Source organism: Podarcis liolepis (genome assembly GCF_965112155.1).
Source record: "Podarcis liolepis genome assembly, chromosome: 6".
Taxonomy (NCBI): Eukaryota; Metazoa; Chordata; class Lepidosauria; order Squamata; family Lacertidae; genus Podarcis; species Podarcis liolepis.
Window position 1 is genome coordinate 66,865,414 of NC_139559.1, and position 144,179 is coordinate 67,009,592.

The 144,179-nt window shown below is 41.8% G+C and overlaps 1 protein-coding gene and 1 long non-coding RNA gene across 5 annotated transcripts; one reads left to right on the forward strand and one right to left on the reverse strand.

The window, feature by feature from the left end:
* Positions 1-4,662: 4,662 nt before the first annotated feature.
* LOC310710151 lies at positions 4,663-7,190 on the forward strand. Its single transcript, XR_014527868.1, has 3 exons — positions 4,663-4,877; positions 5,251-5,616; positions 5,658-7,190. It is a non-coding gene; the product is annotated as an uncharacterized lncRNA (long non-coding RNA).
* Positions 7,191-7,312: 122 nt separating this feature from the next.
* On the reverse strand, positions 7,313-96,225 carry ADGRL4 (adhesion G protein-coupled receptor L4). Of its 4 annotated transcripts, none has more exons than XM_083510643.1 (17): positions 96,033-96,211; positions 95,500-95,747; positions 93,729-93,893; positions 54,895-55,047; positions 47,037-47,192; positions 45,296-45,369; positions 44,296-44,475; positions 44,004-44,187; positions 41,982-42,098; positions 40,645-40,838; positions 36,717-36,893; positions 33,988-34,191; positions 30,260-30,480; positions 28,652-28,718; positions 11,232-11,323; positions 8,633-8,801; positions 7,313-7,814 (listed from the first exon to the last, which is right to left on the reverse strand). In XM_083510643.1, the coding sequence occupies exons 2-17, from the start codon at positions 95,624-95,626 to the stop codon at positions 7,752-7,754; spliced, it is 2,343 nt and encodes a 780-aa protein (XP_083366769.1). In that variant the 5' UTR covers positions 95,627-95,747; positions 96,033-96,211; the 3' UTR covers positions 7,313-7,751. The 4 variants fall into 4 exon arrangements, 3 of the variants coding, with proteins under 3 accessions (XP_083366769.1, XP_083366768.1, XP_083366770.1); XM_083510642.1 differs by having other exon boundaries at positions 96,013-96,211; XM_083510644.1 differs by having other exon boundaries at positions 45,296-45,366; positions 95,500-96,213.
* Positions 96,226-144,179: the final 47,954 nt, after the last annotated feature.

Sequence of the window (144,179 nt, forward strand, 5' to 3'; positions counted from 1 at the left end):
TTATGCAGTCTTTGAGATCAGCTAGGCAGCCATTGCCTAAGCGAAGTAGCCATCCCTCTTTTCCTTGCACCAATTTGGGTAATGTTCTCTTTTCCACAATACTTTACAGCACAGTCTTAAGCATATCTACTCACAAGTAATTCCTATTGAATTCAGTGAGACTGAGAGGTAAGCAGGGTTAGATAAAGGGACGCCTGACCATTAGGTCCAGTTGCGGACGACTCTGGGGTTGCGGCGTTCATCTCGCTTTATTGGCCAAGGGAGTGGGCATACAGCTTCCAGGTCATGTGAACCAGAGCAGTGCACGGAAACACTGTTTACCTTCCCGCCGGAGCAGTACCTATTTATCTACTTGCACTTTGATGTGCTTTCGAACTGCTAGGTTGGCAGGAGCAGGGACCAAGCAACGGGAGCTCACCCCATTGCGGGGATTTGAACCGCCAACCTTCTGATCAGCAAGCCCTAGGCTCTGTGGTTTAGACCACAGCACCGCCTGCGTCCCAAGCAGGGTTAGGATAGCAGAATTTGGGACTCAGCAGTATCCCTAACCTATGCTTCCCTACCTGCACTGTAATGTTCAGGAAAGGAGCTACAGTGGTGCCCCGCAAGACGAATGCCTCGCAAAACGAAAAACTCGCTAGACGAAAGGGTTTTTCGGTTTTTGCGTTGCTTCGCTAGACGAATTTCCCTATGGGCTTGCTTCGCAAGACGAAAACGTCTTGCGAGTTTGTTTGCTTTTTTCTTAAAGTCGCTTGAAGAGGCGCAGTTGCGACGGACCGTGCTTCGCAAGACGAAAAACATCGCAAGACGAAAAGACTTGCGGAACGAATTAATTTCGTCTTGTGAGGCACCACTGTATACCCATGGAGAAGCACCTAGAACAGGGGTTGTCAACCTAGTCCCTACTGCCCACTAGTGGGCATTTCAGGATTTTAGGTGGGCGCTAGGAGGTTCTAGGGCACAAGCTGAATCCTCCTTCCATCGAGCACTGGTGGGCGGTAAGGAAATTTTACCATCAAGAAAGATGTATTAGTGGACGGTAGGTATAAAAAGGTTGAGTACCCCTGACTTAGAGTCTAACCATGACTTTTCCTGTGGCCAACAATGTGCCATGCCTTTCTTCTTGGGAAGTGGGACAAAGGGGGGCATTGCACAGCATCTGTGGAGGGAAAGGTCAACATTACGTTTTCAAAGCACGATACGACCCAGCAATTCCTGTTAGGTTAGCTTCTTTTTGTGACTTGGAAAATTCAAGTTACATTGCACTATTAAACTTTGCATCATGGAATTAGCATGCATTTAAGCCTCTGTGAATGTTAACAACAGTGTTTAGGGACAGCGGGAATAGAGAACAGAAGGCAGGGGAAGGAACGAGGATCCATGCAGAGCAAAGGTCCTACACTCTGGCTAAGGGATATTTTCTAGTTTAAAAGCATTTTGCACAGCCTGCCCATGTGGAAGCTAGAAGCTGGTCTTTGAAAAAAAATAAAATTAATTCAGATTATCAGGATTCCATGAGGGATGGCTACCAGAATCTGTGTTGGCATCCTCACTTTAAATTTTGTGATGTGATTGCAAATAAACTTGTGCTTAGCCAAAACCTTTCATCCAATTTCCTAAAAAGTTGTATTCACCCATGAAAGAGGCTTCTATTTTCAACCTCTTTTGAATGATGCTTTAGAATTTCTTTGGACTGAACTTAAGGTATCATTACCAAGTGGCTGTGGATTGGATGAGTGCTTTTCTTACATTGATCCAAAACTTTGCAGCCTCACCAGCTGCTTGGACCTCTTGATTTCAAAAATACCTCATTTATTGCCTCATCAGACATTTTACCCTGCTATTTAATTGAAGTGTTGGAAGAAAGGGGGTTGGGGACTATTGAGCACCTGAGAGCAGAGCTCCCATTGATTTTGTTTTTAAGGGTAGCTCTTCCTTTTACCGTAAAAAATATTTCTGCACTCACTTCTTTAAAAGTAAATAGGCTTCACAAAACATCATAGGAATACAGTCTTACCTTGGGTTGAAGTAGCTTCGGGTTGAGCGTTTTCGAGTTACGCTCCACGGTGACCCGGAAGTAATGCTCGCACATGCGCAGATGCTCAAAATGACATCACGTGTATGCGCGGAAGCGACGAATCATAACCTGCGCACATGCAGATGTGAGTTGTGTTAGCTTCAGGATGCGAGCGGGGCTCCAGAATGGATCCCATTCACATCCAGAAGTAACACTGTATTACGAAAGGTAGGATATGAATGAATGAATGAAGTATATTTGTCTCATGAAGAGTAGACATTTAGGGTTTTTAGTATTAGGTATGTTTCATGCATTTTCATTTTTTTAAAAAACACTGGCTATTGAATCATTACTAATAATTTAAATTTTCAATCTCTCCCCCAATTTTAGTGCCCAAGAATGGTATTAAGCTTTACTCATTCAAATTAGACCCATTCAAATTAATGCATAGGACCTCAATAGGGCCATTAATTTCAACAGGTCTTTTCTGAGTAAAGCTTAGTTGAATACCACCACAGTACTATTTTTCTAGAAAAAGAGGTGCCGAAACCCACCACAAACACCTCCCTTGTTCTCTTATAATGGCATTGGCACCTGCCTGAGAGGTGCCGGAACTGAGTTCTGGTGAATTCTGGCTGGGAAAAAAAAGCTTTGTATATTGTACTGTACCCAAAAGCAACCAAGGCAAAACCTGATTTGGCTAATATCAGGAACCCTTGCAGAAAATTTCATTTTACAGGTCTACCTTAGGCTAAGGTTACCAGACGTCCCAGTTTCCCAGGGACAGTCCCGGGTTTTTCAGATCAGTCCCCATACAAAATCCATTGAAGTTGAAAAGTGTCCCTGGATTTATTTGAAAAAATCTAGTAACCTTACCTTAGGCCCAGTGCATAAGAAAAGTGAAAAGACCTCCTTTTGGAAGGGGAGGATCTGGAAGGATCATGTGTGGATGGAAGGAAGTGAAGACCAAAGGAGTTGCATTCTTCTCCAAATTAAAGCAAAGATGAAAAAGAATTTTGTGGCCACTGGGCCCGGCTTGCACTTTAGGTGTACATTGAAAGAGACATGGGCCATATTTTCATGCTGGGAAAAATCAGTGTTGGCGACATCCCTAATTGATTTCAACAGCTCTTGCCGACTTGGAGGTGCACCTGTTTCCCCCTCGTGCATATTTCTTATTACTCGAAAGCTACGTGAAACATTTCCTGCTCCTAAGAATTATCACTGGATTAGAAGCAGAATGGAGCATACTCTTCTCGAAAGAGATAGCATTGTATTTCACTAGAAAATTGAGTGTGTAACTTTACCACGGCTAAATTGTTTTGTACAAGGTGGATTAGGTGAAGTCTGCTACAGTAAGTGACTAAATAAGACCAGCGTGGCTTATATCCTTTTGGCAGAGAAACATGAAGAAAGCCGAATGTTGCGAACAACTTTATTATGCTGGCATCTGACACTTTAGCCAAGGCTAAATGGAGTGTCAATGTACTGAACATGTTATGCTTCCCCTTCTATTCATTTTGTTTATAAATAGCTTTGCCAGACAGGCCCAGGCTGTGGCTATGTCTTGACTTAACGTAGATCTAATCTAAAAGTCTAGCAGTTGACAGGTTGGTTAACATTTTATCTCCCCCAGATGTGTGCATTCGCAGCTCTTCGTATTTCTTATATAGTATATTCAGGACCTTGTGCAATGCATACATCAGGTGGGACAAGTTCGCATAGGCCACATATATATATTAATTAGAATAGCTGAGAATTAATTAACCACACAGGAACTTTCTGTACAGAACAGGCCGTGCCTTCTCAAAGTACTGTAGGGATTTGGGGCAAGATGTCTACAGTGGTGAGCCTTCCTGAAGCGTGCCAACACCTTGTGACCCCTGTGCATTTTCTTTCTTTCATCCTGCTTGCTCAGGCAAGTCCAAACAGTAGATGAGGCAAGTGGAAGCAGTTCCTCCTTCTCATTACTGTCAATGCTGTCAGGGAATGAAAGCAAAGAGGATAGCACTAGCATTGGATACAACCCACTGATGACTAAGCTAAGTGCCCAAACCAACAGCAACAACAAAAGACAAGCCAAATATCCCATCTCTCCCCAATTTTCACAAGGGATTTCCATTTGTCCCCAAAATGGTTAAATCACCCCAACTCAGCTGGTGTTATTGGCTCAGAACTGAACCTCTAATCTTTGGAAAATGAACATGTGAGAAGCGGTTGTTATCCTACCTGCCAGACCCTCCATTGTCCTCAGTATGTTGATCCAAGCCTTTACAAGGAGCCTACGTGCATACAAGCTGAAAGCATATACAGTACTGCAGACTTTGTGTAGCAGGTTGGGCAGAGGTACAGTGGTACCTCGGGTTACATATGCTTCAGGTTACAGACTCCGCTAACCCAGAAATATTACCTCGGGTTAAGAACTTTGCTTCAGGATGAGAACAGAAATCGTGCTCCAGCGGTGCAGCAGCAGTGGGAGGCCCCAGTAGCTAAAGTGGTGCTTCAGGTTAAGAACAGTTTCAGGTTAAGAACAGACCTCCAGAATGAATTAAGTTCTTAACCTGAGGCACCACTGTACAGCGGTTGACTCCCACCCACTCCTTCTGGATTGTTTTGGTTTCTTGCTTAACTGTGTAACAGAATCCTAGGCCCTTGATTATTTCTTTCTGCGGCTTTGAAACCATGAAATCTAGAAGGGATTTCAACCCTTCATCAAGTTAGCAAATTAGCATGTTACATAAAAATAACATACCCTTACATAGAAGGAGGGCCCTGTCAAGGAAGGCCTCTGGACACCTGAAGAGCTCCCCATGCTTTGCCAAGGGTGGTGGTGTAGTTTGGGGGTGTGGGAAGGACCATTGTGTGAGGTACAGTGAAGAAAAAATGATAAGGTAAAGGTATCCCTGCCTGAAGGCCAGTTGTGTCCGACTCTAGGGTTGTGCGCTCATCTCACTCTAGAGGCCAGGGGCCGGCGCCGTCCGAGGACACTTCCGGGTCACATGGCCAGCATGATGAAGCTGCTCTGGCGAGCCTGCACCAGCGCAGCACATGGAAACGCCGTTTACCTTCCCGCTATAAAGCGGTACCTATTTATCTACTTGCACTTAAGGGTGCTTTCGAACTGCTAGGTGGGCAGAAGCTGGGACTGAACGACTGGAGCTCACCCCGCCGTGGGGATTTGAACCGCCGACCATACGATCGGCAAGTCCTAGGCACTGCGGTTTTACCCACAGCGCCACCCGCGTCCCTGAAAAAATGATACATGTGTTTAAAAGAAGATATGGTTCTTGGAATTGGAAAGTAGGAGTGATTACTACAAGGTGAGTAAATAATTAGTATGTCCAGAGGTGTTTGGGGTTTTTTTAAAGCAAAAAACAAAACAAAACAAAAGACATTTGACATTAGTATTACAATATAAATATAATCCTCTGGTTGCCAAGTGGTTTGACTGCTAGAATGGCCACAATGGGAAGCGGTTGTTCAGCAGAAAATGGAAGAGTCAAGAAAAAACAGCATTCAGTGTTTAAGGTGCGGTTCTCATTGAGATAGAAAACCTGTGATTAGACTGCACAACTTCACACTGTAGGTGGGGACTGTATGTTGCTCATTAATAATAATCATAAAAATATTGCAACTGTAGGTTTTGGAGAAAAGAGTTCCAGCCTAATTTCCTCACTACATGCTCCCTTTCTATGTGTGGTTTTGTTTGTTTGATTTTATATTCAGGAGCATTCAATTATGCAATTTTCAGAAGCTGTCCCAGTTTCTGATTTGATCCCAGAATGTCCTGCTTTTCCTTAGGATGTCCTTATTTTCATCGAAGAAATGTTGGATGGGACCCCAAGTCATCTGAAAGCAGCCCTGTATAGGGAAGGTTTTTTTTAAAAAAATGTTTTATACATGTTGGAAGCCGCCCAGAGTGGCTGGGACCACCCAGTCAAATGGGTGTGGTATAAATAGTAAAAATATTATTAATATGGAACAGGATGTCCCTATTTTCATCAGAGAAATGTTGGGGGTATGTTCTTCATATCAGACAGTGGTAACAGGGCGTCTGTTCTGCAACACTACGCTTGCTGCTTGAAATTTCCAGTGTTTTGTTTACGGTAAACATAATTAAATCCTAGTCCCCTACATAACTGCAGAGTCTTTGAAAGTCATTCCAAATACAGGATGGAATGGTGGACGGGGAGGGGGCAAATTACTTTTAGGAGAGCTAAGTATTCTTTTCTGAACACTGATCTGTTATCATTATCTTCATCATCAACATTATTAGCAGCTGCTCTGGTATTGCAGCACTCTTATTGACAGATTTAATAGAAGGGATTCATTTCACTGAATAGGCAGAGAGTTTAATACTTAAATCTAAGCATTTATGTTCACCTGCCATTTGAATGGTCCTGTAAATTTAGGTTTTTTTTTACCAAACCCTCTTGGAGGAACCATGCACTTCTGAAGGACTCTCTATCTGTAGATCTCAAATAAGTTTTGACTCCTTCAAATCAGCCTGTCAGTGATTAAATTGGACATGGAGAGCTCTTATTGGAATCAAATTTGATTGTTTTATGCAAGATACTTTGCTCAGACACAGGAAATTGTGTTACACTGAGTCAGACCATTGGTCCATCAACTTCAGTATTGTCTACACAAACTAGCAGTTATGCTCCAGCATTTCAGAGAAGAAGCCCATCTGTCTCGAGAGTTGATGGAATGTGATTCCGGGACTGAAGGCAAGCAGCTGTGTTAGCAGGACGTAAACCTGGCAGGCAGGGGTTCCCAGACATCAAGACCCCTTCTCAGCCTCGCTGATGTAGTCCAAAGGAAAGCAGAGCAATACATTTGGCACCAGCTTGGCTGCAGGAGTTGCCAGAAGGAGGTTACAAGATTCCATCCAACCATCTTAGGGATTCCTTGGCCTTTTCTTCTACTTAAGATGTTCTGCAAGGCAGTGGAGGTTAAGGATAAGAGTTTTCCTTATCTTAGATGGGCTACATTCATAGGTTGATGAGACCATCTGCCCCACACCTCAGCTTAAGTACAATGTTAACGTGGCATACTATGGGGTATGTATGGATTGTGACTAGCATCTTGTGTACTCAGCTTCAAACAGCAGTGGTGGGAGAGCACTGGAACTGGAATAAATGGGAATGTGTGTACCGCCTTCATGATGCAAGCCCCTTAATTGTTTCCATGTAAATGAGGCATTGATGCACACACAGAACCACACAATTACATCTACAGAAAGAGAGAGAAACCTTATTTTTAATCTAGCTGTTTTCAACAGTGGACACTGAGTTTTGATAAAAGTAAAATCTTTTTATTAACACTCTAATGGAATTTACTCTCTTTAAACAGCAATAAGCTAAATTATTTTCATTTCCAAGTCAGCAGGTATGACATTAATAGCAAAGCCACTCTCAGAAACAGCTTTGCACACTGGGTTTGCTCCCTTCTGAGCTACAACCATTAGCCCTGAAGAGTCCTGAGCTTCTTTAGAAGCCTTATTTGTTACACAATAAACCAGTCTGTCTTGTATAGATATGCTGTTTGTACACAATATAGTGTGCCTGAATGCACATTTAAGTACAATATCTATACTGGAGAGAAAGTAATTGATTTAAGAGAGATGACAGCTCAGTAGCTCATTTCATACTTTCACAATATAGCAATTTTTCTAAAGCCTCTCGTTTTCTCCTTTCTTCCACGGTGCTGCTCATCTTAGCTTTCCATCAATTTACCTTAAGCATCCAAAACAGCAAGGGACGTTTCTGAACAACCTAGAGTATTCATCCTGGATCTGAAATGAAAAGATGGAATGAACACAGTGGCTTATTAACAGGTAAATATATGTATTTTAAGCATCTTCCAGAGAGTGTGGCTTATTCTGTTATAAAGGTTTTTACATAATTTGGCCTCAGAGAGGATTAGGGACGATGCCGAAGGGGTTTTCAGAATGCAGACTGCAGGATCTTACATAAAGGCTTCAATCCAGAATCGGATGATTATAGTTAGTAAACCTCTTTAATTATTTCATAGGATTATTGCTGTACAATCTGAAATGCATTGCTTCTTAAATAGTAGATCTGTGAGACATAAATCAGATTTCAGAGTCTTAGGACATGATTGTGAATTATGTATGTGCACGAATTATTTTATTCATCTACGGCTGCAATCCTTAATACACTTACTTGTTAAGTGTGGCCCATTTAAATAAATGGGACTGCCCAGTTAATATGGATAGGACAGTAATGTAAATCTTCTAGCTTCTCTGCCTCTGACAATCTATTACCCTTTTCTCTCTGTTGATGCTTCTCAGACACAGAGCACACCATGCTGCCTTCTGGTAAGGGGCAGCACAATCCCCGAGCTGGGGTAAAAAAAGGGGGTCAGTTGAATCAACTTCCCTTTAAATACCCTACCTGGTGAGCTTTCACATGCATGTACCTTTTGGGATGACTCCTGTGCGAGAGCAATCTCTGAGGTTAAAGGGCGGGGGGCAGAAAACTTCTGAGAGGGATGTTTAAAAAGGAGGGGTCTTTTCAGTTTACAAATTTCAAGGGAGGCTTTGGCACAGGTGTGCCACATGAAGCATTTCTAGGTAGAAGAAGTACTCACTTTTCGTGACAAAACACAAAGAAATATGAAGATGAACAGTCCTTGAAATGCATTGAAGATTGTAAAAAGGTACGCAGTGACCACTGATCCCTGGATGACATGAAGCACGCCAAAGATCCACGTTGCCCCAAGGAGGAAGAGGAGGGAAAGAGCCCCCCGTGCACAAGATCTAGGTAGAAGCAAGAGAGTTAGAATTCTCTTCCTCCCTCCCTCCCTTTCCCACCATATGCAGAAAATGATTTTTGCAGTTGAAAAATCCCTGAACGCTGCATGGCAGTTACATGGTTCCTCCTTTAGGGTGTGCTGCGGTGCTGTTGCCGAAATGATATTCTCTTGCTCTCATAACGAAAGGGGAAAAAAACAACAGCAACAAAAATTGCAGAAGAAAGAGTAAAAAGTGGACGGTTTTTTAAAAACACTGCCTGTCTTAATCTTCAAATCTGTTTTCTCTGGTGTATTGCAGAGCCATATGATTTGATTTTAAATCTACTGTTAGTGTAATTCCCCAAGGTAAAACATATGTCTGTTATGAAGTATACCCCCTAAGAAACCTTGGAAAAAATGTATAGTATGCTCTTAGGTCAGCACATGTGCATGACATCAAAGGGATCTTTTGGCTGTTTCTCAGTTTCAGCCTCGGAGATAGTGCTGGCTGTAAAACCAGACTTTCTCTTTATATTAAAAGGATTTCGCTTTTACAATGCAAGGGAACTTTAAATTGTGGCAGGGTCAGAATACTGATGTCCTAATAGCATACAAATCAATTGCCTCTGATTCCCCCACCCTCTTTTTTTGTTAACACACTGTAGTCTAAGTACACCCAGCCCTGCTCATGGACTCTGACAAATTACACCATGTTGTCTCACAAATGAGCTCCTTGATTAGTTTTTCTTTTTCATTTTCAGTCCAGCAGTTGCTGGACTTCCTTTCCACAAGAAAGCCTTTTCTCTCCCCCCTCCTCTTTTTTTTCTTTTTCTTTTTTGGTGCTGCTTCCAGAAAAATGAATAATTTTTTGACTTCATTAGAAGCAGTGCACTGTGTGAAGCTGATAGGGCGAGGAACAGGAGAAAAGTGATCAATCAAACAATTGCTAAATCCTAACTATAAATCTAACGCAGCAAGTTGAAACTGCAGGAGTGTTTCTAAGCAACAAAAACAGTAAGTTGTTTTCAGTGGTCCCTATAGCGCGCGCACACACACACACACACACACACTCCAGCCTTGCCAGCACAAACGGTTTTCAAGGTCTCTATAAATCAGTTTTAAAGAAAATGAGTTGATCGGGAAATCATAGCAGCACACAAAATAATAATTAAACAATCCCGAGAGACAGAGGCAGGTTTGTTGAACCCTCCCCCTATTTCCCTCTCCTCCACCAACAGAGTGCATCACCCAGAAAGCAAGGAGATGGAAGAGAAGTGTTTTTTTCAACCCCATTGATTTGAATGGGAGAGTGAAACAAATTCTGAGATCTCCCTTAGTGGAAAAAAATGGGAATCCTGACTACAATCCTATACTCACTTACTGGGGAGTAAGTCTCTGTGAACTCAGTAGAACTTATTTCTGTGTTGGCATGCATAGGATTGCACTGTAAGTTGGGACTATGCCTCGAGTTTGGCTTAGGAGTTCCCCCCCAGCAAAATGTATTGGGGGAAAAGGACATATGGCAACAAGTATAAAGCCTAAAAACTTAATTTTGGGGGATAACTTTGCCCCTCAAAAAAAACTCAACAACTTTGCCCCCCCCAAAGGCATCCATTGGTCAGTGTTGTGGCAGTGATGGTCAGGGCTTTGGCCGCTTTGAGGTGACAGGTTGTGTGGGAATCAGCCGCGGCTGCGGTGGGCGGTTGCTGGCAGCCCTGAGGGGGAAGTTCTGCCTGCTTCCCTGCCATGCATATGTGAGGAGGTGTCTTTTCCAGGCACCAAAGAAGTGCCGAGAGCAGTGGTGGTGGGGCAACGGATCACATTGTATGGAAAGGTGAGTTGTGGTGCAGGGTGGCTGAGTAGCCGGGCCCTCTTCGATCACCCCTGCCAAACCACCCTGCGGAGGCAGTTATGGCCATGCCCTGCCACAACTGCCGCTCACCCCACCATATGGCAATCCTAATTCATTAGCAAGATTTCTATTTCCATTTGAAGCACAGTTTTAAGACCCAGATTCTTAAAACTGCAGAATTTAGAGTCCCCGGAACCTTACCAATCCATCCTTGCTGCCAACTATTTTAATAGGGTGCCATCCAACTAAATAGTTTAGCTGGTGCAAGGACTTTAAGCAGCAGATATTCCCCACCCTCTCCTTTCCCTGTACACACTGTGCACGCCCTGTGAATTCCCAGAACAGATTTAGGTGTTGTGGGGGTAGAGGAGAAGGTGGGGAAGTTCCGCTACATATCCTGTTGAGTTCTGTGGGGCTTACTCACAGGTAAATGGACACACAAGTACAGTCATAGGCTTTTGTCAGCAAGAAAAAAAAGCCTTAATGCAGTGTAAAGTACACTTTCCTTCAGGAGTGATGTTAATATAGAATTACATCAGTGGGTAGCTGTTTTCAAATCAACTGGTTTTAGTTGTTTTAAAAAGAGTCAAAGTTGAAATTTACCTTATATTTTCATAGCAGCTAACTTCTGGCTTTAGCATGGCTGTTTGTTGAAATACTTTATAGATAATGACACCAAAAGCAATCAAATTAACCTGGAAATATATACATATATGTATTCAGTTTAACAAGATGAATGTTGGAATTATATCTGTATTTCATATTTAAAGCAAACAAATCAAACCCCTTCTTTCTGTTGAAAGGAAAGAGCCATTCTGATCCTTTTAATAGAACAAAGAGTACTACAGTAACCTAGGTCAAAGACGAATGTAACTCTATATCCTTTCAAGTGTATAATTAACAGCAGTCTGCAAATGTTTATTGAATTTATTGGCAAATCTCTTTAGGTTCTGGATCAGAATTCTCCCCCAAAGTAGATGTATGAAATATGTATTCTTGGTTAGGCATTATACAGATATTTCATTTGAAAATACAAACCCATTGTTTCCTACTAAGTAACATTAGCAACATCACGGGTGCGTTGAAATCTTTGGGTGTAAAAGATACAAGTGAAAAGTTTTGAATTTCAAAGGTACTTTTGGTAAAAAGGATAACATACTAGGGACTTGGTATTAAGCTTTGCATTTGTTTGACTAAGAAAAAGCCAGAAAAATATGGAAACGAGGCATGGAACAAATAACAGTATACCATAAATCAGAGAACCAACCACATACGAGACAACCACAAACAATACTACTGAGCAGTGATGGCTTTGTCTTGGAAATAATCTGAGCTACCACCACAAAAATGAGCAATAGCGTGCTTTATCTCTGGGTCAAAGCCCTCTTTTCCCTAGCCACCCAGCCCTTTGATTCCCCAGTCCTCCTGTCCCATTTTCTGCTGGTGGCAACAGTAGCAGCACATAGTAATCCCACAACTTACACCTTCCCTTGTCCGGTGCAATATATAGAGGGCACACCAGGAAAAATGGTGCTGATGGCCCTCAGGTGCAGTACATTTCCCCAAAGACTCCAGGACCTTTTCTCCTTCTCCAGGCTCTGGAGAAGGTAGGGAGAGACCATACCTTCTTCTCTCTTCCTGTGACTGGAATGTCATTATTGCTGCTGATGCCATTGCTGGCAACTCAGACTTGTAGGTAGAGTCTAAACCAAAGGGAGACAAAGGGTGTTGTGGAACAGGTGGGAAGGGGGGTAAACCAGGAATTCCTCCATGGCTTGGATTTTTAATTAAGCCAGAAGAATTCAGGGCCTGCAATGCTCACATCTTCTTTGACGTGAATGCTGTGAGCCATGAAAAATGTACCTGTGAACCTCACTGATGTTTGTTGAGTGCATATATCACATGGAATAAGAAAAGAAAAGGTCCAAATGTATACAGTACGCAGCATAATGTGATATAGTATCTGATATAATATCTTATACCAATATATCTTAGAGATCAGGTGCTTTTCACTTTGAAAGAAAGCAGCTCTCCCACATAGGAAGTGCTCCTTAGAAAGTAGCAGGGAAGCACTAGGTTAGGTACCTGTGAGGTTTGTTCAATAAAGTTATGCTAGTGTTTGAAGTAAGTGGAAGCGTCTGATCAGCTATTCACAAGCAGCAGTTATTCACCAAAAATATCCATGAGTAACAGCAGATCAATATTAAAAGAATTATATTGCGGAGTCCACCTGCACCTCTATCAATAACAACAGCACATTCCTTGGACAAAGTTTGCCTGAAGAAAGCTTCTGAAGTAGTCTTTGGTGCTTTATAAAAGCTGTACAATACTCCACAAAGTAAAATAGGGACACTTGGATACGTATAATTCTCTCTAATTGAAGAATCAGTGCCTGAGTATCCCCCATCCGGTATTTCTATGGTCCTTTGTATGCTATGGTCCTTTGTATGCTTAAAAAGCAGAGGAGATTCTTGAGAGTTCCATGGACTACAAGAAGATCAAACCTATCCATTCTTAAGGAAATCAGCCCTGAGTGCTCACTGGAAGAACAGATCCTGAAGCCTGAGGCTCCAATACTTTGGCCACCTCATGAGAAGAGAAGACTTCCTGGGAAAGATGGAGGGCACAAGGAGAAGGGGACGACAGAGGACGAGATGGTTGGATGTTCTCGAAGCTACCAGCATGAGTTTGACCAAACTGCGGAGGCAGTGGAAGACAGGAGTGCCTGGCATGTTCTGGTCCATGGGTCATGAAGAGTCGGACACGACTAAACATGTCCTAAACTAAATGTGCTACTATGTGCAGAAAGAGGTAAGTGGTCCACCAAGACCCTAAACAACAACAAATTGTATGCACAGGGCTTCACCCCCTGCCTTGTTTATGTGAAAGATCCTACACCAGGTGTTCCCAGGCTATGGTCCATGGACAATCAGTGGCCATTGACTTTCTTTCAGGTGGTCTCTGACATATCTGTGAAGGACACTTAATATTTTAATTTTATAGAGTTCTATGGTATTCAGATTGTAATGCAATTAAATATGATATAACAAATAATAGACACAATAAAAACTACATCTGAAAATCACACAGCATCTAGCCTAGTGTATTTCAAGTGCCACTATATGCAGTAAGAGGTAAGTGGTCCACCAAGACCCTAAGCAAATGGTCGGGGGAGGGGAAGTTGGGGAAACTATGGCCTGCACAATCGAAATGGTATGCAAATAGACTTTGTTTGCTTGATTTGTTTACTTATTCAGGGGTCCACAAGTGTACAGGCAAAGCCCACACAAGTAGAGTTTGTACGTGCCCACAAACTTGTTCACACCTTATTTCCCCAGCATGCATGGAATTGGTTCCTCAGATAAAGAAATCCATCTGGCATAACTGAAGGGCAAGCCAAAAGCTTTTACTTGAGAACTGTCAGCTTTAATTGGAGGTGCTGCTGGTGAAAATGGTGGTGAATAATATCTATTGATATTAACCAGTTGGGACACCTTTTTATCGATAAAACTATTCAGTTAGTTTTAAATGTGTTGTTTTCATTTGTTGATGTTGTACACTACATTGAATGCTTTTATAGTGGGAAAGTGGAATAAATATCTTTCCATGAAGTAAGTAACCCCGAGAAAAAATTGTGTTTGAACCACAATAATTAACATAAAACAGGAACTGTTGTAGGCACATGCATCTCCAAGCCTTACCTAGCTGTTTCCTGACTTCCTACCCCACCCTGATTCTCCTTTCCGATGAAAAGCATCCTTTGAGTTTAGTCCTACCTGCTTTTTCATTCACCCAACACCACAAACCTCAGTTTACACAGTGACCCTAAGTGGGTTTGTACCAGACCAAAAGTGCAGGTAGGTGGACACACAGAGAGAGCCTGCTGTGGAGCAATGCCTGAGGAGTCCTGCTGTTGTGGGCCATTGCTGGTGTCCTACCCCTTCCCCTCATCTTTCCCCTTGGATTTGTGAAATTCTAAAAAATATACTGAATGAGCCACATTTCAGCTGGCTAGCTTTTTGCATTCTGTCTGTGAATTCTTGATTGCAATTGTGCCAGTTGGTTCTTATGGATTTGCATCTGCTGACTGAGTAATATTAATGAAACATCCACTTGTTTCCTCATCTATATGCTTCAAGAGGAGGGGGGAAACCCCCACTCATATTTAAAACAGCAATTGGAAGCCCAGTGTAGGATCCATGATAGGAAGCCTAGATGGGAGACTTTGGTGGGGTGGACAATTAAGAATTTGTCTTAACCACAGTCTGGGTTTGATCACATGCACCCCTGCAAAGGCATTATTTTAGAAATACATATGCTTTCTGAACAGAAAATCCTGCGTGTAGGTGACCCAGGGCTATGTGTGCCAGCCCTGCCTCCAACATCTCTCTGTATGCAGACTGTACAATCTCTCTATTCCATACCTTCCTGTGTTGAGCAAGGAAGATCTGATGGGAGCATCTACCTGCATTTTTGGGTTGTATCCACAGTGTAGGGAGGCTAGTTTAGCAGAGCTCATGCTTGTATGGTGATTTCTACTCACCTTCAAATGGATGTCGATAGAATCCCCTTCAGACCTTCTATGTTCAACATCAAAAGGTCTGGGACTAAGTGGGCAGGCATAAGGATGTTTGGAACAGTGACCCCCAACATGGACTGATGTTTCCAATTCAGGCATAATGCCAAAAGAGGGGGCAAAACAGCTCTGTGATGTATTATCACACTTAACAGTTCACAATCCCTTGTGCTTAGTAATAACTACTAGGTAGTTAGTGAGGAAACAATTAACTACCTGAGATAGCCCATCTTTTCAGGGGCCACATAAAAGACCTGAAGAAAGTCTTGGGGGTGGGGGGCAGGGAAGAAGAGAAGTCCAGGCCAGGAAGTTTATGTCATGCATTTAACACATTTAAAATATTAACTTTGTTAAATACATGTTTGCTAATGTACAATAGATGTGGAGGTCAATATGAATGTGGCAGATAGAAAAATGGGGCTAAGGCCTTTCCCATGCATACTGCATTCCTAACACCAAACCCCGAAGATGCTGTTTGGAGGGAATCTGTTATTAGCACCAATATTTAAAATTCTGATATACATAATACTTCTGAAACCAGCAGTTCTTGAAGTTAATTGTACAATTAATTTGACCTTTATAATAATTATACACAGGCTTTTATATAATATACATATTCTGGTGAATAACAGAGGAAATAATTCACTTTATCTCTAGCTGGCATAATGTGAGTTTGGAATGCTCTTATTAAAAGTGGGGCAAAATGTAGTTGGAACACAAAAGGGTGATACTTGGAGGATGCATGAAGTTTTAGGAAACTAGATAGCTAATGTAAATGGCATCAGCCTAATCATCTAGTCTAGACAATGCTCTCATACTCTTTGACATCTAGGTGGCATTTAAGTGGCAAACTAGGAATTTAATTTCAACTTCATGCATCTCTGTCCTAATAATGGGTTGGTTTTGGAGTGTAGTTCTGCTCATGGAATGGTCATTCCAGGTTCCCACTCATGGAAGAGAAGAGGTGAATTTCACTGATTCCCTATTTACCCATCACCATGCATCCTCCCATCTACTTTTTAGTGTAAGGATCCCTCCAGCATAGTGTGAAAAGTAGTGTGAGAGGTTACCAGAGGAAATGGGAATCCAGAAAATTGCTTCCCGACTCATGGGTAGGAGCTTCCACAGATGGAAGGGCGCCATTGGATCTAACCCAATGTGCCTCCTGTTGTATGTTTAATTCTTCTTTTCTCCATTTGGCTAAACATACCTGTCATCATCTCCCTTAATTTCCATGCCCTATCCCTCTCTTTCTGTCTTCTGCCATGCATCTTTCTTTGCTTCCCTCTGTTTTGAAAATGTGATTATGTCATTTTAAGTGCTTTCTCAAGATATGTTCCTGTAACAATGGATGCTATCTCTCCGTAGATTTGGAGACATTATTGTAATGCTCACACCCCCCCCCCCATATTTTGTGCCACACCAAAGTCCTGGTGCTTGAGATACACTATTTATCAAAGTTTCTAGGCTCGTATGGAATTTGCAGATGTCCTTTGAAAGTTCTTAAGTGTTTAAGTAACAGTTTTGAATATATTCTTAGAAAGGTGGGTCCCCTTCCCACCTGTTTTTATTTTGTGGTCTTACACCATCTGCTGTAAGTGGGTGAGTAGTTGAAGTGTACTAGAGGGAGAATTAAACTATCGTCTGAGTTTTAAATACACCAAGAACACTCATAAAAGCAAGAAGTTTCTGGACAAGAGCCAACTATAATTCCTGTTGCTTGACAAAGGAAAAGCCTTGGACTCCCTGTACAATTAAATAAACAAATACATGTCTTCTCATATACAAAAGAATGTAGCTTTCAACCCAGAACCACCCACATGACTCTGGCCCTAATGGTGTAATTTTCTGCTTGTGAGAGATCTACTAGCATAATCATACACTTTCATTATGTGCTGTTCATGATTAGTACTGTTTAACATTAATGGCTACTAGTATTTATTGTTTTCTTTTTCATTGGGTGAAATGACATGTCGGGTCCAAATAATGCTGTTAATAATGGGATGATGTTAATAGCGGGAGGTTCAGAGATGCGACCCATGAGGCACAATCCACTGGAAAGATCTCCTGCACAAGTCCCATTGAAACCAATGCGTATTCCTCAAGAACACATTAAATGACAGGTGGAAGATGTGCAAGAGCATGGTCAAATGTGCCCTGCTGTCATTTCGATGTCCTGTATAATAGCTCTCATTACCTCTTTACATCAGTATCTGTGGTAACAAATGTCTAAAGTGAGCTGCTGTAAAAAGATAGGCTATGCAGGAGACTGAAATCTGCAATTTTTGCATTCTTACATCAACATGAAAAGGCTTATGCTTTTTCCTCAACAGTAATGTGAATGCAAAATCTAAATGGGCAACAATGAAATTTGCCTTCTTTTTTCTGTTAAGGTAGCTCAACTCTCCACTACATCCCCCCAAATGCACTTCCACTCTTTGAGTTGAGAGAAAGGATTCAATGAATCTATCACATATAAATAAATGGTTAGATGGGTCAGATATGTGTGGGTCTCAAAATCAAGTGCAAAACTCTCCACTGCATTTTCCAAAATGGGAAAAACTCAAAACAAAACTATATTGGAAAAAAGCTTACAGAATCAGAGAATCATAGAGCTGGAAGGGACCAGAAGAGTCATCTAGTCCAACTGCCTGCAGTGCAAGAATCTTTTTGCACAACATAGGGATCAAACCCATGACCCTGAGATTAGTAGTCTCATGCTCTACCAACTGAGGTCATATGAATCCATCATATGATTTAAAGAAAAACAACAACAGCAAGGAGAGAGGTAAGAAGAGAGAAGGGTTATGTCATGATAAAGGCTGTGAACACATGACCAGCTTAAAGTGCAACAAGTTTATTCTTTTTCTCTGTTCCCATTGAAGTTGGTTTGGGGGCAAACACATCAAAATGCAGTGCTTCATAAGAAATGACAAAATAGATGTGAACTGTGGCTAATGTCATGTGTACACTGCTTCCCAAACCACTGGTGGGAGCACACTGGATGCAGATTAAATGGGAGTGTGTGCATAGCCAAAGAATTAAGGGGAGGGGGTATGGCTGAATATTGTTTAGTAGCTCAATGGGCAATGTTGTGGGATCCTTTTGGGTTAACAAGCTGAGAAGCTTGTCTTGCACAGATATCCATGAGAGCCAAGGTCACTTATTAAAGTAGGGCTACTCTCAAACAGCAGGGAAACCCATTTTCAGTGTCCAACTGTGAGAATGCTTCCTGGAAAGAGATTCAGAAAGAAAAGGCTTCTGGGCTTTTGAGGGAATGCAGACATAATACGGTAGCCTACAAATCCGCTCCACTTCCCAGTGGGGAGGAGTTACGGTGGACCATGTGGCCATCCACTCCCCTCCAGGAGCAGGGGACGAAGTCCCACATCATCCAGAGATTCCCGGCCACAACATTCACCAGGCAGCCAATCTGCTGGCGGGGGGACGGGGGCGGTGGGGATGGGCCCCATTTAAACTGAGGTGCGAACCAGAGAGCTTCCTCTTGGCTTGCTTCCTGGATCGTTAGGCACTGGTTGATCTTATGATGGGCGAGGGGAGGTGTGGCCATCACCTGCCCCTCCAAGCTTAAGGGTATTCCATTAAAGGAATCCGGGTGTGTGGATCTTGTCCGAAGCCCGGGGTAGGGCTAGGGCCATGCCATGACCCCGTTGGGAAACCAGGGGGAGCTCGAGATGGTTTGCATCGACAGGGCTCCCCCTACTGGTGGTTGAACCTCACTGGACTCCCTACGTGATGGGCAGGAGTCAGATATAGTCGGGTCAATTCCAATGTCTATGCCAATCCCGCTCACATTCTGTAACCAATGAAACTGTGGCCTAAATTTACCCAATAACATTAACCTAATATCCATGTTCTTGTGTCTTATTCACCAACAAGGGGGTGGTCTCAGGGTCTCAGCACGCAACATTTTTTCTTTCTACTAGCTGTCGTAGAGAGAGATGGACTGGTTGCATTACAGGAACAGTGAATGGACTGAATCGAGATTCTCAAGTTATGAGAACGTGAATCTGGATTATTTCCAGGTACAAAGGATATTGGATCATTCTTGTGGTCCCCAGCTACAGCCAAGCCTGTTGTGGGGTAGCGATTTGTATTTGTTCCTGAAACCATTTCAAACTGCTTGATCCCAAAGGTATCTGACAAGGCATAGCTGCCCATACTGTAGCTTATTTATATTCTTAGCAATATCTGATTCCACAGCTTTCTGTGTAAACAACAAAAAAGTAAAACATCTTTTAAATGAAAAGCTATTGAACACTACAGTATACAAAGAAACCCGCCAATGTACTAACACTATTGTGCCTGTTTACAGATGGAAAAAAACAGCAAGTATGAATCATTGTAATTCTAAGTTCCTTCAGAGAGAATTACAAGACCATATGATATCCTAGCGTGTTAGATTTTGCATTAGGATCCATGACTGAGTTGTAAGACATCCAGACAGCTCCATATTGAGCACACATCTGAGGAATACAAGTTATTTCATCTTATGTTGGCAGTTTGCTTAAACAGCTGGCTTTGAATGTGTTTCTTGCCTTATGCTGGCATACAGGAAGAAGAGCTGAATTTTGATTTGCCTAGCCATAGACTTTGTTCAGAATTATCCAAAGAAAGGCTACGAGCATCTAATAGTTTTCTAGAGCAATTTTTGGTGTACATATATATGATTGCTTCACTTAGATTTTGTCACCTAAGCTTCAAAGGAGAATAATTTATCCTGCCTATTCATAGTAAGTTATGGGAAATCTGATGGTGTTGGCAGGAGGAGGGTGAAGCATGTTAAATTGCTGTGAGGAGAGTAATTAAATCCACCAGCTGTAATTTTGTGGTAATGGGTGGCATTTAGCAGAGGAAGACAAATTTTGATGATGGAACCTCAGTTTGAAGAATGAGGGAGAAGAAAGGATAGTGTTAGAATAGGCATAATACACTGTCTTGGCTGACTGGTAGTTAAGGATGGCTGAATCAGTCAATTCTGCTTTCTCTCATATTCTCATATTCTCAGTTGAGCATTCCACATTTCCACATCAGTTTCAAATATTTTGAACAAGTTCTCATGAAAATTCGGCAGCATTTTTACTGTGAATTTCTCCTGATAGACATCTTTTAATACACATACCTTTGCAAAGCAATATTGCTCTATATAATGCAGTTCTGAATGCTATTTTCACAAACATATGCCTTTCCGTGCAGATTTTATCCTTATATATGCATTTTTTGTACACATTATTTTGCCAGACAACTGTATTGAAAAATTCAGAGAAGTGTGAATTTGAAAAGATGACTGGGTTTTGGTTTACACATTGTTTCAAAAATAGCTTCATCTATAAATGTAGATCAGATTTCTCCCCAGTCCCAATCTGGTGGGCATTGCACTAGGTGAAATGTGGTTTTTAGCAGATAGGCAATGCCCTATATAGTATGACATGGAAAATTACAAATGAACTAAGACGGAAGCACTACAATGTTCTGCCTTAGTGGGTTTGTTACGGTTCTTGTGCAGTAACTTTTAAACAATAAAAGAGTTACTGTTAATCTTCTGCAGTCTCTGGCATTCATTAAATTAGGCAGGGATAGTGGAAGCATATACCTACTAATGTTTTTGATCCCCTTCCTTTGTTTTCTCATTCAGCCTGCGTAATAATTGTGAATGTTTGTGATAGAAAATAGTTGTTATTTTTACCTGCCCATAGTCTTTAAGGTGGGATATAATTACACTGAAACAAATGAATGGCAGCTTTCTAAAGATATGACTGGGAACAGGATGGGAAACATGACGTGTTCTGCTTTAAGTTACTAACAACCCAACAGAAGCTCATTCAATGAAAGGCAGGTGCATGACACTGCTTTATAGTTTATTTCCTTTAGCAATGACAAAAGGCTTCCAGTTTCTCTCCATTAACCATCACTTTGAGCAGCAGTGAAACTGCAATCAGTAGTGCTGTAATGTCCTAAAAAGACCCAATGGGAATGATGCTATGTCATGATGTAACATTGTTCCCTTGGCCATTGTTGGGAAGAACAATGAGATATTTAAATTCAGACATGACTCACCAAGAACACCATCCTATTCATACCAGAAGTCCACCGGCAAAGTCACTTGGAACAATGTGTGTAAATTGCATTGGGCCATTCTGTGGGTCATTTCAGTGCCGTGAAGCTGCTGGCTGAAACTCTGACAGTACTTCAACTGGTGGGAAACACTTTGGTTATGGGAAAGAAACTGGAGAATCTCCTGCTGCCTCTTCTCAAAATGGGTAAGTCTCATTTGCCTCCTCCTAAATTGCCTCACAAAATGGCTTTTCTCCCTGCACACTTTCAAATGCATCTTTACAATACAAATCTCGCAAGGGGAAAACATAGCTTGGAGGATGCAAGGCAGGACTTGGAGCAGAAGGGTAGTTTGTGGGAAAAGAAATTATCTTCACATAATGCACAACTTCTCCATTTTTAATTGCCTGCTCTGAAACTGCTTTTTAAAAAGAAAGAAAAAGAAAGGGGAAAAATTATATCATGGTTCTAATATGTGCATTTGCACATAATGCACCGTTAACCCAGAAGAAAGCCTTCACTTGTTAAAATGCTAGTCATTGGGATGATAGGTCTTCACAATGTTTTTCACAGAGCAGGAGAATGCCCTGATGTTGTCTTATGAGTACATATATTAGTGCTTGATATTATGTAAAACAATTCTAGAGTTAGCATAACCAACCATAATTTTTAATTGAGTGCTAAGGGTTTTAAAATACACAAAAATCTGTTAATGCATATGCAACAGATCTGTGTGGACTTGGAGTCATAGTCACAGTGGAACCCATCCAATCAATTAATCATAGATTGGGGTGTCCCCCCCCATTCTTCTTCTTCACATAGTAAAAAGAGTGCTTGCTCTTACAAGGTGCTATTGTTCCTGCTGTTTTTCCTTGTGCAGTCCCAACGATTTCAGAAAGGCTACTGTGGGTGGCATGTTTGCAACTGGAGATGTAAGCAGCAATCTCAAATGACTGGTTTGAGGACCTGCAGAAGCTGGTGAAGCCACCCCCTGCCCCAGTATGCAATTAGATGTTGCCCAACATTTGCTTGAATTAGCCTGTGATTTTATATTCATTTACCTGGAAGTAAGCCCCACTGAACTCAGTAAGACTTCTGATAGGCAAAGGATGTTAGTGGATTATGTATGAATGTAAATATCCCATCGAGACCAAAGGAATTACTTCGACGTCCATTGTTAGGCCAAGTCTTAATTGCTTCTGTCAGTGAGGCAAGCTATAATTTTTTTGCATCTTTATGCCCTATACGTTTTGCAACTGTTATTATTTTTACAATTTATACAGATCTTAATTGGCAAAAGCATTCCAATTTTACTCGGCTCCATTCTTACTTTTCCGTAATGCGCAACAACACACTTTTGTACCTGCATGAAAAAATCTGAAGCTGAACAGTGCAGAAAGGGGGGGGGGGGGAGCACTATAAAAATAATTAAGGTTAAACTGCTTGGGGGCAAGTGCAATCAAAACAATCCTTTACAAACTGTACTGTAGCTGAACAATTCAAAAAGCAACTATTCTGAATATAAGCAAATTCAAAGGGAGACGATCCCCTTTTGTACCCCCCCCCCGCCTTCTGATAGAAGACTACTGAAAACTGTCTGGTATCAAAGCTTCTCATGGATTAGACCTTCTGCGGCTCTCTGTTTCTACAAAAGAAGAGACAACCCAGGAAAGGGAAAGCTAATTCTAAAGATTTTGACACACTACTTCTGAGTCTGTTGAGTGCTTCACATTCAAAACTTCAAAAATGAAGCTCCCAAATCATATCTTTTCTACTTTCTCAGGCTCTTGCTCAATAATTGATGAAACCATCTATATGCTGATGTCAAATCTTAGAAAAACGGGGATGGTGGTGGTGGGGAGAGAGATGTCTCCTGCTGCTCTTTTAGTTATATACTTGCTTTAAAAAAATATCATATGAGATATGGCTCCTTCAAAAACGTCTGATGTTCAGGAGCAGCTGCATAGGCATCATTCTCCCCAATGACCCTTATTATCAATGTTAGAATTAACAAGCTTGAATTCTGATGTGCAATCTGGCATGAATGAGGACAGATTTCTGTCTTCTGGCTAACGGATGGGTGAAAATGCTGCTTCGGTGCTGTTCAGTCAGGATGGCAGGGAGTTAAGCTGATAACAGTGCAACAGCTTAAGCCGGAAAACGAAAATGTATGCCATATTAATTGCCTGAAATTGCACACAAGCTGGCAGTCAAACAATGAAAGGTACGTCTTGCTGTCTGATTTCTCTCATTATCATCTCCCTGATGAATACACCTGCCCAAATGCTTTACTTATTTCCTCTAGTTAGACGCAGCACTGGAAAATATTTAAGAACAACACCAAGAAGAAATACTGGGAGGGGGAAAGAAAAGAGGAGAGAAGAGATTAAAGGTTCTGTGGAGGGTATGCCTAATTTTTTTATTAAGAAAAATTATTGTAGAAAAACTGGACACAGATACCAGTAATAAATCCCACTGAACTCAACGGGACTTGCTTTAGAGTAAGACATGCATGCGCTTCAGGGGTCAAAACAGACATGACATTAATTGCATGATTGCAAGTTTAAATAGTTGGCATTCAGCATCAACACTGTGTGCAGGGGAAAGTTTTATGTTTAATCCTTTCCTCTATGTATGGTCCTGATGAAATCCAGTCCTCCCACAGTGGAAGTTATTTAAGAAACCCACAAATGGGGCATTTTTGGGGGCAGAACTGGATCAGCACCCTTTGCCGCTGTTGCATGATGTCTATGGGCCTGATCCAGGCCTCTTCACCATACCAGCCTTGAAGTCTGTTCAACTTCAAGTGTATTTGTCCCTGCCCCCACTTTCTGCACTGGCGGCGAAAATGGTGATGTCTCTCAAGCCCTGTTGTTACTGGAAAAGGTTTGGGTTAACCCCTAAATAAATATAATAATTATTTCACCCTATCATTTTATAGCACATCTTGTCCATGGATCATAATTATTCTTGCCTACTTATGCTGGCAGCATTTCTTTATTTCCCAATCTCCTGCACCACCTTCGTTACTCTTTTTTAAAATTAGATAATTGCAAACCCTCCCCCCCATCCTACATGACTTGTGTGCATTGATCTAATCTGAAACACAGCCTTAGATATATTGGTTGCAGTGCTGGAAAGGCTGTTAAGAGAAACAAGTTGGGGAAATTATCTTTAGCTTGCAGCTTGTTTTATGCAGGTTTAAAATACTCCTTTCCCCCTGTAGTTCAATCTATCAAATGTCTGACCCAGTCCTTTTCATGTATACTTACCCAGAGAATAACAATAAAAAATGCTTGATATGATCAATGAGGCTAATGGCATGCACTTCAGAATTCTAATGGCAGATTGGTATTAATGAGTATGTACGTTAGAGGGGAAAAGGTGTTGTTGATATGCTCAGAGAAGAACAAGTGCTTTTAGAGAAATGCCTAGGTGAACTAGGCTTTTCTATGAAGACATGTCAGATTTGCCTCAAAAGAAGTATCTGAAGTACCCAATGCAATCTACAGTCATGCACTCATTAAGTTATATGCAGCCTTCAAATAATATCACAGCATAGTCTAGCTCACTAAACTCCCCTAACACAGTCCTTTGCAATAGCAAAAATATGTGTTTAAAATATACGCCTTCTATCCACAGGATTGTGTGACTAGTTCTGTCTGCCCAAGAGAACTTTGGACTTGTGTTTCTTCAACACTTCTTTTTTGCAATGAAAAGATAGTTCAAAAATAGTTGGGTTTTGGCATGGTAAAAAGGTAAAGGGACCATTAGGTCCAGTCGCAAACAACTCTAGGGTTGCGGCGCTCATCTCACTTTACTGGCCGAGGGAGCCGGCGTACAGCTTCCAGGTCATGTGGCCAGCATGACTAAGCCACTTCTGGCAAACCAGAGCAGCGCATGGAAACGTTGTTTACCTTCCCGCCGGAGTGGTACCTAATTATCTACATGCACTTTGACGTGCTTTCGAACTGCTAGGTTGGCAGGAGCAGGGACCGAGCAAAGGGAGCTCAGCCCGTCGTGGGGATTCAAACTGCCGACCTTCTGATCAGCAAGCCCTAGGCTCTGTGGCTCAGCCTCTAAATGGAGTAAGACAAAAAGTCCCACTAGGCCCATGTCTATTGTCCAAGCCCTTTGGTGCACCCCAAGGAGTTCTTTGGATCTTGGCTGTTTTCCTGCTCACTAAAGGTATCATGTTTCTAAGAAAGCAGTAAAGCTGTGGCATATTTGTGTGTGCTTTACTTGAGAGCTGAAGTCCAGAAAAGCCTGCTTTGAAAAGGCTATGAAATTGTTGCCATCTACCCGAAACAAAATAATTCCCCCCCCCCTTCCAGTAGCACTTTAGAGACCAACTAAGTTTGTTCTGGGTATAAGCTTTCGTGTGCATGCATACTTCTTCAGATACACTGAAACAGAAGTCACCAGATCCTTATATATAGTGAGAGAAGAAGAAGAAGAAGAAGAGTTTGGATTTGATATCCCACTTTATCGCTACCTGAAGGAGTCTCAAAGCAGCTAACATTCTCCTTTCCTTTCCTCCCCCACAACAAACACTCTGTGAGGTGAGTGGGGCTGAGAGACTCCAAAGAAGTGTGACTAGCCCAAGGTCACCCAGCAGCTGCATGTGGAGGAGTAGAGATGAAAACCCAGTTCACCAGATTACGAGTCTATCGCTCTTAACCACTACACCACACTGAGTGGGGAGGGGTATTACTCAGAAGGGTGGTGGGAACAGGTGATTGGCTGATAGGTGTGGTAAACCTGTTGACGACTGTTAACGACTGCAATTGGTCTTACAGGGAAAAGCCAGGGGTGAGATGGCTAAAATAGCTATATCATGTATAATGAGATAAGAATCCAATGTCTCTATTCAGACCAGGTCTCTCCATGGTTTTAAGTTTGGTAATAAGTTGCAATTCAGCAACTTCTCTTTCCAGTCTATCAACCCATTAGTGCTTGAAAGCCACAATCATGTACAGCTTCATTCTGGCGGTTTCAGTTATTCTTCTAATTCCTGCTCCATAAAACAACACAGTGCCCTATTTCTGAAAACTCCTGCCATCTTGTTCAAAATAGCTTCTTCACTCCATCCAGGCAAAAAATAAAAATAAAAATGGAATGCAGCTTACTGAAACAGAACACTGCAAATATTTATGTTAACAAAATTAGTAATGTTGCCATACGGAATTTATATGCAGGGGTTAACCATAACTCAATGCCTCTCAATGAATGACAGCTGCCATTATATTTTGGATTGCGTTTCACTTCCTCAACCTGAAATTCTTGTTTGCAATTGGGTACTAAGCCATATTTACTTGTGAATATTTCAAGATGTTTTGATTGTCAGGTTAACATCATTGCTGATGTGTTCAGGAATGTGTGCATGAACTCCAGGCATCTGGGCATGTGTGGGGACTTATGGGTCCTTGGATCAGGAAAAATCAGTTTATCCTTTGGCCACAAATTCCTATAATCTGAAAAAACTTGTATGTACGTTGGTCCTAACAGTGTTCAGCACATTGGTTCACCAAAGTTTCTGTTAGTGGAATAAGGATTTGATTCTTCTTTCCTGATGAAGACCCCACCACAATCCACTCTGAAAGGTTGAAGGAACACATAGGAACAGAGTAGCTGAAGTATGGAGAGGAGATCAGTTAAAAAAACCCTTCCCTTTCCACTAATGGAAGCCTTTGTCGGATCAAAGACAGCCTTCTGTCTGTGTAAGGGATGCCATTGGATACAAGAGATGGGTGTGTGCGTTATTTTGCTTGCCTTTTCATGAGAAACTACTTAATTCACACTTCTTGAACCAATACACAAACTGAAACACATATATCTTTGAAAATTCACACTTTTCTAAACTTTGCAGTGCAGTTATCCAACCATATGTACAAAAATGCATATACTGTGGAAAATATGTGCTTCGACATGCATATATTTGTGAAATTGACAGATTATATTATATGCATTATATTAGGGGGAATTGCTGGGGGAGATATCAGTGATAGTCAAAAACTACACAACATTGTGCTTATTAGGAGAAATTCACACTGAATTGTTGACGGATTTTTAATGAGGGATTTTTATTTATTTTAAAAGTGCAAATTGTGGGTAAATTCAATCATGCTTATGATTATTTATTAGTTGCTTTCCTCACAAAAGTGGCTCAAAGCATCTTACTAAAACAATATTACAGTAAGAAGCAAGTATAGCAACCAACCATGAAAACCTCACAATGCAACTGTACTGATAAAAGACAGGTCTTACAGACCCCACCTCACAAAGCAGGCTACAAATACCTGAAATTCTTCAAATTAAGGCCCAAAAACCAAGGTTAAAAGGAGAAGTTTTTAAAATTGGAAAAATGAGAAAGTGAGAGAAACTGAAACTGGCAGATCCCTATTAGAAACAGCCATCTATCTATCTATCTATCTATCATCTATCTATCTATCTATCTATCAAACTGCTTTATAGATTGATAGTTGCAGTATTGTGTGCTACTTTAATCACATTTTATTAACAAATAAATAAGGACCAGAAGCTACAGCTTAATTGCCTACTCACAGCATCTGCTCTATCGCTTTGCCTTCTAACATTTCTTACTTGATCTCAATCCATTTTTACATGTGTAACTTAGCGGCACTTTGAAAATATCTTCATGCACTCAAGCGTGTTGTCGTTTTAAAAACACACACCATATTTTTGCTGCTGTTGTTTATAATGGGACACCAAAAGTTTCAGAAAGATCAAACCTGAAAACATTTCCAGTAGGAATTAAAAAGGCTCCTTTTTCCCAGAAGAAATAGAGGCTATCAATTCTTGACTTGCCTGCCCATGTGAAATAGTGGGTTTTTGTCTCTGATGTCGCAATTTTGTTTAAAATAGCCTTGATGATGGCAGGGTACACGCGAATGATAAAATCATAAAGATGACAGCCTAATCTTCAAAGATGACCGATCACAGATAAAAGATTAAGTAACTCAGCATTTGAAATACCAGATTATCTGTCTCCTGGCATAGTGTCTGTGTATCCCTCCTGCTGAGTTCTGCAGAGATATCACTGACATGTAAAGATGCTACATCTTACATACCAGAATTGCTACAGAGAATGCCGTTCCCTCAGGCCGTCAGGTTGAAAGAAACAGGCCCTCAAATGAAATATTAGTTAATCAAACATATGTCTGTGAGACAGGCAAAGTACTTGGGCGCGTAAAAGATAAGCATATTTTAGCGTGGCTATTTAAAAACAGCTAAAATAGTTCATTTTACCATATAATTAGCACTCACAGGTGGGGCAGTGATGGGTTAGTGATTATTATACACCTTATATTATCAATTTTATGTACCCCAATAATAAAAAAGCCATACTTACAAGAATGATTAGACATGCTGGTCCTATAAAACTCCATATAAAGTTGTTCTTTGTGCTGAGCCAACATCTGAAAAGTAAACAGTGCATAATGTTTGCAAATTTGCTTACAGATGAATCACGCCTGTCTTTGGAATCAGGTGTTTCTGAAGACTGGAAATGACTGCTAGTTGTGATGACTATATATTACCTCCAGTATCAGAATCAGTATGCTTCTGGGTACCAGTTGCTGGAGAACATGAATGGAAGTGTGTCATTGAGTTCATGGCCTGCTTGTGGCAGGGCCGGATTTAGGTTTGATGAGGCCCTAAGCTACTGAAGGTAATGGGGCCCTTTATATGTCCAGCTGTCCTTTGTCAACAACAAATTGTCGCTGTTTTTGTGTGTGTTGAATATATGCTATAAAGTAATTTATGGACCTAATAGGTATGTAGGTTTTATTTTATTTGTTTTTTATCTTATATTTTGGAAATGTATATGCATTTTTTCCCCTTTAAGTTTTTTAGGGGCCCCCAAGAGAGTGGGGCCCTAAGCTATAGCTTGTTTAGCTTATATGTAAATCCGGCACTGTTTGTGGGCTTCCCATAAGTATCGGGTTTGTCTCTGAGGGAACTAAATGCTGGCTTAGATAGGCTTTGAGTCTACCGGGCTCATTTTGTGTTCTTACGTTATGGCCACTAGATATGTGGTATTCCTCACTGTGGGAAGCCTATTGCTGAGGGAAGCCACAAGCCTGATTGTCTGAATTACCAGACTAGTGACCCTGCATGATATGTTTTTTCACCCAACATATCATGTTAAACCCGAAATAGTAGTCATCATAAAATAATGTTGTACACCACCCCAACCTCTGAGTGTTGCGAGATTCTTTTATCAGTGCTGGGAAACCATTTTGTTGTGGTTTCAACAGAAGGAAAATAGGACCATTCATTTCACGGAAGGGGGCAGTTCTGTACAGACATGATATGCCCACCTCCTTATAGATATGGCAGCTTGGGTTGCACATCTGAGCTACCACAAGCATAAAAACCCATCTGGATCAGGGCATATGCCTTTGCGTCTAGAACTTAACAGTGAAAATTTCCATAAGTATCACGGTATGTATTCCCTGCAACCCAAGAAGCAGATGTGTGCAATCAAGTGTCTATGCATTCATACCCTGGTGGGTATGGCTTTCATGCCCAAACGTGCATCTGTCTGGGGCTAGATTCCTTCATCTAGTACTCAGAATTGCCTCAGAATATCCAGAGACTGGATTGATAGCAGTGTGCACAGCACTGACAAAATGGTATGGGTGGTGAACATTAGCTTCAATAATCTGTTTGAGGGAAGAGGAGATTGCATACACCTTTCATAGTTGCAGAGAGGCCACGCATCTCTTTCTGAAAAATAACCACCATAGTCGTCAAAGCTGGCTGGGCCAACCGTTTCTTCGATGGGTAGTCGCAGTCCAATATAATGTACACAGGAGTGTGCAGGCAACTCACTGTTATGTGAACATAGTTTCCTGTCAGAAACATGCTTAGGCGATCACATCTCAGTGGGCTGACGCAGGAAGAAGTCATGTCAGAACTATCTATAACTAAAGTCAATATGTAAACAATGAATTACACATCAGTTCTTTCGTAGTATTTCGATCCCAGTGCGGCAGAAATGCCAACCACCACTGCTGGGCTCACGTAGCCAAAGATATAGAAATTCTTGTGTAAGAATCCTTTATTGTAGATTACTCCAACAACTATAAGGTACAGGTGAATGCCTTCGATACACATCCATGCGAAGGCAGCTAAGAGGAAGTAATGGAGTAATCCTGCAGTGATTGAACAGAATAGCTAGAAGGGAAAACAGAAAAAAGCATAAGTGAATAACATAAAAGACTCCATATCTTGCAATGCAGGTTAAAAATGTTGTCATAGTACAGTACCAGCAAAACCTCTTCCACTGGAAATTTGTCTCGATAGGAAAATTGCCCAGGCCCTGTCATTACTTTTCTGTAAGTACACAGGAAACCACCAAACCCATTTCATTTTAAAACTCAGACCTCATTCTCATTTCTTTTTGCCTGTGTGCCTACAATCACATGAAATACACAAACTGATGAAGCAGATGATATATATTTTCCGCAGAATGTGTTCAACCTTATATATACCCCCTGCTCCACATGGGCATGTATACAAGCAGCCCCTTTTTACACTGAAACAAGACCAGGACAACCCCTGTCAAAGTAACCCTCTACCATCGCCATCGATCCCTGGCATTGAATGTGTTGGCCTAGTGTGGGGCTCCGAGGAGAGCTTGGCTGTCTGGCGGGTGTACCGGCCACCTAGCGCACCAGCAGCCACCCTGTCAGGCCTATTGGAGGCGGTGGCCTGCTGGGCCTTGGAGTTTCCTAACCTATTGGTATTGGGGGACTTTAACATCCATGCTGATGCCACTCCCTCCTCACAGGCTCTGGACCTGGTGTCTTCCATGGCGACACTAGGGCTCTCCCAGTTTGTTTCGGGCCCCACACATCAAGCAGGCCACATGCTGGATTTGATCTTTGGCGTAGGTATAGATGTGATCATGTCTCCTTCGATGAAGGTGCCATGGTCTGATCACTACGCTCTGAAAGCCAGGATTGACTTTCCACCCCCACCCTGCTTAGGTGGCGAGCCGATTTGGGCTCGCCCGCAGAGGCTGATGGACCCTGATAGATTCCGCCAAGCCTTGCGGGACCTTGCTCCCCCTGGCGACTCATTGACTGAGCTTGTTGAGGGCTGGAATACCCAGCTCCTGGCAGCCATCTATGAGATCGCACCTAAGCGCCCTCTGCGACCCTGCAGAAACCGGGCTACCTGGTTTACCGAGGAGCTCCGGAAAATGAAGCGGGACCTCAGACGGCTAGAGCGAGTATGGCGGGGTGCCCGTGACGGAGCCTCAAGAACATCTTATAGGGCTTTTATGAAAACCTACGAGATGGTGGTGAATGCTGCTAAGAAGTCATACTTCTTGGCCTCCATTGCATCCGCTAGCTCTCGCCCAGCGCAATTATTTAGTATAATTAGGTCTTTAACGTCCCTTGAGGGACAGCCAAATTTAAATAACAATTTGACACAAAGCTGTGAGGCATTTGCGAGCTTTTTTGCGGAGAAGGTCTTGTTGCTCCGCCATGACCTCCCTGCCAATTTGGATACAATAAAGGAACTGGAGGCCCCTCGACTGTCCTCGGGTCCAGTATTGGACCACTTCGACCGGATATCCCCAGCCGATGTGGACAGACTCCTCCGAGCTGGAAAGCCCACCACCTGTCCTCTTGACCCGTGCCCGTCTTGGCTGATTAGAGCGTGTCCAGATGAGGTGCAGGCCCTCCTGGGGGATATCATCAATTTGTCCCTTGGCACGGGGACATTCCCAGGGGAACTGAAGGAGGCAGTGGTGCGCCCGCTCTTAAAGAAAACATCATTAGATCCTTTAGATCTATGCAATTACCGCCCGGTTTCGAATCTTCCATTCCTGGGTAAGGTGATTGAGAGAGCGGTTGCTGAACAGCTTGGTGGGTTTCTGGATGAAACATTGGCTCTGGATCCATTCCAGTCTGGCTTCCACGCTGGTCATGGGACTGAGACGACTCTGGTTGCCCTAACAGATGATCTTCGTAGACAGCTGGATCGAGGTGGGTCGGGGCTGCTGATTCTTCTAGATCTGTCAGCAGCTTTCGACATGGTCGATCACGAACTTCTGGACCACCGCCTTGCCATCGTGGGGATCCAGGGCACAGTCCTTCAATGGCTGTGCTCGTTTCTCTCTGGTCGGGGACAGAGGGTGGCACTTGGGGGGGAATTGTCATCGCTCCACTCCTTGGTGTGTGGAGTACCTCAGGGTGCGATACTCTCCCCGATGCTTTTCAACATCTTTATGCGCCCCCTTGCCCAGCTTGTTCAGAGTTTTGGGCTGGGTTGCCATCAGTATGCCGATGACGCCCAATTCTATCTGTTGATGGATGGCCATCCTGACTCGGCCCCAGACACACTGACCAGATGTTTGGAAGCTGTGGCTGGATGGTTACGTGGGAGCCAGTTGAAGCTAAATCCTTCAAAGACAGAGGTCCTGTGGCTGGGACGGGGCGATATGGGATGGGGGGGGCAACTCCCATCTCTTGCGGGGGCGCAATTAGTGCCAGCACTGTCCGTTAAGAGTTTGGGTGTAATCTTCGACACCTCCCTTTCCATGGAGGCGCAGATTGCAGCTATAACAAATGCGGCATTTTCCCATCTCCGCCAAGCTAAGCAGTTGGCTCCTTACCTCTCTCGCCCTGACCTAGCCACTGTGATCCACGCGACGGTCACCTCCAGACTGGATTATTGTAACTCGCTCTACGTGGGGCTGCCCTTGAGACTGACCCAGAAACTCCAGCGGGTGCAGAATGCTGCAGCGAGACTCCTTACGAGGTCTTCGCTGCGAGATCACATTCACCCGGTGCTATACCAGCTGCACTGGCTCCCGGTGGAGTACAGGATCAGGTTTAAGGTGCTGGTTTTAACCTTTAAAGCCCTATACGGCCTAGGACCCTCGTACCTACGAGACCACCTCTCCTGGTATGCCCCACAGAGAAACTTACGGTCTTCAAATAAAAACATCTTGAAGGTCCCAGGCCACAGAGAAGTTAGGCTTGCCTCAACTAGAGCCAGGGCTTTTTCGGCTGTGGCTCCGATCTGGTGGAACACTCTGTCACAAGAGACCAGGGCCCTGTGGGACTTGACATCTTTCCGCAGGGCCTGCAAGACAGAGCTGTTCCACCAGGCCTTTGGCCAGGGCACAGCCTGACTCCCTCCCTCGGCAATCTTCGCGGAGCTCTGGCCCAATGGTTGCCAGTGGCTTGAATTAATTAATTTTATAATGAATGATTTTATAGTGTTGTTTATGCTGTACTTTTGTACTGTTTTATTGTTGTTAGCCGCCCTGAGCCCGGCTTCGGCTGGGGAGGGCGGGATATAAATGAAATTTAACATAACACATAACATAACATAACATAAATTGGCATTAACACCTTCTGATATTATTGGAACATGGTCAATTTAAAATCAGTTAAAAATCTGCTTCCATTTTGTCTTAGTTAAGGCTCCCATTCTCAGAGTGGACCACTGGCAGAAGACCCTTCCTTCTCTTCAATGAGGCTTACACTTTCTGAATGGGATTTCCTGGAATCCTTAAATGAGTGTTTTATATCCACAGCTATTTGTGGGTAAAACATTCACGGGGAAACTGGGAAATGCTACTTGCACCTCTGAAAAAGGCACTTTAGAGCACACATTTGTTTTCCTACCCAACATGAAATGGCATGAGGAAAGGTCACGTACCTTATTATTGTTCATGTTAATTCCAACAAGAAAAATTAGCTCAGCCAGAAAAAGGCTGCAACAGAGATTTTTGTGAATTGTTGTCCTTGTACTTTGAATTTCACTGAAGAACCAGAAAGTGAAAATGCACATGGAGAGGCAGATCAAGGAGATAATTATTCCAAGCTGAGTAATTCTTGTGAGAATATAATAATTCTTGTCATCCTGGGAGGGGAAAAATAATAATATAACATATTGGAGAGAATGGCTAAAGAATAGCTTCTTTAAAACCTCATTTGATACTGGAGTTCTGATTCTATTTCATTTCCCCCCTCCATACTCCTTGTTAAAATACCCAGCCAAGTTATTGGTTGAAATGCTTTACACATTTTAAAATTGATTTTATTAAGGTACTAGTTGGTACAAGGAAGTGTGCAAGGAAAAATCATAGAACTTGGACAATAGGACTTATCTCCTCCTCTGCCTGTGCCTTCTAAATTTGCTCTGGAGGATTGGGGGAAACCCCAGAACAGGTTTGGGGGAGTGCAGTGGGGGTGCAGGCTATCTGTTATCTGGTTTTGCATTGGTATGCCTGGATAAATATAGATATCGATTTCTTCAGGGACTGTAGAGATCGTCAGATTGAATTGGCAATTATCTGTCACCAAAAGCCATAGAGCCCAGCATATTTCTTTTCCAAGTAGCTGTCATTAATTTAACTGCCCATTAATACCTTATGACAGAATAATGTAATGGATATCATTTGAAGTGCTTTGAAAATTATCCCACTCAAAGAGATGGAGCATAAACCTGGGGTTTTTTTAAATTTTATTTTTAGAAAACGAAAACAATTCACTCTTGACTTGTCTTGTAACTTGCACCTCACTTGCTTTCAGATTAATATTTTAAACCCAAATTAAGTAAACACCCCGCAGATGCAAAACACACTCTTGTATTTGAGGACTCCTCATGAGCTGCGAAGGAGTCTAAGTATAACTCGAGGGAGGGAGCTTTTTATTTTTGGACAGAGGATTTAGCCGACTTGAGAGTATTAGCACAAACACATTGCATTGACACATGCTGGGCTCTTCATGCTGACAGATTCTGCTTCTTAGTTGCTAAAAGCAACTTACAATTTCAGTTCAAATGTGAGGGGTTTTTTGGGAAAGTGTTTTGACTCTCTCTCTCTCTTTTTCTCTGTGATCACTTGGCCTGTATTTAGAATCCATGTCCATTTTATTGCGATCTTCCTTTAATCTGATCCTCAGCTATGTACTTCTTTTTAAATTTCTTACTGAGAATATTTCAACTGAACAAAATAAAATAGAAATAAAAAAGTGAATAAAAAAATCTAAAAGGAGGGGAGAAGGTATGTTATATCACTATATATGCAAATGACTACAATTCCATATATGCTTGTCTAATATTAATGTTATTATACCCAGTAGTTGTTTTTGTTGAATGCTAAGTGCTACATATTGGAAATGGGTACACATGGCCATCACAATAAAGTATTTCCACTTTTTTGTATCATTCTACATTTGCTTTTTCTTTAAATAAAAAGCACTATGGTTTTGAAAAGTCTGAAGTTCTGTTTGTTCATACATTTCTTTTTAGTCAGGTTTACTTCTGAGAAAAATTGGCCTATTGCATATTCTGTGGTCATATCCGCATCTTACATAGTTTATGCCACTTTAACCAACCTAGCTTCCCCGAAACAATCCTTGGAACTGTAGATTGTTAAAGGTGCTGAGTATTATTAGGAGGCCTCTATTCCCCTCACAATTCCCAGGGTTTCCTGGGAAGATTGATTGTTAAAGTGTTCTGGGAATGGTACCTCTATGAGGGGAATAGGGGTCGCCTAAAAACTCTCAACACCTTTAACAAGCGACAGTGCCTGGGAATCATGGGGGAAACCGTGACTGTTAGTAGCATAAATAGTACTTTTACAGCTGCTCAGTGACTGTGAATGGTCTCTCTGCCCCGTTTTCTGTTTGTAAAATGAAGATAGTAGTGACTTAAGTCTCAAGGTTATTGATAAGCATGAATAATATATGGATAATAAATATTATGGGAGTTGAAAAATGCTCAATGGCAGTTAAAAACAAATAGTAAACAGGGGGAGAGTAGAGTAGTTAGCACCCATATAAGAGATAGCATGTGCATTACATTGTTATAGGGATGTGAGTGGTGCTGTGGGTTAAACCACAGAGCCTAGGGCTTGCCGATCAGAAGGCTGGTGGTTCGAATCCCTGCAATGGGGTGAGCTCCTGTTGCTCGGCCCCTGCTTCTGCCAACCTAGCAGTTCGAAAGCACAAAGTGCAAGTAGATAAATAGGTACTGCTCTGGCAGGAAGGTAAACGGCGTTTCCATGCGCTTCTCTGGTTCACCAGAAGCGGCTTAGTCATGCTGGCCACATGACCCGGAAGCTGTATGCTGACTCCCTCGGCCAGTAAAGTGAGATGAGCACCGCAACCCCAGAGTCGTCCGTGACTGGACCTAATGATCAGGGGTCCCTTTACCTTTACATTGTTATAATGGAATATTCACAGTGTAACGTTCAGGGACATCCTAACCATGAAAATATCTACTGCTGCTAAAGAATTATCCCATTGTGTATTTGCTCGGTGAGAATAAAGTGATAGACCAAGCGAGGAAGGAAGTAACAATTTAACGGCAGAGACCAATTGGTTCTACACACAAACTATTTAAAGAAATTAATAAACACTATATTTAAAAAGAGCACTTACAACTTCAGAGTTGTTTGAGGACATCAAAACAGCAAAATGGGTAAGATGATTGCATCTGCATGTGGTATGGGTGCTATTGAAATGTGCTCGTTCACATCCTTCTGTAGACCAGTTTCCTTCCATTGTGTCTTCTGAATAATTCCAAAATGCACACTTAACATCTTTTTTGTCTACAGTCTGGAACAGAAGGAAAAATTTTAATGGATGGCAAGAGGCACAAACCCACTCAATAAGAAGTATCGCCTACATTAGCAGAGGCAATTCATCACAATGCCTTTATTCCACAAAACCCAGAATCTGAACTGTTCATAATTCAGGTTCAGGAGAAACACAGGAATAAAAACAAAGAAAATCAGAACAGAAAGATGAAACAAGATAGGTAAAAGAAGGTAGACTAAAGAGAGGAAGGAAAACTACATCTGCTTTCTCCTTCTTTTCAAACATTGTTCCTGAGTTTTAGAAATCAACAGTCCAAATAATGGATTTAAAAATGTCTGTACAATTAATATGTTTGCTCCTGTCCATTTCTAGTGGCCTTATTTTGACCAGGACTTGCTAATTCTTCTCTTTCCAGAGAGTGTATATGACTGTACTACAGGCCTTGGACTTTTTGCACCACCTGACCTTCTAGTCTTTGAAATGGGTTTGTGGGAGGAGAGGTCATTGTTTTGTTGTTTTTGTTTTAACTACTTGCATGTCAAATCCCCCCCCCCCCGGGAGAATAAAGACACTAGGACACGGAATTTTAGGTTAATGTTAATGTGCAAAATTTAGGCCACAACTGTATTGGAATGTGAGCCATATTGGTATAGGCATTGGCACCAACAGACTATATCTGATTTCCTGCCGGCCTTGCAGGAAGTCTGTAGGGGTAAACCACCAGTAGGGGGAGCCCGCTGATGTGGATTGACTCTAACATCCCCTGGGCATGGCTCTAGCCCCTCCACAGACTTCGGATGAGATCCAGACACCTGGGTTCCTTTAATGGAATACCCTTGAGCATGGAGGGGCAGGTGATGGCTGTACCTCCCCCCCCATATAGCTATTCCAATGCCTACCTGCCACATGAGCCCAAAGCTCGCTGCCAATACCCTCACACCTGCAACCAAACTCCTATTCCTTTGATAATATCAGCCAACCAGGCGTCATTTCCGCCACTGGAAAGATGAATGCCTTCTGCCCAATAGAGGGCCTCATTGTTATAGACAATTCCTGGGTGGCAAATCACATGGCAACCCAGTGCCAACAACTTCCATGTTACAGCATGATCCAAGAGTTTCCTGACCTTGTTAGTGGAAGCTGGGCAGCAACTGTCATACCAAATGTCAATAATTGCAACTGTCATACCAAATGTGTCTCTCTATGAGTTGTGACCATAAAATAGCCATTTTGGGGAAGGTTATTGACAAGTCCTCAAAGTCCTTTTTAATGCTTAGTCTCAAGTTGAAGCCTTTCCTGGAGGGCAAGTCGTTCTTGCCCAGCTGGCACCACCAGTGCTGACCTGCCCAATCGGCCGCTCACTGCCTGGCATGGCCAGGCCCTCTCAGCTTAATGTGAGACACAGTCCTGCCCCAACGCTGAGGTGGGGGTGGGCCTGGCGGTGAGACTGCAAACCGCCCCCACTCAGAAGTGGAAGCGATTTACTTGTGTTTTTACTTAATATTTTTATCCTGTAAACTGCCCTGAGATCTTGCGATGAAGGGTGGTCTATAATTCATATTCATAATAATAATAATAATAATAATAATAATAATAATAATAATGCCCCATCTTTCTTGTTTTAGGCCCCATCTGCACCATACCTTAAAATCAGCATCATGCCACTTCAACAATCATAGCTGTAGTTCATTAAGGGAGTGGAGAGTTGGCAGGAGGCCGTTAATTACCTCGCAGAACAACAATTCCCAGAGTTGCTGGGAAGAGGGATTGATTGTTAAACCACTTTGGGAATTGTAGCTCTTTGAGAGGCCTTAGAACTCTCAGCATCTTTAACCAACTATTATAACGTCAGCCTGGATAGCTCAGTTGGTTTGAGCATGGTGCTGAAAGGGGCAAGGTTGCAGGTTTGATTCCTGTATGCGACAGCTGTGTATTCCTGTATTCCAGGGATTTGGACTAAGTGATTCTCAGAGTCCCTTTTCCTATTCTACTGTTCTATTATTCTAGGATTCTTCAGGGAAAGTCATGACTGTTTAAAGTGCTATGATACTGCTTGCCTAGTCTGGACTTTCATTGTCCATATTATTGCCCTTATCCTCCTGCAAAACAACATCAAAACCAAAAACCTTTCCTCGGCTTACCTGCTAAAGGTGCATACTGACACATTTAATATTCTACTTTTTATTTATTTATTATATTTGGATCTTGACTGCCTTCCCCCCAAAAATCATGATGACTTCTTCACAAAAGCCCTGGGAGGTAGACAAGGTCAATACATCGTTACTTCGCCAAGAATACTGAGTGGGATTTATGGCTGAGTCAGGATTTAATCACAGGATTTAATGCCATTCTACTTCCTATCAACTTCTGTCTATCATACACTATGTAACATCATGTCTTTTAGCACAGGAGGAAAGAAAGTAATTATATTAATTTCTCTAAATTTTCAGTGAAACTGTTCTTTTTCTGCCCCCCCCATTAAAAGACTTTTGAGTCACCTTTCAGGTCCAGTGCCCTCCCAAGAAGAGATACAAGATAGTTAATGAATTACAAGCACAATAAAAATAGCAATATAGTACAAGAAACAACAAATTATGCTCCTGAAAATGATAAGGAACTTCATCATAGAGTGGCTGGGGAAACCCAGCTGGAAGGACAATCTGCCATACAGGTATTGAAGTTGCACTCTTGGCATTATCAGTACCAGGCTCTATCCAGGCTTAGCACAGCAGCTAATGAAAAGCAGACTGAAATTAAAGATTTTAAGATTGTTTTTTTTTAGAAATTTCCGGTGGTGGGACTATAAATACCTCCTGAGGGAGGATATTCCACAGATGTGAGGCTGCTTCTGAAAGGCCACATCTTTTGAATCTAGCAACCTCTGATCATCAGGCTAGAGAGCAGAGCCCCAGAAGCTTCAAGCTCAAGCATAGAATTGTAGAGTTGGAAGGGACCGTGAGGGCCATTTGGTTGACCCCTGCAGTAAAGGAATCTCTCGCCCAACTTGGGGCTCGAACCCACAACCCTAAGATTAAGAATCTCATGCTCCACCATCCAAGTTATCCCAATATCCCATTCTCATATTGATGTAGGTAGCCCTTTGGAAAACCTGATTACAAACCATCTAGGGTCATAAATAACACTTTAAATAGGACCTGCAAACAATAGGCAGCCAGTGTGACTGGTACACAATACAGTAGGTGGGATGTGATCTGATTCTTTGTCCCCCTCAGGCATTCATACTGCCACATGCTGTACCAGCTGAAGTTTCCAAATAGCCTTTAATGGCAGCCCACGCACAACAGATTACAGCAATCTACTGCTGATTGCCCACCATGTCACCTGTTTGTGCTATGCAGCACCAGCACCATTAACTTCAGTGCCCTGCTAAATTTTGCTCATCTGCTTTTGCCTCTCTAGGCGAACGTGGCAAATGCAACAGATGCACAGCTTGTAAATGGAGGATGTTGAGAGGTGAGGAGGAGATTCGGATGACGCTAACCAATTATTGACAATTGTGTAGTAGAACCAACATGCAGTTATTAGTCTTGTCAATTCCTATCAACACTTTGCAGCGCTAACACACTCCCTCCCTGGCACTTGCTGAGCGGAAATCAGAATTGTAATTTCCCCTCTAATCATATTATATGCACATATCAGCAAATGACATAGGTGTGAGTGAACAACCAAATGAAAACAGAGTAGCTCCTTGTTACAACATAATTGTAGGCTTACTTTTAATCAGGTGTTCATTAGAAAGAAAACCTACCTGTGCATGTTTTAAAGTCAATGTTATTTTCTCTACTGGGTACAGCATAGGTGGCGTGGAGTGAATTGCGACAGCTATAACTGATGACCCTACTGTCTCTCCATGCTCTGAATTTTCCTCCAGTGAGAAGTTCTGCGATGATGAGAAGAGAGAGCCAATATTGCTGTACCGCAGAAACACAACTGCAACGGTGCCTATCAATCAAACAAACTGTGCTTAGTGGGTTGTAGCTTGTTTCCTAACAACCCTGAAGATAATAAGGAAATGACAAATAATAGATATCTGTATTTATTTTGCATGAAATATGCATAACATAACTTTTTTTTTGCCACACAGTTATTGAAAAGGTTAAGAGACAGTGAAAAATGTCTGCCTCTCAAGACAATATAACCCACCAGTATTAAAAATGAGTGTTTGTGATGCAAAATTAAGCAGATGGGTCCAAACTTTCCCTATTGTGACTAGAAGGGCTCCTTTGATTCAGAGAAGGCATTGAAGTCCAGCAGAGGCTCCTGCTGAAATGAGGAGGAATATTTTGTTGTTGCTGTTGGCAATTTCCTCCATTGCTCCTGCAGCTCCCAGTGCCACCTCCCACACTGTTCTCCCCCCCAAACTTCCAGAGCAGATATTCAGGGGGAACAGGAAGCTGCAGGGAGGAGGAAACTAGCAAAACCTGCCCCTCCTTTCCTCTGATGTCATAGAATCGTTGAGTTGGAAGTGACCATGAGGAACATCTATTCCAACCGTCTTCAATGCAGGAATCTTTTCGTCCAATGTAAGGCTTGAACCCACAACCATTAGATTGAGAGTCTCATGCTCTACTGACTGAGCTACCATGTTTCTGCCTTTGAGAAGAAATCTGCTCATGCGAACTCTGGATCCAACCCAGTGCCAGTGAAAATCTGTTCTGAAGTGTTTGGGAGAAGTTTGCAGTCTAGGGAAAAAAAGGGGGCTTGGGAGATGGTGGGAGAAGGAGGAAATGAGTGGAAATCACCTCCCCACTTTTCCCAGCAAGGAACACCTGCTGGGCCTTGGCTCCTTCTGTGTACAGGTCCATTCATGGAAGTTAACTGGATCTATTCCAGAGGTTTGTTTCGTTGTTGCTTTGCAATTATGCTTTGAATATTTCCAAGAGCAGGCATTTGATCCTTGCCAAGGGTGCATTTCTAGTGAAATACCTTTGAGAAATCATTGAAATTGCCTCATTGGGATTGGCTATCCCAAACCCTCCTGAAGGATTTACTTTCCTGAATTTTGCAAAGGAGGAGGCTACTGGAAAACCCCACTGAACTTCACTTCTATAGCCTTATTCCTTGAGTCACATTTCTCTCCCTAACCTTTAGAAGTAGTTGCTTCCTTTTTCTTTGCAGAGACCTTTATAATCTCTCCTCCCAACTGCACATGCTGGTGAATGTGCTCCATGCGCTGTATATCAAAGGCAAGAACTTTGAAAGCTGCAAAAGAAAAGAAGAAAGGGGAAAAACTCCTTTGGAACTCACAATTACATCCCAGCCTACTAAACCTCACACTTCTGCAATTAGGTTTACACTCAGCTGAACATTTATTACAGATGTCAGCACAAAGTCCAGCCAGGTAATTTAAGAGCGAAGGCGCATGCACACACACGCACACACGCACCATTGTGTGGTTCATATTTGTTCGGGGGTTCGTTAATTCTAGTAGGCACAAATCTTTTATTTCCATTTTTGTACCTTTCCTTGGAAAAATGCAGCCCCTAATTTGCTTTGCGTTCAATGCATTTCCTAAAGAATAATGGAAACTACTTTCAAAGGAACAACCTTTTTATTAAGAATGCATTTCTGAAATGGAATATCAATTGCCATCTTTAAAAGCATAGTACCATTGAACAGTTTTTATTTTATAATATTTGGAGGTAGAAATGAATATTTTATTATTACTACACAAAGATACAGCTACACAGAGTACAGCTGCACTGTGCTTTAATGATGTCTGTTGCTGAAACCAAAGAAAGCAACCTAATATGAACCACCTTGGACAAAGAAAATGACATTAGAGGGCATAGAGTCCTTTTTGTTGCTTTGCTCCGATCAATGTAGTGCTTCAGTCACCCATAAGGCAGCATAAAGGTCAATCAGACAGTTAAAAGCAAAGCAAAACAAGCATTTGACTAATGGGGTGGAATTACTTGGCTGGACTGTCTGCTACTTATAGCACAGAAAGCACACACACTTGTGATCTGAAGTTTCCAGCAAACTAAATATCAGCAAATGTTTGGTCCTCTTGCCAAGGGTGTCCAGCACAGCTGGCTTATATACATCATGGGTCGGCCAGGCATGAAAGCAGACAATGCCTGGCCAACCATAAGAGTCTCTGATTGGACTGGCCCATTTAAATTTCAGGTTTGGGTGGGCAGTCACGCCCAGCGACCGGCCAACCAGAGAAATTCCCAGGTAGGCAGCTGGCAACATGAACTCTGACCGCCCAGGGATGGCAGCTAGGACGGGGGGGGGGGGTGTTTCGAAACCCTCACCCACCTGGGAAAAGGTGTGTAGCCATTTCAGAGCCTAAAAAGTAATTCCTGTTAGGGTTGCCTGCAGCTTATGCACTTCTATGTTGAAGTGTTGCAGTTTTATGATGAAGTTTTGAGATGAAGAGCTGGGTGATGCATGCTAATAGGACGCAGGTGGCGCAGTAGTCTAAACCACTGAGCTTCTTGGGCTTGTCGATCGCATGATCGGCAATTCGCATCCACACAACGGGGTGAGCTCCCGTTGCTCTATTCCAGCTCCCATCAACCTAACAGTTCTAAAGCATACCAGCGTGGGTAGATAAATAGGCTTCACGGTGTCCCATTGCACCAGAAGCGGTTTAGTCATGCTGGGCACATGACCTGAAGAGCTGTCTGTGGACAAACACCGGCTCCCTCAGCCTGAAAGTGGAGATGAGCGCCACACCTCATAGTCAAATTCGACTGGGCTTAACCATCCAGGGGTCCTTAACCTTAATCTGTATGCTAATAGACTGAGTTCTGCAATGGCATGGCACAGCTGTGGTTGCTACTCACTAACTAGCATGAGCAACTGCAAACTCTCTGTCTCAGTTTTGTGTCTGATGCTGACCTATCTCATATGAGTTCCTGTGATGCCATGGATGCAGCTCCTGGAAGACACATGCAGAAGGCACAGTGAAGAGACCCTTTAGATTTCCAATCACAGAGAGAGCTGGGCAGAAGAGTAGTGTGAAGACAGATGTCTTAATTGAGACTCTACAACAACAGCCTCTGCAAGGCATTCACACAACATTGCTTTCAATATCAACAGTCTGTCCTGGAAGGAAAATGGGAACAGTTTTCAAATCATTTGCTCCCTTTTGCATACCTAAATCACTGGCATTAACCTCCACTTCTGTTGTCTTTTGAAAGCTCTGTGACATGAGTGCCGTGGTTTGTTCTGCAGCATGCAGCAGTTTAGTGAGGCTTCTTCTTCTGTTAACTTCCGGGATAGCTTCCCACGCTGCAGTTTTATCCTTCTGAACAAAATTGTTCACGGTATTAATGAATTCCTGTTAGATTAATAGTAAAAAAGTACTTTAGGTTATGTACTATATCTTATAACTGCTCCCCACCCTGCAAAAATAGATCAAATCTGCTGCACGGCTCGATTCACTTACATTAAGAGTTAGATTATAGAGCATTTCATTGTCAGAAATCGTGTTATTCACGATGGTTAGCAAGGGAGAAGATACAGATAACGCTTCTATGTAGGAAATCACATCCACAGGTGAAATTTGCCCTACAGTGTTTTGATTGATTTCTTGTAATACAGCCAGGGGTTCTTTTATTTTTCTAATCTGAAAGAAAGTTGAAATCATTAGGCATGACATTCCTAACATTTACAGTCAAATTCATATACATTCATATTCATTTATCAACATTAGTTAACAAGATGAGCCGACATGAGAGAGTGAATAGAATATTGGATGTCGACTTGGAAGGCTCAAGTCTCAGTCAATTCATGGCTTACTGCAGGGGTAGGAAATCTCTGATCCTCCTGTTGTCATTGGATTCCAGCTCCTAGCAGACCCAATCAGCATGGCCAAGGAATGATGAGAGCTGTAGTTGAATAATATCTGGAAGCACACAGGTTCCCCAGACCTGGCTCACTGGGTAGCCTTGTGTAGGTACCCATCTTCCCATATTGACTGTACCATATAGGGTAGCTGTAAAAATAAATCTGGAAAACCCAGTGTACAAGCAGGTGTGTCTAATATAGGCTGTCCTAGATACAGGGCTGGTCCAAGACATTTTGGCACCTGAGACGAATGACAAAATGGTGCCTCTCTCCACCAGAAAAGAAGGGGTAAGTGAAGATCTATATCAGGAACAATGGTGGCAGCAGCAGCGGGCAATGCCACATCTACTGCCCTGTGGATCCTGCTGCCCGAGGCAGTTGTGGCACCATAGGTGGGCTGCTGCTGGTCTGATATGCTGCAATAAGCAGCCATAATGGCACCGCAACTGTCAGGCAGCCCTGCAGCCCGAGTAGCGTATGCCATTGCAGCTGCCATCTTCTTAAGATTGTAGTACCAGAAATATTATCAGTATCATTTCAGGACAGAGGGAAAGTAAAAATAAGATTTGACAATAGATAAATATGCGAGTCTTACTTACTTTGGCTAAGGTTCTGTTAATATTTTCAGCTATGCAGTCATAGTTCAGTTCACACTTTGGTGCTGGGATTGCTGCTGAAATCAAAAGGGAATATTAAGGTCTTGGCATACAGTCATTTCAGTCTGGCTGATAACTAGGGCTCCAGACTTCCCCATTCGGTCTGTTTTAAAAGCCAGAGATACTTTTTTTTTGGTTAAATTTGGTTGGATTTGCATGCGGCATTGTGAATGGCTCGACATATATTCATTCATAGCTAACTGTGAGGTGCAGGATTGAACACAGGGTAATCTCTTTGGGGAGAGGTATGTACCAAACCACATATGCTCAGCATGTATACAAAATTGAATTGGACACAAAATAGACGACTATCACCCACTCCTATTTTAAATGCATTTACAAAGCCATGGATAGCAGCTACCTTCTCAGAAGTTGCATTTCTCCTCCTTTCACACACAGGGCAGAATACCCTTTCTAAGCTGCTGCTACTGCTGTGACTTTTACGAACTTTTTGTTTTTATTTTTAAGAATGCTCTTATATATTCAGGAATGTTTTATGAAAGTTAAGATTTATGTAGCTATAATAATAGATGGGCTCCTGCCAACCTAGCAGTTCAAAAGCACATCAAAAGTGCAAGTAGATAAATAGGTACTGCTCTGGCGGGAAGGTAAACGCCGTTTCTGTGTGCTGCTCTGGTTCGCCAGAAGCAGCTTAGTCATGCTGGCCACATGACCCAGAAGCTGTACGCCGGCTCCCTCAGCCAATAAAGTGAGATGAGCGCCGCAACCCCAGAGTTGGTCACGACTGGACCTAATGGTCATGGGTCCCTTTACCTTTAATAATAGATGGGAGCTCATCTGATTAATTATGAAGCTTCTTTAAAAAATCAGTGACATGCCTGGCTTTGTTCTTTCTCTTTTGTGGTTTTGTAAATTTGATTGTATGGTGTCTTGAACCTTTTAGGGATAGATGTTGAATGGTCAAAACCGACAAGTGTGGCTACCCTATGAGGTAACAGCACTGTACCTCCATGCTATCCATGCCGTGGCATCACAACATTCTGCATTTCTCTGCCCCAATCAGTGGCAGCCAATTTTGTGGAGTGAGGGTGAGGAAAACATGGTATATCATGGTGATGCCACAGCATGAGGTAAGCAATACTGCATGTTATGGCAGGCGCAGTTAAATGTGTGATGGCCACATACTCACTGTAATGCATTGATACTTGTCAATGCGTTTTTAAATTTTTATTTTAAAAGCCACTTGTATTTAAACTGACTTGGACGAAAAATTCAGTCTGAACCAAAAAGACACGTGCATGAAAGCATTAAGCAAAGGTGATTTCATTGTACCAACTTAGCATTCCTGTTTACGTGTTTTGCCCAATCTTTACTCAAGTGTAGCACAACTCTGGAATATCTCTAAGGCTCTATTGATAATAGCAAAGCTACAGTCATATAGTGTATTTGACCCCTTAACGGTTAATGGATTTTGGTTGGTAAGTAATGGACGAAAATCAGTTCTGTATTTTATAATATACGACAGGCTACTTCTATTTTTCAGCAAACACACCTATCAGTCTTTTCTCCCTCTTTTAAAAAACACAATAATAATGCAGGTATTCACATCTTGCCACTTTTTTATATCCAGCTGATTAATCTAACTGAAGATAAAGAGTTACCGGTGGGCCTCTCAGAAGATATAGTTTTATAATAACACATAAAGCTCTATAATATCATTTACCTTGGCAGGAAGTGCCATCATTTGGCTTAAACTGTAATTTTCCTGTGGATGGTTGATAACCTTCCTTACAGGAGCAGTTATATCCTCCATACACATTTTCACATTTCGCATGATCTCCACAGGCAGCAGTTACTGGTTCAGCGCACTCATCTATATCTGCAAATATTGTGAGAAATTGAATTTTAAAAAAGGTTTTACATACTAACACCTTGCCGCTTTGTTGGTAGTAGCCTGATGTGCTGCAAGCAATTACATATTGAAATTTCACATCTACATCTTTTTTTTTAAAAAAGCAGCAGCAGCAGAAAGCTAAGCTATTGATCAAATGGAACAGAAACACGTGTGGCAATTAGGCAATTATAGTGCCTTGTAGGATAAAAGTCAAGGGAATGAGAGCAGGGCTAAATCTCAAAAAATGGAGATATTAGTGTGGCTCAAGTGAGACTGAAAAGTAGACCTACATATATAATGTATACATATAAGCTATACATATACATACATAATGTATACATATAAGCTAAACAAGCTATAGCTTAGGGCCCCACTCTCTTGGGGCCCCCAAAAAAATTAAAGGACAAAAAAACTGGATGTAAAATTCCAAAATATAAGATAAAAAAACAAAATAAAACCTATATACAGCAACAGTGTTTTGTGTTGTGTAGGCCCCTATGATGTAAGAAATGGGCCCCGCCTGCTAGCCTGCTCCCTAAGATATCACTGGTTTGCTCATGCCTACATTCTGCTATTTATAATTATTAGTAGTTTGCATCATATATTTACACCTATTATTATTTCATGTTATAGCAAATTTCTAGAGACTAGATTATGGGTCTTTGTAAACTGTGTTTCTAAAGGAACTTTTGTTATTGCCAAATGCCAATGTGTTTGCATTACAGTGGTACCTCTGGTTGCGAACGGCATCCGTTCCAGAGGCCCGTTCACAACCTGAAAAGAATGCAACCCGCGTCTGCGTACATTCGGGTTACGATTCGCCGCTTCTGCACATGCGAGTGACATCATTTTGTGCTCATGCGTGAGCGGTGAAACCCGGAAGTAACCCTTTCCGGTACTTCTGGGTCACCGCGGGACACAACCTGAAAATGCTCAACCTGAAGCAAACGTAACATGAGGTATGACTGTATTAAGTTTGTTATGAATAAAAATTCATTTTAAGTTAGAGCTTAATAATTATTTCACTGTTAATATACTTCTTCTTAATTGTATTTCAGTCCAGCAATTACTTTGATAAAATACATACTTTGTTATGTGCAAATGGCTTTAGATACCTAGTAGGTCCATAAATTACCATATAGCATATATTCAACACAAAAAACAACAACAATTTGTTGTTGACAAAGGACAGCTGGACGCATAAAGGGCACCATTACCTTCAGGAGCTTAGGGCCTCATCAAACCTAAATCCAGCCCTGGACCTACCTGGACCTGACAGGAAATCTTGGCCCCTAATCTCGATTGTGCGAGAACTAGCTGTGGTTTCCCTGTGTGACAGAAATGCACTATGCTGATGTTCGGGGGGGGGGTACTTTTGTATGTTTTATTTATTGCAGTGGTGTAGCGTGGTATGCTGGTGCACAGGGAACACTGAATGATCCCAGCCTCGCAAAGTGGCTCAGGGCTGGCAGGGCGGCGTGAGAAGGATTCAAAGCTCTTCAATCCCAGCCTTGCCCTCACTTGAAATCCTGATCTCCAGCCAGCACTCTTTACCTATCCCAGGATAGGGGACACAATATAAAGCTCAATGTCTTTCCATTTATCATGCTGCATGGAATATCATTGCTAAAATTTCCCACAGGCAGCATCACCCTTTCCTCTCTCGACATGATAAAAGAATAGGCTCCACGTAACCTCTGCATAGTAGGAAACTGTAAACAAGACTAGTTTGATAAGCAGGATAATGCAGAACACACTGCTACAACATAAGATTCACTTGTCAAAAAATGCAAGTGTCAAGTACAAGGAAACTGTGGCAAAACATCCCTTTTCATAATGGTTGAATAGATCAGTCGGAGATCAGTTTATTATTACAAGGGTTTTTCTCTTCATGTCAGCTGCAAAAAAAAAAGGGAGCTGGATTCCTAAATACAAATAAATGGCTTTCTACCAAGGGACAGACAAACTTGGAACAGCCCGCAATGCCTTTTAAGCTGAGTGACAAAATAATATACTGCATATCGATCAGGTTTAGAAGTGCACTTATAAATAGAGTATTAAAAATTAATGCATAAATTAATACGAACAGCACTTTCTCCCCAAATGCGATAAACACTGTGCAAAGATAGTTATACATAATTCAGCGTAGTTCAAAATTATAAGCACAAAAGGAAGAAGTTAATCACCACCATAAATCATTCATTATAAGTTCCTTCCCCACCCCAACATATAATTCGTAATTTTAATAAACTCAAGGTGTAGTTCAAGAACTGCTTACACAAGGACTGGCCAGTTGAGGCCAATGAGAAAATACATCGGATTGTCTTTGGAAATCTAAGGCGAGCTTCAAGGATGCCCAAGCATGCTGGCCATCTGCCAAAATGCCCATCATCCAGCAGGGGGAACACTGTCATGAACCTCCTGGATCTACCCTTTGTCTTCACCATTGGATCCTGTTTGTTTATCTGCTCCTCACTCTAGCCCATACGATATAGGGGAGAAAAGGAAGGACAGTAGATCCCATGCCCTGCTTGCTCTGTCTGACAAGCAACCAGAAAGTGATAGCCAGAGGATGAGGAGCAGCAGCAGCAGCAGCTGATAACTGGGGTGGTGATGAGATAAATCTACTGTGGCAGGCCAGGAATATTGCAGTTAGCCCAGTACTGTTTAAGGTGAAATAGAAAGTTGCCAGGTTGCACAATAATCTCTTCTCTCTCAACCCGGTGGCTACCACTGACAGCTCTGATCATCTTTTGCAGGGTGGAAGTGGAGAAGATGGGTTTTAAGCAAGCATGCTCACATTTTCACACCCTTAACCAATTAAGTGCTGCCATGGCTGACGGTCAAAGATTACAAGATCAATGTAGGATCTGAAACGGCAACCTTAAACAGAGTAATCCCCATTGAACACAATGGGATTAACGATACATAGGACTGTGCTGCCAGTGTCCATTTTGTCTGCCACTGATATTCTGCTACTTCTCAAAAGCGAGGTGGGCGCCACAACCCCATAGTTGCCTTTGATTGGACTTAACCGTCCAGGGGTCCTTTACCTTTTACCTTTACTTCTCAAAACTGCTATTTTTGTTGTTGAGTCCAGAGATATATTCTTGTTAAATGTGTTTGTGGGAAGGGGAATTATTGGGTTGTTTTTGTTTGTTTTATTATGAATTATGTATTCTCATTTTGTATTTCATGTTTTGAACTGCCCTGGGAATTTTGGCCGACAACAACAACCGCTCCTCACATCAAATGGGGGGGGCTCTTTTTGCGTGGTCGCACACAGCCCCTCCTGATCCTACGTGACCCCTGGAAATACTGCCTGGCTTTGCCCGCCCCCCCCAAGCTGGATACCTGCAGGTTCCCATCTAACCTCAGACAGTTAACCAATCCCAGCTGGGGAGGCGTTGTCAGGGGAGCTGGTCTGCCCTACTCACACAATAGAGGGTGGAACTTACCTGGGAGTCCTCAATTGACTCCAGAGCTTCTCCCACCCTGCCCTCCCTCAGTTATGCTTTCTTTTACAGGTTAACCTCTTCTTCACAGGTGTGTGAGCGCTGCTACATCATTGGTTGCTGTTAAAGGACTGGGAAGGAATTTCCCTGTAGCCTTCCCCGTAGCAAAACTTCACAACTTTGGTGGTTTCAGGCCTTGGGCGGAATCCTTTAGTCTATCTTCCCTAAATGGGGGGGGGGCGTGAAGCGGTGACCCATGCCCCCTCCACAGTGGCAATCCCAGGGTTCCCCGTTAAAGGGGTTGTTTTGAGGGGAGTCATGGGCCATACACCAATAGGTTGTCAGTTCTCTCCCCTGTGTTGCAGCGAAATGGGGGGCGGACACTCTGCTTAAACATATGTTTTCCAGAGCCAGCCCAATCCCTACACTTTAGGATAACCCTGATGTTCCCCAGATCCCCGACCGGGCACTGGGAGGGATAAACACCCAATGCCTAAGCCAAGATCTCCCTACATCTGAATCTTTTAATAAAGTTGTGGCCAATTTCAATCCCATAGCACATGAGTCATTATTTCATCCGGGTGTTGCCTGGGGTTGGGGGGGTCTCCACTTGTCCACGCAACAACAACAACTAATAACAACAACAACAATAATAATGACCACTTTCTCTGTGTGATCTCCTATCAAGCCATGAATCCCATTTATGGACAACAGGGTCTCACATTCTCAAAATCAAGAACAAAATACTTATGGCATTGGGGTCAACAGTGTTAATAAAAAAGAGTTTCACAGAAGTATGAAGCAATCTTAAAAAAAAAAAGTTAAACAGTCACCTCCATAGGCATTTATCTTATATTGGGTGTACAATGAGAAGAATTAATTAACCAGTACGAGAAAGTGTGAGAGATGTATCTCAAACAAGCTGCAATCAACACAGGCATAATATACTTGCCAAGAGAATGTGGATTTATTGATGTTTTCCCTAGTCCCAGAGGGGGCAGCCCAGCATCATGAGAAAAAATGCCAGAAGAAGAAAAAAACAACACAATATATATAGTTCTTCCAGAAAAGAGGAATCCATTGGGTCTATAAAAAGGTTAACGTATACATTTTTCTAGTAAATTTTTATTCAATATATATCCTAAATATATTCTGTTTCAGATATGTAAATTCCAAAGAGTACATAACTGTCAGGGGTTCAGGAGCAGAGGCACAGGAAAGGGAGGAAACAGAGAGCGAGGGGGAGGAATCCGAAGGAAATATGAGCGATGACAGCGGCCCGAGGTCTCCGAGTCTTTCCAGTGAATCGGAAGATTCACAGAAAGGGGCGCCAGTGGTCAGAGCAAGGGGGGCGCCTAGGGGGACACCCCAGGAAGAAGGGACCAGAGGGGACTCAGAGAGCAGCAGTTGGAAATCGGGGCCAGCTTCCCCACCAGAGCGCAGTAGGGAGGAGGGGTCCCAGGTATCGGGATCAGGCGGCTCGACGCAAGTGGGAGGGCAGGAGTCAGGATTGGCCACAGCTCCATCGGGGAGCGAGGAAACGGTCAAGAGGAAGGTTGAAGGTTGGGCGCGCGCGCCAAGTTCAAATGCACAGGAAGGCGGCACAGTAAGCAGCCCGGATAGGGAGCCAGGTCCTAAAGCCCGCCGCAAGGAGGGAGAAGAGTCTGGGGGTCAGCGTCAGAAGAGTCCAGGAAGGAAGAGACCACGGGGGGCAGAGGGACCCAGAGGAGGAAGGAAAGAAGGAAGAGGTGGAGTAAGGCTAGAGTATTAAGTTGGTGTACAGGAGGCGGAGACTCAGACGGAGCTTCGCCGGTCTAGCTTCTAAGACGTAGAGCTGCGCGCTGCGGCTTGGAAATGGAAACTGTAACTCAATAAAGACTTTTGTACAGTATTGCCGGCTAGCGTGGTCCTCTGTGAGCTGGGACCTGGAAGCAGCTCTGACAGTAACATATTGTAGAAGGGTAGACTACAGTATATTATGTTTATTTTACTTGTTAACTGTGGTTTGAGCTTGATAGGATATTGAATAGACAAATGGGGTTCATGGCAAGCTTTTCCATTTACTATAATTTAAGGTAGCAGATATCCATGTCTGTAATGAATAAGAGCACAGAGCTGTTCCTGATACAGTAGTGAGTGGGGAGTTCTTTGAAACACCATAGCCATAGCTCAGTGTTAAGCACCTGCCTTGCATGCACTACTGTGGGTTCCAGGTTCAGTCCTCAGCCTCCCAAGGTAAGGCTTGGAGAGAACCTCACCCCAAACCCTGGAGAGCCACACCCAGTCAGTGTAGACAATCCTGATATGCATGGACCAATTGTTTGACTTGGTATAAGGCAGCTCCCCATATTCCTGTTTCAATGCACTTCTCCTGGGCTCCTGGATCCTTCAGCTAGTGAGAAGATGAATATGAAGACGTATGAAATTAACTTGGTGAACATAGTTCTGAGAAGCTTGGACTGGGAGGACCATTTCCAAAGGCTCATCTCTCAGGAATGGGCCTTGCTGCTACACCCACTGCTATGTCTGAATCCCGGGTATGGGGCAATGTAAGCGATATTACCCTGCAACCTTATCAGATACCCGAACCCTACTTTTTCCTTCTCTTTGCTAGAGCTCCAATTCTAGCAGGACAGGGTATGTCAATGATGGGTGACTATGAAACCTCCATTTAACTTCCTCAGAACATCAGCTATGGGGTCGGCCACCCCTTTCCCCAATTCATGTAGGAAATGTGAGGTTGAAATCCTTCTATTAAAAATTTTTTTTTTATTAACCGGCCAATCAAATCAAATTAAATCACTTCACATAAATTCCGAATTACAAAGCCGAATTTTAAATTTTGTTGGGGGGACCCATATTTCAAGATCCGAAGGGGGATTCTGATCATCTTCTTGCTACTGCATTAATGTCCAAATCAGACAAAATCAGTCCAAACAGGGTTCATAATTCTATCCAGTCTTATCTTGCTGTTTCCACATCACATCTTGTTCATATATTTTTTCTTTTTTCTTTATGATCTCTTCTGATAGTCCCCTTAAGCCGATAAACACCAATATTAATCCTGTGTGAATTTTTCCGTTCTTCCAATCCTCAAATCGAGATGGTTTCCATATATCATCGCCTTCATAGATAACATCGCTTTTTCCATCATTAATCTCGCAAAACTGTCGCTCTTAAGTCCCTCTGAGGAGTTTCACCCACAATATAAAAGCAGCTCTATTTCTCTATTTCTCCTCCCAGACTCAAGACCTCCGACAGAACTTCCCAATATGGCAACGGCATTTTTAACTGCGTCATTCCAAAGCTCTTATACATTCCACACTCTTCTTAAAACATGCTTTGGTTCGAAAATTTATCTCCACACAGCCTTATATCCATAGCTTAAGTCCTTAAAATGACATTTCTGACTTGTGAGGGGAGGGGATTCTTGTTTAATCACATAAGGAAAGAAAGGAAAGCTTTTCCTCCCTCCCCCATCAGTCATTTGCCATACCGTATCTTGGCGTATCTTCTCATGATTTATTCTTGTCTTGTTTTATCAGAGATCTCTTCTGTTAGCAGTCTTTACTCCCCCTCCTTCCTTGAAATATGTGCATTCCTTCATCCAAATTGTTTCTTTTGAAGTTCTTGCAGCTAGTGGTGCGAATCAGGGACGGCATTCAGGAGTGCCGGAATCCCACAGGAGGGCTTTGTGCCTAGTGCCCCCATCCCCACAAATTCGGGGGTGGTATAGGGCACAGCAGGCAAGGGCAGTGCCCCCACCATCCTGGGGGGGGGTTAGGGAGGCTAATTACTCCCATCATAGCCTCCAAATTACCTCGTGTGGGTCGGAGAGATGTTATTGTCAGCCATCTTCCGATGCGCCCCCTAGTGGCCCCCAGAGGTTGAAATCCTTCTTATTACTTATCCAGTCAAGTGGATGGTAGACAAAAAAAGGATAAGGAAGAAAAAAACTATTTGTGGAACTATTATGCTTGAAATGTCCTGTGTTCTTTGTGGGATGACTGAAAAAGGTTAGCTGAGGCTAACTGAATCATGTTTATGGGAGGATATCAGAATTTACAAGTTTATGATTCAGAAGCTGAATGAAAATAGAGTGGAATATTTAAGTAGAAGTTTCATGACTGGCAACAAGAGACTCAAGCTCTACAGTTCCATACAATTTTTGGTGGTTTATATTGAACCAGAGGAAACACGCAGCAAAAGAAGCATATCTCCTGGTATCTTACCTACACAAGAAGTCCCATCATTGGTCACAAAGGTGGTATTATGATTACTTGACCGGAATCCAGGTACGCACATGCAGTAGTAACTTCCTACTGTATTTGTGCAGTTGGCATTTTCTCCACAAAGTTGTGTGACATTTGTACATTCATTGTCATCTGCAAAGAAACAAAAGCAAATCATTCCCAAGCTCTATATTCAAATCTCTCTCCCCTTCTGCAGAATTCCAGGAAATTATATCTGTCTTCTGTCTTCTACTAATGGAAATGCTTGAAGAAAGGATGAATCCATTCCCAAACAACAGATTCAATATTTATCCAGACTAGAATCCTTCAATAAACATTGATTTGCTTGTGAGTTTATGACAAATACTCATTACTTGTAATTTTTTATTACAGCTGCTCTTATAGCCATCAGTGAGAATGGAGAACCCACACAGTGGCTTTTTAAGAAAGAATCATAGAATTGTATAGTTGGAAGGGATCCTGAGGGTCATCTAGTCCAACCTCCTGCAACCCAGCTAGGAATCACAACTAGCTCATACATGGCTATCCAACCTCTGCTTAAAAACCTCCAAGGAACAAGTCCCCCACCTTCTTTTAAAAATAAAATAGAATTGAAATGTTTACATTTGCAGAGGTCTCTAAATCCTAAGCTATATAATTTGAACCCACATTATGTCAATATATATAATTTTCCTCCCTTTTCCATATTCAGATCTTTGCATTGCAATCCTACACGTCTCCAAAGAAGTAAGCCCTGTTGTGTTCAGTGGAACTTAGTCTCACTGACACGCGTATGGACTGCAACATTCATTTGCTTGCCATTACTCATTGGGGTTTTTTTTGTGGGGGGGGGTTGGTAAATGATTCATTGGTTTTTATAACAGGTTTTAAGAAAATAATGTAGTTCACATTTCTTTTGATGGAATAATTGAATTATCAGGAAAATCTGGAAACTAATAGAGATGATGGACGTGTTCAGAGAGCAGGACTATGCAAGGTACAGAAAGCAGGTATTTGCTAGTTGAGTATGGTGAGACACCCCTTCATGGATCACTGCCTTGTCGTGGCAAAGGGGCTTAAATAACTCCAAGAAGCTATGAGTTATGCCGTGCAGGGCCACCCGAGATGGACAGGTCATAGCCGAGGGTTTAGGCTAAATGTGATTCACCTGGAGAAGGAACTGGCAAACCACTCCAGTATTTTGCTGAGAAAACTCCATGGACATAAAAAAAAGGAGAAGCTTTGAGAAGAAAGTGACAGTTTGCGTGGACAGGTGGAGTCCCCAGATCCCGCGCGGTCCCCCCCCGTCATGTGAAATAACAACTCATGACAACGTGCTATGGGATTAAATTGGCCACAACTTTATTCCCAGGTAAGATCCTCCCTCTATTGTGTGGGCAGGTAATCCCTTTCCTACCTGGCCTGCTCTCCTTGGCAACGCCTCCCCCAGGTGGGATTGGACAAATGACTGAGGTAGGCGGAGACCTCCAGGTATCCCACCTGAGGGAAGGCAAACCAAGCCTATGCTGTTGGAGCCGCTCCAGATCTAGGGGCTGCGCGAGTCCACGCAAAGGGCGCCCCCCATTTTAAGCGTGGAGCGGTCATTCCAAGGCATGCTCTGGTTCATGGGGTCACGGAGAGTTGAACATGACTAAGACGACTAAACAACAACATGGTGAGATAGCAAGAGGACAATGAATGAAAGTATATAGCTTTTTTGTAGGAACATACATATGTTTCTAGCAATTGGTGGCTGGACCTTATTGGTGCATGTTTAGCTATTTAGTGTATGCATTTCCCAACGGGCTGCTCCAGATGAGTTACACCCCCTTAGCCCCTCACTAAATAGTTTGTATATTTTAGCAATCTGCTGATATTCTCATTGGCCTTGTTTGCCTTCATTTGTGCACCTCAGATTGCAATCAAAGAACATGGTGGGAGTTTTGGGGTACCATAAGTTTTTTTTTGGCAGGGGGGAAGCACACCTTTGAATATTAGTCCAGAAACTTAAAGTGTTGCCCAAGGGACAATTAATCAACAACATTCATAGCAGCTTGCTTATTCAAGGCTGCTTGCATATACAGAAGCATTGAAGTGCCTACAGAACATGCATGCCGGGTTTTCCCCATTTACTGTCATGTTACAGACAGTTTCTGTCAGCCTATTCAAGCAAGGAACCATTCCTGGCACTGTGCTGACTGAAGGGAGAAGCATTCAGTCACTCACTGAATGTGAGAGGTTTATCAAACAGTAGAAGATAGAATCTTAATCGTTCTTTATGTGAAGGACAATTGACATTTTGTTTAAGAAAACGATGGGCTTCAATTCTTAAGTGAATGAGCAAGAACACTGCAAATGTGAGCCTTTATTTCATTTCAAGAATACATGGCTGCTTTCAACCCTCTGCTTATTATTGTATCCACCTCCTCCAAACCCTCTCCTCTGCTAAGATTCAAGTATAAAAGTTGCAACATGCTTTCCCCCCACCTTCAACTTCAGATATAAGTGGCACAGTGTAGAAAACATGCTTTTATTACAACCCTCAAGGGGTGCAAGGAAAACTCCCAAGTGGTATAAATTGTCTCGTATGGTGTTCACTATTAAAAACTTTTACAGTTTTGGCTAATTAACTTTATCATGGTGTTGGCATTACTCCCTCAACTAGATGCTTGTAAAGATTTTACTGGAGACTCATATACAGTGGTCACACTCCTGTTCACAAATTCGTTTTAGACCAGTGCTGCCATTTCCCTCCATTTTCTAAAAGGAAACAAGCTCCTTTTATTGTTTCCTTACAAGGCTGGCTTGTGTTTAGTCACTGGGCCTGACTGACTAAATTCCTGTGGAATTAAGTTGCACTCAATGACCATCTGCAGGAATGACGGACTTAAATGGACATGCTCTAAGAGGCGCCTTCTTAGTTAATACTAGGAAGCCAATGAAGTTGCGCCAGCAATATTACTCTTGATTTATTTCAGCATCAGCCTCAGGCCCTGTATAAATAGGGTAGAAAAGGATTTCTGTAATCAAGTGCCTGGAAAAAGTTAAAGCAGTTCCCCCCTTAAAACTATGCTTTATCATGATCTCTTCCTTTTAGTTTAATTTACATTCACATTTGTATAGTGCTCAAAGTGCTTCATATATATTGAACCTGTAAGGTGGATTAGTATTATTATGCCCATTTTCTATATACTCTAATGCAGTATCATTTCTACTAAACTATTCTGGTGTTAATAACAAACATTGTCAAGCTGCCATTTATTTCAACTCTACCACCCCTTGAAATGGCAGCAATTTGAGGTTGAGCAAAATGTAGTCCTCTGCTGCTTTGTCAATCATGGTAAGCTATCTGCCCCCTCCTCAAAATATTAGAATTCACCCACCTTCCCCCCAGTCTCCAAATATCCATTTATTTTCACAGGAAATAAGTGGGTCTATAAAAATGGTGTGTGTGGAAATTTTTAGTTTGGTTTACATTTTGATATATACCTCTGCTATTTGCACTTCCTGAAATAATATATAACCCTAAATGTAGGTATTCTTGAAATCCACACTTATCCAAATTTTGTGAGGCAGCTGTCTAACCAATAATGCGTACAAAAATGAGTAAATTGGTAAAAGTGTGCATTAATAAGGGCATAAATTAGTGAAATTATCATACAACTAGTAGCTAGTGATGTTCAGAAGGAGCTGGTAGACCTTTTCCCTCTCATCTGGAGGGCCATCCCACAGGTAGGAGAATAGACTAGGCTTTGCCTACTCTTATTTGGATATTACTGGTTATTGTAAGCAACTCTGGGAATTATTTAAGGCTGAAGACTGGGGCAAAATGCTAATCCTAACCCTAAAAATTATTCTTTAATGAAATCATTTATTTTTCTGCCAGATGTACATTATGCAAAAGAAAAACTTATTGTCACATATGGTATGTGTACATAGGATTAAACCTCTATGGAATCAAGGTATGACACTTTTCAGTGTAGTTAGATGGCAAACAATTGTACTCTTGTGCTTGTTAAGTGTCTCTTGTTTCTTTACAAACAAGAAGAAGGATAGGGTGAGAAACAGAAGATGTAGAGGCCACAAGCAAGTTTCCCTGGCCTAGAAATAGCTGTGACAGCAGGAAAGCCTTCTTAAGTAAGGCAAAACACTTTAGGTACTAAGTACTTATACAACTATACTGTTTAAGTGTGCATTGTTTCTTTTTCGAAGGAGGAGAATGGGAAGCTCTCATGCACTGCCCATGTGAGTACCACTCATGTGACTTCCTAGGCACTGCCTCTAGGTTTAGCATCCACCAGCCATGTGTGAATGGTTGTACTGAAGTCAGGAGGAGTGGGTTGTAGCCACTGAAGTAATCCCATTTGAACAAGGACTTCTGTTTGTGCAATGAAACTGCCTGTTCCTCTACTTTCCTCTCTAAATATACTCTGGCTTTTCCTCCAATCTAGAGAAAATGTGGGGTGCATGAGAGGACAGAGAAGAAATGTTCCATTGTGCAAGCAGAAGTCATTCCGTGAATGGGATGTGCGAGCATATATTTTTTTAACATTACCCTTATAACCATTCTTGTTATTGGCATAAGGAAATCTGACCTTTCTAAGCCAATTTTTTTTTAAAGGATGAAAAAATTATATAAGGACAGTGAATATCTATCCTAAAATAGTCCTCGTCACTTCTTACAATATATTCAAAACATATTAATCAACAACATGCTTCTTAATAAATCAAAGTCTTGAAACGCATAACACAAATCAATTCTGGGACCCAAGGGCTTAAATTTATTCTTCAATTTTTTTATCATAATTTACAATGCTATTGAATGCTGCATGGTTTGAGGGAAGCAGCAAACTGCAGGGTTTATAGATCGGGAATTTTGGAACCTTTGTAAACAAGTTTGTTTTTCTCATCTTGGCCCGAGTAGATATTCTTGAAAGCAATCAGGCATTCATTCTGTGGTTGCATCACTACCTGGGTTAATTATGCCCAACCAAATAACCACCGGCAAAGATACCTCGCAAGCATTGCAAAACAACGTTTGGGGAATGCACTGGAAATTTGTGAAAGGTCCAGATATAACTGAAATGCTGTTGTTATTACTATTATTTTAAATAGGGGGGAAAAAGAAAACTTTACTGGACAAGCAATGATCGGTAAATATTGACTTGCTAGTGAAAAAAACTATGTTCAAATCAGTTCTACATTTTTGTTCTTTCAGGAGTTCTGTGCTGCTCAGATGCTTTGCCTGAGACACATGAAAAGGCATGAACACATTGATTGGCTCCCTCCATTCAAAGGGATGGTAAAGTCATTACAGTCAAATGCCATTGGGCTTAAGGCGTCAATGGGACTAATGGAATTCAGATACAATTTTAACAGCGTACAGCAAATTATTAACATCGTATTTTTATTTGATGGCAATGGTGTATTGTTTGCATCCTCCTTGTTCCCATTAAATGTCTCAATGCCAGGAAATCATGAATCATCCATATGGATTAATACAAATACAGTTTTCTACATGATGTCAGAAGTTATCAAGGAATGGCTTGGGCACTTGCTACCTATCATGGATAGAGCTTTTTAATCATTTGAAGAACTCCCTATTAAATAATGTGTTTGCCATCATATGGCATATCACTGAATATCTATTTTTCATTCACTTAATATACAGGTTAAGTGAATGAAAAATAGATATTCAGTGGTATGCCATATGATGACAAATACATTATTTAATAGGGAGTTCTTCAAATGATGAAAAAGTAGACTAAAAGCCTAAATCTGTGCCAAGGCAGTCAAGTCCATTGGGTTCATCATGGTTAGTGCACAGGTTGCCCTTAAGGGCGACATATGTATAGATTTATAAGAATTATTCTTCTAAATGTGTGTGGAAGCCAACAAAATTGATTGAGTGGCCATGAGTGGTTAAACAAAAGCCAAAATGTCAAGGGCAAGTGTTTAAACGGTGCAATAATCTGATGGTTTGATCCAAAGGGTTAAATGATCATAAGATGAGTTATGCATACCCTAGAGATGTTTGAAAAAGTCAATATTTGTGAATTCCAATATGGCCCAAAGTTATCTGTGCACTCTGGACTAACGTGCTGACTGCAACTATATAGCATTGCTCGGTGGAACTCTGCCTTCCTCTCCTCTCTCCTGCAGCCCCTTACATATATTCAACACCTACTTCATAGATTTGGGAAACCTTCCAGAGCAGAGTTTGGGGGCATGCATAAAGAGGATAAGGGGAAGTCATTTTATGCAAGCAGAACGCTACTCATGTAGCATTGGCTACAAACCATAGTTATGCATTAGGTTTTGCAGTTCCAAATGTTGCAGAGCAATCCTCAACTCAAACTCCGCCTCCAGCATTTTTGAAAGAGAATAACATTTACAGTGCAATTCTATAAATATCCACTCACTTCTGACTGGATATTGAGTAATGAGTAAGTCCCCTTGATTTCGTTGGTGTTGGGAAGCCAGGTAAGCAATGCTGCCCTGCCAGACTCTACTGGCTTTTCCCCACATGTGAGTGCCATTCCGTGAGCTCCCCACATGGGTGGGGCAAATCTTGCCGCTGATAAAGGCAGCGTTGTTGTTGTTTATGTTGTTAGTAGTACACACTGTGATTCTGTGGCTACTTACTAAAAATGAGTACAAGTTAACATAGTGGGACTTACAGCTACACAAATATGCTAAGAAATCCTAGCTACATGAATCTAAAAATAGATTAATTTGCGTAATGTTGTAAACCTATATCTTGTATTCTAGCCGAAATTGTTTAAAACAAATTGTTGGCTTTATACCCTTAATGATAATTGAAAATGAATGCGCTCATGGTCAGTATTCTACACAGAGCAGGTATTTTGTATGTACTTACTTACACAGTAAGTTTTAAGATGTATAGTAAAACATGATCTAACCCGGCTGAGATAAGAGGAAATATTTTCATGGAAGTAATTTTTTCATTAAAACAGTTTGTCTCGGCTATTATTCTGAGTGGTCAGCAATACAATCAAGGACATAGCCTTGGTTACTCTTAGCTCTACAAGAGATGACTTGAGTCTTCTTTCTCACCAATGTTCCTTGCTCAGTCTCCAGACCCACCTCTTTTGCAATTCCTACTCTCATGCCATCACGGCACTGGCCTGTTGTTGCCACTGCCATCCTGGGAAGGACAGGGATACATGGTCCATAACTGCTGTTGAGGAGGTATGGGGATGAGGATGGACTGCTGGCTTCTAGTCACCCACAACACAGCCTGTATCTACTGTTAGGCTGCTGCTGAGACGGCCCAATCTTTCATTTGTCACCCCTTACAGCCAAGTTATCAGCTAACAGGTAATAAACATTACACTCATTTTACTGAATGCCCACATTCACTTAACTGGAGCTTCTACTGGAGTAGTTCTTGATAGACTCTGTCCAAAGTTTCTATAGTCAGTTTTCCTCCACTACCACAAGAGAGACGGTTCAGGCAAAAGGATGAAATTCAGCCTGATTCCGTCCAGAATAAACCTGGACACCAGGTCCCCTGTGGCCAAAACCTGTCGGGGGCGAATTTGACAGCTTCAGGCTGGAGGCCACTGAGGGGCCATCACAGCATGAAACTGGACAGCCCTGCCTCGGAAGTAAGCAGAGCCAAGGCAGCTGGGGAATACATTGATTCATTGCATCCTGCTGTTCTCCTCTGACAGCGGCTCTCTGCTGGCATAGCCTCTGGGGAAAACTGGAGCTGCCTTTACGTACTGTAACCCCCAAAGGGAAGCAGTGGTTGAAGTGGCTCACTTAACCCCTCCAAAGCAAGGAAATGAAGGCTTCCTGTAAAACAAATCCCAGCGACATTCACCCTGCTGTGCTCAGCTTGTGTAGAGGTCTCAGCACAGTGGGCAGCCTGACATATATTACCCCTTGTGCTGCTGTGCTGAGTCTCCAGTTATACAGAAGACAAAACAAGTTCATGGCCGCAATGCCCGGATTAATCCTCACCTTGCCTTTCTTTCAGGTGGTGCCTTGGATAAAAGTTTTAAATCTATATGGATAAGAGTGAGGTTAACTCTTAAAAAAAAAGTAGAATAATCATTTGTATCAGGACATGAATATTCACATGAATATGGACATGTTTACTCAAATCGTGAAGCATGGGAACATTGTATTGAAAATTCACTTGGGAATAAATTCCTTATTGCTCACAGAATCCTTTTATATTTGAAAAGGATCCTTTAACACATCAAATACCTGGAGAGGAAAAATCAGACTGTTATGAGCTTAACCATACACAAAATCACTGTGGTTAGTCTGAACTATGCTTTACTTGAGCAATCCAATTTCAAAGCATGGTTTAGGAACTTGTTTTAACAAACCAAAGTTAAAATCAACCACAGCTCCCTTTTTGATGGCAACATTACTGCTGATTTGCTTTTGGTGTGGGAACTGGGCATGGAGGCTATGAGGTGGAGGCTGCATAGGTGTACTGGTGGACACACATTTATATTGCGTCAGCCCATGCGTTTGTGCAGCACTGACCTTGCCACTGCCTCTCCCCACACCGTCCAAGGAAGCAGCACCTATGCTCTCTGCCAGCTGCTCCTATAAAGACATTTCCAGTTTTGATTGGAAAGAAGATACATGCTGATACATAATTTGCCCAGTTCCCTCCTGTCTCATGGATTCATGCCTATAATTTCTCATTATCTAACTTGATTAATCTAGCTCCTCATCTTCTTTATTTTTGAGTTTTCCTTGATATCTGGCCGACTGAATACTTTACTCGCAGCTGAGCTGAGCTTTAATGTGTTTTGCTCTTTTTATGTTGTACAAATGAAAGATTACAAATGAAAGATTTTCTTCTGATGATACTTCCTAAGCAAGGCTGAATTGTTCTTTGTGGCTAACCAAATTGTTTCCCTCCTTAGAAATACTCATCCCAATCATGCTATTTCTTTTGTGAAGCCTGATCTTAAAATTGAGAAATGGGGTTTTGGGGAATGGGTTACTGGTCGGGGTGTGAAAACTGAAATTGCATGCCCAGCCACAGAGTCCACCACCCAGCACGCCCAGCTGCTAAAGGGGGTGAAATAACTGGACAAGGCAACTGACTGGGGTTTAAAATGGCCAAAGCTTTATTGATTTCAGATGTAGGAAGCCTTGGCATAGGAATTGGGCATGGTTAAAGCAGCAAACAACTTAAATGAAGGTTGGGGAAAGGGTGGGTGATGCTCCCGGCTGACTGGATGAGGAGGGCAGGGTAGGCTTTATTGTTGGCAAGTGGACCTGAATGAAACCTGCCTCCCTCAGGTCCACTCACCAAGCCACACCCCCAGAGGCCATTGCGAATTAGCGCATTTGAATCAGCGAGTTTGACGGGAACCCTTGAGCCTTTGCAGTGGCCAAGGGGTGTGTGATATGCACAGGTAATGACATGCAAGTGTGAATGAGCTAGTCAAGATCTCGATAATCAATGATTAGAGTTTCACATAGCAAGCCCAATTCTTTTCCTGTGGAGTCAGTTCACAAGTTCATCTTCCCGTGACCAACTGTTGACAAATCAAGGATCAAGCTCCAAAGTTTGTCTAAGTCTCACAGAGTGCAGAGTGCCTTTGCTAACAACTCCTCATTCATTTCAGTCATACGTCTAAGAGTAATTTGAAGTATGTGTCGATTACAGAATCCATTTCATGGATTCAGGATAAAGCAGAAGCATTTTCTGTACGCTACAAGAAGTGACTGCTCTCCCCCAGAAAAAAACATGTTGAGCAACACCTCACAATGGGATGTCACATTTGAGATGTTCCCCTACCAAATGTTCCCAACTCAGGAAGCCACAATAATCATGAAATCAACATTGTTCTGAGCCTTAACCAGTCACAGAAACAAAGAAACAAATCATTGGAGGAATACAAACGTTAATGCGGCTGACATTTAAAATAGCTGATAAGCTTATCCAGTGGCATTTAATACAATGAAAATATAATTAGAAAATATAATAACTTAAGGGGGGCATTTCTTTATACTCTTTATCTTTCATTCATTTTTCTTAAGTAAGTAATAATTTTTTTGAGGGGTGGGGGAGAACTTAAGGGGGCTTGTGTTTAGCAAAATGGGTTTAGACATCCAGCTGAGACCCTTCCATTATTGGGGAGCCTTATATGGAGGGCTTATGTGCATTCAGCTTATTATAAGTAAGGAAGCCTCTCTCTCTGCAGATAGAGGTCTTTCCTCAACATGTGCATATCACATGTGACACTGTATGTGAAATTGGAGGTGGGGCCAGCAGGAAAGGGCTTGCATCCCCTCCACACACTGAACCCTCTAACTGTATGAGAATCACGGGCATATTGCCCCCTGCCCCCCTGCAGCATGCAAACTGTACACATTTTAGAGGCCTCCACAAGTCTAAGGGTAAAGGTCTGAAGTGAGAAGCCCCCTCTATTCATTCGGGCTCCCAGCGTGATATTAGAACCTGGTACTATCACAATAACTACATGTGAAATTTTCACACAACTAGAGAATACAGTAAATTCTCTTAATCATTTGCCTGCCTGAGCATAAGAGGCATGGTTATGTTACTTGGTTAATTCTCTAGAAAACTGTTTCAGGGAGACTTTTCTATATGATCCCCATAGAAATCCCATTTACACTGCTACATATTGCACACAGCTGTTCCTGCTCTGCAGTTACCAATAAAAAGGACTCGGAGAGCCCCAGAGAACGCAGCAAAGAAAGGCACATAAAAGGCTACAAAGAAAGCACAATTTAATTGTTTCATAGTACATATTTTTCCAGATTTAATAGGAAAAATACAGATATTTGTCTGAACTGAAATTCTGTCAGTAAATATAGGAAATGTACTTGTTGCACTTTGCTCACAAGCCCTCCATTTTTTGTGCAGTTCTGCAAAACATCAGAAACAGAATAACAATCCTCTTGATATAGGCCAGCCATGGATGCATGGATTCCTTCTGCATCTGTGAAGCAACTCTTGCGCTGCTTCTAACAACCCTTCAGCTGGTCTTTGGTTGGCTATTGGCTTGCTTGCTAAGACTCATTCAGAACAGATCATTTCCTAGGCACGGCAGTGTAAATTCTTGTAGATGGATCAAGTTGTCTTTGGACTTAAAATCTAAGAACGTCATCACTAAAGCAAATGTATAACCATTTTGACTAGTATCTATTGGTCATATTTAAACAGGCGACATATATTTTAGATTAACACATTTTAAAGATGTTATTTGACACATATTTTTAAATACAGTGTCACCTACATTTCTTTTCCCTTTATCACCTCATTATTTGATATGGAGCAGCAGCAAAAGATTTCTAGTTATTATGTGAAATGTAGAGTGGGTTCTCATGAATTACTCTCTTGACCCAGAAGAGCAGATCAAAAAGCTCCATGCTCTGCTGTGATATGGTAAAACTTACTTTCTACCTTCAGGAAAGCAGGACAATCCAAAGGCCAAAGCTATACTTAGTTGTAGGCCTTATTCATAACCCACAAGATAATCATTCTTCTTCTGTACATTTCTCCTACACGCCGTTCAAAGCCTACTGTGACTGGAGCCTTCGTCATTGTGCACTTTCACATTTAAATCTCTTCCTCTGTGAAAGGGTACTGACAGTATTCCAGGTTTCTCATCTGTATTTCAGACACTACTTAGATCAAAGCAAGGAAAAGGTCAACGCATGAACCCTAGAATTAAGTTGTTTATGCTCCCACATGCGACACACAGGAGCTACAGAGCAAGGACACCCAAGGCAGCATAAACAAATCGAATACCTTTTCCTTCCTTGTTCCCTGAAAAGTACTGTTCTCGGTTCCTAATCAGAGTGTTGCAGTATATTTTCCAGCCAAAAAGATTCTTTCAAATTCTTTTGTCCATCAATCACAACAGAGAAGTGCTAGTTGCAAGATAATTGCAAGTTGCCAGACCCACCAAGGGCATCCTCAAGTTCCCAGCTTCTTTGCCTAGACAGTGGCTGGCCATGACAAGCATTTTATTAGCGGATGTGTTGTTGTCCTCATCAGATAAAATTATATTGTGTGTCCCCCCCCCCACTTTGCTTTTACAGCTCTGGGCTTTTCCGTTATTGGACCAGAACTATCAACAACGTAATTGGGAATGGATGCAGGAACAGTTTATGTGGTTTGCAGGCAATGACAACCAGTGTAATAATCATACTTTTATTTGAGAAAAATGGCACATGGTTTATGTTGCAGTTTCTTCCTGTCAAGACATAATTGTAGAGTCATTTTGTTTGTCTGTGTTCCTTTCCCAAGGGTGGGGTGGGGTGGAGGAAGTAGATAAAGAGAGGGAGAGAGAAGGAGGGAGAGAGTTCCTTCAGAGAAAACATTTAATTGAGAAACGCAAGCCACTTTTTAAAAACCCAATTCTAAAAACCAATCCAGTTTTTATATATATATAAAAATGCAGTTGCAGAGATAGGCAACAACTAGCTTCTACATTCATTGTTCTTCACAATGAATTATTCACCTTTCACAAGTATGTATCTTATTTCCACATGCCTGGCTAGATCGTATAAAAACTGAAAGCTAATAAAGAAAACCATTTCTGCGGTATGAAACAACTAGTGTAATAATAATAGTATGAAAGCCCATTTAATTTTCCATTGAAATTCTGTTCTGACATGGTGGATACCTCCTGAATTCCAAAACAGTCAATTTATTACTGTTCTATCTGTATCTTACTACAATATCACCTTGGAAATAAATTGATAAGCTCAGCACTTTTTTTGTTTAATCTCATGCTTGCAAACACTGGCTGGGGATGAATTGTCATACAAGCTTCCATGTCAGTATCATGGAGGAATCACATTTAGAAGTGGGTTACGATTCTTTCGGTGGAGTGTGGAATGGACTGACAAGAATTCAGGTGATGTCAAAGCATCCATGTCACTCACCCTGAACTAATATTAATAGGGATTTGTTTGCTTTGTGCAACGGATAAGGAATCTCTGAAAGCCAGGCCAACAGCCCCTATGCAGAGGTCACAATAAGTTCTAAAGATCCATAGCAGGGAATTTCTTCCTCTTTTGCACAAATAGGCTAATTTTCTACACGTGCAATGATTAGGAGCAGCTGCCTTAAACTAAATTGGTTGGTATTTGTCTGTCTCAGGAGATGATGGAAGAGTGAGCCTTCAGGGGTTAAGTCAAACTGTAGGAGAGTTACAGTGCCTGCTGTGGCTGTAGACACCAATATGGGAGAGGCGTATTTTGTTGCAGCTGGGGCAGAAGAAGGCATCCGTTGTGCAGATGCAGGTTTACCACATTATTTCCCCCCTAAATTATCTAGTTCAGATTACAGTGACTTTGCAAGGTATCAGTCAAAGGCCTTTCCTTCATCTGGTAGATGAGATTCCAAGGGAACTAACCAAGGCTCCAGCAATGTGTTCTACTGCCGAGCTACACCATTTTCCAATGGGCTGATCTCTCTTTGTGTACATAGTATTCTTCTTACTCATAGGAAAGAATATGGATCTGTCCACAAGCAGTGCTAAAGACCAATTTAAATGTTATCGATACCACATTAAGATAACAAGTGGAGCTCACTGTGGTGTGGATGACACTCATCATGGGCCCAAATGTGTGTGATCTTTTCTCTGCACTATTGCTGTTGGTTGTTAGGGATAGATACACACTTCTGGCAGGAAGAAACTAATATATTGGAATGATTCATGAAGTGAAAAGCTTTTGTTTTCTTTCAGGTAATTCTGGTTAAAGTCAAGATGACGAGACATTGCAGTATATATGGTTAAACCCTCCTGTACCACTATCGCCTGCGCTGTGGATGAGGAATAAAATGTTTGAAAGCTACCACATGGAAAAAAAGCAACTCAATCCATTCCTGCCTATGGAAAGCTAGCATATCAGGAAGAACTGTTTTCACATAGTTTTTTTACCCTGACATACTAGCTTGTCAGATGAAGGAAGTGAGCAACGCGTATTTTTATCTGCATTCTGAAATCCAGATGAACTGAACTGACTGCATGATTGCATTCCCAAGAGCACAATTGCATTAGTTTTCCATGCTCCCATTTTGAAGTTTGAGGGCTAGGTGGAGAAAAGAACATGACGTCCCTCTATGAGTGGGGATTATGTGGTACTTTGGGACATAGTATAACTCACTAAAACAATGCAGAGGATCTTGATGTGTTAAGTCATATTTCCCCAAGGAATATGGCCTCAAACAATGGGGAAATCAGGAGTCTGTCACTAAGAAAAGATAAATCTGAACAACACAAACATAGTGAACACAAAAGTCTATGTAGGAGATGTTTACAGTTACTAATTGTACAATTACTGAGAAATCTCTTGCTGATAATATAAACAGATGATCTTAATTAATTGAACAGCTTAATTCCAGTGGGTGGAAGTGACAACATCAACACTTTTGATTATCTGCTTCCCATAGGAAACATTGTCTTCTTTTTCTTTTTAAAAATGTAAGGCATCTATCGCTAGAAGAAACAGGGTCCTCCTGTGTGAGCTCATGTTTTGTTCCAGGACCTAGAACAGGATTTATGTAACGTGATCAAATTGCCCTTTCACGTCAACCATATTTTTCAACATCACTGTTTCCACAGGCAAAGTAAAACCTGTTGCTGCTGCCTCTCTTATGATGCATGTAATCCAGAAACTAAAGCTAGAAACTAAAGAAAAGAGAGCATTCAGGATGAGGAAGGGGGAGGAAAGTTAAGATAGTGTATTTTCAACATGTTTCCTTAAAAAAAAATAGGGGAGAAAAATTGGTTGACATGCCAAAGTTGGTACTGAGCAAGCCAATGTTTGGATTCTAATTCTGCATGGTATCTCCTGTAGTTAAACCACTCCAAACACACACATTTATCCCCCGCAAGAAAGTTTGAGGCCTGCTAGAAACATGTTCATAAGCCCCTAGGACATTGCAAGAGTTGCTACCATTGTTTATCAGAAAAGGTTCCTGTGTACCTAAAAGTTACATAGTTGCATGAAATGTGACAAGTTCCACTTGGCCATCTCTGGATATCTATGCTGCATTCAAATGGGTGTGTGTGTGTGTGTGTGCAACTTCACAAAATGTAGACCTGATTCAGGAGAAGAGGAAGGAGTATTAGACAATGACAAATGTAGTGGTATGAATGGTTGTCAGAAGTGTACACAAATAAAGTATGATTACTTGCTAAGCTTGCCATTGCTTCCCATTCTCATGGGGTTTTATGACCAATCTACAAAGATTGACCTTTTTTTACACAACTGCAATTTTCTGCTCAAAGTCCTCCAAATATTGTATCTGTAAACCACTCCCTAATTCACATAATGTGGATTCAGAATGTGCTGAAGTGGGTCATTGAATGTGTCATCCAGTTGTTAGTTCTCAATTCAACACAAAGTTGATCATACTATTGTATTAAGTAAACTTGAGATTGCTCTTAATCTCTCTTGAGCTCTCTCTTCTTGAAGCTCCCCCCCCCACAAAGGCTTAGAGCAACAAAAGAACTCCAGAAAAATGGCACCAAGCAAACTACATCATGTCAGAGATTCCACCCATCACTGACAGCCTGGATCTTAAAAGCCCTCTCCAATGATAGATCTCACAACACTTCCTAAAGTTGATTTTACTTTTATTCAGGCCAATCTTCAATCAAGACAGTTCCATAACAGAGAAGAAGCCAACCAATAAATTTCAAGATCCCTCCACAATGAAAGACAGAGTCAGGAATAAATGCGCTCATTGATGACCTGGGAAGAGACCAGCTTTCTCCAAGCTGGTGCCCTCCAGGTGTTTTGGACTTCAATTCCTATTAGCCCCAGCCAGCTGATGGAATTTGTAGTCAAAAACGTCTGGAGGGCACCAGGTTGGAGAAGGCTGCAACAGACTAATTTGTCCATTCGGAACACAATGTAAGAAGTGCAAACACTTAAAATATTTCCTGCCTCTCTCAGCTCCCTGTTTCCTGCAACATTTTCTCATGCTAAGCAGTAATTTCTTTATTCTCACGTAACAAACATTACAGTTAGCCTGGAGTGCTGCTGAAAAATGGCTCCCCTCTGATAAATGACCTCTGCCTCAGCCTAAACTTATAGAACTGCATCCCATGTGGGATCTCAGCTATTTCAAGGCCCCTGATAACAACAGCCACTAGAGGCTCAAAGCACGATTGCAGGAATCCAAATGCTAAGTAGTTGTACACATGGTGATCAGCATGTGAGGCCATTTCAATGCTTGTTGTGTGCGCTGCAGCGTTTTCAGAAAAAGTTGGCTTTTGAGCTCTTGACTCTATTTTCTTCTATTTCTTTGTCAGAGAAACAGGTTGCACAATATGCAGAAGGATGAGTTTGCAAGGAAAATACGTTTTGCTTCATAAAGCTCTTTCAGTGCATCCACTTCCAGTGAATAGATTGCCCTTTGCCCACTGCCCTGACTTTCAGATTTTTAGAATACATGGCAATGCTATTGAATCTGAAGGAAATGCAAATAGCAGTCATCTGTGGCAGAGACCCAAATCTCCCCTGTGTTGTCATTTGGGGCCCTTCCAGGCTGTCATGATTTTCTGGTGGTACTGAATCACATACCAGCAAATCCAGGCTACACAATTATAGCTGATTGGGAGATATCTGGCAACAAACCCATTCTTGGGCAAGGTGACTGAGCGAGTGGTTGCTGAAGAACTCCAGGCACGCCTGGAAGAAGCGGACCATTTGGACCATTTCCAGTCGGGATTCAGGCCTCATCATGGGACTGAAACTGCCTTGGTCGCACTGGTTGATGATCTCTGGCGGGCTAGGGACAAAGGTGAGAGCTGTTTCCTAGTTCTGCTGGATCTCTCAGCGGCGTTTGATACCATCGACCATAGCATCCTTCTGGACCGTCTTGAGGGGCTGGGAGCTGGGGGCACTGTTATACAGTGGTTCCGCTCCTTCCTCCTGGGCCGTGTTCAGAAAGTGGTGGTGGGGGATGAGTGTTCAGACCCCTGGGCTCTCACTTGTGGGGTGCCTCAGGGGTCTGTCCTCTCCCCCATGCTTTTCAACATTTACATGCAGCCGCTGGGAGAGATCATCAGGAGGTTTGGGCTGGGTGTTCATCAGTATGCAGATGATACCCAGCTCTACCTCTCTTTTAAATCAGAACCAGTGAAGGCGGTGAAGGTCCTGTGTGAGTGCCTGGAGGTGATTGGAGGATGGATGGCGGCTAACAGATTGAGGTTGAATCCTGACAAGACAGAAGTACTGTTTTGGGGGGACAGGAGGCGGGCAGGTGTGGAGGATTCCCTGGTCCTGAATGGGGTAACTGTGCCCCTGAAGGACCAGGTGTGCAGCCTGGGAGTCATTTTGGACTCACAGCTGTCCATGGAGGCACAGGTCAAATCTGTGTCCAGGGCAGCTGTTTACAAACTCCATCTGGTACGTAGGCTGAGACCCTATCTGCCTGCGGACTGTCTTGCCAGAGTGGTGCATGCTCTGGTTATCTCCCGCTTGGACTACTGCAATGCGCTCTACGTGGGGCTACCTTTGAAGGTGACTCGGGAACTACAACTAATCCAGAATGCGGCAGCTAGACTGGTGACTGGGGGCGGCCGCCGAGACCATATAACACCAGTCTTGAAAGACCTACATTGGCTCCCAGTACGTTTCCGAGCACAATTCAAAGTGTTGGCGCTGACCTTTAAAGCCCTAAATGGCCTCGGTCCACTATACCTGAAGGAGCCTCTCCACCCCCATCGTTCTGCCCGGACGCTGAGGTCCAGCGCCGAGGGCCTTCTGGCAGTTCCCTCATTGCAAGAAGCAAAGCTACAGGGAACCAGGCAGAGGGCCTTCTTGGTAGTGGCGCCCGCCCTGTGGAACACCCTCCCACGAGATGTCAAAGCGATAAACAACTACCTGACATTCAGAAGACATCTTAAGGCAGCCCTGTTCAGGGAAGTTTTTAACGTGTGATATTTTAGTGTATTTTTGGTTTCTATGGAAGCCGCCCAGAGTGGCTGGGGAGGCCCAGCCAGATGGGCGGGGTATAAATAAATTATTATTATTATTATTATTATTATTATTATTATTATTATTCCCCCCAAAGATTGGACTATATAAGGAAAGTGTCAATAAAATGCACCAGAAGGTGTGGAATAATGCTGGCTTTGATGCAATGTCAGCAAAATATTTGGAAACAAATCAAAATGAATGTCTGGAAGCATGCTTAGTAAAATCAAATAAAATCCTGTTGTCTTCTTAAAATGACTGCAAGTAATCTAAGGCCCCATCTGCACTATACATTTAAAGCCATATCATGCCACTGTAAACAGTCATGGCTCCCTCCCCCCCAAAAAAGAATAGGGGAACTGTAGTTTGTTGGGTGTGCTGGGAGTTGTTATAAGATCCTTATTGCCCTCAGAGAGCTACAATTCCCAGAGCTCCCTAGGAAGAGGAATTGGTTGTTAAACCACTCTGGGAATTGCAGCTCTGTGGGGGTGGAAATTTACTTCTTAAGAAAGACAGCTAAAAATTCAGAAAGGCTGCTGAAATATCTCTGAGGAGCCAAAGGCCCCAAAGGGAGTTGCTGTGAATACACTCCTATTCTGAAGATGAGTATACGCAAGAAATTCAGGACGACTATCACAGCCACTATATGCCAGCCCCAGACAAGTTGTCCCCATGATTGAGGGGGCCTGGCACATGTTGTGTGTGTGTGTGTGTCACATTGTCCCGAGGAGGTCAAGTACTCTGGAGGAGCTGGCCACCAAAGCTGTGCCACAACTCAGCTCTTGGCCTCCTTCACCCCCTCAACATTGAGGGGACTGGCCCCTTTCCAACAAATATGGATGGGCTAAAGACACCTTGACCCCCTAGAGTTGGCACACATGGCCCTAGACACCTACTTTACACAGCAGTTGTGCAATGAATGATTCACTCAAGGATACTGAAAAGGCCCATAATGACACACACATATAAAGGAGTACTTTCCTGAACACACATTGATCACTCCTTTTAAATTTAAGATCACGGTATCATTCTAAAGAGAGGGATATGTCCAACTTTTTCAAATGTGTGCCTATGATTGGCCTAGGAATCAGAGGATAGTTTCTTAAGGCTAGAATAAAAGCAAGTGGTCTTGGGTATGAAGCAATAAATCCCCCTCAAAGTGCACAGTTTATCATATTTTTGCAATTTAGCTGAATGGAACAATGAATTTAATAAAGTTTATTCTTTAGCTACTATGGATAATATATATCCTTTTCACTTAATAATCAAATTGCATTAAGGTAGAGGCTATTTACCAGATACGGAATGTAACTGAACAACAGGGAGACTATTTTAAAATAAGTACTAAAAAAAAAAAAAAGTAACACCACCAAAACAGTATAGATGAATAATACTGGAATGATGATATTTAGAACAATGTTTTGGATTCTCTTTACTGCTTCCATTTTAATAGCAAGTTTCATGTATATTTTAACCACCAAAGAAATGAACCTCTGCAGCAAAGGCAGACATAGAAACTGTTTAAGCACTGTGCTGCTCAAAATAAGAAAAAGCTCCATGGGTATTGCAACCAATAAAACCAGCCATAATGCTTTTCTTCTCCCTTCACTGATGTTAAACACTGCAATAAGATAATGTCCTTACGATTTCCTAAATCTCCTCAATAAGGAGGATATTACCTACTTATTTAATTATTGAATCTCCTGTGACAGAGGAAGCTTTACTAGTAGCAGATCTAAGTCTACTGAATTACTTTCCCTTTCTCATTAAAGTGCTTTTGCTTAATAATAGCTGTAAGACCCACTTGGCAATAGAAAAGCAATGGCAAATACTGGCAGAAAGTTGGGATTGATAAGAGGCAGGTGTTATGTGGTATTTATTTAGCACCAGAACTACACAATTCGTGGTCTAGTATTAGTTTGAGATTTTGTGCAGTCCTTGGATCACAAGACACCCTTACTGGACCCCTCGCCTGAGTACAGCCATCTCCTTTCTACTGGACACTGCACTTTCATGTGGTCTCCCTCTGAGTCCCATATTTGGGGACAGCAAAATACCGGGGAAGGTTATATGTGGGGGCACTGGTGGAGCCAATCCACCAGCAGCACACCTCCCTCCATGCTGCTCCACCCCTCATGGAAAACCACTGCCAGGAAGCTATGGTTGTGGTTCCACTCCACCAGATCAGCTTCTTCTAGTTTGGCTCACCTAAAGGTGGGGAGATGTAGAGAAAGAAACAGCGCAGAAGCAGACCCAGAAGGCTCTTGGGGGAGGTCATTAGTGGTCCATTGAATGAATGTGAGCTTTGGCAGATACACCAAGCCCAAGATAGTTCTCCAGGCATGTAAAATATCTCGGTAGAGTCTCTGGTTTGTGGAGGGCAGGGCTGCTAAACCTGTGGGTAGGGCAGCTGTCATGCACTTCATGGACCAATCTACATGACTGATAAGCTTTGTTTGCCTTGGTCTGATTTATAGATTTATTTACATTTCTGCCACTTTATTCCCAAAGGCAGGTCAGAATACATGCCAAAAGAGGACATAATCTCTTCTGCACGCACACTTGGAATGACAATATGAATCTGCCAGGGCAATGTAAGCACAAGGCATGCTTGCATGAGCCAACTACCTGTTTATACAATAGGATGTACTCGATGTTCAGCTAATGAGACTTTCCTTTACGCTATGCAGCTGTATAAATAGTGTCAGTTTACATGTTCCACCCCCTTCATATCTATTTCCTAGACTGGGCACACAGAGACCCCCCAGTCAGGATATGGCTTTTGTAACCCTTTTGTAGTCCTATGCTAAACATCTATCATGCTATGAAGACTGAACTCTTGGTAAAAATATTGCACAATTGTTTGACTCTGCTTTGAAAAAGCTGGGGTGGAGTTCACTGTGGGAGGCCAGTTCTTACTACCGGCAAACTTATCATAATAAGAAATCAGGTCAATTAAAACTATTTCACAATTACTGCCCAAAATCTCTCCAAGCTCAACCTGATGTCCACTTTAGAAAGAAATAGATCTGAGCTTCCTTTTCACTTAACAGCTACTGCCTGCGTTCCTGCCTCCGACTACTCTAGATGGAAAGTCATATTAACTTTGAAAAGTGTTCCTGTGAATAGACTTTCAAGTCAATACACATTTGAAGCTATTTGTTTTCCTATTTTCACTGTGGTTGTTATGGAAATAAGATTCTTTCTGCATGCACTATGAACTGCTTATGCAATAAGACTGCAGAACCGATATCACGTATTTGACTAAATTTTATATTAAACATTTATACCACATTGCTCCTGCCTCTGCAATAAGGATAAATATCTAAATTTCAATCATTAAAATATTAGGTTTGTGATGCACTAGGAACAACCCCCCCCCCCCGATTTTATACTGAGCATGACTCTAGCAAACATGTAATGAACATCTGCACTGTAAGATGGATCACAATGAAATTTTCCTCATCTGAATGTCTCCCCAGTTGTTAGGATTCTGAATGATCTGAAATTATTTTTTGAAGTTGTTTCCCATGCATTAGCAGGTTTTGTTCAGGTCTTTTGCGCATGCAAGCTTTGTGGCAGTTTTTGGTTATGTCTTTTTCTCCCTTGCTTGTGGTTGATGTGCAGAAGCCCATCTGGGCCTCGGTTAACGCACTGCAGAAAGAGGAATACTGATGTAATCATTCCATCACATTGAAGATTTCTTTTGTGCACTGGTTTGCAATCAGGGTGCATTGGTAGTTGTGCACATTGGTATAATAAGTAACAGGAAAAGGATGCGAACTGAAAACTATGAGAGGCTGTTCATGTGCAAGCACTGAAATTTATTTTAAGAAATTGTCCAAGATATACCAGAAAGAGGAAACGCTGAATGTAGGGCATCTAATATTTGTGGAAAGTGGGTTATAAGATGTTTTTGGTTTTGTTTTATTACCGGTATGTATTTTGTTTTCACATTTTTGTATTTTCATGTTGTGAACGTCAGATGAAGGGCAGGATATAAATGTAGTAAATAATAATAAATGAAATCAATCTAGAATGAATCTATGGAAAAATAATGGAATTGAAGGAGGGAAGGGTATTTCTGCTCGTACCTAGACTGTAGTTTTCTGTATCCCAAGTTCAGTACTAAATAAAAATGTCCCTGGAAAGTACATTTGGCATGATGAATATACAGTGGTACCTCAGGTTAAGTACTTAATTTGTTCCATAGGTCCATACTTAATCTGAAACTGTTCTTAACCTGAAGCACCACTTTAGCTAATGGGGCCTCCTGTTACTGCCACGCCGCCGGAGCCCGATTTCTGTTCTCATCCCAAAGCAAAGTTCTTAACCTGAAGCACTATTTCTGGGTTAGCGGAGTCTTTAACCTGAAGCGTATGTAACCTGAGGTGCCACTGTAAAGCTAAATATGCATAGCCAGTGTTGATCACTCAGTTATTCCCATCAGAATAATGGAGAGATGGATACCAATTTCAATTCAAGACCTCTTTCGTGAGATGTGTGAGGATTGTCCTAGAATAATGAGATCATTAGTTGTCTATGGTGACATTATATACATTGCCTCTCTAGCTTTTCTTCATGTAGATACTTAAAGGATCACTTCAGCATGTCATCCTACAAACACCAAAGATTGCATCTGAATGAACCTTGACAGCAAGGAAACAACATCACTATTAGTTAAATTTTATTTGTTAAGAATATTTGTATCCTATCTTTCCAGTGGAATGTTGTTCAAGGCTGCTGGCAATAAAAATAAAAATCATCAGTGTGACAAAATTTTTAAAAATACACAATAATCAATTTTTTAAAAAAAAGATATACCAGCAATATCACTCACCAAACAAATAAACAGCCCTAAAAATGCAGACAAAACTCTAAGCAGAAGAACACAAAACCTGCAAGCCAAGCTGGCCAAGCTAGTCAAAACAGAAGAGTTTTTTGAAGGATGGCTGTGTTTTGGTTCACATATTGTTCCAGAAAGTCTGAATTGGATAGGTTCGGCTTTAAATCTACACTGAATCTCTAGTCATGATCCAGATGTTACCATAGCCAAAGTGTCCAGTGCTTAGCAGTAAAGAAATCGGGACCTTTGACATAACATAGGAAGCTGTCTAATGCTGGGTCAGGCCATTCGTCCATCTATCTCAATATTGTCTATACTGACTTGTAGTAGCACTACAGATTTCAGACAGGGCTTTCTCTCAGCTCTATCTGGATATTTTGGCGGGTTGATACTGGAACCTGTGTTCATAGCAGATGTTCTACCACTGAGACGCAGCTCTCCCTCCAAAGCTGCAAAACACTGCACATTAAAAAGTACTATGAATATCATTAGTAATAGAAGTGAATTGAAGGAACTATAGGTAATCAGAGGTTACATTACCTGGGCTATATTATTCTGTTTTGGTGAACTCCTTTTTGAATAGATCAATGTCAGCACAATTGTCCTTTTTGTATGAGTGTTATGTGCCAGGGCCAGTGGAATAGCAAAGCATCTGTTCTTCCACTTAAGTGTCCAGGATGTGATTTCAGAAATAATCTTCCCCTTGCTACTTTTTTGAGCGAGCAACAATGTGACCTTGCTGTCTGAGTCATTCCTCTTCCCTTCTCTGAGCAAAGCTGGTATGAGACACATTTTCTTTCCAAAGAAATCTAGGCTCTTTGCAAGAAACATATATTAAATAAAGATATATGCTAGTCACTGCTGAAGCTTATGTCCACTCTCAAAATAACTTGTTTAGATGGCTGGCCATGTGAACAGCCTTCATTATGAATAAAGCATCAAAACCGCTGCATAGCCACTCGAGCTATTCTTTCAAATTGCAGCACCCATTACATGGCTGCCTTTAAAATAAGCAAAGATTGGATTCAACTGTTTGGGAGAAAATAGCCATTTATTGTGGTGTGTGTTTTGGGGGCAAGTTTCATTTTCCTTGCAAAAACAAGATCTTTGTGTCTAGGTAACAAATGTGCAACATTAAATCATAACAAAAAGAATTGAGTTCTCACTTTGGCTTGTACAAGACTGTTCTGTACATGTGGATTTAAGCTTGAGTTTCATTGTTTTTAACAGGCTGTTCAAAGACTGACCATATGTATCTTGCAATGGATATAGTTCTGTAGAGAGGGCTAAAGTCCTGATGCAATCAATGAGTGGATGGGGCTTGGGATAGTGTGCTCCATCCTTGACCTCCATGAACTACTTGTGTACAAATTTTTGTGTGTGTGCAAGCTGTGTGTATGCTGTCTTCATGTGATCTATGCCCTACACCAAATGCAGACAACATTACACCCACTCCAAGCATAAAAAGAAAAGAACCCATTAATCATCTCCGCAGTGGTGAGACGACACACATGGAGGAGGCAAAGGTGTTTTAAAAACCATATAATTAATTAAAACCGTGCGTAAATCAAACAAGCCACTGTTTGCATCTCTTTCCAGAAGTCTGCAGGGATCTACAGTGGCTATCAAAAAGAGTCACTAAAGTACTCAAAAAAATGAGAGGATCAAACAAGTTACAGCCAATTATTCTCTTGCTATTGCCATACAGCAGGGTTGGGGGTAAATGTGACCAAACTGAAAGCAGCGTGGCCACAATAAACCTTATTCATGGAAACTATAGCCAGGATAAACCGAATTTAAGGACAGAGCTAAGCCAGGGTGGATGAGGACAGATGAGATGGAGGACAGGTGATAGACCTGCTGCCCTTTCACAATGAAAAGATGAGGTAGTTTTTAGACCCTTTTAACTCAATGGTTGCATGACTCAATCCATTAAGAAATATAAAGCATTCTGGATGCAGTAGAGGGTTGTGTATTTTCATTAATATCAATATAAGGAAATCTGTACTGAACCTATTGAAAATAAATACAGCCCTGAGTTTCTGTTCTTCTATGTTTATCGTAAGTGATGACATGAATACTCCAAACTCTTACATAGGCTATCATGCAACTGAAGTAATTCCCATAAGATCCCACTTTTCAACAACGAAGGCAGATTATTAAGTTTCCTCATCCTCCAAGCAAAACAAAACCAGCAGTTTCCTTCCCACACTATGAGAAGAGTTCAAGGTGAAAGAACAAATTTGTTCCAAACATCTATTGTTTCCTTTGACCTTCCAATATACATAGAACCCATTATTGCAGCTACCATTGCCACAGAATCAGTTTGTATTAGACACTGTCTACTCCACAAGTTGTGTACTGTCTTTTCAAACCGTAGGCTATAATTCTCCAAAGTTCTGATAGGTGGCATGTTCAAGCTGTGGTGGGAGATGGCTAGAGGACGTGGCAGAGAAAGGGGTTTGGAAATGAGCTTTTAGAAGAAGAGTCTATGCATAAACGCAAATCAAGCCCCATCTCAAAACAAGAAAAAGGAGTGCCAAAAATTTTGGGCAAACTCCAATTACCTCATTTATAGGCTGTGCTTTTTTTGGGGGGGGGGGAATGGTGTGCTAGTACACATACCCTGATAAATGTAATGTGGAGCCAGCACAAAATGACTGCCATGAGCATCAAAGAAAGAGGTGGTTGTACTATGTACAGTAGCCCAATAACACTGCGTTAGATAATTGTTTAAAGCATAAGAACCTAGTGCATCCAAGTTTGAAAAATGCCTTCAGGTGGTATAGTGTGGAATACAGCTAGCTAAGAAATTTACCGTATTTTTTGCTCTATAAGACTCACTTTTCCCCTCCTAAAAAGTAAGGGGAAATGTGTGTGCGTCTTATGGAGCGAATTCAGGCTGCGCAGCTATCCCAGAAGCCAGAACAGCAGGAGGGATTGCTGCTTTCACAGCGCAGTGATCCCTCTTGCTGTTCTGGCTTCTGAGATTCAGAATATTTTTTTTCTTGTTTTCCTCCACCAAAAACTAGGTGCGTCTTATGGTCTGGTGCGTCTTATAGCGCAAAAAAATACGGTATATTCTCCTTTTGAAACTGGCAGTCATATTTCAAAATCAAAAGTTGCTTTATGACAAAAAAGTGGCACCTTCAAGAATATGTTTCAGAGTGGAACAGTGCTCCTGTTCAGGGTTCCAGACAAGCACACACTTTTCTGAGAATACTCAATTCCATTCCTTCTGCCCCTCAGTTTTCCCCTTTCTGTCCCTGACAAACAGTTAGCAATCTGTACCCACTCAGCATTCTTAGTCATCATTAGGATTTTGGGGTTTTTTAAACACGCCCCCCATATTTTTTCCCCTCCTCAATTTTTATTTTATTTTGCATTTCCATCAGGGTTCCCCTGAGCATGCTGATGCCTTCTCTTTGTCTGTGGATGGTTAGGCTTGCCATACGTCAGGAAAATTCCTGACATGCCCTGGTTTTCAGGTGTAAAAATGGCATCGGGGTGAATTTTGACATTTTGGCTGCAGCAGGAGACAGGCATTTGGAGAATGAGTTCATTGCTCATAGATATTTTGAAAACTGAATTCTTGCACATACAGTCAAATAAGCATGCACAACACCTTCTGCTTACACATCCATTGACTTCATTTTAGATCTGGAAACTAGATCAGTACTTGCTGCGTTCAGACATTGAAATGGCTCTTCTTTACACTGCTATTTGTCAATGGAACAATATATTTCTCAGGTAGGTACAAGATAAACCGGATGTTCGGTTAATACATTTATGATTTCTTAAGCAAATCCTAGAACATCCTCTTTAAACTTAATCTGATTGACTCAAGAAGTAGAGAACAGACACTTCCCTTCGGAAATGGAACAACAATTGGCAAAAGGTTAAAGATGCTGAATTACAGAGATGTGCCTGAATCTATACGAATAGCAGAACGATTATAGAAAATTGTGGGTTCTTTTCAAAGAAACAGGAACTGGCTTTTCTGTATCATGTCTTGTTATACAATTTAGAATGCTCCTATGGCAGCAGAATAATGAGCAGAGCATCCCTGTGTTTTGAAGTCCTACCGTGTTCAATATGACTCACTTCTTAGTTCAGGGGAAGTCAGCACTGATGCTTTCAGAATCCAGTTGTTGTTGTTCAGAAATTCTGGTCATTGAACATGTTGACTGGTGTTGATGGGAATTGGAGTCCAAAAACATCTGAAGGGGGCAGCATAGTAGCTATCCCTGTCCTAGTTAATGTATTTAGGACCGCAGCTTAAAAGGGCAAATTTAGGGAAGCCTCTTTTTCAACTTCACTCTATACTCAAACTGAAAAAGCAGTTGTAACTGAAGAATGCTTTACCAACACTAGCTTCTCCTGTAGGTGGATGAACTGTGCCAATCCTACATGACTAACAGGATTCATATGGCATTGCCAATGTGCAATCCTTCATGTGGCAATGTAACTACGTTAAGTTAAATTGAAGAAAGCAGAAATGTTTGTAGTAATTGGCAAGGGGTAGGTGTGAAGAACGAAGACATCTGAAAATTAACATTCAAAAACAACATTTAATTTCTAAAGTGAGGATGTAGTGAAACGTATCTATTTCGCCATCCCTGGATTCCCTAAATTGTAAGTCATTCATTTTTTTGAAGTCAAATCTAAAACTATTTTATTTAATGGTGGCTACTGAGTCTAAATTGCAACCTGTACTCAGACATTGCTTATCATTTAGGCAGTGGTAGTTAGCTTCCATTGGGACTGGTAGGGTAGGAGGCAGAAAGGCCAACAGTAGGTGGAGCCATAGCCAAAAATAAGCAGATCCAACCATTTTTAGCATTGTTCCTTCTTAGTTCAACAGAAGGAACACATTTTCAAGAAAAAGCTGCAGTATTGAATAAGGAATACGGAAAGATTTTTTCAGCCTGAGGGCCACCTTCTCATATGGAAAACCTTTCACAGGCCACATGCCAGAAGTGTGTGGGGCAGAGACAAAAGTGGCAGAATCATAAATCCACGTGATACCTTTTATTCAGTAGACTAGTTTCTACATGGACTGTCATCTATCTGGAAGCAAGAGGCCTTATTAGAGGTGTGTGTCAAGGCCCCCAAGCCACCCCCCAGGAGAATAAAGACACAAGGACACAGAATTTTAAGTTATTGTTAATGCGCGAGGCCGAAAGGGAAGCCTCAGAGTCGCACCACAGCTTAAATCAGCCCCGACTACACCCCCGAAGCGACCTGATTGGCCACCTGGCTACATGGTGTGGCTGGGGTCTCCCACAGCATGACGCAGGATGCCGTCCCACCCGCTGAGTGGGGTGGCCAGGAGGCCTGACTGCAACCCGGCCCCACAAAAAAAGTGGAGCCGATTTCAAGGACACATTCCAGCCAAGCAGAAACATTCAAAGAGGGTGTGAAGCCAGGGCAGTAGAAGAAGTGACTGGGAAGGGAGTGTGGTCTGAGGCAAATACCCCAGGTCAGATGGAGAGGCTTGGGGGGCTACATTCAGCTCCCAGGCCTGAGGTTCCCTACTCACATACCTTGTTTTTCCTTTGTGTTGCAAGGCTAATGAACCAACTTTCACTGTATAGTTATCATTTGCTTCTAATTTCCTGCAAGCTTCCCTTCTTAAATAATGTGAGTGCAAAAAATAAACTTGACTTTTTCAGCCTATCTAGTTTCCTATGAGGGAAACTGGATTGGTCTACCTATTCTGCCAAAGTAAACATCACCCAAATTCTTAAACCTGAAGGGGTACTCCTGTGCTCTTCTTAGGGATAAGTGGCCCTGTCAATTATGATTCCTCTCTGTTCACCACATTTCCACATCAGTTTGTGCGATTTGTTTTAAAAAGTTGTCATGAAAATCAACTAGCATTTTAGTGCAAATCTCTCCAAATATACAAAATTTTGTATGCAATTTTGCTTAACGTATATTTTCACTAAGCTGTTTTTTCATGATACAAAAATGCATTGTATGTTCTTACCATATATATATATGCATATGCATTTTAATGCAATCTTCACTCTAGTATATGTGTTTATGCAAACTGAATATAATTTCTTCCCCATCTCTAGCCCTCGTCTTGAAAACATTTCCTGGGTCAAGAACTATGAGAACTAGAAGAACTTGGGACAAAGTAACTCGCTCCAAACCGTAAGAATTTGCTTTTGCGTGGACAGGCGGAGTCTCCAGATCCCGAGCAGTCCCCCCCCCCGTCATGTGGAATAACGACTCAAGACAACATGCTATGGGATTAAATTGGCCACAACTTTATTAAATTTCAAATGTGGGTAGACCTTGGCTCAGGCATTGGGCGTTCTCCTTCCCCAGTCCCCAGCCGGGGACCTAGGGAGCATCAGGGTTATCCAGTGTGTGTGTGGGGGGATGGGCCAGCTCTGGAGAACATATGTTCAAGCAGAGATAGCCGCCCCTGTTACGCCGCCGCCGCCACAGGGGAGAGCAATGACGACCTTTCGGCGTACGGTCAAAGCCTCCCTTCAGAAACCCCTTTAACGGGGAACCCTGGTATCGCCACTGCAAAGAGGAAGATGGACTAAAGGATTCCGCCCAAGGCCTGATACCGCCAAAGTTGTGACGTTTTGCTACGGGAAAGGCGAAACCTGCCAGTGCAGGGAAATTCCTTTCCGGCCCTTTAACAGCGACCTGCATACCTGTGAAGAAAAGTTAACCTGCAAAACCTATGAAGAAAAGTTAACCTGCAAAGGAAGACATTAACTGAGGGTGGGTAGGGTGGGAGAAGCTCTGGAGCCAAGTGAGGATTCCCAGGTAAGATCCTCCCTCTATTGTGTGGGCAGGTAATCCCTCCCCTACCTGGCCTGGTCTCCTTGGCAACGCTTCCCCCAGGTGGGATTGGACAACTGACTGAGGTAGGCGGAGACCTCCAGGTATCCCACCTGAGGGAAGGCAAAGTCAAGCCTATGCTGATGGGGCCGCTCCAGATCTAGGGCTGCGCGCGTCCATGCAAAGGGCGCCCCCCGTTTTAAGCGGGGAGCGGTCATTCTGAAACTCAGTTATGGCTTAGCCAGGCTGTTTAATTAAGTGAAAGAGAGTGGGACCGACTATTGCACTTTGGCAATTTGGAAGTCCTGTGTTTTATTATGATAAAAATCATAAGAGGCCTTTACGTAGTTCAGGACTCTGTTTTTATTTCAATGTTATCTAAAAGAACCATTTCTACTAAACTTCCTGAAGATGTGGTTTTAAAAAAGTAAAATAAACACAGAGAGAGAGAGAGAGAGAGTGAAAGAAAGAAAGAAAGAAAGAAAGAAAGAAAGAAAGAGGAGAGTCAGTCTTTGGTCTTTGTATCACTTGGTTATCTTGAAGGACTTATTGCCTCATATTCAATAAACCACTTTGCTGTGTGTTGCTTAACTGGTAAGAAGTTATTGAGTTAAAATCAGAAGACTGCTATAAAATCAAACTGTCCCCTTTTTGTGTTCCAAGAAGGGAATGTTCTAATTGACCTATTGAGGGCCGCCTTCTCAACTGCAACTCTTTTTGTAGATGCTGATAAAATTCCAAGCATGCAGGGAACCCTTACAAGAGTCTTGTCTGAACTCAGGTTGAGAAGAGAATTAGTGTGAAGAGCCTCCATAATCACTAGCTTTCGGAATGCTTTTACAGTTCCATGCTGTGGAGCTATGCCTCGGGCCAGACTTGGCAAGAACCAGCTTGTAACCTCAGGCTAAGGTGATGTGAGCTAGGTTAGACATTCAGCCCACATGTTTCTCGTAAGAGAAAGACCAGACATATCATAGAAAGAAGATATTAAGAGCTGCTTGATACTGGGTCACACCAGTGTGGTCCTTCTACCTTAGCATCATCTATACGGAGTGGTAGAGGCTCTCCCAGGGAAGTCATGCAGAGAGAGAATGCTTTCCCAGCTTACAATCTTTAGATCCTTCAAGATCTTAGAACATATTCTTTATGTGCTCCAAGAAAATATACTTTGTGTGTATATCAGTGTTTCCCAACCGGTGTGCCGCGGCACACTACTGTGCCGTGAGACACCGGCTGGTGTGCCGTGGGAGGGAGGCGGGCGAGTCGGGCGGCGAGAGGCGGCGGCGGCGGCGGCGAGGATCCGCGTCGAGCCGGGGGCGGCTCCGCGGTGGTGGTGCCGAGCGGCGGGGCAGCTCGCGCAAAAGGGAGGAGCGCGAGACAGCGGAGGAGGAGGAGGCCGGCATGTCCGGGCAGCAGCAGCAACAGCAGCAGCAGCAACTCCCGGCGACGGCTCCTCCTCCGCCCGCTATCGCCGCCGCCGCCTCAGCTGCCCTCGCTCTGCTGCCTCCTCCCACCCCGGCAAGGGGAAGGGAAAAAACGTTCACTTTTGTGCGTCCCCCCCCCGCGTGACGCTGCGCGCTGACGTCACGGGGCGGGGCTTTAATGGTGGTGTGCCGCGAGATTTTTTTCCGGTAAGCAGGTGTGCCGTTGCCCAAAAACGTTTGGGAAACACTGGTGTATATCACCGAGTTCTGGTTACACATACAAATTAAAGAACAAAAATATTCAAATCCTACTATTTTCTATCATAACTAGTCAACTTATTGAAATACAGTGGTACCTCAGGTTACATACGCTTCAGGTTACAGACTCCGCTAACCCAGAAATAGTACCTCGGGTTAAGAACTTTGCTTCAGGATGAGAACAGAAATCGTGTTCCGGTGGTGCAGCGGCAGCAGGAGGCCCCATTAGCTAAAGCAGTGCTTCAGGTTAAGAACAGTTTCAGGTTAAGAATGGCCCTCCAGAACAAATTAAGTACTTAACCCGAGGTACCACTGTACTTATTTTTTATTGATTCAGTTGTGTCCTAATACTCAAAATAGTTATGCCAGGGACAAAAACAAAGTATCTGCTTGAATTTATTGGGTCTCTTTCCTGGGTATGTGTTGTTTTCCCCCCCTCTCAGCTTCTTCCATTCTCCATTTTGTTGCAGTCTAAGCTTGTTCAGCATTGCAGACCTTGTCTGCAAAGCTACACTAGCCATCACCAAGAAGCACACACTGACTTCTCAAGTTTCAGCTTCCTTCTGTGAGAGCTCTGCTGCTCCTGTTTCCAGTGATGAGTCACCAGCTAGCTTAATTCAGATCAGCCTCTGCCAGAGTGAAACTTTTTAAAGGTAACCTCTTTAGAGCATTCCAAATACAATGAATTCAAACATACATTTTATGTACATTAAATGTATAACTTTGACATAGATCACATGCATGCAATACATGGCATGCCCCCAAAGAATTCTGTAAACTATAGTTTGCCCCACAACTCTCAGCACACTTAACAGACTACAGTTCCCAGGATTGTTTGGGGGAAGCCGGGTGCTTAAAATATATGGTGTCTATGTGATCATAGTGTTGGGTGGGGTCTTGTAGGCCATCCTCCTTAATGCAGAGTGCCCCCAACAGTTGGCTATCCATCTCTGTTTGAAGATCTAAGCTAGGGCAAAGAGATCCAGCTTTTTGAAGTTCCAGCTACGGCAAAGCCATCACCCCTACAACTAATTGGTTACACTGTAGTGTAAACTGTCAATAAATTTATCCTAATGCTCAATTGAAGTAGACCTTCCTGTAAATTAGGGCCCATTATATATAGCCCTACCTTCTGGAGCAGGAGAGAACAAGTCCTTGCCTTTTTACAAGGCAACAGTCCTTCAGGAATTTGAAGAGCACTATCTTAATACCTGCTGAAAATACATTGTCTTCCAGTGGAATCAGTTAACACTTTAAGTTTTGCAGGGGCGGACTTTGGTAATATGGCATGTGAGTGAGGACAAAATTTTGTGGCTCCCCTCTTAAATATTTCTTATGTTCACAATAATTCCTTTGGGTGCAGTTGCTTTTTAATGGATCTTTTCAGTAGGTACCTGTATAAATATTATTATTATTCCTACTACTTTTGTGCTTCCATGGCTAGGCACCCTGTATGTGGGAACTGCCTACACTGCCCTAAACTCAACACCGAGTTTTGAGAGATCTTAAAGTTAGATAAACTGACTTGATTGGTATGTGGAAGGGGGGGGGAGTTCTGAGTTTTCATGTATTATGTGCAGCCTGTGCTTTTCAAAATATCTTTGCTGTGTCTGGGAAATCATTGTAGCAGGACAGCTGTGGTTACATATACACAGGCTGTACAATTACTTCAAAAACTCTGGCAAATATAATTGCTGTTCAGTTGGAAAGGAGAGACATGATGGCCTTTCAGAGCCCCAACTTTATATGGCACTATAGCTAGATGAGCTGCTAGTGTGGAGATTGATTCATCTCTCAGAGTGTAAATTGCGACTGACGTTTACAAGGGATTCTTGTGGCTATTGTCTCTTCTCCTTCCTGCCTGCCGGCCTGTGCAGAACAAAACAGCTCAGCTTCATTGTCCTGCCATATTTTAGAAAGTTAAAGTAAACACTGTGATCACGCTGTTTACTTCAATATTGTGCCAGCGAAACAGCAAATTGGCAGTCAGCAGTCATCAGGCAGCCAGCAGTAAAACTATACAACAGTACCGGAAAGCTGCAAGTATGTCAGCCCTTTTTATCCCTAATATAGGAGGGGAAATTCCCAAGCATTGCATTTCTTTGTCACCTACTGTTATTCAGTCGAGTCTGAATTATTTTTCTGGATCTGGGTTATCTGCTGCACGGAAGTTCCATTTCTCTGTAATTTAGATGTGGTTTATATTCATACCTAAAGCTGTAATTGCAATTTAAAGAAGCAGCTCAGTCCTCTAATCTGAATTTGTCATCTGACTCCTTACCATCCTCTTTCACATCCAACATCACCATCAGCTTCCTTCATGATTTTAGCAAACGCACGAACGCACACATTATCCACAGCAATCCTCCTAAAAATCTGCACCTATGAGATTTGGGTGGCCTTGTTTCCCCCACTATGTATGACAGGGATGGGGAACCTGTGGCCCTCCAGATTATGTTGGACTCTGAAACCCATAAACCCCAGTCAGCACAGCCAGTGGCAAGGGATGATGAGAGTTGTAGTCCAACAACGTCTGGAAGGACAAAGGTTTTCCACCCCTGATTTATCCCAATATTGTGAGCAGTGTTGGCCTTCTAGAGCATTGAACAGGAGTCTTTCCATCCTGAAAACTGAACCATAGCTCCCTGGTGCATTTGGCAACTTTAGCAACTACCACTTGAAAAGAATAACGATAAGATTAGGATATATTTATTCATGGCTCATCTTACAACATTTGTTTAAATGTGACCTTTGCTGGTGTCTTTGGCTTCATCTGCTCTTTTTATATTTTTGATAACGGCCTTTTTAAAAATTCTTTTTAAAAATTTGCAGCATGATGCTGCAGAACTTGCACAATAATTTTAAAGATAAAATTTGCTATTAGCTGCAAAAATGTTGAGATCTGTTCTTAAGATCGAAAAAATGAGAATCTCGGAGAAACAAAAAAGACAGATCTTTCCATCTCTACTCAGAGGAGACTCATTGCAATGAATGGGCCTATGTTAGTCATGCCCTTTCATTTCACTGAGTCTGCTCTGAATGATATTAACATGGAACACAGCACATTGATCTTTAGATCCCATTCCCTACTTGAATTATCCTACTCGACAAAGTTCCTTTCATGGACAATCTGGAGAAGACAGATTGCGTTATTGAATCACTGTCTCTTTAAAGAGTAAAAACCAGTTTCATAGCAGTATACACATTAAATGAATTAAACTGACAACTGTCAGTTCAACCTCTTTTTGCTTTCAAAAAAATCATACAGATCCTTTGTTTAAAAAAGGTTGAATGTTACTTCTGAAACCAATAGCTACTACAGCTTCCTTGATTATAGCAACACAAAGCTCCAGAGTTAAGAGTGGAGAAGGGAGGTATTTAAATAACATCATTAAGGATATCATTAAAAGCCAGCTATTACTGAACAGGTGCAAAATTGTTAAATTGCTGCTAATGACAGCAACAGTGAGCGTTGCCACCTATCTAACTAACATGCTTGCACTGTGTGTGTCATTTGGCGAGCTGCGGCTTATATGCGTACATGAAAGAGAATCTGCATTGATGATAACAGAAGGACTGTTGTACTAGCAAGCAAACATTATAAATTGAAGAGTAACAGGCATTTATCTCCAGAAGCCCTTCCTAGGAAAAAAGTACAGGAGAAACACTCACACTCCAAGATCTAACATATCATTAAGTCACAGCATTGCTCCACTTATGTTAGCTTCAAGCTAATAACTAACCTGACTATCTTTTAATCCTTTTAAGATCTTATCCAATTAAAAGCAGATGGTAAATATGTTCTTAGAAGACTACAAAGAAGATTAGTTGAGTTGTGCGATCCACTGCCTTAAAAAAATGCCCTTTTTTTTGCTTCCCAACAATATTTCCTGCACCACCAATGAAAACCAACGAATGAATAGATAAAGAACCCATCCACATGATGCTGACACAAAATACACATACACTATGCAAAAAGTGGAAATAACATTACCCCCTTCTTTCCTCCGCCTCTCCCTCCACAAACTCACAATGCCCACAATAACAATGTCTCACACCAAATGTAACCAACCTGTAGAAAAGACTATGAATTGAAAACAGATATGCTATATGTAGCTTTGTTATAACCTATATAACTCACTATGGGGTACTGTGGGGAAATTTAAAATGGTGTCCTGGAGTTCTCTAATGCAGGAGACAATTCACCTTGCCAAAGCCAGTGAAGATGTTCTTGACCATAAACCACAATAAAACAGTGACCAAACAACAAAAAACACAGTATATCCAAAATAAAAGAGACAAAGGCTAGGCAAACAGAAACAGTTCAATGGGATTTACTCCCAGTTAAGTGCACATAATTCATCCTTTAAAGTAGTGTGAGAAGAATGAAATAATCTCTAACTAGCACCTAAAAACAAGTAACCTTGGGAAAGTACCCACAGCCACCACTGAAAGGGCTTTGTCACTACTTACTATCAGAGCAATCCCAACCTCCGTCATGCCATGCTTGGGCAGGGCAGATGGTTTGAAATGACCAGAGGTGTCCATTTGCCCAGAGGCAGCAAATTTCAAAGGCCAGATTTTGTATGCTTAAATTTTAAACTAGCAGTGTGTGTGTGCGCGCGCTCGTGCGTGCAGTGCTTTTTTCTGGGGCGGTATGTATTTTGTGAATCTTTGTACTTTTGTTCATTTACTGTATTTCCCCCGATTTGAACTATAAAATGTTGATTTTCTTGAATCAAAATGACGGTACCCCTAAATATTTTTTTAAGGAAAAACACACACACTCTCTCTCTGTGTGTAATGTATCACATTTGTTAATGTTAGTTTAAAACTTCCCACAATCCAGGAGCTTCAGATTTCAATGCTCTACAACTCCCATAATCTCTGACCATTGGCCATGCTGACAGGAGGGGCACAGCTCAGTCATTCCTGGTTTCATGGAATAATTAAGCATGTATTTGGCTCGCATTAGTTCTTTTGCTGTGTGACAGAAGACCCCCTCCCCTTCCCTTTCACACAGTGGTGAATATAAGGGATTTGGAGTAGTAACAAATTCATGTGATCACATGAAAATTAAAGACTCATCACTTGATAAACACGTTTCTCAATGACAGGAACATGATAGGAAAAATTGCTTTCAGGGTAACTCCATTCCAATAAAATCCATTCCAGTCAGCCATGTAGGCTACCACACGAATATAGTAATTGTCCTCTCCTTTTCCGTTATAAACAGAGATTAGACTGACTATGACAGTATTTCACCTTCTAGAAACAGCGCCATTTTGTGTAATATTTCCCCCCCCCCACATACCTTTGTCACTATCAGATTTCTAGAAGCTATGAATACACAGGCAACCTAAAACTCATTTATCTTTCCATAATTTTTATTTCATGTGTTTGTGTGTATGCCTGTTGACTTACAGGCTTGGCCCAAGGGGATGGATTAATACAGTTAGATGATTTACTGTTCTGTCCTTGATCCTGTCATGTCTGGATAGCTCAGTTGGTTAGAATATAGTCCCAACTGCAGGTTTAATCCCCGTACAGGACAGCTGCATATTCCTGCTTTGCAGGGGGTTGGACTAGATGATCCTCAGGGTCCCTTCTAACTCTACAATTCTATGATTCAATGTGTTTTGGGAGGGCCATTTCATCCACCTTGGGGCTCCTTTCTTTTGTCCACGCAAAAGTCTGTTTAGGAATGCATAGTTGACTATTAGTATTCACGGAAAATGGAAATTATTTCAGTATTTATGGATAAGGAATGGGTGTAGGGGCAACATGCTCTATCCCAACCAATGCACATTAATTTGAATGTCTGGAATGGATCCCTGTAGCTCCCCATATATTTATTATTCACAGATACTGAAGAACTAAAACATCGGACATTTTAAAACAAATGGGTCAATATGGTTTCGGAAGTCATGGACAGAAAAGCTGGGCACTTTTCTGGGAGCAGGCCTTATTGAACAAGGTGTGACTTTTGTCTGAGTAAGAAAGAATAGGCTTGCTCTGGCAGGGAAACAACAGTGGAGCAAGTATGAATGGAACCCCCCACGGAGGACTTTCTCTCATCATTTTTCACTTTCCATTTTTATTTAGGTGAAATCCAGTGAGAACCTGGTGGGACCCCTCTAAGAAAGTGAGCTACTTTCATCCATTGCATTTGATCTTCCTGTGAAATCCCCTCAGGTGTTCTACATGAAGGCAAACTCTCAAAAATTAATGCTTTAAGTGAGGGGAAAGAGAGCGGGATCAACACCAACAGTCGGAGACCATCCTGACTTCCTAACCTGAGTCCTCCTATCCGGGGCTTTATTTGAAAGAAGCAAAGAAAGAGGAGATGCGTCAAAATGATGCTAACAATCAAACTTCATCAAATAAGAGAGTCATTATAGAAGACTGAAAAAGCCCCACGTTTCTTTTGAGAGATGTTGGCTCGGTAGGATATCCGAAGCAATCTTCAACTGAAATAAATCAAGCGTTTCAGTTTTTTGTACAAAATACAGTCATACCTTGGATCTCGAACACCTTGGCACTCAGACGTTTCGACTCCTAAATGCCGCAAACCCAGAAATGAGTGTTCTGTTTTGTGAACTTTTTTTGGAGCCCAAACGTCCAATGGGGCTTCCATGGCTTCCGATTGGCTGCAGGAGCTTCCTGCAGCCAATCAAAAGCTGTGTGTTGGTTTCTGAATGTTTTGGACTTCTGGAACAGATTCTGTTAGACTTCCAATGTATGACTGTATATAGAACCAGAGTTGGAAGAGACCACAAGGGCCACCCGCTGCAATGCAGAAATCTTTTACCCAGTGTGGGGCTTAAACCCATGACTCTGAGGTGAAAAGTCTCATGCTCTACCAACTGAGCTATCCCAGGCTTCATTTGTTAAAAAAAATTAAAGAACAGTTTTGAGGCTGTGCAACCCTCCCCCCCACCGCACACTTTCTTCTTCTCATGACTTTTGGTGCTACCTCCCCATTTAGCCTCAGGGATCCAGCCACCTAGCCAGAGCCCACACCAGAATACTCTATTCCATTCCCAATCCATCTTTTCTGCTTTTCCTTTCCAAGTGACTCTACTTGGCCCCATGGCCACTGCGCATGCTAATTCCTCATTGATTTGTTTGGGTGTATATGTGTGTGAACATTAATCTCTTAATTATATTTTAAAATATTTGTCATACTCTGCAAACCCTAGGGTTTTCCAGAGCATGCTCATTCCACCCTCACTTTTTTCTTTCACAGGTCCCCCCCGGGTCCCAATCCTGTCAGCGCTCACTACCTGAGCTCACTAGCAAAGGGAGATACTTTGGTGACAAATTTAGTTTCCCATAAGTCATTCAAAAATGCAGGAATTCCAGGAACAAAGTCTAAAATAATCATGTGACCTTCCTGTGTCTACATCTACAAATCATGCTGGAATGACAAGGTTGTCAGAAGAAGAGATTGCTAAAGATAACCCAATAAAATAAAATAAATAATGATTTGTAAGAAACACCATGAATATTAGCTTGCTTACCATAACATCCATTTCTGTCTGGTTTCTCTATGCCGGGCCCACTGAATCCTGGGCTACAAAAACAGCCTTGGCGACCATTACGAACTTCACATTTTGCACGCTCATCACATGGGATGGTACAGTTCTGGGAGGAGTAGCTACTGTCCAGCAGTGTGGACATGAACACTAAATGGAATTTAAAAGAAATGTGAGTTTGGCCTTTGTAGTTGTTGAGTTCTGAAATCAGTTTTAGGCAAACACATTTGGGACGAAATAAAATTGGCATTAAGCTGAAAAATCTTATTGCTAAAGAGTCCTGTTGAACAAGGCTCGAAAACAAAATTATAACTGCTGAATGAATGATTTAAGCACAAATATCTAGGCTTTCAAGTATGTGGATTTGTCTTGAAAAGCATCTGCCTTCAAGTGCGCTCAGTAAACACAAAAATACTGCACATCAAACAAAGCTCCACAGTATTTTTGAATAAACTATAAGTGTTAAATTCTACCATGTTTCCCTGCACAGGGCAAAAGTGGCAAATAGTTCTTAGTCCAAAGAACACAACAGAGGAGACAAAAAACATTGTGCATCTGCAGGACACCTCCCCTCCCTGCAACAAGCATTTTAACATTACTTTTTAATAGCACTAGTCCAACAATGTAACTTCATGGAAGATTACATTTACACACAATAGCAGTATCATTTCAGAACACTTTCCCCATTTTTCAAGGCTACAGTATGACTATCTGAGCTATTTGCTTCATCTTGAGTGTGATAATGGAGCCCAGGCCGATTTTCAAATTCTCCTTACGTCTGGTGATTGCAACGAGTTTCAGCATTATGAAAGTTTGCTTTTGAAAACATTAAGTATAAATTCATTTCCCCGTAATGGCAACCTTTATTACTATTTCACATAAGCCACTCTGAGCTTCCCTTTCTCCCCCTGAAGAGTGGCAAATCTATTTTCTGAATAAATAAATAAATGCATTAACACAAAGGAAAAGGAAACAGAATGCAAACAACACAGACCAAGCCATTTACTCAGACGAAATCCCTGTAACTTCAGGGGAGCTTACTATCTTTTAAGGGTGCTTAGGATTGCAGCCTAAACTTCATAAAGTAAGCAGTTGTTGGACAATATTCTCCTAACCCTAATATTACTTTCTAATATTTGAATCGCCATCTTAGTGCTTTATGTCCAATATTAATTACTGGAGGAAAAACAAGAAGTAGCTTTCTATGAATAATAATGTCCAAAAACATTTTAAAGGTCATGATTATACAACTTTGTAAATATATAATTCTGTTCCCTTCCTCTATTACATTATGCATTATTTATGTGCTTCTTCCCTACAGAAAACCTCTTATTATTATTTCCGAATCTGGCCATCTGTGAGATGTGGCCTTGGTTTAACAAACTGGATAATATTCACATTCACCACTGCCGCCGCCAATGCAATAGCATTTCTGTCTTCTCAAGGTCAGAATTCATTTGAGCTCACGGGATTATTGTCGTCAACTTCTATGCATGCCAGTCTTCGGCAGTCATTAGAGTTTCTTTGCCAAGGTGGTTTTGACAAATCTAGCAACTTCCAAAGCTGGACCTGAGAAACTACTTGAGATTCAGACCATTGGTCCATCCCAGTCCTACTAGAAGGTGCCAGGGACGCTCTATTACTGTGCTTTGGCTGCCCCACATCTCCCAAACTTTCTCTTCCCTATTTCCACACCCTGCCCACCAGTTTTGTCTCTTACATCCAGCTTAACCATTCATGAAATAAAATTACCTACCTAGGACCAGTAGAAGTTTCATGGGTGGTGCTTCTAAGAAGTGCTCAGTCTTGAATCCCTTTGTAACAAAATATCTGGTCCTGCTGAAAAATGTATGATCGTGGGCTAAAGGGTTGCACATGCCCATTAGAAGAGGGGATCACGGCAAAACGCCAAAGCTCTTTATTCTGCCATTTGCCTGTCCGTATGCTTCTTCAAATATTTAGAGGGAAGGATGAAGTGAGCTAAAATGCTGAACAGCAAATCAGCTGGAGAGCAAAGGAAAGGAACTGTGTAGAAAGTTTGATCAAACAGATGAATGAATATGAGTGAGGATAGGCGCAGGAGACAGGCATGAGTACAGAGTTTGAGGAGATGGAGTGTTAGGGACCAACAGGAAGATTTAAGAAAGATACAGGGATAGAACCAAAGACTGAGGATAGCACAGTGGATGGAGATCACAATGGACTTGGAAAGCTGTGGGGAGTAGACCGGGAATAAAAAATGAGCAGTAAGAAATGGTGAGGCAGTTACCAGGATCCCACCAGCCTTGCCTGAAGTAGGTTGAGCAAATCAGAATTCTAGCACCCCAAAAGAGTTGGTGAAATCTGTAGTTTGCTTCCGTGTCGACTGCTTTCCTTGGCTATGCAGAGATGTCCAATCGCAGGCTGAAATTCGGTCACTTTAAGAGCAGCAGCATGAGAAGGAGGCACAGGAAATCCACTGAGATTTCTTTTGTGTGGAAAACAAAGATATAAAGCCATGGGAGGAAGGAGGCAGGAAGCCAAATGTGCAGCAAGGAATTTCAGGACCAGCAGGGAGGCTCAAAGCAGGGAGGTACGTGTTAAGGCCCTAAAGGGGTGATGTAATCATAATTAGAGGATAAGTGGCAAAGAATATTGGGGGTGGGGAGAAGATGAATTTTGCTACACCTAACAGAGAAGGGGGGGGGGGGTATGGCAACATAATGCAGGCAAGAACACGTCTCTTTCACTTGGATATATTTTGCTTCCTGCTATACACCTCTTTCAAATTTTGTATTCTGTTATTACTATCATTGAAAATATATTTCTATCCCACTTGTTTATGGTGGGAAAAAAGGACCTTGCTGCTGCTGCTGCTATCTTATAGTATTATCTCTGGACCTTTGATTTTACCGGAACTCAGCTGCAAAAACTCAGCTGTTCAAGGTAAGATGATGTGCGGAAAAGAAATGCTTAGAACTTCTAGGATTACTTGAGTATCCCAATCTATTGAAATATATATATACCGTATTTTTTGCACCATAACACTCACTTTTTTCCTCCTAAAAAGTAAGGGGAAATGTCTGTGCGTGTTATGGAGGGAATGCCTACGGGTGGCATGCCTACGGATTTTCCTCCTCTAGAAACTACGTGCGTGTTATGGTCGGGTGCGTGTTATAGAGTGAAAAATACGGCATACACACACACACACACACACACACACACACACACACACGCACACACACACACACACACACACACACACACACTATTTTTTCCTACATGCAGAATTTTTCTGTACTGTGTTGGATTTTTTAAAAAAACCAAAGTGAAAATAGTGTATGAAGTCAAAAAATGATATTATCAGGGAGTGCACAGTTCCCAAGAATAGAACCACACAACTTTTTCTTTTGAGGATAGGCAGCAACTGGGTGTGGTGCTAGGTGTGGACCAGCTTCACAGTCATGGGTGACTTTGCATTGTGAAAACCACACTAGTTATAACTCCAGAAGAACTGCTGGAAGCTCCCATCCTGATGGCAGGCCAGGCTTTAGACTTTGGAGGCCTTCAGCACTGTTTACCGGACCTCATCTTCCATTGCACCTGAAGGCAGGAGGCTAGCTTATGGGGCATCTATGGGTTACATGGTACATACAGCTCTGTCTTCTAACAGCTTGCCAGTGCTATCTGCGCCTCAGGCAGCAGAATGTGAGGTGTGGTAGGCAGACCCTGAAATATCACACCTGTGCTCTCTTCACCTAACAGCTTGTCTTGGTAAGCTTGGCTCCATCGGCTGGGTCACTTTCTCCTGGAACATCCACAGCTTATGCTCCTAAACCTGACTTATCCCTAGTTAGTTTTCCCTGCTGAGGTGAAAGAGTACTTCCTTCTTGAGAGCCATATCCATCTGGTCACCACAGAATTGAGGCCTCTCATATCCATCTACATGACCTTCTCTCCTACGTTTATGGAAGACAGGAGCCCATTTGGGAGGGCACTACTGTTTTTCTGAAAAAAGATGTTCTGAAAGGCTATGCGAGACAAAACACATCTCACAACTGCAGCCATTCTGTCACTACACATGGAAGTAAGCCAACTCTGTAACAGCAGGCAAGAGCCACAGTGACAGGAAATCTCTCTTTGCAAGAGAAAATTTGAAAGTAATATGAAAACAGTGTTTCCTCTTTCCACACCTACTTGGTAGGCTGGAGGCCGCAAGCACACTTCCCTCCATTTTTAAATTCCGCTTTCTTTCTATGAAGGTGAAACTCTCATTGCCTGCATCAGACTACAGTGTAGTCTGCAGGCATAGAGTGGAGAGAAGCCATTTCTACTTCCATTTGCTGAGGTTGCAACACCTGCCATGTTACCCAGGGTTGAATTATTTAGCCAGATGATGGGACAGCTTCTGCTGGTGGCACACTGTTGTCCCCCTGCACCACAGCACACAACTGAGCAGGTGCTGGGCATGCTGTCATGCACTTAATTCTCTTCCACTACCCCCTTCAAGGCACTAATGTGTCACATCATGCAACAGGGAACAGTTCTTATTTTCCCAAGAACCAGAAAGGTTGTTGTTGGGAATTATTATGGCAATAGTGTAAAGTATTGTGTAAAATATCTTCCCAACCATAATATCCCAACTGTACGTGGGTGTGGTTATGGAGGATGCTGAAAACAGCAACTTCACATCTCACTTTCCCTTTCCCCTCTCATAACATAAACCTTGAGACATTATAAATTTCTCACCATGGTGGGGACCTCTAAAGTTGGGAGCCTTTCTGCTTGTGTAAGCTCCCTCCACATTTTAGAACCACAATCTTCCATGATCCTAAATTGAAAAGGGAACCTACACAGGTAAGCAGCCTCCCAACTACAGAACATACCCCCCCCAACACACCTCAGAATGGGTGATGAAGACAGCCTGGGAGGCTGAAGTTAGCATACTCATCCCAACTCTTCCTCATCAAGTGAGGGATCTAGGATGGGACTATAGTGACTCATGTGACATGACATCATTCTGCACCAAGTTTTCCCGTCTCGGCTTTGCTTGATTGTCTGGAACTTGCAGAAGCAAATAAATGTGAAGTGAAATGACTCAACTTTACCAGGAAGTTTAGAGAACATAAAGTTGTTCTTTGTAAGAAGTTCTACTTCTGGGATGAAAGCTGTTGTAGCCCTGTGCAGCCAGCCACAGCAGAGCTCAATGGAGGGAGAAGCCAGCCAACCAGTCGAGTCTCGGGGGGTATTCACCTGGAGGCAGAGCCTGTATACAACAGGCATAGGCAAACTCAGACCTCCAGATGTTTTGGGACTACAACTCCCATCATCCCTAGCTAACAGGACCCGTGGTCAGGGAAGATGGGAATTGTAGTTTCAAAACATTTGGAGGGCCGAGTTTTCCTATACCTGGGATACAAGGTTCAGTCCAGTCCTAAGGTCAGGAATATCTCAGTTCATGTAGCCAGACGATCCGGGGGTCAAAAAAAGCTGAAGAGCCAAGATCACGGGAAGCAAGAAGCAGCAAGGTCTGGCCTGGAATGACAAATGTTGTTTCCAGCAACTGACTGAGGTTGGAAACCCTGCTTAAGAAAGCTGGAGCCAGCTGGTTTTCATCAAGAGCAAGAAGACTGATTAGCAGCAAGTGGAGGCACTTCACTTTCTGCTTCTTCAGGCTGCTGCTCAGCAGGTGAAGCCGACTGCTGGCCCATGACAAAAGCACTTTCTGATAGGTGCTTCATGTCTGGGTGGGTGTTGCCCTAATATCCAATCTACATGCAGCTCCACTATCACTAGCCTGATGTGCCATTTCAATAGACTATATCAATTTTGACCCTACTTGTTCCGAGCCTTCTAAGAATTGGGTTTAAGAACTGGCTTGTGTCTCTCCACAAAAAGATTTCCCCAAGGAATCACGTTGTATTCTTGTGCTCCATGACAGACATATTTCTAATCTCTTTTGCAATGGGAAACTTACCATATTGGTTAGATATACACATGCACAAGAACTGTTCCCTGTGTATTTTCAGTAGTATTTCAACAGTATTTTTTGAGGACAGACAAAGAGGAGGAAAGCACATAAGAAGCTCATAGGTGAAAAGGAGAAAAAAAAGAGAGAAGATCTTGATGAGGAGCTTAGATGAGCTGAGAAGGTAGGAATGAAAGGTGAAAAGCAGAGAGGAGCAGGAAAGGGGTCAGCTCATAAAACCATTAAGGATAATATGAGAAGCTTACATCAGATGTTAGCAGGCAACGGGGAGCCAGCAGAGATGACAATTTTGGGAATGTCAGAGCACTATCTTAATGGAGGATTATTTTCACAACAGATTAGTGGTAAAACTGAATGTTGAGGGTATCAGCTGGAGCCTGAAGAAAATGAGGTCGCAGTAATCAAGGATGAAGAGGATGGTGGACTTGACAAGTTTTATATTTTTTGTGGTGAGAATGAAGAGGAAATGGAAGATTTTAGAGACATTTGGGAGATAAAACCACCTGGATTTAGTGATAATATCTACCAGTATATAGGGATAAAGAGTGGAGTGACACATGAGAAGGAACAGTAGACCATGTGAGAAAATGCCTTCGAAATCTGCAATGTTGCCAAGACTTTCTTATTGCTGTGAAATCTCAGTAGCCACTGATGGGGGGGGGGGAATCCCTGATGCAGTCAGAATCTGCAAAACTTTAGAGATGGGTATATAGAGAAAGAAAGAGAGTTATTTCCAAGAGTTGTGTAATTTTTTGCAAAAATGGTCTCAAGGTTAATTATATATTAGGAAATGCAAGGGACAACTGTATTGCCAGAGACAGTAGAAATTCTGTGAAAAACAAAAGTAACATCTATTCATATTAGTCTCTTGCCCACTTCATTGCTATCTTTAGTTTGAGACTCTGTATAGATTCTTCAGAAAGTAAGGCCAGCTCAGAGAAAATGTTTGATGGTGATTGTCCAATAAGCCCAGGCTTCACTAAACTAAATTTCACAATCTCAAGGGAGAGTTTATATCCCATTTATCAAACAATGAGAGATACTCACTTAGCTCACAACACATGCAGAATCTGGCCTTTGCAAATTCCGATATGAAATTACCTGATTTACACATCTCAGAATAATGTGTCAATTGGCACTTAGCTAATTGAGCTAATGTTGAAAAACAGTTGTCAGCAGTCTAAATGTATCAAAAGATGAATTTAAAACTTTATTTTGAGAGAAAACACACATTTGAATATAGATTTGGAAAGAATTCACACTTCACAATTCATTTGGGTTTCAAAGTACTTTGAGGGTTTTTAATGCAGATTAATCTGAAAGTAGCAAATAATGGAATCATGAGTAAAAATATAGACTAGAAAAAGAGCTGTCCATCCCTCTATGTAGCATAGCAATCTGTTTTGGGTTGTCATCAGTTACTGTTGTTGTTAATGTTATTGCTTGTAGTGCATTCAATTATGCTTTCTATTGATTTATATGTTTATTTCAGGGGTTGCCAACCTTTTTGGACCTGGGGGTACATTGTGAGAAAGGGAGTCAGTCGCAAAAAGGCTGTCATGGAGGCATGATAGGGTTGCCATATTTCAAGAAGTAAATCGTGTCCTCCCTCAAAGAGGGCATGTATTGCGGTAAGACCTGGAGACTGACCTCCTGTGTTGTGGGTGGGTAAGATTGGTCAGCCACAACACCCGATTGGTAGGTCCCTCGATGTTGGGTTCAATCTGGCCAATTGGGGCGCAGTCCAAATGGATCGAGGGATCTATGTAAACCCATGCACATGACCCAGAGCTTCCTCTTTCAGCACGTGCATTCGGAACACCCGCCAACCTCTCCCTACTTTTAGGGCTTTTGCGCTTGACCTTGCTATGCTGTCGTGTGTCGTCTGTTATTGGGACAGGGGCACGGCAGGAATTTTCCCCACTTGGCTAATTGGCTGGTGCCATTTGGGTTTCGCCTGCCACGTAGCAAATCATCACAACTTGTAAGGTTGCAGATAGGCTCTGTTTCAGGTGACAGGATGGGAGAACGGTCTCACCATCCTTATGTGAAGGGTATTCCGTTAAAGGAATCCAGGACTCAAATGGTTTGGTCAACCCCTGAGAGGTGGTTGTGCCCGTGCCTGAGTCCAGGGGGACATGTGGGTGGCAGACATAGTCTGTTCCCGGCTTTCTGCCTATCCGGGTGTTCACCCTTGGCTGACCTATGATAGAGCTTTGGATCTGTGCTACCTGCAAGGGTGCAGGGAGCTAGTCGAACCAGAGCCTATGCAACCACTCACTTTCTGTAATCAATAAAGTTGTGGCCTAAATTCTGCCAAACACCAAACTAGAATTTGAGTCAAGTGTCAATTTATTTAGGGGGCAGGTCTCTGGGTCTGAACATGCAAAAATCCAGATTGTTGTTGAGCCCCTAACTTGTTGAAATTTTTTTGCGTGATCACCTGCCCACGTCAGACCACGATATGGAGCCAGAGCCTGAACCCAGGTTGCCCTCCCACAACGCCCCCCCACAACTGGAGCCACCAGAGCCCAATATAGAGCCCAAGCCCAAGCCTAAACCCGAGACGCCGGTGCCCAAAAAAGTAAAAAACCAAAAAAACAGAGCCAATTGCACCAGAGCCTGATACAGAGTCAGAGCCCAGCCACTGTTGTCAAGCCCAAGCTGCCTGCACACATTTTTTAAAAACAAACAAACAAACAAACCCCTTTTGGTTAAAAATGAAAAAAAATCCCTTGAGTAGCCAAGTTGCCCTCCCAAAACAGGCCATGTCCAGGATTTCCCTGACATATGGCAACCCCAGCATGGCATAACAAAATGGCTGCCAGGGATAATGACATAACTGACATAAAGTTTCAGATATAGTTATTGCCAATTTGTCACCCGCTGCCCCCAAACAACTTTATATTTACCATGGTAGGTTAGCTATGTCCTGGTGGTCCTGATTTTGGAAATATAGCTTTTAAAGGCACAAAAGCCTTGTTTTTCCTAATACCAATCCTAAAAAGAAGAATAAGCTTCTATCCTGTACCTACTTATTAATAGCCCTATTAATCACAAAGAGGCTTACTACTGAAAACTGTACAGCAAATTCTTAATGAGTGCCTGGACATTTGAATAAAGTTAGTCCCTACTGATTGATTTTATTCAAGGGGGAATTACACATCACTTTTACAGCAGGTACTGTTAAATAAGTATTTATTGGATAAGGCACAGTTAGTACTGCTAAATTATAGAAATTGAAACTGTAGGCTAGATAACATTTTTCATGGATCTATAGAAGAACAACCAGGAAATTATATGTGCAGTGTCTGTGTTTATTTTGGACAAAGCAGTATAAGAGATCTTAGTTTAAAGACTGTACTGGATTTAATGTCACTTGCCTCTGAGAAGAACCTTTGATGAAATCATTTTTAAATAGAGGGTTGCAGGGGTGAAGGGGAATTGCTGAAAATTGCCTGCCATACATTCCCATTGACTGTTGCCTTCTATTGACAGGGCGAAGCCAATTGGACACAACTCATAATAGATTTCTGTGATCCATAATTATAACTCGTTTACATCTACAAACATCTCCTATTTGGCATTTTTACCAGAGAAACATGACTCTTGTATCTTTCATAGTACTTTAGTAGCATAATCCTACATATGTTTGCTCAGAAGTAAATATAAGTTGTTTTGATGGGCTTAGCCTTGAAGCAAGTGTACATAAGGACGTAGCATAAAAGTGGTGGTACTTAGTTATTAACAATAAGCTTCTACTATTTGATGTATTAGCTTTTTTGTGTACAAGATGTTGGCAGGGGACTGATTTTTGACAAGAGCCCTCCCCCCAGTATATCCAGTCGTGTTGAGACTATACACATGCAAGTCAGCTTGCTTGGGTCACATACCTTTAAATTTAGACAACCACAATCAAACTTGGTACTGGATTTGCAGTTTGCACAGCTGCAAATTTGTACAGCGATGCTATACCTTTTGTATTTCTTTTCTTTTCTAATAGTTTGTCATATTCCATTTGCCATATCAACTTCTACAGCTTATTGAGCTGATGTTTTCTGTGAACTATCCAAGAGGCCTCAGTATTTTTTTGCGCTTCTTAAAAGTCCCTTTTGTATTTTATTGCTCCTTGCCCACATAAAGAGCCTCTGAACAAACATACTACTTTTCTATTTAAAGCATCATTTACCTCACTATTTTCCCCTCACTGATTAGGTGAATAGGTGTCAGGAATATTTACCTTTACCCCTATTAACTGTGCCATTCTGACCTCTCAAACCGCACAACAATTACCCACAATTTTGGCATTGTTGCACCTGCCATCATTTCCAGAAGAAACTCCAGGTTTCAGAAAGTTATAATTCAAGTTGTAAAATCTTGTAGACATTCAGCTAGAAGATCTGTTTTAAATTAAATAAGCATCTATTTATGAAAAAAAAGTTGTGATTTTAATAATTTCTTTTTCATGCCTGTTGCTATAGCTCCCAACAAAAGAACACAGGAAATGTCAAACAGACGTACAGAACCATGTAGAAATAGTGTTAGGTGCTATTAAATTTTACTTATTAAATAATGTATCCTCTCGAGAGACAGACCTGAAGAATATGCAGCAAAAGCTTACTCCCAAGTAGCACTGCATAGGATTGTAACTTAAAGCCTATAGTCACTCAAGGGATAGTCTGTTATTGACTGGATTCAATCTTGCACTGCTGTTTATAAAGATCCTGATGAATACATATTTTGATTTTACAGTTCCTGAAGTCTTGCCCTGATAACTATTTGCACTGTGATATTACATCTGAATATGTTGTTGCCATTGGTATTTATTAACAGTGACAACGACTCTTATTTGTATAGCGTACAAAATTCTTCATCAGCCATCACACTTTAAAATGGTGTGGCAAACAATTTTATGTGGAATGCGCTTTCTCCAGATACTCCAATTTCCTTCCCTTTGCTTTAAGGGAAAACAAGAGGGTCCCAGTCCAACCGTAGCCAAGGATGGAAAACTGCTGCCCAAACTTGCAGGTGTGCATTGTGGCAGGACTTTCAGGGCAGAGGTATGGAGCACCGCACACGAGAATTAGCAGGAGGGCTGTCAAATGCAGCTGGGCTGGATTTCCACATTTTGAAGTACGTGAAGTAATGCAAGTAATTATCTGAGAACATCTCTACCCCCATGAGACCATTAAGTCCGGAGACTGTTATTACCTAACTGCACCACTGCCTCCAAAATTATGTTCATCTAGATTTGAGCGGCTGATAAGAGTTGAGTTTTCCATTTCTGAATTTAGTACTGAGCACTGTTCATGCTGCTTTAATTTATTCCTGCCTCTTCCCGTTTCAGCCATTTAAGAGGCCTCTTTGTGATATCAAGTAACTCCAGTGAGGACCAAGTGTCAAGTTCCCATATTCTTTAAAGTATCACAAATGCTAACTTGCAAGGAAGGCATTATAAATGCAATTATATCATATTTTAGTAGTAATGATATTATTATTAGCTGGACTATCCAAGTGTTTAAGATTTGGGATGAGCAATCTGTCAGTTTTCATTTCCCTCAGCTTCTCATTTTTCCAATCTTAAATTCAGATCTCCACACTTCCATGTCAGTTTGTAACTTATTTTACTTATTTATTTTACAAAAAGCAAAAAGCTTAATGGAAATTCATCAGTGACTTTATGCAATTTTTCCTAATATAAACATTTTTGTAAAGCAATTTCCCCCTAATGCAATGCATTTTCTTATGTTATTTTCATGAACGTTTGCTACTTTACCCTTGTTTATGCATTTCTGTAAACATTACTTTGATGGAGAACCACATTGCAAAATTCGGAGAAGTGCAGATTTCTAAGGCCTGCTGTACTTCGGTTCATCTGTTTCAGAAAGTGTGACTTGGATAGGTTTGTCTTTAAACATGAACCAAATAAAAAAAAAAATTATATGCCTGTTGTCTTTGTCCATGGAGTTTTCTTGGCAGGGATACTGGAGTGGCTTGCCGGTTCCTGCTACAGGTGGATCACGTTTGGTCAAAACTCTCCTCTATGACCTGTCCATCTTGGGTGGCCCTGCATGGCATAGCTCATAGCTTCTCTGAGTTATTCAAGCCCCTTCGCCACGGCAAGGCAGTGATCCATGAAGGGGTGAGAGCTCCATGGAAGTGAGAGCTGGACCATAAAGAAGGCTGATCGCCGAAGAATTGATGCTTTTGAATTATGGTGCTGGAGGAGACTCTTGAGAGTCCCATGGACTGCAAGAAGATCAAACGTATCCATTCTTAAGGAAATTAGCCCTGAGTGCTCACTGGAAGGATAGATCGTGAAGGTGAGGCTCCGATATTTTGGCCACCTCATGAGAAGAGAAGACTCCCTGGAAAAGACCCTGATGTTGGGAAAGATTGAGGGCACAAGAAGAAGGGGATGACAGAGGACGAGATGGTTGGACAGTGTTCTCGAAGCTACAAATATGAGTCTGACCAACCTGCAGGAGGCAATGGAAGACAGGAGGGCCTGGCGTGCTCTAGTCCATGGGGTCACAAAGAGTCGGACATGACTAAACGACTAAACAACAACAAAATCAAATTTCCCTTCTATCCTTATTTAAGAGCCTTCTTGATAGCTTGGTGGGATTTGGAGAGCATATTGTCAGACTCACTTTCTCAATTTGTTTGCATTTCTGTGATCTGTTTAGTTCATATTTGAAAGATTCTCTCATACTCCTCATAAACTCAGTTCTTTGTTTTATTTCCATGTAGCTCAAGCTTCTCTTACTGGAGATTTAGGGCTATGCCCCAAAGCTGGTTAGAGTGATAAAGCTTTCCTAAATTGAGCTGATTTGTGCCTGTTGAAAAGAGGGTGCCATCTTTCCCCTCCTGACATTGCAAGGATCTTCCCTTTCTGAAACTTGTAAAAAGAAGTCTAGACAGAATGTTGTTGTAGGACACATTCCTCTGTGTTTATCATGTATTTGGGAAAGTTGCAATTAATTTTTATTCACTGGTGATAACTTTCTGTAGAAAGACTGGAAAGGTTGATGGGTACGTTGCAGATTTAAGTGATGTGCCTTGTTTATGCTGCTTCCTTGTGGGCCATTACTGTAGGATTTGAGTGGAACCATATGATTATAGTCTTAGGTTGTCATGCAAATAGACTAATTTTGTTCCATTTCCCCTTCCCTTCCCTGTCCTTGTCAATAGGATGGATAAATCTCACACCTTATTCTGTTTCTGATAGACTTGTAAGGCTGTCATCAGAGTGGATTAATCTTGTGCCTGTGTTATCACAAAATTCTTTCTCCTAAGAATGACTTATCATTGAATTTAAAGCCCAATATACTTTATACGCAATCTGCAGCCTTAGGCTAGTGACAAAAATGTAATAAGAGCTAAAAATGGCACACAACTAATCCATTCTTATCAGGATATTTAAATTATAATTTCATGGTCTTCCCTCAATGCCTCATATAATCAAGGAAGAATAGGGAGAAAAATAATGTATTAGAAACTTCAGCTTCAAATGTCATTCTAAGGGGACTATTCACACACCTGGTGGATTGATATTGTCAATGGGCACAATTTATCAAGCTCCATTACTAACAGTGGAAATTTCCCTATTGGCTCCAATGGAAGGTGGAGTGATAAAGTTTTTATCTGGTGAAATCAGTTCAGGTAAACACTCTGCATTTGGCTGGACACCTTTCCACCCCTTTATTACATAGGGTAAAGGTAAAGGACCCCCAGACAGCTAGGTCCAGTCAAAATGACTATGGAGTGTGGCGCTCATCTCTCTTTTCAGGCCAAGGGAGTCAGTGTTTGTCCACAGACAGCTTTCCAGGTCATGTGGCCAGCATGACTAAACCGATTCTGGTGCAGTGGAAACCAGAGCATGCGGAAACACTGTTTACCTTCCCACCGCAGTGGTACCTATTTATCTACTTGCACTGGCACGCTTTCAAACTGCTAGGTTGGATCACGTAGGAGAGTGGGTTGGCCAGATCATACCCCATGAACACAAGCTGCGATTTGACCTTTGACACAAGATAATGACAAATCATGGCATGTGATTAACAGTTTAAACATGAGCCTATCAATGGTTTCTGAGACCCTACGCATTGAAACTGGGAGAAAATTGTTTGCAAAATGCAAGTTTTGTCAGTGTAGCTGAAATGGGGAATATTTCTTAATTTTCCACAAGTGCTGCCCAAGCAATTTGTTGTGTAAAAATTGCCATCTAGAAAGGCTGTTATTCTTTGCCACATGCATATACAATAATGTTAAAATAATGGGAATTATTTGGATTAAACCCCAAAGAAGAAGAAATGAAAGTTACTGGGGGGTTTTTTATCCCCTTGACATGGATCTTTGTGCAAAGTTATAAAATGGCTTGGAAATGAGAGGTTCTGTGTCATCATAATTTAAATTGTCTTAAGTGTTTGGACATGCTGCTGCAAACCTTTGAGGAAAACAAGCTCCAAATTTAGATTTGAAGTAAATTATTATGCTATGGGTATCTCTTGCCAGACAAAACAACATCTCTTCAAAATTCTAAATGAAATGGTTTAAAACAACTGTCCCAAAGAGTTTTGCCAAGCTATTACATCCCCCCCCCCATTTTGCCAGTGTGGATGCTGGCAGCAGTCTTGCCCCCAGTAGCAGCCTGCAGTGGGGCAGGGACACAGATTTGCCCTCCCAACACCAGCATTGTTACATGATGACTCAGGGCAGCACTGTGGTGAAGCTGATGCCCCTCTGTGGAGCCAATATAGTCCACACAGCTAAACTGGCCTTTAATCATAGAATCATATGATTTTGTGGACAAAGATTTGTGGCGATAGATGAGGGGGCTTCTTTTGTGGCAAGGAAGGAAGTGGAGGAGACATCCTGCTTTCAGCCCCGCAGTCAGCTTGGCATGAATCTTTTTCTCTGCAGAAAATCTCTCCCATTTTGGCTTCTTAATCACCTCTGTTGTGGTTGTTTTGTGAATCATTTTGTCTTTTTTACATCTTTCTTCCTGCCTTCCTTGTTTGTCTTGTCATCCCCCTCTTCCTTCTTCCTTCATTTAAATAATAACATTTTTTTAAAAAGCTAGGTGCACACCCTAATGAGATGTGCTGTTCACACCTATGGTAAGGGGAAGGTAAAATGACCCCTGGATGGTTAAGTCCAGTCAAAGGCGATTATAGGGTTGTGGAAATCATCTCACTTTCAGGCCAATGGAACCGGCGTTTGTCTGCAGACAGCTTTCTGGGTCATGTGACCAGCATGACTAAACCGCTTCTGGTGCAATGGAACACTGTGATGGAAGCCAGAGTGCACAGAAGCACTGTTTATCTCCCCACCACAGTGGTACCTATCTATCTACTTGCACTGGTATGTTTTTGAACTGCTAGGTTGGCAGGAGCGGGAACAGAGCAACAGGAGCTCACTCCATCGTGGGGATTCAAACCGCCAAACTTCCGATCAGCAATCCCAAGTGGCTCAGTGGTTTGGACCACAGTGCTACCCGCGTCCCTATAACGCCTATGACAACTGGCTCTTAACCATTGTTCGTTCCTTGCTTTTGTAGAATATGAAATCAGATGGAATAATTGCATTGAAGAAAGAGTCTGCTTTGTTTCCAGAGACCTGAAAATATACTAATAACTTTTTTATTTTACTTTTAGGCCACTGAAGTTTGCACACATTTAAGAAGAATGACACAAACATAAAAAGTCCTTAAGATTACTAAAGAAGCTTGCAAGATGTCTGCTGTACTCCATAAAGTAATGAAACTTGCACCTAAGCAGCCTAAGGATAGTCAGAAGAATACACTACCAATCAGGCTTCTCAAAGAGTGTGACAGGAAGTGCTTTCTATAATGGATGTTGAGCACAAGCACTGCCCACTGAATGATGCTTTGAGGTTTAACAGACAACATTTATTGGTTTTTAAGAGTGTAACTGATATACTCTTAAGAAATACTTGACTGGTATGACAACTTTATTAATAGACACATGGCACTTAGGCTTTGCAGGAGACATAGCACAAATAGGCAGTATTTAATTTTATATGCAAATGATAGGCCATATGGTGCTTTTTTCTTTTTCTTTTTAAGCTTGCCATCAGTAGAACAAAAAAGATTTTAAGAGCTATGCAGCGGCTATTCTGGGAATCCCACACCTTATACTGTATGTATGGAATAGCTCTATGAAGCAGACATTTTTTTAAACAAAGGAAGGGTGGTACATAAAGCTCATAAGTCTAAAATGTCAAGAATTAGAGCTCCTCAGTGTGCCTGGGAGCAGACAAGGAAAAACAAAGCCTTGTGGCATAGCATAGTAGAATTGGGTTGAATTCCAGGGTAACATTTTTGATACCTACCTTCACAAATCACCCGCATAACACAGGGACAAGGGCTGTAAAATGGGTTTCCATAGTAGCAAGGACTGTACAGCTTAAATAAATACATAAATTGTGTGGTCATTACCAGTAAGGAAACCTATTTAAAGGCCCTTGTCCCTATGCTACATGGCTGATCAGTGCAGGGCAGGTATTGAAAATGTTACCCTGGCATATAGATGATCTATTTTTATACATTTTAGCAAGTTTTTCTGGAATTTGGAGATGTCATAGAGAAACTGGGTCTTACTTGCATATGTGGTGGAATAGCACAGATATCTGTGTATTTTGGAATATTATATATGAAGAACTTAAAAAAAATATTTAAATTTACATTCAAAAAAAGGCCAGAAACATTTCTATTAAGCATATTGCCAAAAGAAATAGGGAATTCGAAAAGAACATTGTTCATGTATGGGATAACTGTGGCCAGAATTGTAGTAGCAAGAAATTGGAACAATACAACAACACCTAACACGGCAGATTGGCAAATCCTAATGGTAGAATACCTGCAGGTAGCAAAGGCGACAGGAAGGATAAGAGGCCAAACAAAACAAATAGTCTATAAGGAATGGAGAATTTTTAAAGAAAAATTTAAAAACTATGGTATAAAAGGAAACCTCTTGGCAGAACTAGACTGACCCTTGTACTGTATAAATATAAGTTCACAGAGATGTAAAAAGAAATTATATAAGAAATAAGTAACTGTGCGGTATAAGGTAATCAATAGATAAAGTACAGTGAGACTAATTGGAAGTCACTTTTAATTTTTTCTTCTTCACAAGTTTCATAATTATTTGCATTGTTGGGAGTATAAATGATGTTTGTTATATTAATTTTGCTGTTTTTTATATTATTATTGTTGTTGTTTGTTTGTTTTTTATTGTTTGTTTGCTTGTTTGTATGTATGTTTTTTTCTTTTTCCCTTCTATAAATGTATTTATTTTAAAACAATAAAGACATATTATCGAAAATGTTACCCTGGGATTCAACCAAAGGAGGCATACATACAATCAACAAATCTAAAAGATGTGACACAAAAGGAACACGGGATTTCAGATAAGACATGAGGGAAAGCACTAAGCTTTGGCATGCTTGGTGGGATGAGGCAATTTGTTGGGATTTGCTACAGAGGCAGGGAGAGCTCTGAGGAAAAAAAGGCCAGGGCGACCCTAAGACCAAAACTTCAGCTAGGTTGCCTGCTTCAATCCTTTCTTAAAGACCAACCAGATCCATTATCTTGTTATAAGGCCAGTTGCTTCCTAGGGAGAATGTGAGAAAAAGAGAACAAGGTGAAACAATATCTGTACTCCTTCAGCACCACTTAAGGTAAAGATAAAGGTACCCCTGACCGTTAGGTCCAGTCGTGGACGACTCTGGGGTTGCGCGCTCATCTCACTCTATAGGCTGAGGGAGCCGCTGTTTGTCCATAGACAGCTTCCAGGTCATGTGGCCAACATAACAAAGCTGCTTCTGGCGAACCAGAGCAGCACACGGAAACACTGTTTACCTTCCCTCCGGAGTAGTACCTATTTATCTACTTGCACTTGATGTGCTTTTGAACTGCTAGGTGGGCAGGAGCTGGGAACGAACAACGGGCGATCACCCCGTTGCAGGGATTCAAACTGCTGGCCTTCCGATCGGCAAGCCCTAGGCTCTGTGGTTTAGACCACAGTGCCACCTGTGTCCCTCAGAACCTCTTACCTTCCAATAAAAGTACTTCCCTTGCAAACTCACCTGTGGAGATGGAATCCTTTGATGTAGACTTGTTCCTCCACACACCAGGAATAATATATTCACAAATCCCAAATTAACTTTCTGTTGTTGTTGTTGTTGTTGTTGTTGTTGGTGGTGGTTGTTGTTGTTGTTGTTGTTGTTGTTGTTGGTTGTTGTTGTTGTTGTTGTTGTTGTTGTTGTTTTGGGGAGGCAATCTCTTTTGTGAACTAAGACCTTTTACCGGATCCGACCACACGAGGAAAAGAAGGGCTGCCCTGCTTTTTTGCATGTAGAAACACACACAGAATGCCACTGCATGAATGTCTTAGATGCATTTCATGGAAACAGGCAGGGTGAATTTTCAGTTCTTTTCCACACTGAGAAATAAAATGGACACCGTTGTATTGTATGGATATCACTGTTGTATGTGTATATCTCATTGCACAGGTGGATCTGTATAACTATGTGCATCTTAATGCAGATGCAAATGTGTGTCCATATCAAAATACCACACATGGCCATAGACATCTGGCATGCCCTTTCATGCAGAGGTATTTCCAGATTGAGCCCTTTATCTACTAAAAGCAGAGGTTGCTGGCACTTAACATTGTCCTTATATTTATTCATTTCTTAAGGCTTATGCTTCTTCTACCATTTAACATTTATATTGCACACACAGGCACACACACTCTCTCACACAAGTGCTAATATGTCCTATCTTGGCAAGAATTACAGCAAACAAACGCTTCCTTTAAAAGTTGTTATCTTTGTCAGACATGAGGTAACCAAGTGCATGGGATTTGAAATGGTGAGAAACGAAATGAAGTGATATGAGGTAAAAATATTTAAAAAGTGGCTAAGTCTTCAGCCTTTTCTCAACACTCACTTTATGTATTCTTTCCATGCTATACAAAATATGACTTTGACAGAAAAGCCTACAGATGTTCATTTGTGTGCTTCTTGCGGTTTCTATTGGAAACGGCTAGATTTCACAGAGGGATGGAGACCCAGTGCTTATATTTTGTAATCATAATGCAAAAAGAAACTCTTATGGATCTTTCTGAACATATACAAAATAGGCAAAAACTATTCACTGTAAGTGAAAGTGCACATAGCCACTTAGAAGTCTGGTCAATATTGCCAAGGCTTGAGAAGAATTCTACCACATATTTATCTGTGTGGTATTTCTTTGTTTGCTTATCATTCATTCTGACATTTGTATGCCATCTTTGAAGGCAGAGCCCTCCAAAGTGGCTCACATAAAACAATAAAACAGAAAACAGATTATTTGGGATATATATAAAACCATTATCCAAATATAAAAACAACAACACTCAATTAAACCACATAAAGCCTAATACACACAGAAAGCTAATGGTCAAAAGTCCTCATTGATCTTCAATTCTTCTTTTGCTTACAGATCACAGGAAGTTTTCATAAATAGCTCCATTAATCATATTGCTCTCATGCTTTGAACAAGCAGATTTTTTTCCTAACAGGGGGAAGAGCAGAAAAATGTTAATATTTAGTATCGAAAACAGTTTTAGAGATCCTGGGCAAAGGATCTTTTCAAACGACATCTAATCATTTTTACGAAGTGGTCACATGGACTTCTGGTTCCTGTTGGGTAAACTGGACGTTCATCTTTAGTTTTTACCACATTAGTTTCAAATTGTAGAAATTGTGTCCTCCCTAAAGGAGGGCACGTGTTGTGGTGAGACCTGGAGACTGACCTCCTGGTTGTGGGTGGGTCTATTGGATAGCCACAACACCAGATTGGTAGGTTCGTCGTTGCTGGGTTTAATCTGGCCAATGGGGTGCAGTCTAAATGGACTGAGGGACCTATTCATGTGACAGGGATGGGAAAATGGTCTCACCATCCCTATGTGCAGGGTATTCCATTAAAGGTATCCAGGGATTCAACTTGGTTTCGTCAACCCCCAAAAGGCGGTTGTGCCCGTGCCTGAGTTCAGGAGGGCATCTGGGGAGTGAACAGAGTCTGTTCCCAGGCTTTTCACCTGCCTCAGGTGTTCACCCTTGGCTGACCTACGACAGAGCTCTGGTTCAGCGCTACCTGCAAGGGTGTAGGGAGCTAGTTGAACCAGAGCCTATGCAACCACTCACTTTTCTGTAATCAATAAAGTTGTGGCCTAAATTCTGCCAATAACCAAAACTAAAATTTGAATCAAATGTGTCTTTATTTAGGGGGAGGTCTCTGGGTTTGAACACACAACTATTTGTTCCACAGTGGCTGTGTGGGGAGGCACTCCAGGTGGCCCAGCTGTAGTAATCCTCCCTGGAGGGCCTCTCTATACCAGGCCCCACCCCAGGCCCCACCTCATGAGAGGTTGTGTTCCACACCCGCCTTGAGGGCTTTTGCCCAGCTGGAAAAGAACTTTGAACACCCAGGTGTAAAAAAAGGTTACTTAATTAAGCTACTACTGCGGCCCGTGTTTCCTTAGCCCCCAAATGGAAAACGAGCGAGGTCCCAACTAAAAAAGAATGGCAACTTAAGCTGACAGAATATGTGCAGCTTGCAGGCTTAACGTACAGAATAAGAGAACAAGAAGAACATACGTTTGGAGTAGATTGGAAAAGGTTTATTGAATACATGGGGGGAAATTATGTACACTTGAAAACGTTGGCAGCACTAAGATAAGTTCAACAGTGTTAGTAAGTAAATAAATAAGTTTTGATGGATGTAATAATGGAATACTGAATGGTTTAGTTTTTGTAAAATATGCAGGGATTTATGATATGCAAAATGAACATGGAAAGAGAAGAAGGGAAGTCATTGACATTTTAAGGATGTTTAAATGAGTATTTTAAATTGTAAAACAGAATATATATATATTTCCATATATATGGAAAATAACTTTGAACAGTTACAGTGTCTCTGGCTTGCGTGGATGGAGATGAGAACAGGATTTTAGAAACCACTGACTGCTGCATGGCTGGATTATAGCTTTTTGTACCTATTGCTCCACCCACCTTTGCTTCTGGCCACATCCACCACTACTGTATGTATGTGGTCCAGGTGAAGGTGCTCAGAAGGAAATGTGCCCTCGGGTTCCCTACCACTGCCACAAGCAAGGTGTTTTCTTTTTCCCTTTTTAAGTCTAAAAGGTGGGGGGAGGTAGAAGTGATTTGGGTCTCACAGCAAAACCCTTGGGCATTGCCTTCCCCTCTGCAAGCCACTCGTTTACAATGTCCTTGATTGAAACAATGTGCTTAACTATCAAGAGAGGTCCTCATAAGACCATGAAGTATAGAGTCTAGCATTCACGTGCACAATGGAATGTAAAGTAAAATGACAATAAACTGTATTGTGGGGGTTCTTATGAAACGTCTTAGCAGTCAATTTTAAAGGCACAAAACATGTCAGCTGAAGCGCAGAGGGTATAAATTTTGCCAATTAATTAACTTGATACAATATGTTTCCCATAGAGAGGTTTATGCCACTGTCTATATTTCAAGCGCTAGGCGTATTATGTATATAGAAGCTAGTGAGCTTAATCGCAAATGCTTCCATAAATGATGTCCCACTAGGCAACAATGCAGAGCCACAAGCAAATGATTATGCCTGTTGTCTGAAATGCAGCAAATAGCGTAGTTATGGCAAGTGTGACACCTGAGAGCAAAATTGAAATTTATAGAATGCATATGGCAGAATTTCACTTTTCTTTTTCATTTACTGATAAGACAACATGACAGATGTCTTAAAACGAAAACAGATGAAATGAATTTCCACATGGAAATTCTGCCAACTTTCATTCCCCCCCCCAGGTTCCTAGGATCTATTCCCACATGGACAGCTAGAATTTGAAAACCCTGTAACACTCTTCAGCATTTTTCCATTGGAGAATGAGACAAAACACTGAATGTTACAAAGCAGTTAAAAAGATAAGCTTCCTCATAACTGTTCCAAGATCTTTCTGATTTACTTAAGAAGGAGGGAAGGGGTTGGGATGTTGGAACTCTTCAAAGCTGTGCTCCTTGTAGTTTGTTCCCAATGAAACTTACAAAAATGGCTAAAGCATGCAATATAATGAAAACCTTACTATGATTTGTTTTAACTCTGCTGAGGTAAGACTTAGGTGAATCAAATTAACTACCGGGTACCAGATCCTCTTACTTGCATGGACACAAAACAAGGCCCTCTGTGGAATAAGTTTTAGAAGGGCATGGAGAATTTATTTTTAATCAGTTCTGAAATACAGGCTTCTGTAATAAGAATTCCCTTTGGCAGTCGTAGCCTCACTTGCATACTCAAAGAAAAGGAAAGGGGCAGGTCTGAAAGGCAGTAGGAGAAAACATGAGACCCAGTAAGCTGGAGGCATTATTTTCATACTGTGTCGGCTCCACTCTTGTTGAGTATTCCAGCATCCTCTTTTCATCAGGAACTAGTAGGCAGACGACTCAGAAACTGTGTGTTTGTACTTGCTGAAATCGATAGGCTCAAGATGAAAGGTAGTGTTTAAAGAGCTAATGCGTGAGACATTAAACACCATGCCGTACAAACCATGCCTAATCCTGGGGACCGCAACTGAAATTGCATCAGGCAGAACAAAGGTTATGACACTCTTTCTTTGTTATTTAATCTAATTGGAAGTCTTGGGATTGAGTCTCTGTTGTTGATTATTATATGGCATGCAGTCTGTATAGCTTCAGGGTGGCTTGTTTGTTTGTTTGCGCCTCAGTGATCTTTTCTGGGAATCCTAAGGCTGTTGGGCTACTTAAGGGAAGGGCACAGAGACCAGACTTATTTTCTTGCTTCCCCATTTAGAGAACAAACACCACCTTCATGATTGTCAGAGGTCTGTCTTGAGAATGACAATCAGCATGATATATGACACAGCTTTTGAGCACAATTATGCATGAGATTAAGGGTGCGTTTACCAAACCACTTTCCTTAATCTCACACATAATTGTGCTTAAAAACTGTCCTATATCTTACATACCTCATGTGTGCCAATACCCTTTGTAAACCCTGGCTGGATGATATAGATGATCAAGCTTCCCGTGTCCTTTGTCAATTTTACAGATGTTTTTATCTCATTTAAATCCATGGATTTTATAGTTAATTGGCATTTCCTATTCCTCAGCTCTTGAATAGTTGTTGTGTTCATTTATTTTAGGTATGACGACTGCTTGCAAAGGGTTGTCTAGTACTCTCCCATCAAACTGCATTTCTTTGCTGCTTTTAGCTATCTAACAGCTAGTTCCTTTCAATGGGCCTGTATCCTTAAATTCATAAGAATAGCTTGCCAGGGTGATTGGTGGTAGTGTGCAAAGCCAGGGGAAAGGAGACAGGAAACCTGCTTCCCTAAACAAGGCTGCCTTCAGATGTCTTCTAAAAGTCATATAGTTGTTTACTGTATTTCTTTGACATCTGATGGGAGGGCATTCCACAGGGTGGGCGCCACTACTGAGAAGGCCCTCTGCCTGATTCCTTGTAAAGTCACTTCTCGCAATGAGGGAACTGCCAGAAGGCCCTTGGCTCTGGACCTTAGTGTCCGAGCTGAACAATGGGGGTAGAGAAAAAGGAAGTGTGCTACTATGCACACATATGGAGAGAGATAGAGACGGGGGTCACAACATATTGGATGGGGTGGCACTGCTTATAGTTAGCAGTGAATCACACTTTCTGCAATGTATTACTAAACTGTCTCTGAGGCTTGGCTGGTTTTGCATTGCAAGCAGTCCTTACATAGGCCAGAAGCAGTGAAACCTGATTGTGGTGACAGAGCTAGTCTCTCTGTGTGTCTCATAACAGTGTAAAAGGTAAAGGTAAAGGACCCCTGACAGTTAAGTCCAGTCACAGACGACTCTGGGGTTGTGGCACTCATCTCGCTTTACTGACCGAAGAAGCCAACATTTGTCCGCAGACAGTTTTTCCGGGTCATGACTAAGCCACTTCTGGCGAACCAGAGCAGCGCACGGAAATGCAGTTTACCTTCCCGCCAGAGCTATACCTATTTATCTATTTGCACTTTGACATGCTTCGAGCTGCTAGGTTGGCAGGAGCTGGGACTGAGCAACGGGCACTCACCCCATCGCGGGGATTCGAACCGCCGACTTTCCGATTGGCAAGCCCTAGGCTCAGTGGTTTAGACCACAGCGCCACCCGCGTCCCTACAACAGTGTATCATACCGTTATAAATTTCAAATAGACCTCTAGAGTAGTTTGGGTTATTGTTTATTGGGGTAATTGCTTGCAAAATGTGTATATTATGGGATTTTGCACAGAAATGTATATTAGAAGAAACAAACACTAAAATGCTGGCAAATTATCATGACAAATTAAAAAATCACAAACTGATTTGCAAGCGCGAGGAACCGAACTGAAGATTGGACAACTGCAATAACTGTGAAGCACCCTGAGACCTGTGGGTATATGGTGGTATACAAATTTTAATAGTAGTAGTAGTAGTAGTAGTAGTAGTAAAATAAAATAAACTTGACATTCATCCCTTCCTCTTCTCTTGAAACCCCAGTTCTGATTAATAGCGAAGCTGCTACTTTCATTATACACCATGTTACTTTCTCTAGTTTTTGCATCAGAATAATTTCAATCCAAACATGAAATGTCCCCTACTGAGGGGGAAATAAGCAGTTTAAGGAATGCTAGGAAGATTTACATAAAATATTGTTCAAGGGAAACAAAGAAAAAAATAAATTATATGATAGCGGTCAAGCACTGTAAGAAAAAAAAGAAAAGAAAAACTTTAAAATGAAATCAATTCATGTTAACTGTTGTAAAGAAAGGAAAGTTTTCAACTATATCAAAGGACAGAGGAAAAAAGAAAACCCAAAGGATAAAATACAATCTCCACATAATAAAAGGTGGAACAAATAGCAAGAATTCTGACACAGAAAGCTCAGATAAATACTTCTGGTATATGTTTAATTGAAAAAAAAATGGAAGCAGACATGCCTTGGGAGGAAAACTCAGGAAACCAAAGCAGGGCAGAAGAGAACTAATTTATAGTAAGGGAAGTGTCAGTAAATTCTTGAAAGAAGTCAACAAAAGAAGACTCTAGGTTCAGTGTGTCTCCTACCTAGGGAGTTGAAAGAATTGCTTGACGAACTAGCAGAACCATTAGCAGTAATATTTGACACATTTTGGAAGCTAGGCTGCTGTGAAGGAGGAAAAAATGCAGTCTGGGTTCAATTGTCTTAAGGAGCAAACTAGGAGAATGTGACTGTGACGGATAATCTGGCCAGTTTCCAAACTGCTAAGGGCTTTTGGAGGACATCTTCCCTCCAGATTATGCATTTTAGAACACTCAGTACCCTATCCTTGTTTAACACACAACTTCATTCAAACTTACATTACATTTGTAAAACGCTCTGTAAAAGATTTTGGAGTTGATTCAGAGGTATCCCCAAGGTGTTGGCACTGCATGATGTACTTTGATGTGGATATGCATTCATCTTTGAATTCAGTTGTTTTAATGGAGTCATTTCCGCACCGAAGTACAGACAACGCAGGCTGGCTACTATAGCTCCAACCTTTCCCTTGTACATGCCTCCTGCATGTGCGCTGCCAATATCCATGAAATTCCTTTGGTACTTTGTATGAGTTTTTCATGCATAGAGTGAAGATCAGTGAATTTGTTATTGTTTTCTGCAAGTACAGTAGCAATGGGGAGAACTCCAGAGTGCTCCTCATCTTGGAGTGGATTTACCCCCCCCCCCATGTCACCTATGTGCATTAGAAAGTAGATATGTATAGTACTTTCCCATACCCTAAAAGGCCTCGGCCCAGTATACCTGAAGGAGCATCTCCACCCCAATCATTCTGCCCGGACACCGAGGTCCAGCTCCAAGGGCCTTCTGGCGGTTCTCTCACTACAAGATTTGAGGTTACAGGGAACCAGGCAGAGGGCCTTTTTGGTACTGGCGCCCATCCTGTGGAACGCCCTCCCATCAGATGTCAAGGAAATAAACCACTATCCTGCTTTTAAAAGGCATCTGAAGGCAGCCCTGTTTCGGGAAGTTTGATGTTTTATCATGTTTTTAATATTCTGTTGGGAGCCACCCAGAGTGTTTGCAGAAACCCAGCCAGATGGGCGGGGTATAAATAATAAATTATTACTGTTGTTTTTGTTGTTGTTGTTTTTACCCTGCCCTGGTTAGCCTTATAAGTATGGTAAAAAGAAAAGAGGGCTGCCCCCATAAGTACAATTCCTCAGGAAGGTTTTGCACCTTGTGATGTACGGTCACCTTCTGGGGACATTTTAAAAAAATACTTTATTGAATGGTCATGGAGGCTTGCTCTCAACAGCTGTAAAATGTTAAAGGCAGCCCTCAGAACATATGATAAGAACTTTTTAAAAAGGGTGAATCTTTAGGATTTTTCCAAATTATCCGTCCACAAACAGGATTCACAGGAGCAGTGTTTTTGTCCACATACAAACCAGCATGGGAAAGAAACAGAAAAATACCCTGTTAAGTATTATTGTTTAGTTATACATTGAAATGGGAAATGCAGTAACTCTGTCTGTACATGTATGTGCACTGCTAAAAGCATAGCATGGAAACTTCCATTGTACTAAGGTAGAGCTGCAGAGAGTCTAACAATGATTAGTGGGAAGGTGTCTCTGTTAGCTCTGTCACATGTTTAACTTACATCATGTGAAAAGGGTTGTATTACAGTTTATGTTAATCTGTAGGCATATGTTAGGCATATATTTTAGGCATATGTTAATCTGTAGGCACCCATTTTGTACGAGTGAGCTCTTTGTTTGGAAGCACCAAAGAAAAAGGATGTGTGCTAATCCTCTCTCCAGGAGGCAGTGGTGGAGGAAGGGGGTGGGGGGCGGTCTGCCCTGGGTCCTAGCCTGGGGGGGTGACATTGCCACGGGCGGGCGCCTCCCCTTGGAATGCTCGATCAGGCGGGCGCCGCCCCATTGGGACGACTCTTGTATGGGCAGGCACCTCCCCCTTGGGAGGCTCAATTGGGCAGGCACCGCTGCATTGGAACAACACTTGCATAGGCGGGCGCCTCCCCCTTGGGGAGGATGGGAAGTGGAAAGCTTGGCATGGTATGGGCATGGCAGTAGGAGCATGGGATTAGCTTCACCACCCTGCCTGAACTTGCCATGCTCCCTGCTGACTTTCCTCTCCCCTTCCTGGTAACTGACAGCAATATGTGGTATTCTGAAGCTGGGAAAACAGTGCTGCCCCTCCAACATTGTGTTGATGGTGGCTGTTTATACTTCATGCCCTAGGGTGGGCGGGTGGGATGCTGAAGAGAAGAAAAAGGAGATTCCTTGGGGTAGGTCTATAGACCAGCGCCAGCCCCATTCTGACAGCTGCCCCCATCAGAAAGATGGAAAGTGGCATTTAGGTGTTGGTCAACAGTGACAGGTGATCCAGATCTTGAGCATATGGAAAAAGGTCTACTTTATCCACAGATATGATGAAAAACTGTTTGTAGTACTGCATTCAGCCAGCAGTTTAGATCATCTCTAATTCACAAACTATCCATGCTTTCCTCTTTAACCGCTGTATTCAACACAATAGAAAAAAGGCGCACAGATCAGGCCTTCCTAATGTGTTTTCCATAATGCAAATTGATCTTTATTCCTTTTCATTTCCTTGACAATGAAACAGTGTGCGACTTGTGTTCCCATCACTCTCTACGCAGCACCCAAACATTTCATTACCTGATCCTTTATTGTGCCAGCTTCCTTTTTTATGAGGAGTTGATCAAAATTAATATAGTCCCTCTACCCAGTGGCATTTATTTCAGTTAGGAGATTAGAAATGTAAAATTTCAATAAAAGAAAAAAAATTAAGAAGCTATTTTAATGAATATTTTACACATGACTAATTAACACAATCCCCTCCAGGAATTTGGAAGCAATAAGAAATTGACGGAAAAAATAAATTAAAAATTAATAAAGGGGTCTCCAAACAACTTTGTTTATGAGCATTAGCAATTGCACTCTTAGTTATGAATATTTCAAACTGTTATGTTGTTTAAGAGATGTTATTCTTGGAGTTTTCATAATTATAAAGGTGATTAGGGATGGAGGGAGGGACAGACAGTAACATACCAGACATAATGTTCTGAAATTATAATGCCCGCTTGAAGAATATACGCATCTCCTGTTATTACAGTGGTTGTCTCACATGCAAATATGCTTAGGGAGAGAAAAGGAGTTGGTCCTTTTTATGGGAGAGATACTCGGAAGGCACACAGAAAAACCATAGAGGGTGAGCCAGAAAAGCCACACATCATTAAAAATGGCTGAGCCCAGGGAGTGGACGAAGCACTGGGCAATTGTTGAATTTAGAGGATGGGTGATGGTAGTTTAGGGCTAAAAACATGCCTGGTGCTACAAATGGACTGCTCTCCTTTGCTTGCATTCCACTCAAGGCCAAACTACACATTACATTTTGTTTAATGCTTTGCATACGGAGACATCTTTTAAGAAGATAAGAAGAGTCTGCCGGATCAGGCCAATGGCCCTTACGCATATTCCAACATTCCCAGAGTAATTTAATTAGTGGGCTTTGGGGGCATGATATACAATGGTTGGGTGACTTGTGTGTATGTATGTGTGACATTTATGTGAAAGCCTCTGAGGGGCATATGTGGTCATGGGTTGCCCTTATGTGACTTGGCTACATTCACAACATCCATTTTAAACACTTTGGTACAACTTTAAAGATACACGGCTTCCTCCAAAGAATTATGGGAGCTGAAATTTGTTAAAGGTGCTGAGAGTTGTTAGTCTCCTCACAAAGCTACAATTCCCAGAGTTCCCTGGGAAATAGGGTTGCCACCCATCCCTAGAAAAACATGACAATCCTTCCCCCCACCCTTGGAGAAAAGGGTTCCCTGTTCTGTTTGGACTTCAAACAGGACACCTTTTTTCACATATTCAAGCTCATCCTCCTCCTTCTCAAAACTGTGTGTCCAGAGGGTGGGTCCAGTGGGAGGAAAAGAGCAAGAGCCAGAGTTTGTGTGGGGAAAGGGTGGGCCCATGAGGAGGAGAGCCAAGAGTGACAGCGAGAGTTATCAGGGGATGTGGGCAGATGGTTAGGTGGGACCAGGAGGAGGAGTTTGAGAATTTTTTTGTGCGGGCAGAGAGTGGGCTGCGGAGATTGAGAGAGGAGGGCTGCTACAGTGCAGTCTCGGGTTTTGCATGGGCAGAGCGGGCAGCAGATAGGTCAAAGAGTGAGAGAGGGGGGTTGCAGTGGCCTAGTCAAGTGAAGGAGAGAGTTTTAGCTTGAGCAGAGGGGGCAGGAGTGGCTCAAATTCGGAGAGCAAGAGAGGGGGTTTGCACAGCCCTGGTAGAGACCTGGTGGATACCACCGTAGCCGTCATGTGCCATGGTAATGAATTGCTTCGAAGTCATTTCTGCACCAAGTAAAGTAATTTTTATCCCCGACCAAAGGTGGTGATCCTGCTATGAATGGTATTGATTGTTAAACCACTCTGGGAAACCATAATTACTTGAAGCAGTACCACAGGGCTTTAAATGGATGGTGTGAATACGGTCCTAAACTAAATTTCTAAATATTTTGTAAATGTGTCATTATCTGGGCTGACTCTACAGGACCAAAGCAGTCTGCCCTCTAACAGTATATAACAGCAGTCTATCGTGCTTTAGAAGGGTTTATTCCAAGAGCATGTAACAGCAGCATAGTTGCACGTCTCAAGAATGTAAGCAAACAGTAGCTTATCTTTGGTAGTAGCAAATTTTGTTTGTTTTATTTTAGATACTAGTGGCAGCTGCAGAAGTATCCTTAGTGGCTGGAGACTTCCATGTTCCATGCCCCCAAATGCCCCTTGACCAATGCTAAATCATGACAAGATAGAAAGTTGGGGGATCGAGGAGAGAAACGAAACAGGATGCTTAGTAGTAAGCACACAAAAAATGCCAAATGTTCAGTTTCAATCAGCATACCTTAAAAAAAATACTTCAAAGAGTAGCATAAGTGATAGAAGAAATGAACGGTAACATGCAAAATATCATTACTGGGAAGAAGAAAATGATTACATGTGAATTACTGCCTCACGTGTACGTAATCACTACTGTTTAAAAGGGGCGCTTTGAAGTTAGAAATAGTTTGAAGTTACCAGCAGGAAGACAGACGAGGGCAGGGGAATAGGGAAAAGAAACACAATCTAACAGAGATTACTTATGCAAATATAATATATGTTATGAATAAGAAGTATATGTATCAAAATCATCTAATGGACAAATGTTTCATAGACATAAAGTGATGTTAGTAAAAAAAAATTAAAAGGTATATTTTCAACCAAAAGATGCCTGGTATTAATTTATAACCAGGAAATTTAGAAACAGCTATTATTCCAGCTTATTCCATTTCCCTGACGTTTCCCTAACTGTTAATGTTAGGGGTCCAGGTTCCTGGCTTGAAAACACAGTAAACATACGTAATTTAAAAGGAGGATTTATTGCAAAAACAAGCAATTAACTCCGGACAGCTCTATCCAAGCCTCCAGCATCATCACTCAGTTGACTCTTCTGAGGAGTCCTTCCTGTGATGACAGAAGATATTGAACCTTTGACCCTTACATCTCTTATTTTGCTTCCTGTCTAGCAGCTGTCCTATTCGCCTATGCCTTGGGCTTATTTGGTCAGCTACAGCCCCTTCCCGTTCCGAAAAGCTTTCTCTGTGGTTTTTCGTGCCTGTTTGGGCTTCCAGAGAGCTGTGGCTGTGTTCCAGCATGCTCTCCTTTCCTCCCTTATCAGCCACCCGCCCAAAGTCAGATATGTGCAGCTGAGGGCTCTCCTCTGCCGGCATAAAAGCTGCTTGGAGAAAACTTTTGCTTGGAGCTGGCATATTCATGACAGTTAATGTCCTCATTATATCTGAGCTTTCCCATGACGTCAAAGCAACTTCCAGAAAACTAATAGAGTATAGCACATGTTTATCACTCATTTCCATGTTATTTGATGCAAGAAAAAAAAAATCTGCTTGCAGCACCCTGAACCAGGAAAGCAGTGGAAGTGATTGCTTTTCCAGCTTCCATGGATTACCCACCTGCCCTCCCTCTAGGTTTTGCTTCAGCTCCTGACCTTGCTATGGACCTTGGTTGGTTGCCTTGGTTGTCCAAGGGGCCTGGTAGGAATTTTTTCCACTTGGCAGATTGGCAGTGCCTAAGCCAATACCACTCACATTCTGTAACCAATAGAGTTGTGGCCTTTTTTTTAGCCCATTAACCTAAATACTTTTGTCCATGTATCTTATTTCATCACCAAGCAGGGAGCAGGGCCTCGACTCACAAGCTCCCAAATGTTTTGATAGTGGTTCATGAAGAGTCAAAATAATATCTGCAGCCAGCCATTAAAGCAAAATTGTTTTCTGATCCCTCCAAATGAAAATTAACACGTGATTTTAAAAAAGTTATCGCTGTATGTGTGAACACTGTATTGAAGTATTGTTTGCTTTTAAATATGCCTATACATTTCTTTCATCACTCCCAGCTCATTCTCTCATATATATATATATAATAGCAAATGATTTGTAAATGCAATTTGTTTCTTGGAGGGAAAAAATTTGCCACAATGATTCAAATTAGTATCACTAAGAGCTTTTAATTAAAACCTAAAATATGTATGCCACTGTAAAAAAAAAAAAATTAACATTTTTACGGTTTTATTAATAAGGCTGTTTGTTAAGGGCTCCTGAAGCAATGGTGCTTTTGAAGATAAGCACTAAAACAACATTAGTCTGGCACTTATATTAATTCTTTATAGCTCTGGAATCTTTTCTTTCCCTTTACAATGGAAATTTCCCCTCCTATGCTTTGTGTAGAAAAGCACCATGGGTGTTTCTGTCTGGAAGGATGATTGTGCTCTCTGTGTGCTATGTGTGTTCAGGGGGAAATACATATGCAAGAGAAAAGGGCTTCGTCTGAAATATGGAGAGCTGCCACAGGAACACCATCAAAAGCTGGCAAGAACATTTATATGGAAGAATCAACACTGTTGTTCTAGTTTTGAATTAATGCATTTAACTGTAGTGGGAGAGGAAGAATGTGGTATGAGCTCAACAGGGGTGCAGTGTAGCCATCAGTATTAATAGGAACTTTATTCTAGAAGAATCTGCAGGTAGTGAATGAACAGCTGGGGAACAGTTTGATTCACAGATGCTTCAGCTTTGCTCGAAAGGCCTGTGGTGAGGTTCATGGCTGTATTACAAATAAATCTATTGCTTTTCCAGCTGTGAATCACAAATAACAGTCTGAGTGTCCTATGCCAATTGCCCTAAGAACTGAAACATATTGGGTTGGATAACATAAGCACTTACCCTATAATAGTTTCACCTCAGCACTTTAACAAGAAGAACAATGCTGGGATGTCGGTTAGAGAAACCAATCCCCCCCCCACTCGTTCTGAATAAGATATTAAAAGCAAATGCCAAATTAATGGCATACACTTGCCACGTTCAGGAGTTTTCTGGACTAGATAATCATGTAATGTCTGCCTTCAAAATGTCAGAGCTTGGGGAGATTTCCAAATCCAGTAAAATGTGAACAGAAAGGAAAGGGATGGATGTTCCTTATTTGTTACCTATCCACTAAGATATTCACTGGGTGCCCTTTCAGGTGCCAAGTTGTGTTCTTTGCAATGTGTTAATTGGGCTGAAGAATCATTTGCCCCAAGGCTATGTCAAATATGGTTGCCTGCACATTGTGACTGCAGAAAAATGTTTCTGTGATACTCCTTGTGGGGCTGTAAAACTTGGAAATGGCTCTCCATATGGACACCCCAATTACACAGGAAGTCTTCCTACCAGTGAAGCACATTCCTGGCAGCCACTGCTTTTGGCATCTTTCAACGGGATCATGTGGTGTAAAATAGGGATTAATGCATATACTGAAACAAGCAACACAGTATAGTAAAACTTCACTCACTTCATATGACATAATGGTTTTGTGGAATTCCATCGGTCTTAGAAAAATCTGGCAGCAGGCAAAAGCATTTAAGATAAAATGGTGCCAGGTGAACTGCTTCCATGTACAAACTAAGAAATGGGCTAATAAAGATTTCTTAAAGTTTTCTGGCCAAGTCACTAATACTCTTGTCTTTTCTGTGCCATGGTCGAAATGTACAGATAGCTTGATAATATTTCCTTCTGAAGTGGAATTATATACAAGCCTTTCCCCACATGACACAAGTATGGAATTACAGTTTGGTTAACAGAGACAAAACAAAACTCCTTTATCTTTTTATTTATTATTTTTTAAAGGAAGAAATGGCAGTAAAACAGGAGTCGTCCGCTCGTCTATAAAGTGAAGAGATGATCAAAAACACATTGAGAATCTTGCTCAGTTGGTATTTCCAGCTCTCTCTTAGTCTCATCTTCAATTAGAAGTCAAATTTAATCAAAAATATTATTGGTATTATGCCATGTTAGATTTTCCAGGCTTACATTTCATTTTATTAAAAGCAATATTGCATGTTACTGTGACTCTTTGAACCTGCCGTCCTTAAATATTCCTACTTCTTAGTGTATTTTACCTCACAAGCTGAGGAAATTTTATAGTGGTGATATGATTTATTTAAATCTAGGGGCTTCGGTAGGAGTATAGATCCCCCAATATAATTCAAATTAGATATGTAAATAGTAGCTTTCTGTTCTCATGCATGACTGTAAGAACTGGGAGCCCAATTTTCCAGGCTAGCTAATGAAAGTCTCCCAACCTAATATAAATCTCCCAGAAATAGCCTTAATGAAAGAAGAGGAAAGGCATTATGTCCAAATTTCCAGTTCCTTCTGTTTACAAGGAGCAGTGCTGGTGTGGAAGTCAGGAAAGGTTGAGACTTACTGAAGTATACTACTTGCTGCAGTGAAAACAAGTTTGTTCCAGTTTATGTAGGTGTATAATGCTGTAGTCATAAACACTGAAAAGGAAGTAAATCTCACTGAACTCACCGGGACTTACTTGGTTGGGGGAGTGAAACTGAATTGGTTCTTTTATAGGTGAACATACTTACTTACTGCTTTCAACAACAATGACCGCTCCCCGCTTAAAATGGGGGGTGCCATTTGCGTGGGCGCGCGCAGCCCCTAGATCTGGAGCGGCTCCAACAGCATAGGCTTGGTTTGCCTTCCCTCAGGTGGGATACCTGGAGGTCTCCGCCTATATCAGTCAGTTGTCCAATCCCACCTGGGGGAAGCGTTGCCAAGGAGACCAGGCCAGGTAGGAGAGGGAGGCCCACACAATAGAGGGAGGAACTTACCTGGGAATCCTCACTTGGCTCCAGAGCTTCTCCCACCCTACCCACCCTCAGTTAATGTCTTATTTGCAGGTTAATTTTTCTTCACAAGTTTTGCAGGTTAACTTTTCTTCGCAGGTATGCGGGCGCTGCTACGTTAAGGTCGCTGTTAAAGGGCCGGAAAGGAATTTCCCTGCATTGGCAGGTTTCGCCTTTCCCATAGCAAAACGTCACAACTTTGGCGGTATCAGGCCTTAGGCGGAATCCTTTAGTCCACCTTCCTCTTTGCGGCGGCGATACCAGGGTTCCCCTCGAAAGGGGTTTCTGAAGGGAGGCTTTGGCCGTACGCCGAAAGGTCGTCATTGCTCTCCCCTGTGGCGGTAGCATAACGGGGGCGGCTATCTCTGCTTGAACATATGTTCTCCAGAGCCGCCCCCCCCACTGGATAACCCTGATGCTCCCTAGGTCCCCGGCTGGGGTGGGGACTGGGGAGGGAGAACGCCCAATGCCTGAGCCAAGGTCTACCCACATTTGAAATTTAATAAAGTTGTGGCCAATTTAATCCCATAGCACATTGTCATGAGTCGTTATTCCATATGACGGGGGGACCGCGTGGGATCTGGGGACTCTGCCTGTCCACGCAATATGGAAATCCCTTCGCCCTGCCGCTTTCCCCCAAGAAAACCCACTGTTTACTGCTGATTTGAAGCAAAAATCAATTGGATTTCTCTGGATTGATGCTTGCTCTGATTTAATGCTAAAATGTTTTTTTCTGGAGGAAAGCAGTGTGGCAAAGGCAAAACCATAGCATGGGACAAGCGGAAAGCCTCTCAGACCTATGCTTTCTAGGCAAGTGTGGACGAGCCCTTAAGCAGGAAAACTGGCTAGCCTTTACTGCAGCTAACTTCAATGCAAATGTAAACATGGGAGGAAGAGGGTTTTATTCTGGATAATTCATAATCCAATGGTCAGCTCGTCCATGACGGTGAAAAAATTGGAGCTGTTATATTTAAACTAGCCAGAAATATAGCACACATGTGGCAATGTGGCCATTTACCTGTTACATGAATGTCATAACATAAAGTGTGTCCTCCCTCAAAGAGGGCACGTGTTGCAGTGAGACCTGGAGACTGACCTCCTGTGTTGTGGGTGGGAATATTGGACAAACCACAACACCCGATTAGTAGGTCCCTCATTGCTGGGTTTAATCTGGCCAATGGGGTGCTGTCTAAATGGATCGAGGGACCTATAAATACCTATGCACATGACCCAGAGCTTCCTCTTTCGGCTTGTGCATCGGAACACCCGCCCACCTCTCGCTATACTTAGGGCATTTTGCGATTGACCTTTCTATAATCAATAAAGTTGTGGCCTAAATTCTGCCAAAAAACCAAAACTAAAATTTGAGTCAAATGTGTCTTTATTTAGGGGGAGGTCTCTGGGTCTGAACACGCAAAATGGATCTCATGGATGTTATTTAGCTTTTTTTTTTTTTTTAAAAAAGGAAGGATTCACAATATCCAGTCTCTAAGTATCTCAGTTAAATACCATACCTTTCCATGTTTAGTCATCTAAAATTATTACCTACTTTTGTTCTCCATCATGACTTTGTTTTCCACAATATATCATAGAATTCTCGGCAGGACAGAGACATTTGAGACTGAGCACTAGCAGCAAAGCAACTCCATTCAATGAATAATGCAGAGGGATGTCCCTGTGTTTCCCATCCACTTTCTGGTCATTTGCAACCTCTCTCAGTTGAAGAAGGCTATTCCCCCCCAGTTATAGGAAAGCGTAGAGAAGATAAAAGATCTGGTTAGGTAGTTGGGAACCCTGAACAATGACCTTTTCTTTGTTAGAAACTAAAAATGTGAACACCCAGCAACAATAAATCGAGTCTCTTGTCTTTCATTTCTTTTCCTCCCTTTGTTCAACATGTCACTGGATTCTATGACACATTCTCCTTCAAACTTCCATTATCTATTCTGATTCCTCCCAAGTCAGAAGGGTTCTTTTATGTTTCTTGTGCTTCTGATGACATCCTCCATTTCTTCAGGTCAGTGCTCAACTTTCTTCCTTGCCCTTCAACCTAACAAATAAATGTCACTCAAATAACAGAAGAAGCAAATCCACCAGGGCCTAAAACAAAACAAAACTGCATTGATGGTTTTGATTTCATCCTGCTTCTCAGTTTGTTTTCATGTCGTGGAGAAAATGATCTCTAAGCCAATGATAAATATTTTCTTCCTATATATTAAATGTTTTAACCTAAACAGGACCCCCACCCACTCTTGTGCACATGTATCTAGATATATGTGGTTTGTTTGTTGGTTGGTTGGTTGGTTTTTAAAATCAGAACTTTCCCTGAAATGTCTCAATCAAGCAGATAAGGAATTATTATTGATCACTAAGTTACACTGCTGGAAATAGATTCATGAAGCTCCTCTGGAAAGAAGGATGAGATAGAATTTTAAATAATAACAACACTGATTTCATATATCTGGTGTATATTACACTTTGGAGGTGTTCTTGTGACCATGAGCCTTTGGTGGGGAAGACTGCACACATCTCTCTCTCTCTCTCTCTCTCTCTCTTGACAGCAGATCAATGGAGAGGTGTACCAAGACCCATTCCTGATTTGACCCATCTGCTTCACTCTCTTCCTCTCTTCTGATGTCTCCATCACTAATCGTGGATTATCTAGTCTACACACAAAAGTTTCAAAGAGCAATGGTGAACTGTTCACTCCCTTCTCCTCTCTGGATGACCACATGCTGTCAAAAATAGCATTCCCATTGTGAGCTCTCTCCTTTCCCCTAGTAACACTTACCCTATCTGATATGGAATGCAAGGAAGGAAACGATATAAATCATGGAGTTATTGTTCCTAAATGTTACAGAGAGATGGGGACAACTTGCCATGAAGATGTCATTCTGCAGCACCCTCATGACAAATCTCATGTGAAGCTGGGTCAAAATTACAATCCAAGGGAGCTAGTTTATATCTTATCTACATGCTTGCTTTTGGATAACTTATAACTGGAATGTTAAACTTATAAGACATAGTGGTGTTTTTGTTTTTTAAAAATCTTGGTAGTATTGGGATTCCAGAAGCTATGTTATTAAGGGTGTGTATGTGTAGCTGTAGAGGAGATTCTTCAGCTGGGATGAGGTGATTCATGCTCAGTAGTTGCAATATCTGTGTGATTTCCCCCCCAAGAACCTCTTCACTCTTTCTATAATATATTAACCATCTTCAGTGACAACAGAAGGTGTAGCTTGACTGAGATAAGAAATATATAGAAGCAATTTCCATTCTCATATGTTTATTGAAGAGTCAAATCTGTCCCTTTATTCTGTGCAGTTTTGCGCTATTCCATTCCATGTTATCAGATATTGACAGATACCCTGAGGGGCACCTCAGACACCTGTAAAATTCTCAAACAACTTGATGTGTCTGTGTGTCTGCCAGAAAAGCTATATTTTCTCTTCCTTATTTGCTTGTGCAACAGTTTGCATCTCCAGCTGCTGGCTATAGAAAGTTCAGCACTAATTGGAAAAAGCAGAGTGAAGCTGACAAACTTTCTTCTCATCTCCAGTGAGTCCCAAGACATCCCCTCTCTGCGCAGGTGCTGTTGAAATCAATACGACTTAACATCACTTATCATGGGTTACATGATGCCCTTACTTATCTTTTTTTTTTTTGGTAATAATGGAAATGATATAATACAGTTCAAATGATACTATAGAAATATCCCTCTGGCAACAATACAAACTCTATCTTGGTAGTCTGTGACTGGGACTCAGCTACATTCAGTATGGAACAGATTTGCCCTCCTGCAACTCCAGAATGGAGATCACAAGTGGAGGGGGTATGGTGGTGTCCTGTTGTTTGTGAGGCATTGATGCTGGCAGCACTCTAATAGGCATGACTGCCCCTTTTTCTCTGACAGTGGTTCCAGGTGTGTCACAGGGATATTGCAGGGGGTTGGACTAGTTGACCCTTTGGGTGCTTTCCAACTCTGAAATTCTATTATTCTCTGATAGACATAATGCAGGAGTTCCTCTCATGAATCTTTTTCAACATCAGGAAGTGCAGGCAGTTGGGGAGGCTTCAGAAATGTTTATTGGAAAGAAAGGCGTGTGCACCCCACAAAACTGAGCATGTCGTTAGGGTAAGGTAATTGAAAACCCTTGAAAATCTGTGCCCTGGAATGACACAGACAGATGGTAACCACTTTTGCAGTAGAGAAAATCAGAAGACAAGTTTCGACACATCACTATACAAAATTAATTCTCTTTTATGAGCATGTTAATGCTGGGGAACTTCATTTGTGTTGTGTGCAGTGAATATATTTCCTTGATTATTTGTATTTCCTTGATTTCTATAAACCTATGGTGAGTTGTCCTTGCACTTTTCTTTGAAGATGGAATAGAAGAATGTATGAGTTATGGACACAACCCTCCCAAAGTTAAGTCCTTTTCTAACCCATTGGTTTCCAGAAGCACGTGCTTACCTCTCCCTTTGAAGTAAATGAATATCAATAAATGAATATATAAATAGCCTCGCTGTCAGTTTCCCTAGAATTCCCATCCTTTCCCCCCATCTGATATGCCATACTTTCTTATTTCATGGATATCTTGGGTTGTCTCATTAGAGCTGAGCATTCATGAATAGAAGCAGTTATTGCCAAATAAGGCTTGAAATGCCACTGCACTTTTGCTTTTATGAACAGCTTCCACATGATGATGATCATCTCGTTCACTGCTCCTCAGTCCTGACTGTTAGAGAGCTATCTTCAGCAGATCATTGCACCCAGCCTACGGATTTTTATTCTCTTGTCTGGCTCTTCAGATGTGCAGACATTCAGAAAATATTAATGTTGGATTTTGGTCACAGGATGTGGAGACTCATTGCAAACAGAATATTTAGCCAAAAGGAACAAATGTGAATATGGGTTCCTTCAGATCGAATCTAGTACAGCAGCTTCAAGTGCTAATGGACTGGGATATATATATATATATATATATATATATATATATATATATGTTTTCGTAGATTTTCACGGGTACAGGAATGCAGGTTTTGGTGTCCTCGGGTGTCTTCCCGTGTAAAAGTTGGGGTGTCTAGGCGACGTTTCGACGAGGTCTCACTCGTCATCTTCAGGCTGGTGCTTTCGGCTTCTTGTTACTGGAACAGAGCGGGATCTCAGTGTTTGAGTTCCTATAAATACTGTAGAGGGGTGTGGTGTATTGCCTCAAAAGTTCTGGGCAGAGGGGAAGTTCCCAGGCTAGTGTTCTTTTCTTCTTTTGTTCCTTAATTACTTGAGGGATATCTTGAGTGATTTCTTGAGTGATATTCTGAGTACCACTTAGGTGGGTCATTAGGTGTGGATTAGTTGCTAAAGCCTTCGTGTCTTGACCTCTTGAATTTGTGAAGAGTTTTTCTGGGAAGATGGCTGTACTGCACTTAGTTGTGCTTTGGCTTGGCTTCGTGTATAGGGGCGAGCTGTGGTTTTGTGCCCTGTGCCAGCCAGATCTGTGTAGGGATTGCAGGGGGGTGCAGCATCCGGAGGTGCCACTATGGTTTGGTTACTGGATGGTGTCTGTAATTTATCTGTGGAGAGGGTCTGGGTTTGGGTCTGGTGTGGTTGATTGGTGGTGGCGTTCTGTGTGCCTCTGGATCTGGTGTCGGTTTTTGTGGGGAGGGCTAATTTCCAGATGTCTGGCAGGCGGGACGTGTCGTCACGCTTGTTCATGTTGTGAGGGTGTTTCTCTATCTCGATGGCTTCCATGATTATTCTCTTGTGGTGATGTTCCATGTTAAAGAGCAATTTGGAATCTGCAAAATTAATTTCGTGTCCTGTTTCTTTCATGTGTTGGAAAAGAGAGGAAGATTTTTCTTCTTTTTTGACGGCATTCTTGTGTTCTGCGATACGTGCATTTATTCGTCTGTTTGTTTGTCCAATGTACGTGGCTGGGCAGACTTTGCAGGGTATTTCATAGACCCCTTGGTTTTCCAACTGGATTTTATCTTTGGGGTTTCTGAGGATATTGGCTATTTTTTGGTTGGTGCAAAAGGCTGTTTTGATATTGTGTTTATGGAGGATTTTGCTAATTTTATCTGTAGTGCCCTTGATATAAGGAAGGAGGGCCATGCCATTGTTTTCTTCCGTGTCTTGGTTTTTGGGGGGTGTTTCTTTTTGGATTAGCTTCTTAACCCTGTTTTGCTGGTATCCATTGGCGATTAACACATTTGAGAGATTCTGTAACAAAGACCACTTGACAACTGAGTTACAGAATCTCTCAAATGTGTTAATCGCCAATGGATACCAGCAAAACAGGGTTAAGAAGCTAATCCAAAAAGAAACACCCCCCAAAAACCAAGACACGGAAGAAAACAATGGCATGGCCCTCCTTCCTTATATCAAGGGCACTACAGATAAAATTAGCAAAATCCTCCATAAACACAATATCAAAACAGCCTTTTGCACCAACCAAAAAATAGCCAATATCCTCAGAAACCCCAAAGATAAAATCCAGTTGGAAAACCAAGGGGTCTATGAAATACCCTGCAAAGTCTGCCCAGCCACGTACATTGGACAAACAAACAGACGAATAAATGCACGTATCGCAGAACACAAGAATGCCGTCAAAAAAGAAGAAAAATCTTCCTCTCTTTTCCAACACATGAAAGAAACAGGACACGAAATTAATTTTGCAGATTCCAAATTGCTCTTTAACATGGAACATCACCACAAGAGAATAATCATGGAAGCCATCGAGATAGAGAAACACCCTCACAACATGAACAAGCGTGACGACACGTCCCGCCTGCCAGACATCTGGAAATTAGCCCTCCCCACAAAAACCGACACCAGATCCAGAGGCACACAGAACGCCACCACCAATCAACCACACCAGACCCAAACCCAGACCCTCTCCACAGATAAATTACAGACACCATCCAGTAACCAAACCATAGTGGCACCTCCGGATGCTGCACCCCCCTGCAATCCCTACACAGATCTGGCTGGCACAGGGCACAAAACCACAGCTCGCCCCTATACACGAAGCCAAGCCAAAGCACAACTAAGTGCAGTACAGCCATCTTCCCAGAAAAACTCTTCACAAATTCAAGAGGTCAAGACACGAAGGCTTTAGCAACTAATCCACACCTAATGACCCACCTAAGTGGTACTCAGAATATCACTCAAGAAATCACTCAAGATATCCCTCAAGTAATTAAGGAACAAAAGAAGAAAAGAACACTAGCCTGGGAACTTCCCCTCTGCCCAGAACTTTTGAGGCAATACACCACACCCCTCTACAGTATTTATAGGAACTCAAACACTGAGATCCCGCTCTGTTCCAGTAACAAGAAGCCGAAAGCACCAGCCTGAAGATGACGAGTGAGACCTCGTCGAAACGTCGCCTAGACACCCCAACTTTTACACGGGAAGACACCCGAGGACACCAAAACCTGCATATATATATATATATATATATTCCAAAAATACATTTGGGGAAATTAACATTTAGTGTATATTGAGCAATAGCCACTCCATACAAAGGGAAGATACAGTTGCTCCTGCTGTGGGTATAGCATTCACAATGCTCAGGAGCTTGGAAATGGCATTTTTGTACCCTCTATCAATGTTCCTATTAATGTAATGAGAGACTTTTAGAACATACTGGTATCACACAACATGTGTGTTAGAGTGAAGCTGAAAACAGTCACTGCTTTCCAATAACATTCCCAAAAGTATCCAAAGATATCCCATTTACATGATTACTTCAAAAGCAACCAAAGCTTTTCAGGAACGAAAGCTCACCCTTCCTCTGATATTATTTTATTTGGCTTCATTAATAGCAGAATATAATCAAATCTGAAAAGCTACATGACAGTGGTATGCCATCCTTTTAACGTTATGATTCCTGGTGATGTGAGATAACCCTGATAGAAAAGTATTGTCCTCACTCTTAATTGGTTTTACCCTTAGTGACTTTGTCACCTAAGTTAGCCATGCCCATTACTCTCAGTGGGTGTACCCTGAGTAGGAGTATCATTCTCTACAACCCTCTGTGTCAATTCTGGTCCACCCAGCTCACTCACTGAGGTCTTGGTAATGCCCACCAAGTGAGCCATCTCATTCCCAATTGCGGAAGAGAGTTGTTTTATTCTTACATCAACAGAAGCATCAGCTCATCAGCTCATGATAATCCAAGATTTCCTGACTGGGGGATGGACCAAGGAAGGGAATAATGTTTGCTGCCCTTTCAGGTAGCTGGCATGGACAGCTGTCCATGCTATGCCTTCCACAACCAATAGTTCTGCCAATGACAACACTCTGGTTCCTTGGATATATATTTCCTTACTCTAGCCAACAGCAATCCTATAGTCAGCAAATAAATAAATAAACAGCCAGTATAAAGTTCGAGCAATATATAAATTGTTATGACTCCATCAAAAACAGATTTCCACGTTCCAGCAAAATAAATTCCTGTTTCTTCAAGAAAGATTATTTGAGCAATAATCTAGCAGGATTAACATTGCTGTGAAGTATAATTTCAGTAATCTGTTTCCTGTACTTTAGTCATTGTCCTAAATCACCCTCAACTAACATTTGCTGCAAACCTATGTAACAGCTTTAGGCATGGACCCCATTGACATCTTCCAGCAATAAATGATAAGTTGTAAACACACCCATTTAATGTTCCTTGTTGATCTTTTATAGGCTTTTCATATGTTGTGATTCTGATCAGCCCATTTCCATGGACAAAAAAGAGAGCAGACATCAAGCATCCCTGGATGTTTTGTGCATGAATATTGTACAAGCAGGCAGAAATATTAATGTAAATAATATAATATTTCTCCCCAAGGCAGTACTATAAATTAGAATGTGGCATAAGACAGAAAATATTCAAATCAATAGCAACAACCTGCCACTGAAATCATTATTTCATATTGACTGTTGACACCATAAATTGTATAAAGTCAGGGTGAGATGGAATATGGTGGACGCTGAGATGACAGCATGTGTGAGAAAATGAGCCACACTGAAAGGAGATGCCAAATATAATGTTATTTAGTGAACTCTGTTTCAATAGATCCTGGTAACAATTAAAAGTGACTCAAAAGTCTTAAAAAACAGTTCTGCTTATTTTTCTCTTTGCACTGTATATGAAGCTCTCTCTGACACTGTTAATGTCATCAATAACACTTCCTAGTTATTCTCCCAATCTATGTCTTTCTTCCCGACTGCTTTAATTGTTCCTTTAAGACTGATCTTTCTGAAGTTGCACTGGTCTTTCTCACCTGATGCTCTGATAGGTGCGGGCCAATCCTATACATTAAAAAACTTTTTTTAAAAAAAATGCCTGCTCCAAAGGTCTTATCTTATGACACTAGGGGTTATATAGCTATATCTGAAATTTCATGCATATCAGTTAATATCTTGACCCTCCTTCCATGAAAATAGCTGTTTACTTTCCTATGTCATTAAGGCTGAAATTTTAGTGAAGCAAGGTCAAGATATTAACTGATATGCATGAAATTCCATATATAGCTATATAATCCCTAGTGTAGTAAGATAAGACCTTTGGAGTAGGCATTTTTTTAAAAAAAGTTTTTAATGAACCACCCTTTTAGAAGCAGTTCATCAAATGGAGTGGTGTTGCTATGCTAGCTTCCCAGCAGGGGTTTGTTGTGGGAGGGAGGAAACAGTGGGGAGGTCAGTGTAGTGTAAATGCACCAGAGGAGCCAATCTGGCCCTGTTTGAGTGTGCACCGTGCTGCCCTCCCATCCCCTCCTCTCCCTGGTAAGCAACAGCAACCAATCTACCAATAAGCTACCATGCTGACTCTGGCCCACATGGTGAACCACTTTTGCTACTCATGTCTCATTGGAAGTAAGTCCTGCTAAGTTCTATAAGCTGCAAGTGATACTTGCTGGCCTGGGACCCTTAGAGCCAGTGTGGTGTAGTGGTTAAGAGCGGTAGACTCCTAATCTGGAGAACCGGGTTCGCGTCTCCGCACCTCCACATGCAGCTGCTGGGTGACCTTGGGCCAGTCACACTTCCTTGAAGTCTCTCAGCCCCACTCACCTCACAGAGTGTTTGTTGTGGGGGAGGAAGGGAAAGGAGAATGTTAGCCGCTTTGAGACTCCTTAAAAGGGAGTGAAAGGCGGGGTATCAAATCCAAACTCTTCTTCTTCTTCATATATGTGTGTGGATAGTTGGGTAGTTGTATATTTTTGTGTGTGAGAGACCAGTGGGTTGCAGGGTGATCTTGAGACAAGAGTGTGAGAGAGTTTGGGGCAGCCAAATCTCTCCTGGTGCCTTTATCCCCCATGAGTTAAAGATCAGTGCTGGATCCCCACATTCAGAAGTAGCACAGTGACACCAAATGCTCCTCCCATTCTTCCAGCAGAGTCAGGAATGGAGGTTTTACAATGCTTCAGGCTAGATAATGATAAGTTGCTGCTTCAGTGAAGAAACTGAAGCATGCTTGCTGTCTTTCCTTTTATTTTATCTTATCCTTAATGTGTTCTACTTGCTTGCAATATTGTGTTCCCTTGTCTTTTTATTTAAAAAGCAAAACAAAGGAGACCCTCTGTTGCACAATTCCCTGCCTCCTTCTTACTCCCACAATGTTGGGTTAGCCATTAAAGCACCAGGATGGATGTATACACTAACATTAAGCACTTCTATCTTATATCAATCATTAGGCAGGAGAAATAAAAAAAAATTCCTTCCAGTAGCATCTTAAAGACCAACTAAGTTAGTTCTTGGTATGAGCTTTCGTGTGCATGCACACTTCTTCAGAAGTGTGTATCTGAATAAGTGTGCATGCACACGAAAGCTCATACCAAGAACTAACTTAGTTGGTCTTTAAGGTGCTACTGGAAGGAATTTTTTTTATTTTGACTATGGCAGACCAACACGGCTACCTATCTGTAACTAGGCAGGAGAAGACACTGGCATCGAGGGTTGTTAAGGCAAAAAAGATGAGCACTCCCTCTGTGGAATTCTAGATGAAGACTGTTGACTAGGACAATTTTGACCCCAAACACTGCCTGAGTCCTGGGATGGGTTGAGAAAATCTACCCCATATAAAAATTCTTGAGCTGCTTCATTGCTGCCCAGCCAATTACCTAGCCCCCAAAAGGCAAATCATGTAGGCAGCAAATCTGACACGAACTCGTAGTTATTCAAGTCAGCTTGGTGTTTTGTTTTTTTTTAAAGAAGAAGAAGAAGAGAGAAAATTTTGACATTATTCTTTTGATTCTGCCTGACTGCAGAAGCTATGTCTTAAAGAAAAGGATTGTAGCACTGGCCAAAATAGTGGAATTAACACATCTGCTCTTACATAATGAGCTAATGGAGCTAAAGTTACAGGCAGTTGTCATGACCTCAATTTTAGGTGCTACTTAGAAGATGTTATCTTCAGCAGAACAATTTTCTCAAATAGTTCCAGTGGCACAAATTGATGGATGAGTAAGTGTTGCATTGCCTACTGATTAGCAATCTTTCTTCCCATTTAAGTGCTCTGTTATCAAAACCTAGCATGTCAGCTTGTGATGACTGAAATGGGGGAAAAACAACACCTCAAGATGGCTTAGTCAAAGGTTGCAAAGGCATTTTAAATGCTATATGCATTAAAAGTCTGACTCAAAGCCCACCGGACTCGTTTTTCTGACCTCTGAATTCCACTAGATCATAGGCGGCAGGTAGTTCAGAGCCCTGGGTTCAAGCTTCCGTTTTGCTGAGAATCCATGGTGTTTTCCCTGTTGCTTGCACTCGTGATTGACCTGTTCGTTTGAAAAACCAAAGCAAACACCCAGTAAGAGAATTACTAAAAAATAAACAAACTTCAATTATTTGTTATAGGAATCAAATAACAAAATGTTTATTTCTTAAAATGCCCTGGGTTATACTGGCCAGCAAGAAACCAAACAATGACTGAAGAACTCGAGATAGCCATCAAACTGTTCAACAACTATTCAACTATATTTGAGCAGCTGCCAAGGGCTTAGAAATGGATCATTCGAGGTGGGGGGAGAGCTACCACCAACCTGTGACTCTCACTTCTATTTCTCCTTCCCTCTTCTTCATCATGACCTCCTTGCCTCCTCCCAGCTCTGCTTCCTCTTCTCATCTTTATCCACTGGAAAAAGAAGAGGAGAAGAAAGAAGACCAATAAAAACCATGGAACTGCCTCAAGTCAGACACTGGTATGTATATGAATTATTCCTTCTGTATACGGGAATGTATACTTTGGAATATTCCCTTATTTTTTTTCTTGTGGTGGTATTTCTAATATTCCCACTGACGATTCTACACCCAGTATTCTGGGAAGTAAAGGGAGAGAGTATATGGATTTATTTAGAACCAGGATTTGATTCAAGAAAATATGGGTTTAAGCCTTTGGTCATGGAAGTTTATAAGACTATTAGGAACTATTGTGTAGCTTCTTTGGGTTAACCACTGCCAAGGAAGAATGCTAGCATCGTATGTTTTATTTTATTATGTAAAACCATCTGCCTGCTGATGTTCCCATTTCATTACAACTTCAGGGAATTGCATGCGCTGAATTAAACATTGCACCTTTCTCTTTGATAATATATCCACCCCATCACCAATTAGAAAGCCCTGCCAAATGGTAAGGTGCCTTTATGTTGCAAAGACAACTGTAACAAGCCTCTGCCATACAGAATGTTGTTCCTGTACGTAGTCATGAATGCTGAGGATCCGTGCACAGTGTGTGCTGTCTTGAATAAATGAAACTACAGTTCCATTGCCAGGAGACCCTGTTTTACTGATGCATGTAATGACACGTTTGGACAGCATCATTAAACTTTGTGAGGTATCTGAAATGATGATCTCTTATATTCTGGCCACATAAAAATAATATATCTCCTAAACTTTATATATCAATGAATATAACACATGTGGTTTAAAATAGTTCGAATGTAGATACACATTCAGGAAGAAAAGCAGAAGGGTCCTCATTTTATCCTCTCGTTTTATACCCTACAAGGCTTTCATGGTATTTTAAAATGCTGGGAGCTCAAAAGTATGTTGGGTTACCCCTACCTGTCCCCACTGTGAATGTAAAATAACTCCATTTTCTAGCACCCCAAAAGTTATCGAGGGGACTTTTGATTGCTGTACTTAAACAACAGTTACAGAATTCCCAAATCGGTGCCGGTGTTATTGTGCAGGAATGCTGTTGAACTGCACTGACTTTTGGAATGTAACCTCATACCCTCAAACCAAGCGGGAGTGATTCTGATATAACATCTTGCACATGTGATAGCCCTTGGGAGTCAACTTATATAGATGGGAAATGTATATGATAGACTGTGTTGTGCAACTTTCTTGCTAATGACACCGTGCACAATGATCCTAGATTCTAGGCTATGGAAGTGCACATTTAAAAGAGACCACTAACAGCCCACAATTTAATAATTTGCAAGAACTCCACCTATCAGCCTGCCTATGTACCCAATGTTGGGGTTTCTCCCCTAGTCTTTGGCCATTTCAATGTCTTTTCCTACCCTTTACACCCTAATCTCCTTTGCGATCTTTGTCCATTGAGTAGTTTGGAACAAGGTGACGAGAACTGCCTTGCAGAATCAGATAAAAGGCCTATTTACCTCTGCACTCTTGCCATCAACAATACAACAGAGATGCTGATATTACCCACCCTTCACCCTAAAGTTCCAGGGTGGGTTACAATTAAAGCACCATATTAAAAACAGCTTTAAATTACTGAAATAAGTTGGGTCCTGAAAATATACACCTCACATGGCAAAAGCCAAGGTAAAGAGAATGTCTTCAACATTCATCGAATGTTGCATCACGATGGGAAGGAAATACACAATTTAGGGCTGCAACAGATTCAGGGCTGTCACCCTCTGAGCTTCCAGTGTGTGTTTGGCATAATCAAGAGGGTCCCCTCCATGGATCTTTGCACCTCAGAGGGTCTATAGGGAATGAGTAAGTGTTGCATTGCCTACTGATTAGCAATCTTTCTTCCCATTTAAGTGCTCTGTTATCAAAACCTAGCATGTCAGCTTGTGCTGACTGAAATGGGGGGAAAACAAGGGAAGTAAGTAGGAAAATGTAGCACACAGCTTTTTCTATGCTGCTGGCGTGAGCCTAACAGGACTTTGGATTTGTCAGATTCTCTGGTTTTTATTCTTCCACCCCCAACTCAGTAGGATTGTTCCTTAAATTATTTTCAATAAATGAGGTTATTAGTATGTCTGGCAATTCTTCCCACGCCCCATATGCCCAGGGTTAAAATGTAACATTTCCAGTTGGAAATATTGTGCATGTATGCTTGTACGAGGGTGGAGGACACAAATTAATACTTTACACGGGGGGGGGGGGATCAGATTCTAAAACTAACAGCAGTAACTGAATTAGTAAACCAAGAGCAATTTAATTCAGGATCTGATTACATCTTAAGAAAAGCACAGCTTCAGACATACTGTGTGAAATAGTGACATGTGAGAACAATGTGTGTGTGTGTGTGTGTGTGTGTGAGAGAGAGAGAGAGAGAGAGAGAGAGAGAGAGAGAGACAGCGAGAAGCAAATCCTTAGCAGTCCCCTATGGGACTGCTTGTACACCCTGCTTTGAATTAAATGGGGGGGAAATCACATCAGTTTAAATTCTGTAACAATTTTGGCCTGAAGCAATCTAAGCATTTCCCCCAACACAAATCAGCACCATTTAATTCCCCAGACAGCTGGCTTGAACACAGTCTCTCCACAGGACACCTGAATTACAAAATTAGTACATTCAGAACTCTAAATCACATTCCATTACATCAAGCCCTAAGGTCCAACATTATGGAGAGCAAGAATAAATTGCAGAGTTTCTCCTGAATTAACACTCTTAGTCCAATCTCAAAGTAAAATTACCACAGCCTTCTTTTTAAAAGATACATAGAAACTTAAGCAGTCCCATTTGGCCCACTTTCAATATCCTCACTATGCTATTTCGGTCATTGTCAGGTGGGTTGTTTTCTCTCTTGGGACTGATGTTGGACACCCTTCATGAATTCACTTCAGTAAATTAGGCTCTCGAATGCAATACTGGATGCTTGAATTATTCTGACATATTGGTATATCTAAAGTACAGTCCCATACATGCCTATCTAGGAGTAAGTCCCACTGAATTCATAGGTGCTTTCTTCTAAATAAAGAACACATTATTAATTCCCTTTTCACACCAACTAATGATTTTCTTTAGCCATTACTTTGACCTCAACAGTGCATTGTTATTTCCCGACTACTGATGCATCTCTTTTGAGAAATTAACTTATCACTTTTTAAAATGGTTGGCTGAGTTAAGAGTTTTCCGATGTAGGTAGTTCTTAGAAAAGGTGGAGTATAAGTTTCTTACATAAGTGTCTCTCGTGTGTGATGCTGCACTATTAAAGGTGAAACCTTGGAGAAAAGCTATTTGTGCCTAGGAACATCCTTTCGAGATGGAGAGGGTGCTTGACTTTCATGTTTGTTCCCCCTTTTCAAAAGTTCCTCATAATTGTGTGTGTGTGTGTGTGTGTGTGTGTGTGTGTGTGTGCCATCCTTACACTCTGTAATATTTCTAACAAGCAACTTATTTTGCCACCAGGTGACAAGAAACATAAAGCATCCCACTTACAAAAAGCAAAACAAACAAACAAACAAACAAACAAACAAACAAACAAACAAACAAACAGCATCCCAAAGCCCAAATCCTTCAAGTTTAAAATGACCCCTAGGCTTGCCATCACCCCCTGCATCCTGCCGGGATGTTTCACAAGAGCCTACTATACCGTACTATATTGTTGTCATTCAAAAGATAGGGATAAGGGCTAACGATGGGCATTTTTTGCCCCATCTGAGGATTAACAGGTGTATATATCCAAAGACTACTTCTTCAGCCAAGGGCACGTTGCATGCCCCTCTATTGTGATGGATGATAGAGCAAAGGATAGTTCTTTCATTAGGTAGCTGGAAATGCTAGGGGCCATGAGAGCCAGCCAATCACTGGAAAGGCTACTTCTGTAGGGTGGCACTTTGACATAAAAGTGCCCCAGCCCTGCCCCAGATTCACTTGCAGACCTTTCTATTGTTTTCCTCTGGGGAACAGAATACAACTTGGGCTA

What these genes read in the sequence shown, in the direction of transcription:
- ADGRL4 (XM_083510643.1), bottom strand. Translation starts at nt 95,626, where the DNA reads ATGGGCATGTGCAACCCTTTAGCCCACGATCATACATTTTTCAGCAGG. An exon ending in TTAACATGAACAATAATAAG is followed by an intron (nt 30,481 to 33,987) that starts GTACGTGACCTT and finishes TTTCCCTTCTAG; the next exon opens with CTATTCTGTTCAATCACTGC. An exon ending in AGCTGCTATGAAAATATAAG is followed by an intron (nt 8,802 to 11,231) that starts GTAAATTTCAAC and finishes GCTTCTACCTAG; the next exon opens with ATCTTGTGCACGGGGGGCTC.